At 29.2% G+C, this 144,179-nt stretch overlaps 10 protein-coding genes across 12 annotated transcripts; 3 read left to right on the top strand and 7 right to left on the bottom strand.

Moving 5' to 3' along the window:
• Positions 1 to 37,924: 37,924 nt before the first annotated feature.
• On the bottom strand, positions 37,925 to 40,120 carry LOC124931035 (L-lactate dehydrogenase B-like). The gene is made up of 2 exons (XM_047471424.1): positions 39,471 to 40,120; positions 37,925 to 38,478 (listed from the first exon to the last, which is right to left on the bottom strand). Exons 1-2 carry the CDS (start codon positions 40,077 to 40,079, stop codon positions 38,035 to 38,037), a joined length of 1,053 nt encoding a protein of 350 aa, XP_047327380.1. The 5' UTR covers positions 40,080 to 40,120; the 3' UTR covers positions 37,925 to 38,034.
• A 5,438-nt stretch (positions 40,121 to 45,558) lies between these two features.
• Positions 45,559 to 46,176, bottom strand: LOC124930441 (germin-like protein 9-3). Its single transcript, XM_047470782.1, has one exon. The coding sequence runs from the start codon at positions 46,174 to 46,176 to the stop codon at positions 45,559 to 45,561; it is 618 nt and encodes a 205-aa protein (XP_047326738.1).
• Positions 46,177 to 48,912: 2,736 nt separating this feature from the next.
• LOC124932775 lies at positions 48,913 to 50,609 on the bottom strand. Its single transcript, XM_047473454.1, has 3 exons — positions 50,405 to 50,609; positions 49,437 to 49,504; positions 48,913 to 49,128 (listed from the first exon to the last, which is right to left on the bottom strand). Exons 1-3 carry the CDS (start codon positions 50,559 to 50,561, stop codon positions 48,970 to 48,972), a joined length of 384 nt encoding a protein of 127 aa, XP_047329410.1. The 5' UTR covers positions 50,562 to 50,609; the 3' UTR covers positions 48,913 to 48,969.
• Positions 50,610 to 70,196: 19,587 nt separating this feature from the next.
• LOC124930715 (putative glucuronosyltransferase PGSIP8) lies at positions 70,197 to 73,469 on the top strand. The gene is made up of 4 exons (XM_047471062.1): positions 70,197 to 70,571; positions 71,791 to 72,037; positions 72,119 to 72,320; positions 72,681 to 73,469. The coding sequence occupies exons 1-4, from the start codon at positions 70,318 to 70,320 to the stop codon at positions 73,343 to 73,345; spliced, it is 1,368 nt and encodes a 455-aa protein (XP_047327018.1). The 5' UTR covers positions 70,197 to 70,317; the 3' UTR covers positions 73,346 to 73,469.
• Positions 73,470 to 73,947: 478 nt separating this feature from the next.
• LOC124932971 (protein transport protein SEC16B homolog) lies at positions 73,948 to 83,378 on the bottom strand. 2 transcript variants are annotated; one of them, XM_047473691.1, is made up of 13 exons: positions 81,515 to 83,378; positions 81,121 to 81,441; positions 80,700 to 80,828; positions 80,493 to 80,615; positions 80,223 to 80,393; positions 79,146 to 79,271; positions 78,905 to 79,039; positions 77,633 to 77,760; positions 77,447 to 77,555; positions 76,556 to 76,876; positions 76,179 to 76,334; positions 75,796 to 76,094; positions 73,948 to 74,644 (listed from the first exon to the last, which is right to left on the bottom strand). In XM_047473691.1, the coding sequence occupies exons 1-13, from the start codon at positions 82,931 to 82,933 to the stop codon at positions 74,185 to 74,187; spliced, it is 3,897 nt and encodes a 1,298-aa protein (XP_047329647.1). In that variant the 5' UTR covers positions 82,934 to 83,378; the 3' UTR covers positions 73,948 to 74,184. The 2 variants fall into 2 exon arrangements, with proteins under 2 accessions (XP_047329647.1, XP_047329648.1); XM_047473692.1 differs by having other exon boundaries at positions 75,796 to 76,052.
• Positions 83,379 to 90,084: 6,706 nt separating this feature from the next.
• LOC124932650 (WAT1-related protein At5g47470-like) lies at positions 90,085 to 92,011 on the bottom strand. Its single transcript, XM_047473312.1, has 4 exons — positions 91,770 to 92,011; positions 91,496 to 91,657; positions 91,266 to 91,417; positions 90,085 to 90,245 (listed from the first exon to the last, which is right to left on the bottom strand). The coding sequence occupies exons 1-4, from the start codon at positions 91,896 to 91,898 to the stop codon at positions 90,110 to 90,112; spliced, it is 579 nt and encodes a 192-aa protein (XP_047329268.1). The 5' UTR covers positions 91,899 to 92,011; the 3' UTR covers positions 90,085 to 90,109.
• A 326-nt stretch (positions 92,012 to 92,337) lies between these two features.
• LOC124930439 (WAT1-related protein At5g47470-like) lies at positions 92,338 to 93,619 on the top strand. Its single transcript, XM_047470781.1, has 3 exons — positions 92,338 to 92,626; positions 93,310 to 93,375; positions 93,496 to 93,619. The coding sequence occupies exons 1-3, from the start codon at positions 92,454 to 92,456 to the stop codon at positions 93,617 to 93,619; spliced, it is 363 nt and encodes a 120-aa protein (XP_047326737.1). The 5' UTR covers positions 92,338 to 92,453.
• A 682-nt stretch (positions 93,620 to 94,301) lies between these two features.
• LOC124931821 (WAT1-related protein At5g47470-like) lies at positions 94,302 to 98,056 on the bottom strand. Of its 2 annotated transcripts, XM_047472393.1 has the most exons (8): positions 97,770 to 98,056; positions 97,298 to 97,363; positions 97,056 to 97,172; positions 96,451 to 96,661; positions 96,191 to 96,352; positions 95,961 to 96,112; positions 94,547 to 94,554; positions 94,302 to 94,516 (listed from the first exon to the last, which is right to left on the bottom strand). In XM_047472393.1, exons 1-8 carry the CDS (start codon positions 97,940 to 97,942, stop codon positions 94,503 to 94,505), a joined length of 903 nt encoding a protein of 300 aa, XP_047328349.1. In that variant the 5' UTR covers positions 97,943 to 98,056; the 3' UTR covers positions 94,302 to 94,502. The 2 variants fall into 2 exon arrangements, with proteins under 2 accessions (XP_047328349.1, XP_047328347.1); XM_047472391.1 differs by lacking the exons at positions 94,302 to 94,516; positions 94,547 to 94,554 and adding an exon at positions 94,680 to 95,140.
• Positions 98,057 to 118,826: 20,770 nt separating this feature from the next.
• On the top strand, positions 118,827 to 122,285 carry LOC124932633 (probable glycosyltransferase At5g03795). The gene is made up of 4 exons (XM_047473290.1): positions 118,827 to 119,147; positions 119,478 to 119,614; positions 120,768 to 121,116; positions 121,561 to 122,285. Exons 1-4 carry the CDS (start codon positions 118,917 to 118,919, stop codon positions 122,251 to 122,253), a joined length of 1,410 nt encoding a protein of 469 aa, XP_047329246.1. The 5' UTR covers positions 118,827 to 118,916; the 3' UTR covers positions 122,254 to 122,285.
• Positions 122,286 to 128,961: 6,676 nt separating this feature from the next.
• On the bottom strand, positions 128,962 to 130,418 carry LOC124932013 (transcription factor MYB4-like). Its single transcript, XM_047472609.1, has 3 exons — positions 130,249 to 130,418; positions 129,987 to 130,116; positions 128,962 to 129,454 (listed from the first exon to the last, which is right to left on the bottom strand). The coding sequence occupies exons 1-3, from the start codon at positions 130,391 to 130,393 to the stop codon at positions 129,142 to 129,144; spliced, it is 588 nt and encodes a 195-aa protein (XP_047328565.1). The 5' UTR covers positions 130,394 to 130,418; the 3' UTR covers positions 128,962 to 129,141.
• Positions 130,419 to 144,179: the final 13,761 nt, after the last annotated feature.

Below are 144,179 nucleotides of genomic sequence, written 5' to 3'. Positions count from 1 at the left end.
AGATTTGAAGCTTTAGATGGATAAATGTCAATGGCAGAAAGTAAAGAACATAGAGAGTTTTATAGATGTTCAGAGATAAAATTCTTACATCACCCATTCTTCCTCAACATGAAGGATATTCACTAGAAAATTATGATCGGTATAGAACACACTACACAAACCTAGTCAGAAACCACAAGACTTCACAACTTCCTATTTCTGAACTTCTAGTTAACTCTCTGTTGAACAGAATACTCTATGTTCAACTTACAACACTGATATTTCACATAGAAAAGACAATATACTAATTACAAAGTAATCACACAGTGAGTAATTTGTGCTTGAGCTTGAAAGATTGGATAATCAATAGAGAGAGCTTGAGAAACTTGTAAAACATGTTTCTTTTAGGTAGCTTGTCCGTAAGTTGTATTTCAAGAAGTAGTCTATAGTTTTTTGGTGTTTCATTTGTTGTCTTTGGGCTTCTATTTATAGTTGAAGTGCACCAACGGTCGAAACTTCTTTGAGGACACGTGTCCTTCTTTTGTTGGACGACAGTCAATAGTATGAGAGTACAACAGACTCTAAGCATTGGGATCGTGGTCGTACCAGACAAGTAGTGTGCCGAATATCCTCTGATATTGTCTTGTACTGGAGAGATATAACGTGGGCAATTTGAATATTAGAGTACGTGGCAGTTTTTCATTCGTTGTTGGAGTTGAGTTGTCATACTATTGAAAACGGTAACTATAGATGAGCTGAGTTACGAAGTTAGATGCTCCTTCGACCTTCTGATCAAGTTACACAACGTCTGCTTTCGCTCCTTCCTTAGACCGTGTTTAAGAAGGATTTAGACGACGTCTAACCGCGCTTCCCTTTAGACCACGTCTAAAGGAGTTAGACCGCGTCTAACTACGCTTCCTTTTAGACCACGTCTAAAGGAGTTAGACCGCGTCTAACTGTGTTTCCCTTTAGACGTAGTCTAAAGGAGTTAGACCGCGTCTAACTATTCTTCCCTTTAGACAACGTCTAAAGGAGTTAGATCACGTCTAAAGGAGTTAGACCGCTTCTAACTGCGCTTCTTTTTAGACCACGTCTAAAGGAGTTAAACCGTGTCTAAAGGAGTTAGACCGCGTCTAACTTCGTTTCCCTTTAGACCACGTCTAAAGGAGTTAGACCGCGTCTAACTACGCTTCCCTTTAGACCACGTCTAAAGGAGTTAGACCGCGTCTAACTACGCTTCCCTTTAGACCATGTCTAAAGGAGTTAGACCACGTCTAATTGCGCTTCAGACTCCGTTTGAAGTTGCAAGACGCCTAAAGGCGCCTGCTCTAGACCACGTCTAAAGAGGTTAGACGTTGTTTACTAGAGCTGGGCAATGGGTTAGCTAAATACGAACCGACACGATCTAACACGATATTTGTACGGAACTACACGATACAATATTATATCACTCGGGTCTTGGATTGACACGATATAAGCACGAGACGACACGGTCACGACACGATTATGAGGAAGATAAAGAGAGAGAAAGGGTTTTCCAACTATATATTCATCTATCCAAATAAGCCCTTAATCCCGTTTGTCTAATCTCTACAAGAAATTGGCCCCGCTACGCTTTCTTAAAAGCAAGGACCACTACGGATGGTCAAACCAAGAATGAACGAGTACCAAAGATTAAAGAGTTAGCTTACTCACATCCGAGATACTTATACAATCGAAACACGGTTACGAGTCGACACAACACGAGTATAGACACGACACAAGTATAGACACGAGAACGAGTATAGACACGACACAAGTATAGACACGAGCACGAGTATAGACACGAAACGACATAAACACAATTAGTTAAATGATCTAAGCTATCCACATTAACATTCTCTAAACCTATTACATTTTTATTCAATTAATAAATTATTTAATTTCATAAATGTAATATTTATAATTAAAATTAAACACACTAAAATATAATATTAAAATAAAATATTAACTTAAATAATATAAATTAAAATAAAATATAAATAAAAAATAAATTATATGAATAAAAATGTGAGTCTATTAATAATTCTCTTTGATATTATTTTATTAATTAATTATTATTTTTTTAATTATTATAATTTCAATTATTATTAATACATTAAATAATAAATATATGATAATAATTTTAATTTTAATTTTAATAATATAATAATATATATTTATAAATTTTACCCACCTTTCCCACTTTCTCTCCAATTTTTTTCCTCAAACTACCCACTTTTACATTAACATTCCACGTCTCTCTAAATATATTTACATTTTTATTAAATTTATAAATTATTTAATTTTATAAATGTAATATATATAATTAAAATTAAATATACTAAAATATTAAAATAAATTATAAATATTAAATAAATTATATGAATAAAAATTTGAGTCTCATAATAATTATCTCACATATTATTTTTATTAATTTACATATTATTTTTAAAATTTTAAATTATTTTAAAATTTTTATTATTATTAAAACATTCAAACAAAATATATGATAATAATTTAACTTTAATAATATAATAATATTTTATAAGTTTTACTAACAATATAATTTAATATATATAAATAAATAAATAATTAACATGAGTGTCAAGACACGATTTTGTTGACACGATAATAAAGTCGGAATAACACAAAACACGAATTTAAATACGAGTTAGTACAACACGAATAAACTCGTGGACACAAATAACACGACACGAAAGAGTCCATGAATTATAATATTTTGAGTAGGTCAAGACACGATACGACACATATAAGATTTAGACACGACACAACACGACACAATTGAGAGTCTAACACGACTTGCCCGAGTCGAATACGAACATTTATGTACGATGCCACGTCTGCTTACGTTTCTTTGAGATGTGCCTGCACAAAGACAGTTTCACAGTTTAGTCTTATTTGTTTACAGCATTAAATTACGCTTCTAAACTTTGCATAACTAAGTTTTATTTTAATTAATTCGCACATCATCAAAATAATGTCAGTTTATAATTAGAACAACGTTGATATAAATAAATGTATTTCCTAAGTAAATTTATAATTGTCTGAAAAGGAGATTTCTACCTGAGAGTTGAAAAATATTTACAAAATATGTCATTCGACTTGTAATAGATTTTGCAATAATACATATTATCGAGATTGCAAACATTACATCAATTTGACGATGAACATGGATTAGTGCAAAAGAAAGTGCACTATAAAACAAGGGATTTATATTCGAGAGTTAAAAAATATTTACAAAATATGTTATTCGATCCACAATAGGTTTCGCAATAATAGATATTATCGATATTGCAAAGATTGCAACAATTTGACGATGAACATGAATTAGTGCAAACGTTATTGCACTCTCATACAAAGGATATGTTTTTATATATAGAGAGTGATTTGATAAGAAATCCGAATGAAATGATTAAAAGATATCAACGAAAAATTATCAATGGTGCTGGCCGAAATTATAGTGAAACAAGAATCAACGAGACAAAATTTCATATGAACTGTAACTAATTTTGCATTGAATGTTTATTTATATTTTAAAAACTAGGATTTATGTATAAATTGATATAATTTAATGCACATTATAATGCTAAAAGATTATCTATAATTGTTAATGCGAGATGTATTATTAATAGATCATTATTAATAGATGTTTTCAAAACTATTAAATGTTATTGTAATGTAATTTACAATAATATGATATCATACAATTGCAAAACTTTTTGTGAAAAAATTATATATAATGTTTAATGCAAAATGTAAAGTATATTATCAATATATCGAACGATATTTTCAAAACTGTTAAATATTAATTATTGTAGTTTGCAATAATATCATATCATACAATTGCAGTACTAGTTACGAATGAATTATCTATAAGAATTAATGTATAATTTAATGTTTAATATTATGAATGTTTCGAAAAATATTTACAAAACTATTAAATATAATATAGTTTGCAGTGTTACATTATAATAGAATTGCGAAACCAATTGTGAATAGATTATTTATTAGTGTTAATGCTATATATATTACAAATTTTATTATTAAAATTAGTCTAATTACTTCCGAATTTATTTTACAATAATCAAAGCCTTATTTATATAATATGTGTTATAATAGTTAATAGAAATATATTTTATTTTCAAAGATTTTACCAACATTGACATCAATATAATTTATCAGTATTATTCTTTGACTTTTTTTTGTTACTAGATTAGTTGAAGATATATATATTTATAGAAATTTAGAAAAAAAAACATTATATATATCTATTTTTAGTAATATATTTTTTAATATATTTTTTCCAGATTATATTTTTGGAAAAATTACGTTTTGGTTAAAAGTTTTGGTTAAAAATATAGTTGGAAAATTTGCAATATTAAATTTTTTTTATTGCAATATGGATTGCAGTTTTTTTAATAAATGCATTAAAAAAGATTTGTTGCACCCATATGTTACAATTCAGACAGTTTTTAATTAGTGCATGTTCTACGCTCTACCACCACTAAACTATGAGTCTTCACTCTCTAAAAATAAAGGTGATTGCTCTCATTCAAAATGTTCTTTATTGAATGCCATGGAGTGTCCTTCAAGGCGAGATCCTTACTAACATCTTGTTGAAGAGGAAAATATTTGTTGAAAACAAAACGTTGTCTTGTTCTAGTGCCTTAGAAATGGGTGTCAGATGCCACAAAAGAGACACGGGATTCTTATTATTCATTGGGGATGCCTAATTCCAATCTTTTCATAGACTTGAGTAAGTTGAACGAAGTTGGTTCGCTTTATTTTGCTTATTAATTTACTCGAAATGAATCAAAGATGATTAAAAATAAGTCAACATTATAAGTTAGAATTCTACAAAATTCAATAACCACCACTTGAGGTGCTCTTTCATCGACTGTGACTCTTATGAATATTCAAAAATAGGTCATAATACATTATAGTTTTTCCTTCTTTTGATCAAGACAATCAAAAGTTTGATACAATTCAAATACATTTTTGTTTTGAGTTTTACTTTGTTAGAATTATATATATATTTAAAAAAAGAAAAAAAAAAGGAGGGCTGTGGTTCCACGTGGAAGAAACCCATTAACATAGAATATAACTTTATGGAGAATTGATTGGTGGAGGTGAATAACTTGGGGAGATTATTATAGAGAAATAATGGTATCAAAATGGATCAAGAAAAATATTCACTTATATTCTTTCAAGGGTTCCAAAAGCCAATATCCCACAAGACAGGACGTGACAAATTGATTGAATCTTTGATCTTTATACACCAACTGGATTACGCTATTTTGGCTGCTACATTGTCTACTCAAAATAAACAATAATTGAAGAGAGAGAAATAAAAAATAATATATATAATTAATTTCATGTTCTTTTTAAAAATTAAACAAATATAGTCAAAACTAATATATTAGGATTTTCTTGGACCGTCCAATGCATCATCATTCTCTCTTTTTTTTAGGGGTTACAATTGTAAGTGATTAAAGAGAAGATTCTTCATGGATTTATTGAAAGAACATATATAAAGGATTAATGTTAGAAATTCCATTTTCAATAATAATAAAAAAAATCTTTGAAATGATGATCAATACTATGTAGGATTAATGTGCTAGCCATTTATATATATTTACAAAAGATATATAAATAAAAAAACATTTTAAATTTTACTCATGAGTTGTATAATGTCTTTGCGATCTTTGCGAACATATGAATCAATACAATTATTTTATCATCTATATTAGGGATAAAGATTGAAAACTAAAGTCAAACAATGAAATTTATCATTAGAAATAAAAAATTGTAAATCTTAACCTCACATTCTTATAAAAAAAAATACAAGTAAAGATGTAAAACATGTCAAAAAAGAATTAAGTTGCTAAACCCGTAGTCATGTATTATTGAAAAATTTGTGTAAACATTCTTTACAACTTTTTCAACCGAAAAATAAAACTAATTTCATTTTTAGAAGGGTAAAACAAATATATTAGCCAATAAATAAATTTTGGTTGCAAAAACACTTGTTGAAGCAGGAATTCATTTAATAAATGAGACAAAAAGTTATAATTTTGCTAAAGCTAGTTTTTTTTTAATTAAAAGAGAAATAGCGTCATGGTCCCCCAAAAATGTGGACACAAGGGGTTAAACAAATAACCCATCAACATATTGAAATATTAACCAGACGCAGAATTTGCCGTCTAACAGGCTCTAATCAAGGACCTTAGAGTTAATATCTCTCTTTTGTTGCCGCCATGTTAGAAGAGGGGATAAAGCTAAGTAATTAAAGATTTGTTAAAATCCCCTATAAAAGTTTCGTACACAAATAATATTTACATTGCAAATATTTGAACTTTATAATATTTAAGTGTACCTTTTTAAAGACTTACAAACAATACTTTTCATGATTAAATATTTTTTTGATCATTGTATCCAATGTATAATGTGATTTTTATTGGTATAAAATTATTTTATAGATCATGATATATTATTTTATAATATTATTTTACTTCATTAGATGATTCTTTTTCACCAAATTATGTTTTGAATCATTGTGACTTTTGAATCATAAACATGAAAAATGTAAGATTTATCATAATCAAGAATTCAAGATTAACATGATTTTGTTTAACAACATCCTATGTGAAATATCCCTTGCAAATTATCGAGTATTTATTGCGACGAGTATTTATTATTGCTAAAGCTACAAGTGACCTAACATTATACATGAAACTTATTGGATTTTGAAATTTTGGTACATTAAGAAAAACATGAAGGCATTTTGGGGCATGGGATAAAACTGTAATCTTAACACATTACATTTATAACCTTGTATCAATATGTCAAAATAAATTAACATTTTTTCTATAAAATCTAACCACCAATATTAAATTGAAGGATGTTTTTTTTAAATGAATTCAAAACTAGAGAAATATAAAAATAGATATGAGTGCACTAAAAGAGATTCGAAAGGGCAAAATAACAAAATTAAATTAGTGGTTTTATGATAGAATCAGCAGCACGACTATGTAATAAGGAGATCAGGATTTAAATACAATCAGCCCGTTGCCATCACTAATTCGGTGGATTATACTTTGACTTAATTTTATATAATTAATAATATATATATAAGTTGTCAGATCTTATTTTTAATCACAAAAAAAATGATGCGGATAAGAAGAGAGAGTCTATGGAGCTTAAAATGATTGAATATTAGAGTAGTTTAAGAAGGAAATAAGGAAAATACTGAATTTATGTTGAAGAATAGAAATGTTAGAAACAAAAAGTAATAACAACAAAAAAATTAGTAGGTAAACTTTTTTTCTTATGGAAATTAAGATATTTTTTTTCCGCTAATCTAGGATATAGTGAAAATCACACTTTTTTTTTTTTTTTTGAAATGGTTTGTAAATTATAATATAATAAAATGAGATTCATTTGAGTATAATTAGTAAAAAAAACAAATCATGAAAGACAATCAAATTAGAAAAAAACAAAAAGAAAACATAGATCACGGATACCAAAAATTTATGTGTACGAAATCTTTAAAAAGAACGACGCCCAACTGATTTTATATGTTTTTCAGAATGTATCATATATCAACGACATTATGAATTATATGCGTCGTATATAAGAGAGTCTACATAAATGAATTGATGTTCGGCAGGCAATATTTAAGAAATACCTTAATTGTTATGATAATAAATATAACACGGCAATATTTAAGACACAAGTAGTGTGAAAATAACAATTACCACGAGATGGAGGTATTTTCATTTGTGTTAGAACTTATTATTAAATATAACAAAGTCTACATAGATTAATTACGATATTAACTACAATAATGAACTTGACTTTAAATTTTTAATTGCACTCTAGTGTGAATGTCAGGATACTTGTTTGAATATATTTATCTATTTTTTTCTAAGGAGAGGTCATTTAGTAAGATTTTGTTATGTTTTTTTACGTGGAACTGAAAATTTGATTTATTTTTAGGACGCACTCAATTAAATTTATTCTTATAGTGAAGAATAGATAAGTTGGATTAATATTATGATTAGAAGTTTGAACAATGGGTTATCTGAGCTTAGTGTTTTCTTATGAGAGTATGTATTTGTTGGGATGAGAGGATACCAAATTTTTACATTTTTTCTTGTTTGTGTTTTGCTTTTGTGTTATAATTTAGATTAACTTTTTTTTAATATCTTATTTATTAATAGAAGTTATCAGGCCTTGTTTGGGTTATAACTTTATTGGAATGAGGTTGTAAAAAATAAAAATTTCATAAAAATACAACTTAAAATGTATCAAGAAAAATCAAAAAAGGAATAAAACAATAATGTAGAAGAAAAAAACAATGTATAATCAGATAATAAAGAAAACAAAGAAATTGATAAAACATGAGATGTTGAAAAAGATAAACCTAAAGATAAGGAAGAAGAAGAGGAAAAAGATGAAAACAAAGATATAGTAGAGAAGAAAAATGAAGAGGAAACTAAGGTTAATAGAGAAGAAAAATAAAGAGGAAACTAAGATTGTTGATCCTCAAACACATAAAACTGAAGTAGAGAAAAACAATGATAAAAACCCTAAAATATCATCATCTGCTTCAATTTAATCTCCCTTCAAGAAGAACGGGAGAGGAAAGAGACGTGGAAGAAGTCAATTTGGTCAAAACGACAGACATTTAGACAACACATGTTGTGATAGATATATTTTAGTCTTTGTTCATTGTAATCTGTGTTTGTAATGTGGTTTGCCATTTAAAAACTTTTAAGATTTGTCTAGTTTTGATTATTGATCCTCAAACTTTTAGGGCTTCTTAATAAAATGGTATTAAACCATTTTTTTTTTAAAAAAAACTTTAAATGTATTAATATATAATAATTATTGTTTTTAAAAGAAGTAATACTAGAATTTAAGTTACTCAATTATAATTATTTAAATTATTATTTTTAAATAAATAAATTTATAATAATTACAACGTCAAACCAACATTAAATAAATAATTAGATTAATTATTATATTAATTAAATCTCAAGTTAATTATTTATAAAGCTCAAAAATATCAAAAATAAAATAAAAATTTATGTCTATTTAAATATTTTGTGTATTTTGTAGGTTGAAAATAAAGTCAAAAGGAGTAAATAAAAATTAATTTCAAACAAACTCTAAGGCGGTAAAAAATTTGTGATCCAATACAGCCGAAAATAAAAGAATAGACTACAACAAATCATGTGACCATCGAATGAGCGCCCTGACTTCATCCAACAAACCACAAAAGATTACGTCTCTCGCTACACCGAAAGTTGAGCAATTTTGCGCAACACCAGATCAACTAATGCATGCATCAATGTCGTTAGCCTAGACGTAGAAGGTACGCCCAAATGCCAACGGATGAAGACTGAACGTTTCTCCCAGACACGTGTTCGCACTTTGTCTTGAAATGACGACGTTTGAAGCCCCAACTTGTCTTCTTCCTCGCGACGAACATGATGAACATCGCTCGATACTCAACCAAAATCGATGTTTCAAAGGATGAAATGATTACCCTAACATGGTGATCATTCGCCTACGATCATAGGTGCAATGATGCCCTAATTGGATGAGAATGTCCGAATACAGAAAAAAGTTATTAATGGCTTTTGTCTCGAATTCGATCCACTCAATCATCCAACCAACATTAGTTGGATATAAATAGCCTTTCTTAGACAAAACGAAACCAAGGATGACAACCTCAAGCCTCCAATCCAAACTTCACAAAATCCTCCATTAAAATTCCTCAAGTTTTTGAAATATCCTAAAATTTTGTATGGTTCTAAGGTTCATTTATAGATCATCCTAAAACTTCATAAAAAGTTCAGGAGTGGTCTCCAACTCACAATAAGCTTTTATTTGCATTGTAATTCGAATTACATTTTCAAATTGAAATTTTTACATTTTAGTTTGACTGGTCTTGTATACTGATTGGTTATTTGTTTTCTTAATTTGAATTCAATCATAAGATCATTTTAAATCTATTTGTTGAATTCAATTTGAACGAATCAAATTAATAAAAAAATACCCAAATTTGATTTTGAAAAATCTCAAAATCGTTTTTTTATCTTGAGCCATAGCTCAAGAATTATGGTTTTAAAAATAATAAATAATTAATAATTTGGAAAACATTAAATGTGATGATGAAGCTCAATAGTTGAAGATGAAGCGTGAGAGGAAGATGAAGCTCAAAAGATGCATTGTTTAATGTAATGAATTATATTATTTTGAGTTCTAGATCCTTTTATCTTATCCTTTAAATTGAGGATCACTCATTAGTTTTTCAATATCAAATTAAGTGAGCCGTAACTACTTAAGATTTCTATCAATAAAATCATATTTTCTTATTTATAATATTTTTCCGCACCAACAAATTTTGTATTAGAGCAAGGTTAGGTTTTAATCTTGAAATGTAATTCACTCTATTCTCATACTCTCTAAGTCAAGTTCCTATCTTTGAAGGAGAATTCTATGAATTTCTAGAGCAGCCAAATAGAAACAATTTTCATATCCCTAGGTCTTTGGGATATGATAGATGAAGAAGAATTCGATGTGCCCGATGAAGACGACGAAGGATACGAGAAATTTGAAAAGGATCTCAAAAAATGAGATGCACAAGCTTTGCGCTATATTTAACAATGAGTTGAGAAAACCATATTCCCTCGTATTTTTGGAGTAAAAAAGGCCCAAGATGCTTGGATGATATTGAAACAGGAATTTCAAGGTACCGAGAAAACGATCGCATTAAAACTCCAAGCCTTATGGAAAGATTTTGACAATATAAAGATGGAGGATCGAGAAAAGGTACAAGAATTTATTCTCGTGTTTCCACTATTGTCAAACAAATAAAAAGCAGCGGAGATGAAATCAAAGATAAAAAGGTTGCTGAAAAGGTTCTTCGAAGCCTTCCTCAAAAGTTCGATCATGTTGCTGCTGCGATTGAATAATGAAAAGATTTGTCTAAGATAACAATATATGAGTTGACTGGATCTCTTCTAGCACATGAGTAAAGAATTAATCTATCTTGTACTCCATCAATTGATCAAGCCTTCAAATCCAAGCAAGTACTAGAAGCGTTTTCAAGAAGTCATCACAACAAATTTGGTAAGAAAAATGTGAAGATATTCGGTTGGAAAGGAAAAGCACCACAACAATCTGGTGATTCTTATTCATGTATCATTTGCAAGAAATCAAATCATGAGTCAAAAGATTGTTATTTCAAATGCAAAAGATGCAAAATCCCTAATCATTCTCAAAGGGATTGTCGATTTCAAAATCAGAAGAAGAAAGAAAATGATGCAAAATTTGTGAAAGAAGACTATGATGTTATGTTTGTTTCTTTAAATGGTGAAGAGAGGTCAAAAAGTCAATGGTATCTTGATAGAGGTACTAGCAACCATATGACAAGCAATAAAGATATGTTTGTGGAGCTCCACTCGTACATTACTTCAACCATTGTTCTTGGAGATGGTTCTTATCAATATGCGAAAGAAAAAGGAACCATTGTTGTTCCAACTTCGGGAGGTAATACAAAGCTTATCACAGATTTCTATATTTCCCCAATATTTTATATAATCTTCTTAGTATTGGACAACTTATTTAGAAGGACTTCTTGATGATGGAAGATGCAAAATATTTGATAAAAAGAAGAATGTGGTTGTGGTAACTATCGAAATAAAAGATAAAACTTTTTCTCTCACGTTTCCATGGAAAAGTGAGTGTGCATTAAAAGTGGAAAATGAAGATTTGTATAAACTTTGGCATCTTCGATATGGTCATCTAAATCAACGGGGACTTCAGTTGCTAGAAGAGAAAAATATGGTGGTTGGACTTCCTTCTATTCAAGTGATTAATGATATATATGAAGGTTGTATTTATGGAAAGATGCACAAGCTCCCATTTCCCAAAACTATATGGCGAGCAAAAGTACCACTTGAACTTGTCTATTCTGATATATGTGTCCCGATGCAAACTCCTACTCCTGGAGATAAGAGGTATTTCACTCTCTTTGTTGATGACTATATAAGAATAATGTGGATTTATTTCCTTAATCAAAAGTCCAAAGCATTTTCTATTTTCTTGCGATTCAAGTCTCTAGTTGAAAAGGAAAGTGGCCATATAATGAAGTCCTTGAGAACTGATCGTGGAGGAGAATATCTCTCAAATTCCTTTATGGAATATTGTAAAGATAATGGTATCAAAAGACAATTAAACGTCAATAGATCTCCACAACAAAACGACGTAACTGAACGGAAAAATCGTACGATTGTAGAGATGGGAGAAGCATGCTGAAAGGAAAGGGAATTCTAAATCTATATTGGGAAAAGTTGTTCACACATCTATATATATTCTCAATCGATCACCAACCAAAGCAGTCATAAATAAGACTTCATTTGAAGCTTGGTATGATAAAAAGCCCGTCATTGATCATTTTAAAATATTTGTGAGTACTGCTTATGCTCTAATCCTATCTCAAAGTTGGGAGAAGTTTGAAGAGAAAGGCCAAAAACTTGTGTTCATTGACTATAGTGATGAATCCAAGGGATATCGATTGATGAATCCATTGACCAACAAAATTATGGTATCTCGAGATGTTGTTTTTTATGAAAAATCTAATTGGAATTGGAAGGGGAAAGAAGTTGAAGACTTGGGATCACAACATTTACTGATCCAATTACATCCCAAGCTAGCTCATCTCAACCTTCTACACAAGACTCAGAACTTGATTCAGATAGTCCTCCAAGAAAGATCCAAATGGTTCAAGACATTTATGATGAAATTGAGCTTGGATTATTTTTTTGTGAGCCACAATCATTACAAGAAGTTTCTCAAAAAGACTATTGGCAAAAAGCAATGAAGGACGAGTTATCTATAATTGAGAAAAAAATCAACAAGAGAACTCGTGGACTTGCTAGATGGAAAGAAAATTATTGGTTTAAAATGGGTCTACAAAGTAAAGTACAGTGAGGATGGTTTGATTCAAAAATATAAAGCTCGACTTGTTGCAAAGGGTTATTCTCAACAACCGAGAGTTGACTTATTAGAAACTTATGCTTTTGTTGCAAGAATGGAGACAATCCGTACTTGGGTAGCCATTGCAGCTCAGTTGGAGGTAAATATATTTCAACTTGATGTAAATTCAACTTTTCTAAATGGAGAAATTCAAGAAGAGGTGTATATTGAGCAGCCCGAAGGTTTTGAGATCAAAGAAAAAGAGAAGAAAGTTTATCAACTAAAAAAGACACTATATGGGTTAAAGAAGGCACCCCGAGCATGGAACAGAAAAATAAATAGCTATTTCATCAAGAAAGGCTTTAATCGAAGTACAAGTGAAACATCTCTCTATGTGAAGACTATTGACAAAGATTTCTTGATTGTATGTTTATATGTAGATGATCTCATATATTTTGGAACTAACAAAGCTATGATGGCAGAATTCAAGAATCAAATGATGAAAAAATTTGAGATGAAAGACTTGGGACTCATGAAATATTTTCTTGGTATATAAGCTAAGCAAAGTTCAGGAAGAATCTTTCTATCTCAAGAAAAATATATTGAAGATCTGCTCAAGAAATTTAATATGATTCAATGCAAGCCCCTCTCCACTCCTATGACGTTGAATGAAAAATTTCAAGTTAACAACGATGGTGAGAAAGCTGACTTAACTAGTTATAGAAAATTGATTGGTTTCTTAATCTATCTCAACACAAGACCATATATCACACATTCGGTAAGCTTGCTTTCTAGATTTTTAAATGAGCAAAGTCAAATTTATTTTGCAGCCGCAAAAAGAATCATTAGATATTTTAAAGGCACAAAAAATCAAGGCATTGAATTCAAAAGGGAAAGTGAATGCAAGCTGGTTACGTATACAGATAATGATTGGGCAGACTCGATTGATGATCGAAAAAATTACCTTTGGTTATAACTTTTGTTTTGGATCAAATGTAATACCTTTGAGCTCAAGAAAACAGAAATATGTGGCATTGTCATCATACGAAGAAGAGTATGTAACATGTAATGATGCAGCTTGTGAAGTTGTTTGGCTTCAAAGAATTTTAAAGGACATGAAGTTTGAGTAATGTGAGCCGACAATTATTCATTGTGATAATATGTCATCTATTACAATGACAAAGAATCCCGTTTTTCAAGCTCGGTCCAAACATATTGAACTACTACATCATTTTATTCGAGATTTGGTTACTGAAGAAGTAATTTCCATGAAATTTATCAAGATGGAGGATCAGCCAGAAGATATCATGACCAAAGCCGTCAAGATTAACAAGTTCGATAAATTCAAGAAGAAACTCAAGATTACTAATTGAGAGGTGTTAAAAATAATAAATAATTAATAATCTTGGAAAACATTAAATGTAATGATGAAGCTCAAGAGTTGAAGATGAAGCGTGAGAGGAAGATGAAGCTCAATAGATGCATTGTTTAATGTCATGAATTGTATTGCTTTGAGTTCTAGATCCTTCTATTTTATCCTTTAAATTGAGGATCACTCATTAGTTTTTCAATATCAAATTAAGTGAGCCGTAGCTACTTAAGATTTTTATCAATAAAATCCTATTTTCTTATTTATAATACTTTTTCGCACCAACATCATAAGATCATTTCAAATCTATCTATTGAATTCAATTTGAAAATCAAGTTAATAAAAAATACCCAAATTTGATTTTGAAAAAAATTATCTTGAGACATAGCTCAAGAATTATGGTTTGAAAAGCTTCCTAATATCTTCTAAATGGTGTTATGAGTAGTTTTGGATCAAATCCAATTAGTTTTAATCATGTATTCTTAGAAACTAAAAATTCCAAAAATCTAGAAAAATTTAATTCTTGAATTGGTCAAAATAGATAGTTAGTGTTCATGTTTTGATTTTATTTGATCTTAATATGTATACATAAACTATTGGTAAACCCTTATACCAATTGAATCTAAAAAACCCAAATCCCATTTTTCTCAAAATTGTTCGGATAAAACTGAATGTCTTCTTGATCGATTGATAAATCGGGATGATGTTAAAAATGATCATTGAGATTATATGAAGCTTCCCATGCCTTTAGATCGAAGGATAGAAGTTCCAATTAAATTCTAAAACGTGTAGTCAATGTTCTTGACGTCCGACCAAGGAATCCAGACATCCAACTAAGGATTGTGCTTGAGTCTAATATTTGAACAAGCGGTTTAGAAGTTATGACTATGTAAGGTTGAGAAAAGTTAAGTTTTCGGCCAAACGAGCCCTTCACAAATGTTTTTATGTTTTTGTTAAAAATAATATTTTTAAGTGTTGTATATTTTTTGTATTTTCTGAAAATAATTAAATTAATAAAACACAAAAAAAAAAATTACACAAAGCATACAAACAAACATTCCATAAAGACTATGCCAGACATGCCATACCGCTTTAGACCTGGTTGAGCAAGTTGGAAATTCGGCCAAGCGTTTCTCGATTGCTCGCCTAGTTTTTGACCGTGTATATGAAATTATTAGTAAAAAATTCAGGTCATGTGTAACCCCCATAAATAGTTCCCCGTACGAGGTAACTCCCGTAGCTTAACATGTGTCGAGTGATGCATGTCAATATGAGGGAGTCCCGAAGTGACTTGAGGTTCGATGCGTTTTAACCTTGGTTTGCGTGCCAACCATTTTTAAAAAACAAATAAATAAATATTTTTTAAAATATTTTTACAATACTTAGGAGCTTTTGAAATTAACTATGTAAAAATAATAAACTTTATTCAAATTTTAATTATATGGGGATTTGACTTGATTAATTTAAAATGGGACAACTAATTAATTATGTAGCTCGCAAACACACGTAACCATTTAACCACGCGCAGAACTTGCCGCCTACGGGCTCGAACCCAAGACCTTATGGTGAGTATCCACCATAGTTGTGGGGTGTCATGCTTGGTCTCTTTTAATTCCCATAAAAAAACATGATTAATTTAAGAAGAGATTATTTATTTGAAAATAGAGTTACCAAATTATTTTAGAAAAATCAGTAAAATGTACGTTTACAAACGTACTTTATACTATATTTTCCATAAGGGATTCGTTATTTGGTTACGCTCGGGAAAAGACTTTCGCGTTATGTCCAATACGTCCGTTGAAAATGGTTTTTTTCATAAAGTAAAGTCTGGCTATCAAAAGTTGTATTTATAAAATTTATTTACTTTAATTAGTAGTTTGGGGGTCCCAGACAATGATTGGTTTAGGTCTCATTTGATTTGGGATTTATAAGCCGCATATGAGTGTTTGTATAATAAATTGCTACAGTAACTTTGCGTAATAAGCTCACGCAAAAAATTATAATCAAACATATTTTTGCGTTTAAACTTATATTTCTCTTTATCTCCCTCCTCGGCGTTTAAGATTATAATCTCAGTTTTTTCTCTCTCATCATCATCTTTAAATATTTTTTTATTCATTCTCTCTCATTTATTTCATTCATTTCTAATCATTTTATTCATTCTCTCTCATCTATTTAATCTCTTTCTAATCATTTTATTAATTCTCTCATCTATTCCATATATTTACAATATTTTTATATATTTATATAAAATTATTATAATAAAAAACATACATTTAAATATATTTTTATTTATTATTTATAATAAATGTATCTTAATATATAAAATAATTAAGCAAAATATAAAATATAAATAGACTGTGATTTTTTTATTTATAATTATAGTTTTAGAAATTAAACAAGTCTTAATTATCTCAAAGTATCGATTACAATTGAAATGAATGATAATACGAAGAATGTGAGATTACAATTAAAATGAATGATAATACGAAAAGGGTGAGATTATAATTGAAATGAATAAAATGAATGATAATACGAAGAGAGTGAGAGAACTCAAAAATAAATTGACAATTGAAAGATTAGGTCGGAGAGTGTGAAAATGTGAAAAATATATATAATAATAATAAATTACTTTCTTTATTCATATCATTTATTTTAAAATATATTATTTTTTAATTTAAGTCATTTATTAATTTCTAAAATTATATATTAACAAAAAAATTATAAAATATTAATATATTAATATAATTTATTTTGAAATATATACTATTTTTTAATTTAAATTATTTATTAATATTTAAAATTAAATTAATAAATATATATAACATTATATATAATATTAATTATTAAATAATATTATAAATATAAAAAATAAATAAGTTGGGCGTATAAGCTGAATAAAACATACCCAAGTTTAACGATTAAATAAGCTAAGATCATATCAAACGTACTTAAGAATAAGCTAGATAAGCTAGTGTCAATAATCTAAGAATAAGCTGAATCAAACTAGCCCTTAGATTACGTAAATAATTATACAAAATTATTTAGAATGCGCACTTGTGATTGTGTTGATATAAGATTGAGTATAATACCTAAAAAATATTAGAAAAATTATTAAAATTTAAAAATAAATTCGAAATGGGTCTTAGCATTTCTTCACGTTTTCTAAAAAACCAATTGTTTCGAAATAGAGACTGTCTTTTTGGATGGGCGTATAAGCCATAGTATTGAGACCCTTTCCCATACTTAACTAAGCACCAAACCCCAAAACAAAATTTGAAAATTATTTTCTTTCATCATATCTTAGGAGTAAATTATGTGATGACTTTTAAAAGAGCCAAGTATATCACTTTGCTAAATTCTACATTAAGTCCTCATCTCAAATTTAAATGAGACAACTCTTGAAGGAGTTGTTTTCTCACCTTATTTTTACGATATTCGAGAGAAATGTAAGTAAAAGAATTTTGTAAACAAAAATCGACAAATTATTTCTAAAACAGAACACGAGTCAAGCTTATCATTTCGGTTCTCCGTCACGTTTTCTGAAATTCGATAGTAAGGTAGGGCATGGAGTTTTGATCATTCGAAACAAACATTTTTTTTCTTTTTAAAAAATAATTAATTTTTAAAATAGACAAACCTAAAAGAAACTATTTTTTTTAAAACAACTTAGTGTTATTTTATTGAAAAAATACACAACTACAACAATTCAAATAATGTAAGTTATTATGTTTCTATTATATATATATATATTCATTTAAAAAACCCTTTTTAGATCTATGTATAAAATTTAACTATAAAATATGGATAAATTCTGTCAAATATCTCATCCATATGTTAATTCTGAAAGATAATTTAACTAATATTTTCGTAAATTTAATGACATTTTTGTTGGAATTAAGCCAATTCCATTAATGAATAGAAATAAGATTGTAAATAAATAAAATCAAATAAAATTTACACAAATTCAAACGTGGATTAACCGTGAATTTAATCCAAATTATAATTAAATATTAATTGTTTAATTAATATTTAATGCCTAATTAAAAAATTAAAGCATAATATTAGGATTAACATTTAGCTTTAATTGGCCTATTGGCTAACATTTCTGCAAATCAACGTATATGTTGATGTTAATTAGTTGTGGATTAATTAACAAATGAATGAGCAATATTTATTATTAATAAACGTTTGGATGATTTTATTTGAAGGTTTAATTCTCAGCAATATATATCCATTCATTATTCATTTTACATCACTTAATCATTTTATATTTTCTCACTCTAGAATTCCAAAAACCATCTTCTTGTTTTTATGAGTGTTCTTCGAGTTTTTTACTCGATATTTCCGTTGAAACCCGGTGATAGTTCAGGTACGCTGATCAAGTTCGACGAGTAGTGATTTCAGTGCAGAATCATTACTGGATTCGTTGTACCCTGGGAGACAGTCATCTACGATAAGCTCCAGCACAAACGGGAGACGATAGAATTGTTTTAAGGGAAATGTGTCTAACACATGCCTCGAATCAACATTTTATCTGATGATTTCGTTCTTTGTAATATTGTATTTATTTAATTTATTTGTAACATCATTTTATATATATTATCTGTTATTTCAAGACAATATTTTTAACAATTTTTCTATTTCAAGCAATAAATATATTCAACTTCAAAAAGCAATTCCAAATGAGAAGTTTAACTTAGATACTTATGGAAATATTGAAAAAGAATATTGACTAGTATAAAAAAAAAAAATAAGACTTTTGATGGTACTATCCAGAGAAAATAAGGTTGGTATAATTCAAAAGATTTAAGCACGCGCTAAAAATACATTTTTATAGGCGCAAATATTCACAACCGACCATAAAAACATTGACAATTCCCCTATGTAGGTATGAAAATAATGAGTATAGTGATCAAAAAGTGAGATGACTTGTGACATTTCTTGACCAAATTGCATTGAATCTAATTATGAGCGGAGGAAAGAAGGCCTACACTTATCACAATCAAAAGAAAAGGAAATTGTTGATTGTATTTTACTTATTTTTTTTTAACCAATGGTTGGTGGTGTACAAAATAGTCGTTTATACAATAAGTACTAAAATAGAATAAATGAATAAATGAGAAAAAAATACAAAAGAAGTAAAATTTGATAAAAAAAAAATAAATAAATAAAATTATTGTTAGTAGGAAACAAAGAGTAACAATGTTTATGTCAGATCAGACTCATTTACATTTTAAGAGATCCAAAAAAATATAATTTTCTTGTTTTTAGTATTCTTTATCTTGATATATTTACTTATTTCTATTATGTTTGAAACCTACAAATCATATCATAACTAATTATGATTTATCGTTTTTTTTTCACCTCATTTTTACATGAAATGGTTCTATGATTCTTTTTCAAAAAAAAAAAAAATGAAATGGTTCTATGATTCTATCCTCCTACAAGAATTTGTTACTAACATTCTTAACAAGTATATAACATAATTAAGAAACAAAACTATATATATAACATAGTTATATTTTGAAATATTATTTATCTTAATAATTTGATTATGAATGGATCTTATTAATAAGGCGTGCAATTCTATCTGGTGGAGGTTATGTAAAGAAGAAGAATATTATAATTAAATAATATTTTAAAAGATGCCACGATGCTTCTCGTCTTCACACAACTCATATCCCGGAGGTGTTGGAATTTGGATAGTGCTTGTCAACCTTTATTTAGTTATTTAATCAATTATTAATTATCATTATTATTTTATATTCATCATGAAGTGTTGGAATTTGGAAAGTATGGGTTGTATTGTCTTTATATATATATATATATATATATATATATATATATATAAGGTCAATAAAATTCATAATTAAAAAGGTTATTTAGAACATTGAACAGACTGGTAAAAATGGAAAAAACTTTAAAAAAAAGTTTCAATGAACCCTTTGGTCGTATGAAAATTTTTTTTATAAGCAATGAGATCTTATAAAAAAAAAACACAACCCTAACGGGTTATCCTGCACTTGGAAGAAGTAGAAAAAAGAATAAATATAATGGAAATTTGATTCTTCTGAAAAAAGAGTCATTATCCACCAAAATTTGATACTTTTTTTTATCAGCGACGGTTTTTTATAAACATTGTCGCTAAAAAAGATAGATTATCAGCGATGGTATATGCTATTGCCGTCACTGATAAGCTATAATATCAGCGACGCCATTGTCGTTTGTCATCACTGATATTCAGGTCTTTCCACCTCGTTTTTGAAACGAATATTTGCGACAGCATTATGCTATCGTCGTCGCTGATAAGATGTAATATCAACGACAATATTGTCGTTTGTCGTCGTTGATATTCATTAAATGTATATCAACGATGACACACAACAATGTCGTCGTTGATACTCATTAAAAAACCCGATCTGTTTCTTTCAGTCTTCTCTATTTTCCTTTCTTTCTCCTCTTCGCTCGTTCCTATCACAGGTAATGTATCACAAGTAATGAAATCTAATTATGCTCCGATTATTTTTCTTGTTTTATTGTTTACTTTAATTTGTTGTTCTTTATTTTCAGTTTTATCGGTCGAAATCAAGTATTCGAGATTTACTCTTTGTTGGCATTCTCCATTTGGTAAGTTCCAAAATTTGCCTAAGTTTTTGATTATTAGAGTTGCATGTTTTAGAGAAATGACTTACTTATAACTATATGTTAAGTTTTTTCATTGTGTTTTGGTGTTAGTTGATATGTATTCATTTCATTAAATTGTTAGTATGTTGATTAATTGGTTATATGTTGATAGTAATTAAATAGGTAGATGTTAATTTCATTATTTGTTATTAATTCCTAGTTAAAATGGAAATTCTCGATAAAAGTTGGATGACTCTACGCCGAAATGATCCAAATTATTTTCAAGGGGTTGACATTTTCATAGACTTCGCGATTAGGTCTACTAACAGAGATTTGATTGTTTGTCCATGTGTAAGTGTGCAAATCAAACTTATGAGAATAGAACAGTGATTAAAGATCATCTAATTATATTTGGGATCCGTCAAAATTATAATTTTTGGTACTTTCATGGGGAAACGAAATCTTCGAATGAAAGGGACGATATTAATGTAGATACTGATGATGATGAATTAGAAGACCTCATAAATGAAAATCAGGGTGTATGAGAGAATGACGTTAATAATGAAATGGACGAAGAAATTAATCAAGATGATCAATTTATGGAAGATATTATCAACGATTTGTATCCAACCACTGAAGCCTCAAATAATGAATTCCATGTTGACGATGTTAAGAAATTTTAAAGATTGTTGGATGATTCAAAACTTCCATTGTACGAAGGATCCGGAATTTCAAAAGCCACAACATCACTTCAATTACTTCACATAAAAAATGTTGGTCAATGGAACAACACGTCATTTGACTTCTTGTTAAAGTTGCTCAAAGAAGAAATATATTACCAGCTAATTCTGAGTTGTCAAGTTCATACTATGAGTGTAAGAAATTTATTACAGACATCGGTTTAACGTACGATAAAATTGATGCTTGTAAGAATGGTTGTATGCTCTTTCTTAAAGAAAATAAAGATTTGGAAGTGTGTAAAGTTTGTGGTGTGTCTAGATGGAACCAATCAAGTGATACGCTTCGGAAAAAAAAGTGAATGGGAAGTTAATTCCAAATAAGGTGTTACGATATTTTCCACATGCACCGAGGTTGCAAAGGTTTTACATGTGCTCCAAAACCGATCCTCATATGACTTGACATAAAGATAACATTAATGTTAATGACGAAGTCTTAAGACATTCAACTCATTTTGTGACATGGAGATCATTCGATGAAAAGTTTAAAGACTTCTCCTCTGAGCCTCGGAATTTAAGACTTTCTCTCACAAATGACGAGTTCCAACCCTTTGCAAATGGACATATATCTTATAGAATTTGGCCTGTTATTATTATCCCTTACAACATCTCTCTTACAATTTGTATTGATAAAAGTAATTACATTCTTCCAATGTTAATCCTTTGGTCAAAAAGTTCCGGGAATTCGATTGACGTGTTTCTCCAGCCATTGATTGATGAGTTAAAAGAGTTGTGGCATACCAGTGTGATGACTTACGACACGAGTCGTAAAGAATATTTCAATATGCGGCAACTATGTTATGGACAATTAATGATTTTCCGGCATATGCAAATTTATCTGGATGGAATACGAAGGGAAAAGTTGCATATTCATGTTGTAATAAGAATATAGATTCACTTAGATTGATACACTACTAGAAAGAGTGTTACACGAGTTATCGACGGTTTCTTCCACATAATCTTCCACCTAAACTTTCATAATCTAATTTGTTGTTATATTTTATGATCCATTTAAGGCTGTGTCCCATCATATTGACACCTACCAAGCTAGAGCATGTGAAGAAAATATGGGATATGTGGAGATGTAAGAACCACAGGACTACATCAAACCTCATCGTAAAACGACCAACTAATCCGAGCAAACCCTCTTAGTGAATTCAGCCACTCGAATTGGAATTATCTGTTGGACCATCACTACTTCACAAATGAATTTAAGGTATAGTAGTAATTTTTAATTCATTATATGTTTAATAGACTATTAAATAACAACTATATTATAATTATAGAGGAAGAGTGCGACCAATACCGGCAACAAAGCCAATGTCAGATACACCCACTACGCTGGCAGTAGACCATTTACACAAATGGAGCAACATATGGTATATATGTTTTAGAACTTTAATTAAGAGTATTAAATTTTCATAATATCTAACTATCTATGTTATTTGTATAGGAGATGACTATTGGACACTCCTAATTATGCAAATTTCTTCTTAGAAACTCATAGTAGGAGAGGGACGGCTAATGATCGACTCCGGTGGTTTCTTTGGAAGTTCATGAGAAAGTGGTAAGTTCTAATTATTTATAATGTCTTAGTTTGCATGTCTAAGTTTAAAATTACTAATAGTTTTGTAAACGGTTATAGGCTCTGATGTGGGAGTGACTTCTAGAAAACCCTGATATGACATTGTTCGAAGTGTTTGAGGTTGCTTTGGAGCACAAAGACACATGAGGGTGATCGGGATGGGATCCGAAGTACGTCCAACAAACTTCCAAGCAAATCAACGGGAAAGTTCTTCCTCGAGCATCAGTAGTTTTCCACAAGTATCATATTGCGAAAAGACGCAAGCGCTGCACGAGGAGAACACGGCGTTGCAGGACGAGGTGGAGCAGATGCACGTAGAACAAGATGCTCGCACAAAGATACACGCATGACAAGATTCTCTACGGGCGTAGATCGCTATGATTATGTCTAGGAGGCCCCCCTCTAGATCAATAGTAGTATATACATTGTTTACCATTTTGTATTAATACGATTTAATTTTTATTTACGAATGATTTTTTGGTTAATTGTAGTTGAATAAGATATCAAACAGGTTGCTCTCGGCAAAAAAAGTGCCAAAAACTCGAGAGAGCAAGGATATCAGCGACTGCGAATGGGGATCGGTCGTTACTGATATTATTAACTATTAGCGACGACGAATGGAGATCTATCGTCGCTTATAGTTAACAATATTAGCGATGACAAATGGGGATCTGTCGTCGATGATAGTTAACAATATCAGCAACGACAATCGCCGTCGTTGATAATGTTATCAACACACACCATAACTAAGGACATATTAAAGACTACAATATTATTAATGTTAAAAGATAAAATAAATAAATACTAATCTCTCTCCCTCAAAAAAAACTTTTGAGGTTTTCTCAAGAGACATTTGGTTTAATATACCCATAAATTGAGGAGTAAATATTTATTTTTATTTATTGTACCATTTTAGTTAACATTTTGTTAATTATAAATATCAGTAATTTAAATATAATCTTGAATCGATGACAAATATAATTTTTTTGTTTATCATTTCTCTTATTATTATATTCTTTATTTTATTATTTTAACATATCGTATCGTATCAGAGCATTCATAAGGGTTAACATGTACTATCCTATTAAAGTTTTAGTCGAATTGAATAGAAGAGTATATATGATATTTCGATCATATATTGAACCGTGTCCACATACAAATGGTGTTGTCGAATGTAAGATTCACCACCTAAGAGATGCGTCTCACTCTTTTTTCTCATGTCTGTCTTTTCACAAATTCATATATCATCAACATATCTTTTCCAAATGTCTCAACCGCACAAGTTAGCGTTGCTTAAACCTTTTTACCGGTCAATTATATATTTCTCGACACATTACTTCTGTTGAACTCTCATCCCCTTTAGAATTGCAAAAACTAATTTTATCAATCATTTCTATCCTTATATTTCTTCTTATCCACCGTCAGTTTCTCAATATTTCACATTTATCACAATTCATTTTTTAGATCTAATCATTCCCAATATTTTAACCATCAACGCCATCAAACTTTGAAAGTTGATCGTATCACGTTATCTCACATTTTTTACATTTGCCCGACTATAAAAGTAGATCCCAACTTCAATGTAATTTTTATTTTTTATTACCGACTGTAAAAGTCGATACCAACTGTTAAAGTCGAACGGTAAAAGTCGAGAAAATCATTATTGATTGATAAAGTCGAGAAAATCATAGTCGAATGTAAGAGTCGAGAAATAAATACCTACTACAAAATTTGATGCCGACAGTAAAAGTTGAGAAAATAATTACCGATTGAAAAGTCGATGCCCACCGTGGGCTCCTCATTTGTCCCGCATCATTACTCTCGTTATTTTGAAATCTATCGTCATTAAATACATATTTATTGATGATTAACTGACTAATATCATCACCAAAAGACTTGACTCAAACCATTTTGTATTATTACGTAGAGAACTCGTTGTGTGTACAACTCTGTTTCATTTGAGAAAATATATTAAAGACTTTGAAACAATATCATAAATGTTAAATGATCAAGATTTAAGACAAATCATTATTTTCTCAAACAATTCTTGAGTTTGTTTCAAGAGGCTCTTGGTTTTATATACTCGTAAATTGAAAAGGCAAACCATTAAGGTTATTTATTGTAACATTTCCTGTACTGTTTTTGTTGGAATTTTTAAACTAGTTCTATAAATTCCATTAATGAATGGAAATTAGAATGTGTGTAATAAAATCAAATCCAATTCACATGAAATTCAAACGTGAATTAAAGGGTGAAATTTGATCCAAATGTATAATTTAAATCAATTAATTTAAATTAATTGATCTAAAATGCCTTGATGACCAATTAACAAAATGTTGTTAATTTGTAGTGTAACTTACATGAGTTTGTTATTATTATTATTTGTTATGATAATTGATATTATTATTAACAAATTGGAAAACCATGTAACGTTAGTATTGAATTACTCTATAATGAAGAGAAAAATGTTAAGGTAAATGAAGAGGCAAGTAATGCCAACCGTTGGATCAATTGATGATTTTATTAATGGTTTAAATTTTTAACAATATAAAATATCTCATCTCTAATCTAAAACTCACTTCATCATTTCATTCTTTCTCACTCTAGAATTCTGTTAAACTTTTAACTATAACCGAGCCTTTCGAGTTCTTTAGTTCAAGAAACAAGTTCTTGATTGTTGGGACCGATGATAGAATTCAATACTCAAACGCAGCGGACATAGAGTGAGGAAAGAATTCGAGGTTAAGAGAGAAGAAACCGAGGTGAGAAGAGAATACCACTAGAATACACCTAGCGGTCCTAGAAGGGGGATGAGGGCCGAGAGATAACTTAGAGCACCAAGTTCCAAAATATTCAATTCATCGCCCCAAAAAGTGGGGTGGGCATCACCATTTAAAGAGGCAGATTTACCCAAAAGTATTCGGTTACAAATACTTCTAACATAACAGAATTCGGTTTCAAAAGAAATAAGAGAGAAAGGAAACAAAATAGAATTATTCCATAAAAAACATAAACTGGCCCATATGCACACTTGGTCCAAGAGACGGGTGCATAAAATATGTTAGGACCGAGGTTTTTGATGAGCAGACCGTAACATAATCTCCCCCTTCGAGGTTCCTCGCCCTCGACGAAAAGAACGTGGACTGGTCAGCCTCTAATGCGCATCTTCAAACTTCAAAAAGATCGCTTCGGTCGGGCTTCAAAATGTTCAGCAAGCTTCGCCGCAAAGGACCGGTCTTCTTAAAAATCTTTCAGTCGAATCGTTTCAGTAGTGCAGTTGGTCGGGTCCTCGCGGTCTTTCGCGCTGCCGGGTCGCTTGCCACTCCGCACATGTGAGGAATTTATGTGCACCCAAGGTCGAGTTTTTCAGTGTTTAGAACTGACCTTTGTTGCTGCAATGTCTCCAGCGCCTGGTGCAAAAATAATTTCTTCCAACTTCGATTAAACTCCATACTTGGCTCAAAAATCCAGGCCAAGTCTTTTTCCCGAACCAGCATAACAACAGCATCGAAGGAGCCATAGCTTCTAATTAGATCGTTAGGAATATCTTCCAAGGTCATTGCCGCGAGTGAAGCAGTTTGACCTTCGGGCTTACTCTTTATTTGCATTTTGGCAACAACACTATATTCATCTAAGGTCTTTTCCAGCTGGTTTCCATGCATCAAACTGGTCTGCGACCGAGGAATCCCCTTTAGGACCATGGTTCTGTCTTGCTTCTCATAGGATAGGGTCAACTTTTCAAAGTCCCAAGAAGACGGGCCTAGAGTAATCAGCCATTTAATTCCCAACACAATATCATATACGTCCATGGAAATTACCTTCATTTCTGTTAGGTATTCATTGCCTTCCATCGACCACTTCAAGTCTTTGCAAATACTAGAACATAACACATTAGACCCATCGACCACTCTAACCGATTGCACCCTGGTTGCTATGCTTTTGTGGTCTATTTTCTCCAAAATCCTGCTATTGATAAAGTTGTGGGTGCTGCCTGTATCGATCAAGATTACTACCGGCAGATTCCCAATTTTGCCAAGAATCTGGAGCGTTTGAAAAGCTTTAAAGCCGGTCAAGGCATGTAAAGATATGGTTGATTCATCCCTTGGGCCGAGCAACGAAGGTAAATCATCAAAAACAGGTTCTTGATCGGGTTCTTGGTCTTCTTGATTGGCCGAGACCATGAATAACTTTGATTTACACCTATGGTTTATGGTTTGATTGCCATTTTTCATTGCAAGAGTAGCATAGGCCCTTCTTTCGCTTTTCATCCATTGAGGCTGGGTCTGATTGCTTGACATGGCCCTGGTTTGCATTTGAAGAAGACCCATATGATGAATTCTTGAAGTCGGTATTGTTGCTCGGCCCGGCTGTGTTGATATTGGATGGCATGGACAGCAACGGTGCTTCAGCGCTGTACAAGTTACCACAGCTCATTAAGGACCGATATGTTGCTTCTTGAACTTTAGTCATGGCCATGGCTTCGTTTAAAGAATCTGGGAATCGCAACCTGATGCAATTCGCAATCTCTTCCCTTAGACCGGACAAGTAGCAATCTATGACGTAGTTCATTGGCATATGTAATAACTTTTGAGAGATCGACATGTACTGGAGATTATATTCTTGAACCGACCCAACCTGTTTTAAATTCATCAGCTGTCTCATTGGTGTGTCATGTATAGAGGGCCCGAATTGAGTCATAAGGTTTCTCTTGAACACATCCCAAGATAAGGCCTCCATATGATTTCGGTTTTGAAGATATGACCCGTACCACATTCTTGCTTCGCCAGAAAAGTGAATGAGGGCGATTTCTAATTTAGTGGCATCCTTAGTTTTGTCCACCCTGAAAAATTGCTCGGCAGATATTAGCCAACCCTCGACATCCGACCCATCAAACCGAGGAAAATCGACCTTGGTTAGCCGAGTGGGAGAAGCATAGTGTTGGTCGCAGTTCTGGCCAGGGTGCTGGGGCCTAAATGGTGAAGGACCGTGGCAAGAATTATCATCATAGGGTCTGTGGCGGGGTTTTTGCGCATTTCCAGATGCCCCACTCTCAAAGGCTGTCATTCTTTCTTCAGCCGCATCAAATCTTTGGTCTATGGCAGCTTGCATCGCAGCTGTTTGTTGGGACAGGTTTTCAATAAGGGCCTTGAGCGCATCCATCTCTGATTGCTGGCGAGTTTCTACCATGTTTGAGAATCGGTCAGCTCTGATACCAATATGTTAAACTTTTAACTATAACCGAGCATTTCGAGCTCTTTAGTTCAAGAAACAAGTTCTTGATTGTTGGGACCGATGATAGAATTCAATACTCAAACGCAGCGGACATAGAGTGAGGAAAGAATTCGAGGTTAAGAGAGAAGAAACCGAGGTGAGAAGAGAATACCACTAGAATACACTTAGCGGTCCTAAAAGGGGGATGAGGGTCGAGAGATAACTTAGAGCACCAAGTTCCAAAATATTCAATTCATCGCCCCAAAAAGTGGGGTGGTTATCACCATTTAAAGAGGTTGGTTTACCCAAAAGTATTCGGTTACAACTATTTCTAACATAACAGAATTCGGTTTCAAGAGAAATAAGAGAGAAAGGAAACAAAACAGAATTATTCCATAAAAAACATAAACTGGCCCATATGCACACTTGGGCCGAGAGACGGGTGCATAAAATATTTTAGGACTGAGGTTTTTGATGAGAAGACCGTAATATACACTTCATCATTTCATTCTTTCTCACTCTAGAATTCCAAAAGTCTTATTCTTGTTTTGTGAGTGTTCTTCGAGTTCTTTGCTCAATATTTCCGTTGAAATCCGGTGATAGTTCAGGTACGCTGATCAAGTTCGACAAGTAGTGATTTCAGTGTAGAATCACTATAGGATTCGTTGTACCCTGGGAGACAGCCATCTGCGATAAGCTCCAGCACAAACGAGAGACGATGAAACTGTTTTAAGGGAAATGTGCTAAGCACATGTCTCGAATCAACAATTTATTCGGTGATATTGTTCTTCATATATTTTATTTATTTCATTTATTTGTAACATCATTTTATATATATTTCTGTAATTTATTTCAAGACAAAATTTCTAACAGTTTTTTTTATTATATTTAAATATAAGTACATATAAATATTAAGAGGTGTAGAATTATTACAAGTTTTTGCAATTACATTCAAATTAGATTATCCACAGAGTTTTGCATTTCATAAAACCGAATATTGCACCCGATAGTACGATTATACATCTTAGTGAATCATTTTGATAAGTGTCTTTGTACTCATATCTTATTCCCTCACAACAAAATACTTGTGATGTCAAATGGAGAAAATGCTTCTATTAAATCATGGATATCAATAAATTTATTAAGTTATCAACATTCAACAATTTTTTTATGATAATATTATGGGTTGAGTCGCTTAAACATATCAGATTGTGTTTGTGCACACGAGGCACGCTATGCGATCTTTCCATATTAAGCTTGGAAAGATCGAGCTTACATTTTCTTTATGTCCAAATGAGATGCGACTACTCACTAATATTGACATGCAAATCACATTAAAGATTGACATGAATCATGTGAGCATCCTGATGTTAAATGGTTAGTTGTGATCTAATAATGATTTAATTTGCATCCAAAAACCGAATCCTCGAGTATAACATCATTTCCTATCATCAAAGTACTCCTCCAAGCCATTCTAATATTCTTTTTGCTGCTGAATATATGCCTTCCTCATATTGCAAAAAATATATATATATAAAAAAAAAAATAACTCATCATGCCTATGATAACCTTTCAAAATTCTTAGCCTCATATCAAATAATTAGGAAAGTGAAGTTCCTTAAAGTAATGTAATTATAACCTATATGTTTTATTCAATATTAAACACTCTAAATTTCAAAGCGGTCACAACTTTTACCATTCACCAAAAGACACGTGATTAGTACTCCTTTCTTCACAACCAATTTATTTAAAAGTGATCATAATTTATTATTTACAATAGAATAACACAATAATTTGCAACAATGACACATTTAGTCTTCAAGAAATTAAATTGTATTTTTTTTTTAAATGCAAAGACTCCATACATCTTTTAGCTGCTAAAGTCCAATCCAAGTGAGACAACCCCGTGTAGATGGGAGGACCATAATAGTATAATCATAGTGCTCACTTTCTAGGGTTTAGGAAATTAGGTATAATTGGGAATCGTAAAAATCAAATAAAATAACCAGAGATTAGAGGTTGAGGCTAAGGCTAAGAATCAACTAATCATATTTAATTATATCATTTACATTATATTTTAATTAGTTATGCGTTTGTCATCAATGCATCAACAATGGAGCACTTTTATAGAAGAAATCGAGAATCACCCAATCGAAGCATGACGATAAATGTTGAAGCTTCATAATTACTCATTAACTATAGCACACGGGAACCCATTTTAGACCTCCATATGGAACTTAGATGTTCTTTTTAATTCGTATTTTTTCATCTTCTTTTCGATGTTCTTGTTTTATGTTAACTTATAATATATTTTTCCATAAATTATATCAACTTATTTTTCGGTGTAGGATTTTGTTGTACGTTATGCCCCGTCAATTATCATGATACAGATGAGTAATGAATTTTTTTTACCTTTAAAAAAAATAGAATTAATTTTTAGGTTGCAACCCAAACAAATTAAAAAGCCATTCAAGGCTCCATAATAAATATTTCTTATTTAGGTTATCTTAAAAAAAAACTTTATCACATATTTATCTTTTCTACTACTATATCAAAATATAACTTATAATATGAATTCATAATTCAAAATAAAACAAAATATTATTTAAGTCAAAAGTGTTTGGGATTCTTCATTCATGATTACAATCATGTCCTCTTTGGAAGATAATTAAGGAATGATAAAGATTCAAAGACAGATACTATCAAATTAAGATTCTGAATGATGTTAGTGAATCCAAATATTGATATGGGCCAACCAAACCATTAATAAAATCATTATAGGATCTTAATTAATTACTATATATTAATCACAAATCTCTTTAATTAGTAGTTATTTTCATAAATTACTCTCTCTCTCTCTAGGGTTGACACAACCCTAGCTAGCTAGCTATGAAATTAATTAGGTCTTCAATGGAATATATACAGAACATGCAAGCTGGGAATAAAAGTTATTCTGAATCTACAGCTAGTTTTATATGTCTGTTGTGATATAGAATATTATATATATATTTATATTACTGTGCTCCCACATGTCTGGATTTATTATGCATGTCAATTTCCATCCACAGATTTGCTACAAGAATCAGATTAAAGCTGTGCCATCCATTTTAAAATGAGATTTTACCTGATAATTGACTTTAGTGAAAATATTATTGTTTTTGTTAGAAGATGCTACATAACTTTTCATATACTTTTTCAAATTGGACTTCTTTGGAGATCAATTAATATAAAGTGGGTCATGCTTAGAATTCTTGAATCATTTGTTAGTGTGATAATATTTATAATATAAACTACTTTTTTTTAGTGTACGATAACATTTTCAAAACCAATCTGATCAAGAGTAATTTGTATCAAAAAATCGATATCAACAGTTTTTAATATAAATTGTATTTGTGGTTGGTATTGACTATTTTTTTCGGTCTAGACACCAAGTGTTTAGCCGTGGGGGGGAGAAAACTGACATGACTATGTCTACACCAATTGTCGAGTTTGGTTTCCCGGTCACAACATCCTCACACCCGGCCTCCTTAGAAATTCACATGATTGGATTCATCTATGAAGCGCGAGTCACGCACACTCCTGATTTGTCATGATCGCGCCCGAGTCAAAGGATGCAAAATTGTTGACTAGATTAACTTGCAAAAAGTTTCAAACTAATTAAGGACATTCTTACTATGATTACCCTCATCTTGAAGGTTCTCTTTGAAGTTCACACTTTTGGGGAACTCTCTTAATACGATTTTATTGAAACTCGCATTTTGAAAGATACTTTTTTGCCATTCAAAAAACTTTGAGGAGTAAAGATCTTCTTTTTTCCACTTTAGGAATCTATTGTTAGTCCATTATACCCAATATTGCCCTCTCTCCTGAAATGAATCATATGAAATTCACCATTCATAGGTTTTTCTAGTGCAAAAGTTTCAAAAATGGTTATAGTCTAACTTTCAAGCCAAAGCATACCCTCAAATAAGAAATTGATAAAAATTCATGACATTCATAAGTGAATATTGAATTCACGACTTTTGATATCTTAGATATCAATTCTGGTCACTTGAGATACCCTAGTGAGTTATAATAATTATAATTACAAATACGCTTATAAGAAATTTCCGCTCTATCATCTTAGTTTGAAACAACATATAATCTATTCAAATAAATTGGACTCTATAGTCAAATTACACTCATCTTTTTTATTTGTAAAATAACAAACGTCTTTCTTGTCCATTCTTAAATTATGGCCAATTGGTAATCCCTCGTTTCTTTTTTTTTTCTCATTTAAATATGTAGTTAAATTATGGGTATATCTTAATTATTAATTAATTCCTTTAACAAATAATTAATATTTTGAATAAATATTGGTCAATTTTTGGTGGGATCTACATTTGCGAAAAAAAATAATTCATTGATGTATATAATATTATAATCACATGGTGGTTTAGTATGCAATACTAATAATAAAAATGATAAGGGGTCTACATTTGGGCAAAAAGGAATTCATTGTTATATAATAACATCGTCATAGTGTGGTATGAGTGTAATTATAAGGATACAACTTAAGATTTTTTATTTTTTATAATCCATTCAATTTAAAATAAAAATGGTTTAATCATAACATAAAAAATATAATTTAAAATAAAAAATAAAAATACAATTAATTGACTTGAATATTCTTCTATATAAAAGTTGTGACGTCTCTGAATAAATGTTTTCTGAATCTAAATTCCGATATTGTCATGATAATGACATTGTGAATGATCATTAACATTCTACTTTGATTGTTAAATGTTCTCTGATTTCTTTCCAACTAAATAGCACACTAAAAAATTATAGGGTTATATAGATCTATCTCGTAAGTGTTGTTCTTTTAATCGCTTCGATCTATGTCTCACAATAGTCACTCTAACCATATAACAATAGTATCATTCTGCATATTTCTATCATTAGTTAGAATACTATTTTGAATATCACTCCAATCCAAAAAAAAATGAGATCATGATATGCATTTTACTCCCACATCTTTTTTTCTTGAGCTCACCTTATTAAACAAAACATTAACAATAACTCACATTAAAGTTATCTAGTTCACGCTACCATATAGAATCCCGAAAATACGGGTTTAATCTTTTTATTTCTAACAATGTACAATAGTCTATCATGAGACATGTATGTCCTCTCCGTTCAATCTGTTTTTATATTTTATACGGTTAGAAAAACCACTGAATCGATTTTTATCAATGAATCTCGCACTAGTAGAAAAAAGGTCTTTTGTAACGACATCTAGTAACGGCGCTCGAACGCCCTTACTAATATTTTTTATCAGTAACGGTTATAATAAACCGTTACTATTATTAGAACATTAGTAACGGTTACATAAACCGTTACAAATAAAGCTGGATATCAGTAACGGCTTTATACAAACGCCGTTACTAATAGAGTAGTTGTAACGGTTCCTTACTGTTAGTATCTGTAACGGTTATATAGGAAACCGTTACAGATGCTTGTGTTGTTTCTGTGACGGTTTTTAGACGGCTAGAACCGTTATTGTTATTACATGACTATCAGTAACGGTTTTCGAACGCCGTTACTGATACTAGTTCATTTTCTGTAACGTAATTTTTAGTAACGATTGGTAACGGTTTTATTTGCCGTTACAAATAAGTTTCAGTAACGGCGTTAGATGCTTTCAGTAACGGTTATAGCCCTTACTAATGCCCCTTTTTCTACTAGTGCTCAACAAATACAAACTCATAAAAAAACATTCCTCAAAAATATAACTCCTCGTACAAAAAAAAAAAATTATTGAAGTATATCAGCAATAATAAGCTCTTAATTAATTTAGTATTAATTTTAATATAAATTGTCTAAGTTATTTAAAATCTGTTTTAACACGTTTTATTTTTTAAATAATTTCATCATTTAATTAATCAATCAACTATCAAAATACCTTAATATTTTATTTTATCAAATCTAACTTTTAAATATAAAAAAACGTCATAATAATTCAAATAATTAAAAATCTAAATAAAATACTTTTTCATTAAAAAAAATTTTATAAAAAAAAAAACTTAATAAAATTTTATTTAACATACTTTTTCAACTAATAATATTTTTATTAAAAAAAAATCAATAAAAAAACTTAATAGTTCACATTAAAACAAGCTCAACTGTTCTTTGGACTTTTGTTGCTAATATTTTGATCAAGTGACATTCGTTGCACTTATCAACAATCTGGGCTAGGTTTATCACTATATTTTCTCAGCCCTATTAGATGTAGGCCTGAATTTAAAAAAAGAAAATAATAATTTATTTAAAATATAACGAGTAAATATAAATAAAACATTTTCTCATTAATAAAAATCTTTTTTTTTTTAAATTCATTGCAATATAATATAAATATAGTCTTTTAAGCATAACGACGAAAATAGTAAAAAAACATGAGTGTTCACATTTTCACCAAACACACACAAGATTAACATTTTAAAGCAACAATAAAAAAACATAAACCAAAAATGCTCACCAACGACAAAAAAATATAAAATCTAGCTTTAACAAGCTTATAGATCCTCAAGAATATCAATGAGTTCACCGGTCGCCTCTACCAGCCGGTTTTCATAAAGAGATCTCACATATCGTCATAATAATAGTGTTGTGGATTAAACGCATCGGTCGACCGCAATCACTGAAAAACTTGCGGTTCCTGTCGAGCCAAATAGTCTGCCATAAAATAATTGAAATACGGACTCATCGACTCAATCGAATCGAGCTCGTAGTTTTTATCTAAACATCTCAACAACCAACGATTGACTCAAACATCATTCACTCAATGTCAATTATGTTCCAAAGTAAGCTCCAAATTATAGTCACTTATTTGCAATGCATAAACAAGTGAGATTCTGTTTCCACCTCTTCGTAACCATAATGCACTATTTTTAAAACATTTATTATCCGTCAGGATCTCTATATGCATGACACTTTATCTAAATAACGAGAATTTTGAAAATAATTTAGAATCTCGTAACTTCTCCCATAATAAGTTATGTGCGAAAATCTCTGTAAATAATGTGTAACAATGATCAACCTTAAAGTAATTCATATCTTGTCAACGTAATATATCACGCAAGGAATTAACCATCGCCTTGCGCCCACTAAAAGCAATATCCTTTTATATAAGTTACCTTAATATATTAAGTTTTCGTTTGTATCTAATTCTACTCGCAAAAAAATTAAAACGTTGATCAAACATGTTCTTAATCGAAGCATTTCTACATATCGTGATTGAAGCGATGGTTGAGAATGACAAAGTAAGACTTCTAACATTACCAAATATCGTCCCAGAAGCAAATCGATGAGTCTTTTCCTACCGAAAATCGCACAACTTACGAAAAAACTTTCATATAGTAGAAATGCCTCTCTAAACATTACAACCATTTGGTCGGGGGGCTAATTTTGATGAACCATCCAGACCATTCATTTTCATATTGGCATCTGATCATATCAGCCCATAATTAATTAGGTTTCCAAAGAATATGTTGCGCCATTTTGAAAAGAAAGCTTTGTTAAATGAATATTAATTTTTGATTCTAAAACCTTTTTGATACTTGAATCTATTCACTTTAGTCCAACTCACCAAATAATTAAAGGATGGCTCAAAGGATTCCTAAATAAATTTTGCACATAATTATTTCAATCTTTATGATCGCACTCTTATAAATAAGAAACAAAAACATCATAAACGTGAGCGAAACAAAAACATCATAAACGTGAGCATATAAGTCAATGCATTGTTGATGAGAACCAGTGATCCCTTTCAAAATTATCTTACTTTTTCAAATAAGTAACTTCTTCTATCGGATCCAACCAAAAAATTGAAGAAATAAGTAACTTCTTCTATCGGATCCAACCAAAAAATTGAAGGTTCTTTAGCACCTAATAAAAACAATATTTCAAAAATGAATCAAAGTTAAACATAAAATAAATAAAATATTTATTTATTTCAAAACTATATTTAATTTATCACCACATTTGAAAATTGTAAGTTAAAAAGTTAATGCACATTTTAAAATTATAATTTAAAAAGTTAAAATGATTTTATTTCATTTAATATGAACCGATATGGCAGAATTAGATATAAAAAAAAATTATGTGAAAAATTTATTAGAACAATGATATTTTAAAATAAAATTTTAAATCAAGCTACATAATTTTTTTTTATAAAATATGATTGGTTTTGATTATTGACAAAAAAATGATAAAAAATTTATAACAAACAAGCTCAAATATTAAAATTCAACCAAATTCAAAATCTAATAAAAAATAATATTTCCAAACTAAATAAATCTATCCATAATTATCTATACTAAAAGACATTGATTAATTGTATAAAATAGTAAATATTTTAGGTTCAATTTCTATAAAAATAAAAATAAAAATAAAAGTCATCACTATTGTAAATAGTGCAAACTTTATTCAGATAATAAATTCTAACTTGAAAAAAAAAAAGACAAGAAATACATTAAAACCTTTTCGTCCAGAGCTTGGGCCTGTATAGTTGGAGATCTGTTTTATACATGGGCTTCCCTAATAAATGAGCCCCTTTTATTTCTAATTAACCAGCATTGTAATTGGGCCGGGCCTTTCACTACCAATCAAATTAAACTTATATATATATATATATTTATTTATTTAATATTTTTATATAATATAATAAATATTACCATTACTTAATTATTTTCATAAATATTTATTCAATACACAAATAATTTAAAATATATAATAATTACCGTACAATAACTTAATAATTATTAAAAATGTAATTATTTTATTTAAAAATTATGGACAATTTTATTTAAAAAATATTCTTGCCTATACCTTTTACAAAGTATGTATTGAGTAATTATTTATAAAAAATAATTAAGTAACAATAACATTTATTATATTATTCTAATAATTAAGTTAAATCTCAAATAATGAACAAAATATATAATCAAAATTATCCAGAATATCATAATTAATAAATTATATAATTGTTTTTATGGCATGTAAAATTCAGTCTAATTATAAGTTCTTTAAAGGAACTTATTAATGAAAGTTGTACTATTTTATTTAATATTTTTATATCTTAATTTTAATCTCTAAATATACATCTCACCAAAACTCTAGATTCTAGATTGTGGAATTTGTTTTATTTAAACAACTATTCTATCCATTTTCTAAAAAAAAAAAATTTAATAAATTAATTATTTACAAACAAAATGTGAGAATCTAAAATAAGTAAATGAGTTCAACTTTATTATTTTATTAATATTTTAGTAATAATTTGATAAAATATCCTAAAAAACAAGTTATTTTTAGAAAATACATACTTCATTGAACATCATGTTTTAGTATACAAAAACCATGATTAAGTCCAAATAGATCCCTAATATATCTTAAACATATCAAGTTTCCCCCCAGTTAAACATACCATACATATAAACCACTTAACTTATATTTTTTCAAAGATCCAACTCTTTTTGCACCTCTAAAACAGTCTTTGCAGATTCCCTAAACTTCTTCCCTTCCTCCTCCGTAAGATGAACATTCGTCACTCCCAAAACTCCACTCCTTCCAATCTGAGCCGGGAGGCTCAAAAACACATCTCCGGAATTGACACCATAGAATCCCGAGGCCAGGACCGAGACAGGGTGAATGCGTCTCTGGTCTCGGAGGATGGTTCGGGCAAGGTTTGCCACGGAATAACCTATGGCCCATGATGTGTACCCTTTTAGATTGATGACTTCATATGCACTTTGGATCACATCATGATGAATCTTTTCTAGGGTTTCTTTCTCATATGCGATCTGTTGTCGTTCGAGGAAACTTAGAATGGGGACGCCTCCTATACTTATGCTTGACCATAATGCAACCGAACTATCGCCATGCTCCCCCACAATGTAGGCCTGGATTAGTTTATACCAAATCATAAACCCTAAGTTTTGAAATGTAAAATGTATTTTACTACAATGTGCAAACTTATTTGCTATCACAATCATATGAACAAAAAAAAACTTTGTTATGTTTCAAACAAACCTCACAATAATTACAAAAAAAAATGTAGACTATGATTTAGGTTTTTCTTATTTTACCAAATGAGCTTTAAATATCACATAATAATCTAAATAACAGTTCAAATGACGTGAAAAATAACACTAAAATTTGAATTTTTAGAAAACTAGAACGAAACATACTCATGTCTAGGATGATAATTATAATTCACCCCGCGGTTTTCGATCCAAATTGAACCGTTACGACGGTTTTTCCCAAAACCGGATGAGGATGAGACGGTAATGGTATTTATGTCCCTGTCCCGATCTCACCCCGACTCTCCCCCACACTATAAATGAATTTTTTTTTATCCCTTTTTAGAGAATATGGTATATCAGCGTCCTACAAAGATTCCCTGAAATCAAATGTTGCGGGGATGATAGTAAAAAAATTCCACGAAGTAGAATATAGGAGGGGAAGGTAGGAAAAAAATCCCCGAATATGGGAGGGAATACAAACACATTCCCCCCACCGATCGTCCCCATTGCCCCTACTCATGTCCATCATTTAAGTTTGTTTATAAAACAAACTTAAATGACATGAAAAAATCAATTTCAGCATAATACTTTTCTAGATATCCTTGCACAATCCCAAATTTTAGGCTAATTCAGATTAGAGATTTTAACACTGGATTAATATTGTTCATCTAACAAATTAGTATATTTTTCTATGAATGTTTAGTATTTATTTTCTAATTATTACTACCTTTCATTTATCAAAATACCAATATATAATGCTATAGAATGATGTTTGAACTTCCATCCTAATGAAAATCAAAATTTCAGCTTAACAATTCCTACTCACAGTAAAATCAAAGCAGAAAACGTTAATCAATGATCTTAATTACCTGAACATCCTGAGCATTAACATCCAGATGATCAGCAATAAGAAACCTAAATCTAGACGAATCCAAATTCGTACCAGATCCAATTACACGATTAGCCGGAAATCCAGACAATTTCCAAGCAACATAAGTCAGTACATCAACCGGATTAGAAACCACCAACAATATTGCATCAGGAGAATACTTCGCCAACGGCGGTATAATACTCTTAAACAAACTCAAATTCCTCTGCATAAGATTCAACCTCGTCTCTCCAGGATTCTGCCTCGCACCTGCAGTAACAATGCATAGATCCGATCCAGCGGTTACAGAGTAATCAACATCAGCAAGTATCTTCACGCGCGGTAGGAAAGCAGCAGCGTGTTGTAGATCGAGCATCTCTCCACGGAGTTTATCTGCTTTTGCATCGACTAAGGCGAGTATATCAACCAGATCTTGAGTTAAGATCGTCTGAGCGATGGCCATTCCGACGTTTCCGGTGCCGATGACGGAGACTTTGGTGTGGTGTTTGGTTGGAGATGGAGGTGCGGTTTGAGCTATGGATTTGAAGAAAGCTTGCGTTAGATCGAGACCTCCAGGGCCTAGTGATGAAGATGATCCAGTTTTGTGCATTTTGATTCTCTGGTTTTTTCTCTCTCCTTAACCGCTGCTTCAGTAGCTTGTAGAATAGTAGAGAAGAAGGAAAGACTTCACTTTATATGAATAGTGGAGAAATGAGAGGGAAATTTATATTTTATTTATTATTATGGGAAATCTGAAAATGAAATTAAAATTATACTTTAAACTTTAAAATATTTATTATAGAGTCTGAAAAATATTAACAAGTGTAGAAATTAATTTGTTATTTTTTTAAATGAATGGAAAATTTAATAAAAATAATAATTTTTAAAATTTTTAATTTTTAATCTACTTATTACACGTTATTCATTTTGTTGCGAACTCGTAATTTTAGTATCATCTTAATCTGGATATTGTTACTATTGAAAAATATACTATAAATAATCTTGAGTCCCCAAACTTAAAAGTGTCAGATTAAAGTATCTCTAATATATTAGTTTCACTTTTATTAGGCGGTTTTAAGTAAAACATTTTATATTTTATCTAGGTTCAATATCTAAAAATTACATTTTTGTTTTGAAAAAAAATAAAAATTTAGGACGTACATCATTTTGCTTTTAAATTGAGCATATAGCGTTTACGCATCTGTTTAAGTAATTTTGTGTAATGAATTAATAAAAAAATTATAATAAAACATATTTTGTATTTAAACATAATTTTCTTTTTATATTTTATTGTTGTGATGAATAAATTGTAAAAAATAAATTGAGGATAAGCTGAAAACATATTTAAAAATAATTTGAATAAACTAAGTATATAAGGCCTTGTTCTTATTTAGGTTTTTTAAATAATCTAACAGGATCAATTATCACATAATTTCCTCTCTCATTCATCAAATCAATCAATTCATTAACCAAAATACTAAAATACTATTTATTTTAAATTATTATTATTTATTTTATTTATATATATAAATATCCTTTAGGTCTTTTTATCAAAAAAAATATTATCATTTTCTCAAAATCATCATCCATAATCATTATTTTCTCACTCAAAATTATTTAAATAATCTGAAACGAACAAGATTTAAGTTAATAAGAACCTATGTAAGAATAAACTTACATAAGAATAAACCGAATATAAGTTCAATCAAACTTGCACTTAAATTTTAAATTGGTTAATTGTTAATTTCAATAAAGTTCTTCTGACATATTCTATCTTCTTAATGTAATCATGAACATAAGATAACATGTCGATCCCACAATCCCTTCTATTAATGGAAACCAGTGTTGTAAGAACATGGGCTGTGTTTTATTATACAATAGTAGAGAAGAGAGTATATGAATAGTGGAGAAATGAGAGGGAAATTTATATTTTATTTATCATGGGAAATTTGAAAAAAATAAATTTAAATTCTACTTTAAACTTTAATATATAGAAAATAGTGATATAGTTGGAAAAACAGTGATAAGAAATTATAAAGATTGGTTTGTTATTTTTTTAATATTTTAATCTACTTCATTACTCATTATTTATTATTATTTTTTTGGACATAATTATTTTAATATTTAAAATAAATAGTAAATTTGTTCGAACTAAAAATATTCTCATTTATTTTATTATATGACTAAATATAAAATCTCGTTATAACAATAATTATTTTTAGTAAATTTTTTAAAAAAATATTAATATATATAAATAAAATAAAAAATAATAATTTAAAATAAATAATATTTTAATATTTTGATTAATAATTTGAGTCATGAAGGAATAAAATGAGATTGAAGTAATATTTGATATTTATTCCATTTTTAACTTAAGGGTCATGTTAGTCTATTATTCAATTTTTTAAATTAATATTATGATTAATAAAAAAAATATGTATAGATATATCAATTTGATTTTAAATTTTTGTTTAAGAAGAAAATTTTGTTTAAAATTGTAATTATATTAATATTTTTTACTCTATTTAATTTAGTTATTTGTTTTAAAATTAATTTAAAATATAACGAATATGAACACAAAAACTTATATAAAACACATTTTATGTTTAACGCAATTTTCTCTCTGCTTAGGTTCTCTAACAAATAAATTAAAAAAATAAGCTGAATAAACATAAAATATACCTGAAAATAAGTTAATAAATTGAAGAGAATAGTGTAAGCTTGATCAAATTTACCCTTAAATTTAAGAAATGTACGTGAAATAAGTTGAATAAACTAGAAAAAAAATTAAGTTATTCCTAAATAGGTTTATTTGGTTTATTTTAATAAAGTAAAAATAAATAAATAAATAAATAAAAAATAATCTTGTATGAAATATGGGTCAAACACTTGAATTTTAAATTGGTTAATTGGTAACTTCAAGAAAGTTCTTCTGACTATATTCTTCTTAAAGTAATCATGTACATAAGATAACGTGGTCGATCCCTTCTATTAATGGAAACCAGGGTGTTAATTTTACACAAACAATGGGCAGCAAATGGTAAAAACATGGGCTGTATTGCTTTTTTTTCATTTTATAACTTCCATGCCCATTCCTAAAATTAATCATATTTAAATTTGAATTAGTTTAAAATTTGATTTTTAAAAATAAAAAATAAAATTCGAATTCGGTCGGATATTCAATTTAAACTAAATATTAAACGCTATATATTTCAAGTTAAACACCATTTCAAGTTTTAAGGATAGGTCCACTCGCAAACCAACAATTTAACCATTTTTCTCAACAAATGGATCGTGTATTGTGATTCGAGTGTATTGTGAACCAATAATTTTACCTTAACTATTATAATATATATTAATATTAATTGTTAAAAATATTTTATAATTTATAATTAACTAAATATATACATGTTTTTATAAAACATATTAAACCATTTAAAAATAATATTATGCTATAAAAAGTTGGACGAATTCGAGAGGAAGATATACACAATTTTGTATGTAATTTGATATATTGACTGCATGACATCTAATTTTTTTATTTAGTTTTTTTTTTTCAATCTTGTAATAAGGACATTAATTTTATTGCCTCACATTTAATTAAGAAATTTAATATATCAATCCAAATATATTTATTTATGTATTTTTAAAATTTGAAATATATAAAAATGGAAGTATATATATTTAAAAGATATATTAATTAATTTGTAATTTAAAAAAATATTTTCATACAAATTATTTTTTCTTACTTGCTATTTCTTATATGTAATTTGTACCCAAACTCTTATTAACTATTTCTTACATATTATATTAATCTAATATAACACTTTTATTCATAGCATAAATAATTTAAGGGCGCATTTTTAGTGTGTGATCTACTTTAGAACACATTCGATGCATTTTTATTATGTGACCTACTTTAGAACACATCCAAAAGTGCATGGGAAGCTTTGGATAAAAATAATATTAGAATACACCTTTAAAAAAAGGTGGGAACTCGATTTTATGCCCATAACTATCTTTCTGTGATTAGAATTTGTTTTTAGTTCGTCCATTATTTGTTAAGTTTACGTACTTACTTTCCTCTTAAATCTCGTAAAACGAAACGAGAAAACAATTTTATCTAAAGTCGCCCCGTAACCCGTCTTAAAATGTGACGAGGAACCAAAAATATGACTTAACAAATTTAGACTAGATTTGACTTTTTAAGAATAGTCACCCTAATTACTTTTAAAAAATTGGAGAAAACATATGTTTTGCGTTTTGAAACGCAAGTAAGAGAAGCTTATTATTTAGTTACACGCGAGAAATGGTCTCAACGCGATGTCTCACGTGGTGCCGGTTATTTAACCAATCTTTATTCTAGACTTTTGTTCATTTACAAAATATAAATTTTACACTTTTTATTTGAAGATTATCCAAATTCTATCACGTGTCTATTGCTCTAACCTAATTCTTATCATAGATATAATGAATGTACTCAAATGTTCTTAGAGCATGCAATATAGGAAAAGACTTAATTTTACTGCAATTAAAAACAAAAATGTAAAAGGAATGAATGAAGAGAAACCCTAAAAAAGATTTTAAAAACAGAAGAAATTAATACATATGTAATAACAATTAAACAAATTGGGCTTTAAATCCAATTGACCAAGTCAGCATTTAGGGAAGCCAATCCATGGTGCGGACTAGGTCTAGTGCGGCTCAAATCAAGTCAAAATTGATGCCAAATCGTCCCACATAAACTTGATGCAACCAAATACTACTCATTCTAAAGCCAATAACAAACATAAATAAAAAAAATCTAAACGTTATCCACCTTTTAAGAATTTTTCGAGAACTTGAATCAAACAGCCAAATAAGTATCCGAAAGCAATTCTAACATCATTTAAAACATGTTTTCATGCTTTTCGGATCACCATTCTTGAGCAAAGATGATTGGACTTTCAAAATTTTAAAATCAAATTTAGGCTTTTCTTATTTAACTACCAAGAATGTTTTACAATATAAGATCAACCTAACTCAAAAAACATAAAAACTAAGTTTGGTTTATAACATCGATTACACAAAGATTGAGGACTTACAAGTGATTGTAAACTTTTCCTTGTAGCTTTCTGAAGCTTTGAGAATGCCTGGCTTCGTCCTAATTTTCCCTTTATTCGTCCGGAAAAGTCTCCCACAGCTAATGAAACAAGTTAAAGTATTAAAATCTAACTAATGATGCTCAATTTCGATTATAAAATAGGGTAAAAATGAGATTTTTTTTAAATTTCTACAAATACAAGTGTAACATATATAGATAGATGCAACATATACAAAAACATGTATTTGGTCTGAATCGAGAACTAATAGAGAATAACGGAAAAAACCATTAGTGAAAATAAAAACAATTCGAAATATTTATTCATTCTTTGGGTAAGGGATATATATATATATCTTTAAATTGTATCTATCTTCTACAATTATAAAAAGTAGAATGGCTTAGCTCTAGGTTTGGCAAGATTTGTAATTGAGGTTGTTCCACTTTGATCACCAGCTATAATTGTTTCTAAGTGGTTCAAAGATTGTTGATCGATACGAGAAAGATGCGCTCAAACACTCTCAAATTTCGTCTAGGAAAACCTTTTTTGAAATCATTTCAAATATGTAATCCTATCTCTGTTTTAATATCATTTTGCAATGATAATGCATGAATCTTTTGCAAATACATTTCAAGTTGTCTCTAAATCAATCATAACTTTTTTTGGATGATTTATTGATTGATAAAGTTAATTAATAAGGAGTGTGAATTTTTCTATAAGTGGATAAATTTACAAGAAAGATAATTAATTAGTGAGAGCTTCTTAGAATAAATATTTCAATAAATAATCCCATTCAAATTCAAGATTTTTTATATTTAAACTTAAGTCATCTTTAAAACACAATTGTTGAAAGAAACCATGTCCATACTTTTGTTGCCCATGAAGAGAAAATAAAATGGAACATCAAATGTTTATTGATTTCAAATATATAAATGAGATATTAAATGGTATAAGATACTACATCCTTATTCAATTGGATATTTTTCTTTTTATAATAATGAGCCTATTTTAGTGGGAAAGTCCGGCCTTGAGTTTTTGAATGGTGGAAACATCGGTCTTGAAAGACTTAGCCAAGATTGCATCAGATATGCTAGTGTTGAAAACTGCGCTAGGAATCGACACGGTCCCAGCACTTGCACTTCCAAATGCAGATATTGCGAAAGCCGTATTGTTAGCATCAACATTGTATTGGAAGTGAACTAATCCTTTGGGGAAAACAAAAATGTCGCCTACTTGTAGAGTTTGAGTATAAAGCTTGTTCGTGGTGTCAACTATCCCTACTTGGAGGCTCCCTTCCAAGAGGAACAAGAGCTCAGAAGCACGAGGGTGTGTGTGAGGAGGGTTAACAGAGCCACCCGAGTACTGCAACACGGCCATGGAGACACTTTGACCATTAAGTATAGGGAACTCGGCCATACTAGCCTTAAGTACCTTGAACTTTTCAGGTGGTGGGGCACCAACTAGTTGTCGCATCCCGGTAAAAGTGAAGAGGTTTTCGTCGACAGGAGAACCTAGTGGAACTATAAAATCTGTGAGGATATCCGGATCGCCTGCCATGGCCATGTGGAAGATTGATGCAAATGATAGTGTCATAAAAAATATTATAAACTCGGATCTTGAAGCCATGTTATGATGATAGAAAAATGAAAAATATATTAAGATAGATAGGGTTTAAGCTGCTTTAGGGTAATATATGTCATTGCCAGTGCACACTCTATTTATAGTGTAGCAATTCTCAAATGGTCATTTCTTGGGTTTCCAATGTAAATTAAGGTAATGACAAATATTTCTTGCATTTATTCATGTGCAAAACCCATGTTGGTGTTTAAGATAGATCCATTAGCAAGAAGACAAAGGAAAATGTTCTAATTGTGCATGGGTTTCATCAATCATAGCTAGCAATTTACCAATGTTGAGGACTTGGTCTAATTTGTTGTTTTTTATTGTCATTATATTCCTAAGCTCAAACCCAATTTTACGTATGAATTTATATAAACAACTAAATCAACCCTATTTTGAAGAAATTTGTTGAGTTGTCTTGAATTTGTATTAATAATTTAAATGATTAAATACAAGTAATAGAGACGTTTGCTAACATGCAAAAAAAAAAAAAAAAAAACATAACGCTATAGCCCTTCCTATTATCACTAAACACAAATCACAACACAAATCTTTTACATTCACACTTTGTTCATTTCTTCCTTTCTTAGTTTCAAACCTAGTGAAAAATCAAAACTCAAAGTTCTCTTTTCATTCAGGCTTTTTGAAATCCTTCCATCTTTCAAATTTCAAAACACAATTAATGAAGTTGCAAGTTTCTTTCTTTCAATCTTGATGAGTGAACTGTGAGCAAATAATTTGTTACATCATTTTACAAACAAGGTCCCATCTAGATTCAGAATCAGATATAAAAATAAATAATTTTAAAAAAAGGTGTTTTAGTGGGCTCAATTTATGTTCAATTAGGCAAATTAAGGAACAATCATAATGCTTCAATGGCTTGGCTATTCTTGTCACAAATATGGGTCCATTAGTTTGGTCCATATTTTCTACTTGTCTCTCTTACAACCATTAATTAAATGGTTAAATTGTCTCTTCTTTTTATTCTTAAATCAATTGCATAATCTTGTTTACATAAGAGTAGGTTTTAGAAACAATATACAATAAAACCTCGATAAATTAATACTCTTGAAATCGGAAAAAATTATTAATTAATCGAAATATTAATTAATTGATAAATTAATAATTTATTAATTAATTGATAAATTAATAATTTATTAATTTATTGAGATATTCATGAATTTTAGTAAATTAAATAAATTCCTAAATATAATTAAATTATAGATGCATGAATTTAAATAAATTAAATACATTCATGAATACTACTAAACCTAATTCATTCATGAATTTAAACTAAGTTCAGAGTTGGAGCCGGTCTCATGAAAGAATGTCCTTTAAGCAACAATTACATTGCGTAATTTTCTCTTGCAATATAAACATAGTACGACACAGCTCCATAATGCATTAAGAATGATTCAAGATGAAGTAAAAGGAGACATCAATTTCAAAAGAAAGCAAATTATATTAGAATTTTATTATAAAGGTATAATAAATATCTATAATTTTGATGTAATATGGAGTTATTAATTTATATATTATATAAGACTTATATGTATTAATAAAAATATATTATCTTATAAATTTAGCGAATTATTAATTTATCTTAATGGTTCCGAGTTGGGACTACAAAAATTTATTAATTAATCGAGGTTATTAATTTATCGAATATTAATTTATCGAGATTTTACTGTATGTGTAGCACTGTATGGATTCAAATACAATTACATTGAAAATATAATTTTGTCTTGCAATTACATTAATAATGGTAGGATACTTATTTAGTTGAATTTTTTTTTTTCAAAATCTAATCATAATCAAACAACATTCTAATTTTTTATATTAGTTAGATAACTTAATTTATTAATCATAATACTAAAATACCTTATATTTAAAAAAAAAAATATTTTATAGTTATATATTAATACATTTTAAGTTATTTTACCAAAAAATAATTTTCTCCTAAAATAACTTCCACTCAATATCTTTTAAATAATATAGATTTATTTCAATAAATTCAAACCGAACAAGTTCTTAGAACTTGCGTGATCTTGAGTTTTATCTAAATTTTGAGTAAAATATTTGTTTTACTTAATTTTTTAAAGTTTAATGATCATTTTATTCTTAAAATAGATGAATGAAAAATGTGAAAAAATATATTAAATTAATGTTATTTTGATATTTTAGTGAATAGAAAGAGTGATGTGACATAGAAAGTGAAAGAAGAAAAAATTATTAAGTTTTGAATAAAAAAATAAAAAAACTATCAACCCAGATCTAAATATAACTCAAATTCAAAATTTATTTACCATTTGTTAAAATTTTCAGTTAAAATGGCATAACTGTAATATAATGATGCATAATCTGAATAAATGCATCATTGTTGTGGGGACTAGCCAACTTGGGATACCAGCAATTTGCAACAATCTTGGATCTTAAAAAATATGTAAGAATGCAGGTGGTATGAAATTTTACCTCCAACAATTTTTTTTATTGATCCACTGTTAATGTGAAAATTATTGGGAAAAACCTAATCAAAGAAATTAGTGAAAAGAACTATATATAGTAATATGATATTTCCTTTTTATTTTTCATGCTAAATTTAAATGTGAGGTGATCACTAGTTTATATATATTGAATTACTTTTCCAAATAGAGAATTTGTGTTTGTAATAAATAAGTAGTAAGTTTGAAGACAAAAATAATGAACCAACACATGCACATTAAATAAGGGCACACCATCTTGTCTATTAATCAATGTTTTCTTATTTCATATTCATACAAAACAAAATATTCATGAAAATTAATTAAGGGTCTCTTTATTATGAATAGGTGGTTTTCTATGAGGCTGCGTATAATCCATAACATCGATATCTTCTTCTTGTTCTTCCATAGAGTTTGCACTTTTCTTGCCTTCCTCAAGCTCTAATCCAAGTTTCCTTCTAACTATAATGTTGCATTTCTACACAAAGAAATCGTGTTAGATTATTTGTTATAAATAAAATCGAGACAACATCAATAACCCTCCAAAACGAAATATCATATGTAGTGAAATCAACCGCGGTTTGGATAGTTGAATTTTCTTTTCTTCCTTCTTTTAATTTCAACATCTTGGTGGGAATTTAAGGCAATGGACCCATATGTCTCTCTAATGTTGCCATATTAATTATGACTCAACCCTAACTTCCCATTCTTATTAACTCCTTTTAAGTACCTACTTGGTACCCACATTTATTTGATGGAAGAAATTGAATAGCATCAAATTTTTACCTCTTTTAAACTTATGATTGTCAATTCTGGAATGATCTCTAGTGAAGATGAGGCTTTAGTCTTCTTTCCTGCAAATGAGAACATTATAAAAATACAATACACCACAGACAATTACAATGTTGAAAGTGGTAAAATAAACTTGTCTATATAGTGGGTAGGTTTTATTTTGGAGAAAGTAAAGCTTAAAAAAATATCAAATTCTATATACTTGACCAAAATGCTCAAAAATCTTAATATACTTGTTATGGGATATAAAAAAAACAAATATTTAGTTAGTTTAAAACCATATAATTACATATTTGGTTTTCTGTTTGTATACAAGACTAGACAACTCATGTGTAGTGTTGTCTTTGTTAGGGAGGTCTCCTTAAATGGACTTATTAAATGGTTTTAATTTTTTTTTCAAATAACAATCATTACATTCAAATTTGTATTTCTTCTTTTTCTCTCATTTTTTGTATGAAACTATTTTTCTTATTTCACTTTCTTTTTTTCTCTTTCCAAGATGACCATCATTGGTTACATGGTCAACCCTTGGGTGAGGTAAGCTTGGTAGTTGTCTAGGGTCTTCTCCCTCAACTTTTATAACAAATATCTTTTAAGAAACTACCATATCAATATCAAACTTAATTAAATAAAAAATAATAACATATTTTAACCACCATATATATATTAACATGACAATTAATCAACTAGATTATGTAATTTTTTTTAATGATAATACAAAACTATTATATTTATTCATCATAGATATAAACATATCTAGTTAAATGGAAAATAAGAATAAATTTATTTTTTGGTTTAGGGTACTCTAAACTTCAAGGACACATGAATTCTCAAAAAAATAAAAAAATTTCAAGAACACTACTGATGTTTGTATCTTTGTGCTTACACGACTATGATCAGTTTTAATTATACATGAACCATTTAAAAATAATAATATTAATATAACCATGTTTTGTAATTACCTAATTTGAAGAGCTTGTCTAGTTCCATGCATGGTGCCTTACTATCCTTATTATGATTGTATAATTCATTCCCAATTTTCTCTCTATGGACAAGATGATGGCGGGCATTGCACACATGCAAAGAAAGGAAAACCAACAGCCACACAAGAGCCGACATGATATATATAGTAGAAGAAGACTATGATTTTGTAAGTCTGAGATAATGGAATGACTTGATGAGGCGTGTTTGGAGTGTCGAACATAAATATTTATAGCGAGGTGAAAGACCAATACACATTGAATGCTTGGGGGGTCTCGAGAAGGTGAATGGAGTTGTGTTAGAGACAAAGAGATTATGGGAATGGTCCACAATAGGGTCATGTACTCCCCTTCTTTACTTTTTAATCTTCATGGGGGACCTTAATGTTTGAGAGAATAGTCATGAACGTATATGTTGACATTGTATAACAGATTGCTAAGCCTTCTTGTGAGGCAGAAGGTACATGCATGTTTGAGAACTCAACCGGAGCCTGTTGCTCAAAACGAGACTCTAATTTAGTGTATGAACCGCATGTACCGGTGAATAATCGATGGAATCGAACTGCTTACCCTCCTAATTACAACTAGGATGGCCCCAAAAGTCGTAAGTGTAAGAGACAGAGTTGCATGGAAAAACCACCACCTATCGCATGGTCTTGTATGCCATGTGGCATCACACCCATGTGAGTATTTCATAAATGAAAGCAACCGGGCACTTTGCTGGCCCATTATATAGAGTAAATTTCAGTTTCTAACGATGAATTCTCTCCCCAATTAGATAGATGGTTTGGATTTGGTCGTTTTCAAATGTTTATGGACCATTCCACTCTTTGAAGACAATTTCTCTTTTTCTTTGTCCATTTCCAACCTATGAAACACTTCAATAGTGTAGTGTTTCATTATAAATTTATTAGCTCTTTTATTTGGATGGTTTTTCATAGTTGTAATTTCTAGACAAGGATGTATATAGCTTAAATAATAATTGTATTTGGTGATTAATTTCTTAACGATTACTATAATTACCATCTGGTGATTAATTTTATTTTGGATTTGTTTTTGTGCTTTGAAAATATGAGAACAACGAATTTAATAAAATTGATAGATTTTTTACTATCTAAATCGCAAAGTGAAAAAGGTAAATCCATTTCCCTTCACAAATGATGTGATTGAGATTAACTTGAACATGTATGATAATCTAAACATCTACGTTTGGGAGAAAAGTTTTTTTAGGGCGTTCGTTCTTTGGTTTCAATTTGGTATCATTAGTCAAATTTGTTGGATCTCTCTATTGGATTAGAACTTAGGACACATTTTATGTTTGTGATGAAATGTTATAATTAGGACATGAGTTAGATTTTATATTAGAACAATGGATGATGAGTGTTCTCATTAGGTCGGCCAGTTTGCAACTAAGTGACATTTGGAGTTTTCATCCTAGTAAGTTCAACTTGATCTCTTGTTTTCTTATCATTGTGTTCGGTAAAGGTAAAGTAGTAAGTACTTGATCTAACTCTTATTCGCATAATCGATATCTAATATACCTTGTGACTAAGACTGTCAAAATCGAGATTTTACGTAAAATCGTTGGACAGTTGTAAACTCGTAAAACCGAGAGTTTATTTAAAATTTTAAGAGTTTAATTTAAGAAAATAATAGTTATATATTGTTATTATTTATATATAATTAAGTATTTTATATCTAACCAATTTTAAAAATTTATATATTTAAATATAATATTAATTAAAAATTAATAATAAGTAAATAACACTATAAAAAAATTATATTAATTAATTTATAAGAATAAATAATAAATTTATTTTTTAATTTTTAAATATAAATATAAATATGTTTTTTTAAACGTAAATCGTATAAAATCGTAAAATTAAAATTGTTTATAAACTCGTAAAATCGTAAACTCTTATTATCATAAGTTTAAAATCGTAAGAGTTTACCTATTTAAGAGTTTACTTAAAATGAGACTCGTTAACCTTATCTAAAATCATAGAACCGTAAAATTTTAATAGTCAACTCGAGATTTTGACCACCTTACTTTGTGACTGGTAAAAATTGATGATTCCTTTCTCTCTAACCGAATTGACCTAACTATATCAATATCAAGATAATTAATAATATCACATAAAATGAATACAAATATAAGTAATATAAATTATTTATTATATTTATTGTTTTATTACGTTTAAAATCATTCTAGATGTAAATTCTTGTAATCTTCTTATAGTGTCTATAAAAAATAATTACATTCAATAAGTATTTTAGGGATGTAAATGAACCGAGCTGCTCGCGAGCTATTCGAACCTCGGCTCGACAAAAAGCTCGTTCGAGCTCGTTCGTTAGTCTTAACGAGCCGAGCTCAAGCTTGTTTAAAAGCTCGAAAATTTAAACCAGCCGAGCTTGAACTTCTCGATATTTAGCTCGTAAACTCACGAACATGTTCGTTTATAGGCTCGCTTATAAGCTCGCGAACAAGTTCGTTTATAGGCTCACGAACACGTTCGATTATAATATTGTTTAAATATAATTTGTAAATTATTAAAAAAAATAGTAATATATAAATATATATTATAATAATTAATATTATTACATGATTATATTTATAACTATAATTTTAATTTTAATGTTGCATTCATTTCATTATTCAATTTATAAACGAGCTTTAAACGAGCTCTTAACGAGCTTTCTAAACGAGCTTTAAACGAGTTTTCTAAACGTGATTTAAACGAGCCGAGCATGAGTGGCTTGTGAGCTCAAATAAATTCATACGAGCCGAGCTCGAGCTCGATTGTAAGAGCTCGAAACGAGCTCGAGCCCGAATACATACTAGACGAGCCGAGCTCGAGCATGATACTGTTTGGCTCGGCTCATTTACATCCTTATTTTAATGGATACAAATAAGTCATATTTTTTTATTTTATATTCCCAAATTTTTCATTGACAATCTTTCATACAAAATGTTGTGTCATAATGTGTTGTATATTTTTTTTATAATATGATAACTTTTATATTTTTTTATTTATGTGAGTTCAATTTTTCTTGTATGCATAAAAAAAAATTGACCTTCAAATAAAAACAAATTATAATAAAATGGATTGACGATTGAATAATTACTTGAATTAACATTAATTTCTGAATATTTAAATATGTTCATCATATTGTTGTTGGTGTTATGTTTTCAGTCAATTTGTTCATAATTGTCTATTTCAATATTCAAATTTATTGTTTTCTAATTCATTGTTATAATTTTGATCATTATGATAACACTAGTTATATATTACATTTGATCTTGCATTATAATTTTTAATTATTTATAATAAATTATAAAAGATATAAAACCCGTAACAACAAAAATTAAAAAGTATAACTTGAATCGAGTTTGTTTGAAACTCAATTCTACTAATAAGTTATTTATAAAAAAAATATTATACATTAATAATTTGATTTGACAATATACTGAGAAATTAATATGTATTATTAATTAAAACGATGTATTTGATAATACATTCTAAATATAAAAATTGACAAGTTTAATTTATTCATTTAATAATTATTTTTTTTAAATTGATTAATTATATATTTAAAAAGAAATTATTGTTAAAATAATTTTACAATTTTAAAATTAATTATTTAATTTAAAACTTAATTATACTTAGTAAAATATATAACTTAAATAAATTAAGTGAAATATTTAATTAAAAATATAAAGAATCATATAAAAGAAAATAAATAAATAAAAAAGTGAAACAATACGATTAAATTGATAAGAGAATTATAAAATATTTGGTATTTTGAGAAGTTAAATAAATTTGAATACTTTTGGAGGAAAAAAAACATGAAAAAACAAGTAATAGTGGGGTAGTTGTGAATTGATTAGTTGACTAATCAATATACTTATATTTTTTTTCTATCTATCAAATTTATATTATCTTAATTATTTAATTTATAAATAAAAGAACCAAAATATCTTTATTTTACTTTTATTATATTAAAATTTTAAGTAAAACAAAACATTTTAATAATTTATATTAAAAAAATTTCAAATAACATATATTTTTATTAAACAAGATTCTTAAAAAAAATAATTCTAAAACTCAATCTTGTTTATCTTAAATCTGGTTAGTTTTTTCAAAATTTATTTAACTAATAATAAATGCATTATTAGCGACGGTAAAAACTGTCGCTAAAAGTCTTAATGCGTTAATAAATATCAACAATGCCGAATAAAATCATCGTCATTCGTCGCTGAAAACGTCATTGCTAAAAGACAATAACTTTTAGCGACGAAGGATAATTCGTCGTCGCTGATATTGTTAATTATCAGCGACGAAAAATCCCCATTCGCCGTCGCTGATAGTCTGCGAACAAGCGCTGCATCTGTAATTTGTAAAGCCGATGCCGCCACACTAATTGCGATCGCGATATCAATTCAGCTAATCCACTCGCTTGTAGTCACGAACGTTTTCCTGTCGTACCGTTTTACAAATCGTCTGCAACTGCTCCAAAGTATTATTGTTGTTGTGGTGGTGGAAACGAAGAGGATCGTTTCTTGTTAGATCTAGAATCTGGTGGAGGAGAGGCGGGAGTGGCTTCGTGGCTATTACCTAATCCTAGTAGTAAAGTAATGGATAATAATGAGACGAAAGGAACTAATTATAAGTTTTCTGATGTAGCTCCTTACCTGGATCTAGATCAGACATCAAAACGATTGTGTTGTGCCTGTTGTTGTTCAGGCAAATAACTCAAACCATCAATCTTAGTGTAGGTATAATCAATCAATTAATAATAAACTCGATTATTCAATTAGTATATATATATATATACCTATACCTATACATGTTTGCTTAATATTGATTTCTGAATTAGTCGTCGGTGGAGGTAAGAGTGGTGTCGGATCACAACGCTATGGTAGACGTTTCCACGGTTAGCTTGCTGAGTAAGCCGTTGATAGGTGTGAATAGAGAGGCGAGAGTGTTGAGATATATAGAAAAGAGGAAGAATCAAAAGTTTGAGAAGACGAGAGTGTTGATGTATTATAACTTATCTGTTAGGTTTTGCAACAGCTACAGATCTTTTTAAAAATCAAACATGTAATAAATCTGTTTCCAAATCGTCTATGACGTAAAACAGATTACCAAGAACTGAAATAGCACAAAGTAATAAGAACGCAATATACGTAGTTCGGTTAAAATCGACCTACGTCCACGGGAGGGATAAGTTTCACTAAATCAAAGAAATGTCAATAGTAGAAACTTACATACTTTGCTATCAAATGAAAGAAGTGATTACACTAAGAATGATTGGAATCCTCCACAATCAAAAGCTCCTCCAACCTCTCTCTGAATCAGTCAAAAAATAAGAAGGAAGTAGAAAAAACTCTAGATCGGTTCACTCTCTCTCAACCTTACTATGTTATTAGAAAAATACCTCAAAAAAATATTTACACTAGGAGAAAAAGCGCTTTCGGTAATGAAATTCAGTAACGGCTGTATATAGCTGTTACAAATATATTTCTATCAGTAACGGTAGTATTTCACCCTTCCTGATATAAATGTATCTGTAACGGCTATATACAGCCGTTACTGATTATATATGTCTGTAACGGTTCTTAGATTGGAGTCACCGTTACAGATAGATAATCTCTTTTTCGTTTTTTAGTTAAGATATTTGTAACAGTTTTGTCATATCACCGTTACAAAATCGATATAAATTGATGCATAATAACTTTTTTTTTCAAGTATAAGAACAAATGTGTACATATTAATTAAAAACAAAATAGAATGAATTGCTATTTCAGAAATATGAGAAGAATGATGTATATGAATAAATAAAAATTTACTTAAGTTTTGCATTTGTTATTATTTGTATATGAATTGTTTTACAAAACTTTCTTTATTAATTATTGTTTATATATTCTCACATTTTTTTAATTAAAAAAATATTTTAAATAATAATTATTTATAGATTAAATTTTTATGATTTTATTCAATCAATTATTATTATATTGATGTTTTTATATTAATTAAATTTAATTTTACTAGTATAATATAAAAATTGAGCGGAGATGTATATTTAAAAACTTTTGAACTCATTTGAATATTTTATACATATATTTAATTTGGAAAATATTATATATATATATATATATATATATATATATATATATATATATATATATATATATATTTCAATCATAAATAACAGTTTATATATATAATAATTTTAAAATTTTATATTATTATATTACAATCTTATTATAGCCCACCTACTGTATTAAATGAAGATAAATTGAAAATAAATTCTTTTATATATTTAAAATACAGTACTATTATTCTGGAAGTTTTAAAGTTGCTATTGCCTCAAGGCTGCCTCCTCTGCCCACACCGCCGCGTCTTCTGCCTATTGACATTGAAGGACATTTTGTTTTTTTAAGATATCTGTAACGGCATCACTAATATCACCGTTACAAAAGTTGAAGTATATCTGTAACGGCATCACATATCACAGTTACAAAAACTTAGAAATATCTGTAACGGTATCATTATATCATTAATGTCGTTACAAATTCTTAGAAATAAAATCATCCAGGTCGCTTTCTTTTTTCCTTCTCTCTTCCTTCTCTCTTCTTCGCGGTCCGTTTCTTCTTCTCCTCGCTGCCGCCGTCGGTTGAAGTCGCCGCCGTTGATCATTCGCCGTCAATCAGGTAAGTTTTCTTCTTCTCTCTGTTCCGCCGGGTTCAATCAGATCTCCTCCGTCATTCGCCGCGCTTCCGTTGATCAATTGCCGTTCATCTTCTTTCCTTCTCCGTTTACAGCATCAAAGAGTAAGTTCATCGCCCCTGTAAACATAGAGTTGAGATTGACGAATGATTGTTATTCTTTTCATATTTGTTATATAGGTTTCTTCGCCGCCAGTTCTTCGCCGCCAGTTTTTCGCCGCCGCTAGGTATGTTCTTTCAACTAAATACTCTAACCCGTTTTCATAACAGAAAACCCTGACCCGTTTACCTGAAATTTAAAACCCGTTCGCAATGACAAAGAACACCTCCTGCCAGAATCATTCCGGCTTTGACACAACATATCTCATATTTTCCTCTTGGCAAACCCTTTGTCATCATATCTAACCCGTTCTCATCTGTATGCACTTTCTCCAAGTATAACTTCTTCTTCTCGAGCACTTCACGGATCCAATGGTACCTTCTTTGGATGTGTTCTGAATGTGAATGGAAACTTGGATTCTTACTCACATGTATAGCACTTTGTGAGTCACTAAACACCACGAATCTGTCTTGTGTTATAACCGTTTCCTTCAATAATTCCTTCATCTATCTCATTTTCTTACAACATTCAGTAATGGAAATATATTCAGCTCCTGTAATAGACAAAGCAACACATTTCTATAGACGAGACTGCCATGATACAACTCCTCCTCCAAAGGTAAACAAATACCCTAAAGTTGATCTCATTGTGTCAATATCACCACTCATATCTGAATCAGAAAACCCTTCAACATGTGGCTTTCCAGTACCATAACACAAAGCGTATTTGGAGGCCCCTCGAAGATATCTCATTAGCCACTTAACTGCTTCCCAGTGTGTTTTACCAGGATTTGAAAGAAACGACTAACTACTCCAACCGCATGAGATATATCTGGTCTTTACAGACCATCGCATACATCAGACTGCCTATTGCTGAAGCATATGAAGCACTGCACATTTCTTGTCTTTCCTCTTCATCCTTGGGAGACATTGTCTTGTTTATTTTCAAGTGTTTAGCCAATGGACAAGCAACTGGTTTTGCCTTTTCCATACAAAATTATTTTAGAATCTTCTCAATATATCTCCTTTAAGACAACCATAGTCTTTTCTTCACCCGATCACGAATGACTTGCATTCCAAGAATTTGTCTTGCTTGACCCAAGTCTTTCATCTCAAAAGACTTAGCAAAATCTTTTTTCAACTTGATAATCTTGAGCTTGTCTCTCCCTACAATCATCATGTCATCAACATAAGTGAAGTATAATAAAATTATTATAACCATTAAAAAACGATCACACCAACTATCACCATGAATTTTTATTTCCAATGCATCAGTCAAATCAATGAACTTTATTTGCTTTTAGATTAAACTCAAATTAAAAAAAAAAACTAAAATCAGTTTCATTGGTTAACTAAGAGTTTTCTTAATAGAATATTAGTGGAATAACACTTGTTAGCATTAGCGACTACGATATGAACCATAGTTGATAAAACATTATCAGTCCAGGTTATTTAAATAACTTGTAGAGAGAAAAAGATGATTATTGGTGATTATTTTGAAAATGACTTAAAGTGTATTTATATATATAAATAAAATAAATAATAATAATTTAAAAGAGAAGTTATTTTAATTAATAAATTGATTGATTTGATGAATGAAAAAGAGAGTGAAATGATATTTAATTTTGTTGGGTTATTTGGAAAACCTAATTACGAACCAGGCCTTCTATTGTGTTCTTACAAACACCGTTAAAGAGGAAGAAGAATCTATTGTGATTATAGGGTTATTTTAGAGACGGAAGACAAATCTTAATTGGTTTCCTTCATCTCAAGAAAAAAAAGGTACAATTGAAAGTTACCCACTTCCTTCATTATAGGTTTCAGGTTTCTGATTCAATCTAGATTGTCTAGCGTTAGTATCATCCAGAAATTCGGATGATACTAACCTTTATTAGCTACTTCATTCATAACTGATTTTATGCAGGAAAGGATTTTGTAAACATATTTGAGAAGATCTGGTTATGAGTGCTGGGCCATAACATGCTTGAGCCAAAGGGAATATGAAATACTCCGTTCTTTTACTGTTCTTTGTTTTATTTCCTCTATTTGCATACATATTACTAGGAAAATGGAGTTTGACTTTGTTAAATTCTTGATGAAGTGTATTATTGAAAGTTGTAATTCAAACAATCACATATCTCTCCTATATAAGAGTTTCAAAACTAATTAGTTAACCAAACTAACTAATCATTTTTACAACTAATTAGTAGTTTTTTACTAATTAATTAACGATTTAATAAACCGTTAATTATTATTTATATATTCTCCCCTCAAGGATAAACGTAGTAGAAACAAAGTTTCTCCTTGACAAAACAAGTCGATGAATCATCATACTACGATCATGCAGCCTTTGTCTCCAGCAAGCCCAATTCAGCAAACTTTATTTTTTTTAGATTTAGACAATCGAACAAACCTAATTCAGCAAGCTTCATCTTTTTTTCAGCTACCTATCATAGAAAACCGAGCAAGCTCAATTCAGCAAACTCCAATTTTTCTTTTTCAATTGGAAGCAAAGAAGATTTGAGATCAAAGACAATATGCATTCATTGGTTCTAGCTCAAGCTGTCTGTCTGAACTAGTTTCGTCTTAAATAAAATTAATGAAGGATTGTTCCATTTTAAGAATTAAGTGCTTGCATTGCATTGAAGATTACCTTTGATAAGAGAAGCCAATTCTTCAACCATTGCAAATTCTGCTGCACTCATTCTCTGCTACAATCGAATTCATTCGTCGGAAAGAGAGGAAGGAATCTTCTCTACTTCCAAATCACCAGCCCTCCTTAGCATCGACGCTAATAAAGTCCTCGTTCTCCTAAGAAGTCGCTACAACTGCGTCCAAATCCATTGCCTTCTTTAACTGAACAAGAATCGAGAGTGAGCTGATTGGCTTCTTTTTCTTGCTACAGATAGTTTGTTTCAACAATGTCGATAAATTCCTGTTTATCCTTAGTTGTAGATATAGCGAGCAAATAGGGCAGAACTGAAGCGTATCAAAGTAGGTACAAATGTTCCTAAAGATCTTCTTTAACAATAATAATCGAATATAGAATAAAACCCTCCACCAATGGCTCATCCGACCACTAGTAATGACAGGAAAACTCTTCAAAATTCTTAACCTTAAAACTCTAATAGCATGTTAAATTCTTGATAAAGTGTAAATTAAAATGGTATTATTAAAAATTGTAGTTCAAATAATTACATATTTTCCTTATATAAGAATTTCAATACTAACTAATTAACCAAACTAACTAATTACTTTTACAACTAATTAGTAATTTCTCATCTAAAGCAAAAGTTATGATTGCTTCTGGTGTCTTTCCTGTGTCGCCACCATTTCCAAAGTATATCGGTCATTTATGTGTTAAGTGTTCAAATCCAGCTACAACTCGTTGTTCACATGCAGATCTGTCCTATACTGGTATTGATTTCATTTCGAAACGCCTTTTATGTTAGATTTCGAAACTTGATTATTTTAATTCATCAATATTACGAAGTGCAGCTCGGGGAAGTGTCAGATAACTCATTGGCAACATGTGAACAAGGACGCGTGTGTGCAACTAGGCAAGAAGTCTTTGGATGTTTCGACATCAAATGAAGTTCTTGAAAATGGAAATTTGAATCCATCGTTTTTAGTTGGTAATAAGAACCAGATGAATGAAATTCCCTTTTCTTCTGATGATAGGATACACCAATCTAGTGTCTCTGTTACATCTGTTGAGGCAGGTTTTTCTGATAAATTCAAGATCCCTACCATGGAAAGAAGGTCAAAAGACAAACTGGGTTATCGTAGATCTAAGTTTAGAGGAGAAGATGGAGCTATATTAGACTCTTCTGAAGGAACAGTCAAGAGCATACTCTTTAGTGTTTATAACATCAAACGAGGTATTTATTGTTAACTATCAGCGCGGAATATTATTAACTATTAGCATTCAGCGATACGTTTTCAGCGACGAATGACGACGGTTTTATTTGCAGTCGCTGATATTTTTAGTGACAGTGTTAAGGCTTCTAGCGACGGTTTCTGTTAAACTTACCTATGTAACAAGTATTACTATTCAGATCAATAATCAATTATAAGAGAACTGGAGACTGAGAAGAAACTTAAAGCGGGATTTTTATGATTTTATGGTTTTTCAAAAAAAAAGTTATAGAAAAAATTATTTAGTTGAGATTTGTTTAAGATATATTATTAAAATATTACTTTTTATTTGAAATTTAAATTTAATTAAAATAAATAAAGAATATTTTGACATTTTAGTTAATTAATTAAATAATTTAATTATTATAATGATATTAACGTGATAAATAGATGTTTTAAAAAAATTCATAATAAATTTTGAAAAAGTCTCTCATTTATTTTAGTTAGTCAAGAAAAATGACTCGGAGTAAAGACGCTTTGATTAGGCGTGCTCAAAATCTTTTTTATTTTTTTTTTAGGTAAGGAAGATTTCAATATGTGTTTTATTTTCTTTAGTGAAAGAACAATGCCCAACCATCGTAATACGGATGTAATGAAGGTTTGGATTACGCCTACTTAATAATAGCCTAACCTAAAAGATTAATAGCCTAACCTAAACGATATAAAGGCTGATGAGAAAAATATCAAAGTAATAGGACAATCCAACCGTCTCTATGACAACAAGAAAATTCACAGTGAAAAATTGAAGAACCAAACTTTAAGTAAACAAGATTAAGTTTTAAAGTGTTTATAAAAAATCTTGCTTAAAAATATATGCTTTTTAATTTATTTAAAATAAATTATTGAAACGTCCTTTTTTTATTTAAAATATAAATTTAATAAAATTAAATGAAAAATATTTTGATATTTTAATTAATTAAGTAAGTAATTTAATAATTATAATAATATTAATGTGATAAAGATATGTTGGGTTAAAATCTAAGTTTATCCCATTAACTCTTTCTTCAAACAACCCCTTTGTGATTTCTAAATATATATATAAAAAAAAATCATCTTGAATTTTGATGTTATCTGGTGGTGACACATTTCTTGGGGATGGAATGTTTCATCATCACACCCATAAGATATGGAAAGCTTTGGCCCATTTTTTAGAATTTGTTTGATGGGTTATTTAGGATGCATGGCTTTTTTGGAAAAAAAAATTTGTTAGTTTAAAAAATTGGATATTTAAGTTTTAATGTTGAAGTTCTACCATTTCTTATTTATTTAAAATTTAAATTTTATAAAAAAAGTAAAATTATTTAGTATTTTTTTTATTGATTAGATAGTTAAAAAAATTAATCAAGAATGTAGGTGAGTTTTTTTGTAAAATAAAATTAATAATGGAACATAAAAAAAAAAACTCTTAATCTTGAGTTATTTGAGATTTATTTAATTAAATTATTAAAATATATATTATTTTTAAAATTAAAATACAATAAAAATATTTGTATTAATAAATTATGTGATTGAATTATTACAATATAGTGATTTAAATAACTCAATTTAATTCAATATCATTTCATTCTCTTATTTATCGTATCACTCAATTTGTTAAATAATATTTATTTAAAATAAATAAATAAATTTTATCATTATATATTAATATTTTTAAAAATATTTTATCAAAAAATTCTCTAATTTTTAAAATCACCCCAATAATTAGTTTTTAAATAATATATATTATTATTATATATATATATATAATTTAAAAATATATATATTCTCAGATAATAAAAAAATAATCCAAGATCAAGCATTCAGAAAGATGTAAAAAGAAAATAAAAATAAGTTTCTATAAAATTTGAACATTTCACTGGAGAAAATAAAATTTGAATATTGAAATTAAAAAGAAAATAAAAATTGTATAGTGCCTTCTCCAACCTATATAGCTAACGTTTGGTTTGGGCTGGGCCTATCTGTAACCTTATATGGTCAATACTGTTTGATTTTGGATTCTTTTAGATTATTTTCAAATAATTTCTAAATATTATTATTATTATTTGAATAATTAAATAAATCAGCTTATCAACTAAAAACTATTTTATTTATTAAATATAAAAAGTATTTTAATAATTTAATTCAAATAATATATGTTTTTAATTCAATAAATAAGATTTGGAATTAATAATTGGATTTCTTTTACATAACCCAAGATCAAATAAGCTCTGGTCAATCTTCTAGTGGTTTGGAATTGAGATTTACTACTTTCATGATTTAGGTTTTCTTAAAAAATTTGTGTTAACGGAAGAGAGTTTTTTTTGAGAATTTAAAAAGAATAATGAATTAAATTAAATATGTAATCCGCAAACACACTTAACCATTTAACCAGACATACAACTTGTCGTCTGATAAGCTTGAATCCACAAACTTGTTAGGATTTGTATCTCCCAAATCCGACCAATTTGAAACAATCTGTAAAAATGCAAGAAAGAAAAACACAAGAAGGCACGGATTTATAGTGGTTCACTCAAATTGAGCTACATCCACTTCAGCCACCACCAGATTTCACTTTGAAGAAAAAGAAGGAATACAAAGTTTTTGCCTCACACTTTATCAATCTAAAATTATTTCTATTAAATGTAAACTCTTAATAATCACATATTTATAGGGTAAACATTCAGGTAATAAACCTAAATAATTCTTGGTCAGACCCAAGCCCAAAACCAAATACAAACCCAATAAACTCTAATTAACACATGTAGAGTTTATTATAAGTGTAGGCTCCATAACTCAACAATCTCCCACTTAGAGACTAACTTCATCATCTCTCGATCGGTGACGGCTTTCCATCTGGTGTCTTAACAAAGAAGACCAACTGAAGTTGCACACAACTTCAGTTTCTCATTTTTCACAGCTTTCGTCAATATATCAGCTGGATTCTCACTCCCGGGAATCTTCTCAAGAGTTAATACTTCATCTTCTAAAAATGACCGGATGAAATGATAACGAACATGTATATGCTTCGTCCTTCCATGATAAACAGGATTCTTTGCCAAATGAATGACACTCTAACTGTCGCATCGCAACACACTTCCCTCGTAGTCTTGACCAAATTCTAGCAAAAAAGGTTGTAACCACATCATCTCCTTAGTAGCCTCTGTCACAGCTACATACTCTGCCTCACAACTAGAAAGAGCAACAATTTTCTGTAATTTTGAAACCCAACTGATTGCAGTACCTCCTAGAGTATAAATGTACCATGTTGTGCTCTTCCTACTATCAACATCACCACCATTGTCAGCATCAACATATCCTTCTAAACCCATATTAGACTTTCGAAAACACAAAGCGAGACCCGTACTTCCTCTTAAGTATCGTAGTATCCACTTTACTACTTCCCAATGTTGTCTACTCGGGTTGCTCATGAACCTGATAACAACTCCCACTGCATGTGCTATGTCTGGTCTTGTGCAAACCATCGCATACATAATACAACCAATGACAGAGGCATACGAAACAATGACCATGTAATTTTTCTCCTCCTCTGTTGAAGGCGACTGATCTTTAGATAGTATGAAGTAACTAGCTAAGGGGGTAGTAACTGGTTTTGCATCATACAAGTTAAACCTGTTAAGAACTTTCTACACATATTCTTCTTGTGAAAGCTTGAGAACTTTTTCATCCCTGAAAATTCTCATCCCAAGGATTTGTTTAGCAGCACCCAAATCCTTTATTGCAAACTTTTCAGACAAATCTTTCTTGAGCTTGTTAATCTCATAGAGGCTTACTCCAGCAATCAACATGTCATCAACGTAGAGGAGCAAAATAATGTACGATTTATCAAATCTCTTGATATAGCAGCAATGATCAGCTTCACACCTTAGAAAATTGTTACTTTTCATGAAGCTATCGAACTTCTTGTACCATTTCCTTGGATCCTGTTTCAAACCATACAGACTCTTCTGAAGCTTACACACAAGCTCATCTTTTCCTTTGATTTCAAATCATTCTGGTTGTCGCATATAAATCTCTTCATCTAAATCACCATGAAGAAAATCAGTTTTGACATCCATTTGTTGAAGATGAAGGTCTTCTTTCACAACTAAACTCAAAATAGTTCTGATTGTCATCAATTTAACTACTAGAGAAAAGATCTCATTGTAGTCAATACTTTTTTTCTGTTGAAATTCTTTCACAACCAACCTTGCCTTGTACCTCATGGTTTTATCATGTTTTTCTTTAATCCTAAAGATCCATTTGTTGTGAAGTGCTTTCTTTCCCTTTGGCAGCTTAGTGAGCTCCCAAGTCTGATTCAACATCAAAGAATCCATCTCATCATTCATCGCAAACTCCCACATAACCGATTCATCAGATTGTATTGTTTCCTCATAACATTCAGGTTCACCTCTATCTGTCAACAAAATATAGTTCAGAGATGGAGACCACCTCTCAACTGGTTTTCGATTCCTTGATGATCTTCTCAACTGTATAACCGGTGTTTGCTGATTTACCTCTGGGGCCACGTTCTCAACGATTTCATCTTCAACAACACATTGTTCTTCTTCATCAACCGATATATATTCAGCTGAAAATTCTCTCAAATCAACTGTACTAGTCTCTTCCAACTTTGAATCACCATCTGATGTCTTCCCAACACAATCTTTGTAGAGAACCTGTTCATTGAAGATAACATTTCTGCTACGAATGATCTTCCGATTTTGATTATCCCAGCAACGATAACCAAACTCGATATCACCATAACCAATGAAAAAACATTTATTAGACTTTGGATCAAACTTGTTCCTATCACATTCATTAATATGAACATATGATAAACAACCAAACACTTTCAAATAAGAAAGGTTTACATTTTTATTGCTCCAAGTTTCTTTAGGAATTCTGAATTCAAGAGGAACAGAGGGTCCCCTGTTTATCAAATAAGCAACATTATTAATAGTTTCTGCCTAGAAGGTTTTAGGCAGCCCTGCATGCAATCTCATGCTTCTAGCACGCTCGTTCAATGTTCGATTCATTCGTTCAGATACTCCATTCTCTTGAGCCGTTCGGGGAACAGTCTTCACCATACTGATCCCATTTACAACACAATACTCTTTGAAATCTGAATTGATATATTCACCTCCGCTGTCGGATCTCAAGCACTTAACTTTCTGATTTGTTTCATTTTCAACCAATGTCTTCCATTTCTTGAAAATAACAAATACTTTAGATTTGTGCTTCATAAAATATACCCATACCTTTCTTGTTGAATCATCTATAAACGTCACGTAGTATTGTGATCCGCCAATAGAAGAAACAGATGCAGGTCCCCACACATCAGTGTGTACCACTCTAGCATTTCTTTCTTGAGCTCCTTCCCAATCTTTAAGAAACTCACACGTTTTTGTTTTCCAAGAATGCAGTTTTCACATAATTAATGTTCAACAGACTTCAGTTTTGGAATCTGTCCATTCTTCAAAAGAATTTTCATTCATTTTTCGCTCATATGGCCCAACCTGCAATGCCACAGCTCACTGTTCTTCGAGTCATCAACTACAGCAGCAACTGTTTCTCTGCAAGTTGAAGTCGTGTACAACGTTCCAGTTTTGTGACCTCGAGCAACAATTATTGCTCCTTTAGTCACCTTCTATGCACCATTTCCATAACTGAAATTGTGACCTTCTTCATCAAGTTGTGTAACAGAAATCAGATTGCGCATTAAACATGGAATGTGTCTTACCTTATTAATCTTCCAAACATAACCATTTGCCATCTTCAATTTGATGTCCCCCATGCCAACAATATCTAGTGGCTCACCATCTGCGAGATAAACTTTCCCACAGTTTTCAGCCACATAATTTTCCATTAATTCTTTGTGGGCAGTGGTGTGGAAAGACGCTCCCGAGTCCAAAACCCATGAATCTATCGGGCTATCAACAGAAAGAAGTAACGTATCAGTGACAGTTTCTGTAACAACGTTGGCTGCATCATTTTTATCATCACTGTTTCTCTTCGGTGCTTTGCAGTTCCTCTTCAAATGACCTTGTTTACCACAATTCCAGCACTCAAATGTCCGCTCAGACTTGAACTGACTCCTCTTACTCCTCGACATAGATCTGCTCTTACCTCGGTTGAAATTTCTATCATTACCTCTGCCCCTGTTTTCCATATTCAGAGCAGAACCTTTGAATGTTTCACCAGAATCAATTTTACGAACCTCTTCAGCAAGAATACGATCTCTAACTTCAACAAATTTCAGTTTAGCATTTCCAACTGAATTACTAATTTCTGCCCTCATAGGTTCCCAACTATTTGGTAGAGATGCTAATAAAATCAAGGCACTAACTTCATCCTAAAATCAATCTCAACAGATAGAAATTGATTCACAATTATATTGAATTCATTCAAATGAGTAGTGACAGAAGTACCATTAACCATTCTTCAATAAAAGAGTCTTTTCATTAAGTGTACCTTGTTGTTAGCAGATAATTTCTCATACATATCAGAAAGAGCTTTCATTAGACCCATGGTGGTCTTCTCCTTTTCTACATTGTGAGCACTGTCTTGACTAGCGTCAATCGGACAACTCCCAAAACCTGTCTATCAAGGAGTTTCCATTCAGCTTCATCAATCTTCTCTGATTTCTCACTCAAAGGAATATGAAGCTTCTTTCCATAGAGATAATCTTCAATCTGCATTCTCCAGAAGGCATAATCTGTTCCATCAAATCTTCCAATCCCATATCCTATACTGTTCTCACTTGCCATTGTTTTCAATGCTCAAATCTAGCCTAGCTGCTCTAATACCAGTTGTTAGGATTTGTATCTCCCAAATCCGACCAGATTGAAACAATCTGTAAAAATGCAAGAAAGAAGAACACAAGAAAACACAGATTTATAGTGGTTCACTCAAATTGAGCTACATCCACTTCAGCCACCACCAGATTTCACTATGAAGAAGAAGAAGGAATACAAAGTTTTTGCCTCACATTTTATCTCTCTAGAATTATTTCTATTACATTTAAACCCTTAATAATCACATATTTATAGGGTAAACATTCAAGTAATAAACCTAAATAATTCTTGGTCAGGCCCAAGCCCAAAACCAAATACAAACCCAATAAACTCTAATTAATACTTATAGAGTTTATTATAAATATAGGCTCCATAACTCAACAACAAACTTATGATTAATATAACTCTCTTCCATCAATCGTAGACATTTCTTCTATTTACAATTAATGGAAGAGTTTTTTTTTTGAAAAAACGGTTAAAACTATTTCATTAAAATCTCAAAAGTGGGAGGATTAGAAATCAAAGCTAAACAAACGCTAGCTATGATTAAGGATGACAATCAAAAGACCCTAAAAAACTGATTAGTAACATTCATACATTCTAAAAAAACTGAGATTACAAACAAAAAAGACTACATTCAAACTTAACTATCTCAACCTAGCATTTTCTCATGCCATCCGTTTTCATTAAGAAGCTTTATTTCCTTTCTCTGGCAATGAAATGAGGTTGTATTGTTGTTTCTCATTTTGAATTCTCTCTTTGTACGAGCCCGTTCTGATTTGATAGAAAAAATTGTTTATGAGAATTTCAGGGCTTTTATATTTGTTATCTTCAACTTGAATTTATGTGTTTTTGTCTTCCTTATTCACGGCTTCAGCTTCAGACTCCACATTGGTTTTGATTTTTTTTTTTAATTTGATGAAGTTAAGGCTTGGGATGAGATTTTGTGAATGTGTTTTAGATTTTCCTTCTATCCTGAATGTAAACTAACCGGGATCGCTCATACATGTATTTTACTAATTCAAGTAGAAGAATATTTTTTAAGATACTAAATGTTTATCTAAAATATTTCTTATATAAATTAATTGTATTAAAATTTTTGTTTTTTTTCTTTAAATAATTAAACAACTGCCACAAATCAGTTGATGATCAAGTCAACCCTCGTCTGTCTTAATCAATTGTTTGCATTAATATTTATCCTAAACTAATTAAAGTTAACTTAGGCACTGAAACTTGAAAGACCCACATGTGAATAGGACCACAGTTGGGCAACTTGTCCAAATATCTTTATTAAATTTGTAAGATGAGGATAGGTATCACAAACCAAAAAAAATAAATTAAGGACTTATTTGATGTGGGTTTATTTTGAAATAATCTAAGTTATTTTTGTTATTTTTTTAATTCAATCATAATCAAATATGATTTTATCAATCTCTCATCAATCACATTACTCAATTCATAAACCAAACATACTAAAAAAAAATTATTCTCTTAAATATATATATATATATATATATATATATATATATCAAATATAATATTATTTTAAAACATATATTTTTAAATTAATAAGTAAAGTGAGATAAATTATTTATGAAAGAATGAAAAATAAATTATTAATAAAAATAAATAAATAAAGTGAAGTTAGAAAAATAACATTTAAAATTATGTTTAGTCATCAAACCTAATCAGCCTTCCACATCATTCACTTGCTCATATTCTCAAAATCAAATTCATCTACCTTTTAAATGAACTCAAAGTTTATTTAAGTAACTCTCCAGATTATTTTTCTTTAAATGACACAATTTCATAAATTATATTACATGATTAAAAAAAGATTAAAGATCCTAAATCAAGATTCTCATAAGTGATGATAACAAAATGAATTTATCACAATCAAAGAAGGCCTTAGCCTATAGATATCATGATCCTCACTTATTTTACTTCTAAGTCAAATATAACTTTCATTATAAGTCAAGTCTTCTAAATATATATCAAATAAAATAATGAATTAGTTCAATTATTAGTTATTGCTGTGCTGAAATAATTACTGGCATTACCCAACAAAAAGTTGTAAGTATCAACATTCCCAATTATTTTTTCTATAAAAAAATAAATCCTCTCATTTTGTCCATACATATTCAGATCCTAATTAGGTTATGGTACATTCTAAACTTTATGTCCTAATTTAAATACATGGCAAAACATTATATCCCCATTTGTTATTTCAACCTAGACTAAATAAATATATTAACCTTTTGAGTTGATAAGCTTTCTCAACCATTACCCATTTCATTTCATTTCTATCGATCTAGTCAACTCAATTAGCTGGCCACCAGGGAAAAAAGTTCAAAAAAAATCTTTAATACTAAGCAATGAAGATGAAGGTGTTGATGATTCTTGGATTTGGATTAGTTTTCGTGATGCTATCGCAAATCGAAGCGACAGAATTGAAGATCGGGCGAAATAAGAACGCTTATGCGACGATGATGTACATGGGAACTCCGAGGGATTACGAGTTTTACGTGGCCATTCGTGTAATGTTAAGATCTTTATCGAAACTTCGAGTTGATGCTGATCTTGTTGTTATAGCCTCCGATGATGTTCCTTCACGTTGGGTTCAAATTTTGTAAGTTCTCTTGATCTTTCTAGATTTATCCGATATGTGTTTTTGGAATCAAATTAAATTGATAAAAAAAAATATATAAATATATTATTGTATGCAGTCCTAATCATGTTATCCCATGTGCATCCACCAAATAAATAGAGCCATGTATTTAAGGCATTGTCTGGCCATACAACTAGTTCTCTTTAAAATTCAATTATTTTATTATTATTATTATTATTATTATATATTATTATTATTATTATTATTATTATTATTATATTTTTTTTACAGGCCAGTTAGGCGACCGTTTAGGTCATCTCCACTGGCCATCCAAAATAAAATAGAAGCATAACAAAGTGGAATAACTAGGTCAGTATATGTGTTAATAAAGTATTTAATCATAAATTATTAAATTAATTTACTTTTATTAAAAATAATTCAAACTTGCTATATTTATTTAATAAAACATAAAATATAATGCAACCTAAGAGTTCCTATAACGACCGTATACAAAAAAAAAAATAATAGCTATCATTTTATTTATTTATTTAATTAAAATATCAAAATATTCTTATTTTATTTTTATTAAATTTTAACTATAAAAGGATATTTTGATAATTTATTTTATAAAAATCTAAATTAATTTAATTTTTTTACTAAATAATATTTTTTTTTGAAAACCCATAAAAATCCAAAAACATCAAGATCATACAATCCCATATTATTTGTTAGGGTAATAATTGTAGGAAGTACACAAAATTTAATTAGAGATTCCTACTTTGATTACATTTGGATTGATTGAAATTGACATCCCAACATTTGAATGTGTTCTTTCCAATTTTGACATTCAATCAAATTGTATATAACCCTTGAATAATATAATTTTAAGTAATTAGTTCAAATGATAATAGTTTTAAGAGATTTTTAATTTTAGAAAAACAAAGTCATGCTACTTTAGTTGTCTAAAAAATTATCATTTTCACACTCACAAAAAAAAAAGAATTTGTGTGAGGGAATAAGAGAGGGAATGACGTGGCGAAATATGATTGGCTGAAAAAATCAAATAATTTTTCTCTCTTCTCTCTTTCCTCCCACTTTTCTCTTTTTCAAAATTCAAAATCAATAAGGTGATGCCAAGTCATTCTCTCCCTCAAATTCCCTCCTCCTATCATTCCTCAAAACTAGATCTTACAAACAATTAAGTTTTATAATTACACCATTTTTTTTCTATGTTTTGCAGAGAAGATGAAGATGGGGCAAGAGTAGTGAAAGTGAAGAACTTGCACAATCCATATAGGCATCAAAAGAGGTTCAAATTAACACTAAACAAACTCTATGCATGGAGTCTAGTGGACTACCAAAGGGTAGTCATGCTAGATGCCGACAATCTCTTCCTCAAAAAAACTGACGAATTATTTCAATGTGGTCAGTTTTGTGCTGCCTTCATCAACCCTTGTATCTTTCACACTGGTCTCTTTGTACTAGAGGTGAAATAATAAAAAAAAAGTTTAAATATCACAATACTATTGTTTTTTACTTATTGGGATTTCTGCATCATTTGATTGTAGCCATCTATGGATGTTTTCAACGATATGGTCCACGAGCTAAAGATCGAAAAATCGAACCCCGATGGAGCTGACCAAGGTTTTATTGGAGGCTACTTCCCTGACTTGCTTGATAAACCTATGTTCCATCCACCACTTAATGGTGCCAAACTTAATGGAACATATAGACTTCCTTTGGGATACCAAATGGATGCTTCATACTATTGTAAGTAAATTAAATAACACATTAATTTTTACTTTTACTTGTGTCAAATTGGGACTCAAACTTTATTAATATGTCAAATTCACCCTAGGCTATTTTTGACCTAAATTCCTTTAAATTTGAGTCCACCCTTTTATACTTTTGTTAGACTAAATGATAATTACTTTTATTGTTACTCCTACTTTTGTATATTTGAGCTTACCTTTTTCTAATTCACTTGTTTTTGTAATGTTTTGTCTTTTCATCTCTACGCGACTCTAATGTTAACGGTGTATAAATGAAAAATAATGTCTTTACATGTATACTTTTTTAAATGTTAGTTATGGAAAACTTACTATATATATCATTTCTTTGATTTTTCAGATCTACAATTGAGATGGAACGTACCTTGTGGACCAAACAGTGTGATAACCTTCCCTAGTGCTCCGTGGTTGAAACCATGGTATTGGTGGTCTTGGCCGGTCTTGCCTTTAGGTTTGGATTGGCACCAAACCCGTAGTTTAACTATCGGGTATGGCTTTGAGATGATTGTTGTTGTAATTCAAATTGTCGTTTATCTCGGAATCATTATGATCACACGCATGACACGTCCCAACTTATCGAAGTTATGCTATAGACAGTCGGAGAAGAACATTTCCTTGATCCAAATGGGCTTAAGGTTAATAGCTCTTTGGTCAATTCTAGCTGCCTACACTATTCCTTTCTTGGTCATTCCATACACGGTTCATCCTATCATGGGATGGACACTCTACTTGCTTGGAGCTTTCACACTTTCATCGGTAGCAATTAACGCGTTTCTACTTCCGTGGTTGCCTGTTTTGATGCCATGGTTTGGAATTTTAGGCGTGCTTTTCGTGATGGCATGTCCATGGTACAGTAATGGAATTGTGAGGGCTTTGTTTGTGTTTGCATATGGAGTTTGTTGTGCTCCGGCTGTTTGGATTTCATTTGTTAAGTTGGCGTCTTGTCTTCATGTTTCGCTCGAAAGGGAAGCTTTGCCATCTTCTGAATCCAACAAGTTGTTCTAGGACATGTAGATTCTAATCATTCTATTCATGAAATTGATGCTTTTTGGAGCATTGCATAGATTATTTGAACAAAGGCATAGAGGATTAATTAGTTGTTATACTCCCCCACTGTATAATCATTCATGCATTTGTTTCATTTAAGTAATGAACTTCTTAAAATTGATATTTTGCTAGAGGTAAACAAATAGCGATTTTATCTTAACATCAACTCTAACCCAACCCGAAATTACTAGTTTAGGTTTCGGTTAAAATAGTTTACCCCAACTAGTAGTTCGGGTAACCTAGATACCATCTTCAACATCAACATTTGTAACTTCTAAAACAGTTAAGTCATCCTCTCCACTGTATCAGGCGTGCGACTACACCCCACCCATCAAACAGAACTAGTAACAACAAGGCCCTGAATGCACCCTCTCGTCGGGGAAAAGAAAGAAAAAACCTGAAATCTGATCTAAAAGACAAACCAGACCTAATATAAATTATAAACCTTGATCAATCACAAGATACAGGATCCTGTTCAAAACTTGATATGGAATTGTTTGTATTATTAGTACAAACAAATTTCCACATTTAAAAAAGAAAAAGAACAACAAATTGTCTGCCGGTTTTAATGATCATTATTTTACCTTTAAAAGAAATGTAACAAATGAACTGTACAATGGTTGGTGCCTGTTAAAATCCTTGACAATAAAACATCTGCCCTAGAAAGTGGAGGGGTACATTGGACAAATCCAACTATAACATCACCTACCATACAAAGTTAAAAAAAAACTGTAATGTCTCTGTACCGGGAAAAGTATAAGCAAGAGTGTCAAAATTTAAAACCTATTTTTTTTTTCTCAAAGTTCGACCTCATGCAAGTCATCTCCAAAACCGCTACCATTTCTGGGTAAATGCACAGGAGAAGGGTGATGGTTACTAGGCGTAAAAGTCTGATTCTGTTTATCGCTAAAGCTTCCGCTCCATGAAGCTGTTCTTCGTGAATAGGACGAAGAGTTTGTGGTTGTTGTTGTTGCTGTCTGCTTATTTGCAACATTATCCATGCTTGCAAACCTTTGCATGGTCATGGGTTCATGTGTTCTAAATGAGTTGTCAGTTGTGGCTGCTGAAACAGTACCTTCGTTAATAGATTCATTTTCCTCAATCGTTGGAATGAAAGTCTGCTCGCTTGAGGAAACAGGTGTGGGGACGAAGAATTTAGGGTTGAAACCAGTTACGGGTGGCTTAACAGATGCGAGTGAAGGGGACTGGAATTGTTTTGTTGGGTTTCCACCACCGTTATTGAATGTGTCAACATACCTATCAAAAGATCAAAATTCATATATTTATAACTAAATGGATAAAGAAGAAAATTGGTTGTTAATCCACAATTAACCCAAATGTCCCATGAAACATAACAAGTCAAGTCATTACATGGGTTATGATAAATTAATCATAAGAAACATAGAAGGGGCTAAAATTCCTATAAAGAACTATTCAAATGTCTAAATTTGTTATGTTTGTCAAAAACAGAAACAGTTGTCTATAAAATTATCAAGATCATGATCCAAAAGAATATCTATATACCAAATGAAACCAAAAATCACACTATAATATGGATCATGATCCAGAAAATAAACTTAATACCAAATGAGTAAAAAGTGACAATATAATCTGGATTATGATCCATCAAAAATCTATAAGAAAAGGGGAAAATCAAAAAAGTCATTTTCAATTTAACTTTGGCATTGGAATCATGACTGTGAGAAAAAACAGTTGCTAATAGCCATCACAAGTTGAGCCAATCAATCAACAGGTTTAGAATATTTAAATTCAAACCAGCTTACTCATCAAGAACTAAGTTATCCTTTTTTTCTGAATTAAACAATATATCTTTTTTTCAGAAATTCAATTTGAACATGCTTGACGCATATATACCTAAAAGTGTATATGATAAATGCCTAAAAAAAAGAAAATTGGTTGTTTCGGTATGCACTTTTTCATCTGGATCATGATCCGGAAAAATCTAAATTTGTTATGTCAATTTGGAAATTAATTTAATCACAAAAATCACAATGATTAGAAATTAATTTGGGTTATGATAAAAAGTTTTTAAAAACTCTATTTACCAAATGCAGCAAAAAAATCAGACTATGATTGTATCATGATCCAGAAAATAATCTTTATACTCTAATACCAACAAAAAAGAAAATGTCACTTCCAACTTTGTGACAAAATATTGATTTCCAAATAGACTCAATGTGACAACAAATGGCCATCACAAGTCAATCCAATCAATCAGCAGCTTCAGAAATGTTTGAGGATATTCAACTTCAAACCAGTTTACTGATCAAGAACTGTTTTTTTTTTTTTTCTAAATTAAGCAATCTATCCAAATATTTTCTTTTCTCTAAAGACTCAATTGGAAATCGCTTGACGCATATAAGCTTAATATCGTAAGAAAGGCTTACCTCGACCTAACGCCCATCCTTCCACGAGCTGAGAATTGGTTTGAAGTAGTCGGAATAGGTGGAATCCCTGAATTATGTTCTAAATGACTGGGGCTTTTGAATTCTAGGCTTCCATTGCTCAAAGACGCCTCACTATTTAATGAACTTCTCAAGTTATAATCAGAACCTCCATTTTGGAACTTCGTTGTTGTTGGAGGTGGTGGAGGAGCAGTTTCTTCTGCCGGGGGTTCAACCCCTTCTTCCACCCATCTCTTAAGCTTTTCATCGTAGTAAAATTTATTCGAGTCACCCAATTTAGCCTAAGGTTAGAGTAGCAATAATAAGAGAAAAACAGAGATGGTTGAGAATCATACCAAAAAAATAAATAAAAAATCAAAAGCTACCTGTTTGTCTTGACGTGGTCTTAGTACCAAGCCTACAGTCTTCTGAAAAAGCTGAGAGCCAAAACTGAGGCGACCAAAGCGAGAAATCCCTCCCGAAGCTACTACTGCTTTGGTCTGTGTGTTGGGTGAGGTTTCTTGCTTAGATGATGAATCAGCCTGATAGTCATTACTCATACTCTCAGTAAACAACACAAAATGTTATATTATCAATCACTTCTATCAAATAAAATACTAAAATACCCTTACTTTATATTTTACCTAAATAATCAACTTTTTCATACAAAAAAATCCAAAAAAGGTTTATTTCAGAAAAAAAAAAAAAAACCTACATCAAACAAGCCCCAAGATTCTGTGAAGGAAGAGAAAATTTGACTCACCTGTCTTGGACTCCTGCCAAAATCAGGTTCAGAGACACTTCTATTATGTACAGTCATTTTACTACCATCCCCTGTCCATTCATTTATGGGTTCCATTGAAGCTGAAGAAGGCATGAGAGAAGACATTGCCATGGTTGATTGACTACTTGATACTCTATGTCCCATGGCTTGGAAATGATCATCATTTTTAGGGAGATTTCCATGTGTTGCAGATGGTGCTGGAGGAGGTAAGCCTCCAACCACACGCTGGGCTGTATTGTCAAATAAGTTAAGCAATTTACCCACTAGCTTTCCTGGAGCCAAGTTTGTGGAGTATCCACCCTGCAAAAGAGAAGCAGGATCACCTTAGAGCCTTGTTTGACATCATCATCTCAAAACATTCAAATCATCAACTAAAATACCCTTAATTTTTTTTTAATATTAAATACAAAAAGTATTTTAGTCATTTTACCCAAATAAACTTGAATAATCCACTTTTTCTTCAATCAAGTTTTTCTTTTCCCAAAATATCAGTTTATTTAAAAAAACAAAAACTTAATCAAACAAGCTCCTAGTTTAACAAAAAAAGCTAGGTAAGAAGCTCATTTTTCTTGAATGTGCATCATAACTTGTTTTGCTTCCTCAACTTGCGTCGAGCTCATTTTGCTTCATTAACTTTTAAAAAATGACTTAAATTACTTTTTGTCGTCATGTATTGGTTTAACTATGTTAAGTTCTTGTTACACCCTTTAGAAAGATTAAGGATCAACACCAATTGTGTAGAGATGATATATAAACGTAATAAAAATGACAGCAAAAAGTAATTTGAACCATTTTTAAATGTTCATAACGAGCTCTTGAAACAAGTTTTAGAAGTTGAGCTTCTTTCCAAATGAGATTACAGAGACATACTTGCTGATGGGTTCGTATCCTCTCCTCTAGAGATGTCACTAATTGTCTCCACGTTTCAACTTCAACTGACCGACCAGTTCTTAGAGATTTCGATATTGCATGACAGTACCTGAATTCAATTCAAGGAACCATGAGAACAGAAAATCGAATATGAACGACCTAAAAAAAATGGTTGAAGCAGCATACTTTAGTGATTCCGAGACTTTTCCTATCTCAGCCAACATAAAGGCATAAATCAGCTTGTATGGTTGGAAAGGTAGTAAGATGAACTGGGAATTGCCAAGCACTTTAATGTATTCATAAAATTCTGTTCTCTGCTCAAATACAACGTGTAAGAACAAGTGAGGTGAGTACATTATTACAAAGCAAGCAGAACAATCACCAAAAAGTTATCCACAATATTACAACATTAAACCATCTAGAGGCTGGTATTGATGTTGAGGCATGGCATACAGGTTCTAATTATTGCTCTGCAACAAATATTTCATGACTCTTATTCTGAGGCAGTATTTGATAAACATAGCTTATGATTTAATCTAAATGATTAAGTGCTTATTTGAATTAAGTTTATTTGATAATTGTTACTTAAAAGCACTTCATTATTTGGATTCAACTCAAACTAATCTTTAAAATCACACTAAATTCGTTTAGTTACGAATGATTTAACTCGGTAATCAAATAAGAGCATTCAAAAACAACTTTAACCCTGAAAACTAATCAACTATCGTCATTAAAAGGGCAAAATGGTCTTTAAGTACTTTTCTCAACATTAGTTCCACAATTTATCAAATAATCCACAAACCAATACTTAAAATTTATATTTTTCATTTGATTATTCAAATGTTTTGTTGAGATACTTAACTCATTTAGCACTTAAAATCTAGTATTCAACAGTTAATTTCAGTTTTATTAAACGCACCCTCGACCATCATTAAGCATGATGGCAAAATTGAAATAAAAAAAATATACCAATGCTGAATTTGACTTTTCAAAATAATTAGTCCTCATTAAAAAGATGTTCAAATGACCATGAGCAACGACAAAAATTAAAGTACATGTCAAAACTTGCACAAAGAATTTTCTCTTTATCTTAGTTATATAGCAGTCATACTCACCTTTTAGTATGAAGCTCCAGCAATCAAACATAAAATGAAAATTTGGGTAAGAAAATAGTATGATATGAAAGAGAGCAAGATAATAGAATAAAGCACAGTAGTAAACACATCCTAACATAACATGCTACATACACAGAGATTTAGCGTTGTAGAAGAAACTCCAAAATAAACCTATATATTTCCCTATACTGATGAGTAAAGAAAATTCCAGCAATATAAAAAAAAAAAGCATTAAGGTGGACAAGGTCAGGCAAGAACCTCGAGTATATCAGGGTTCAGCTAAAATGAATATATTAATTGAGCCACACTACACAGCATGTAAGAAGATGAAAAGCAGTTGGACCTGAATTGCATCCGGGCTAGCATAGGTACGAGGGAATTTCCAGTGATCAGAGCCAATAAGGCATAACCTTGCAGTGTCTGAGTAAGCCTCAAAGTTTGCTTCTGCAACTAGATAGCAAATATGTGCTGCAATAATCTGTATAGAAAGCATATCAGAATAAGCCCAATAGTTGATAGTAACATATGGACATAAACAATATACTCAGAAATCCTTTACAAAATAAGATGGTGCAGTTACATACATCACTTCTATCTTTCCACAAGCAATCTCCAAGATGAATGAGCACAAGTTCGTCGTCTTTTGTTCTATTAGCCGTTATCAGAGCCAAGTTCTCCTTCCACTCATCTAACATTCCATTAGAGCCACGCTGAACCATTGACAGGAGCAAGCAGTTCATTAGCAAAATAAATGAATAGATGGCACATAAAAATAACATCAGATGTGCCCGAGGTCAAGAGGAAGCACAACTTATCACTTATTCTAATAATTAAGTGTTTATTAGAATAAAGTTAATTTGATAATTGTTACTTAAAACCACTTAATTATTTAGATTGAGTTCAAAATCTAAAAAATCTTGCTTAATTAGGTATGTTATAACTATAAATGACATAATTGTAAGAACTAAGATGGTACAAAAACAACTTTAACTCTTGAAAATTAATAAACTTTTTGTTTGTTCTTTTTTGAATTTAGGAAGCTGGCACGATGCCAAGAGTGATGCCCCCAACTTCAACGTTCTTAGTGGAAATTGAACCCTCTTGTCACTTGAGCTCCTAGTGGGTTCAAAAAATAATAAACTTATGTCACTGCATGGGTAAAATAGTTTTTAAGTACTTTTGTCAATTACTTTTTTTTAATAAGGTCAACTTTTTATTAGAAACAAAACACAAGTAGCTTTCAAATTTTACAAGAATGTGGGAAGGGGGAAACAATAAGAGAAACGGAAACAACAGGAAAAATTAGATACCAACAAGGTCAAAAAATTATCATCGTGCAAGCCCCTCTTTTCTGAATTTATGCAAACGCATGGTACGGGAAGCCATTAATTCTTTCAATGTCGTAACTTCTCCTTAGAGATGTTCTTCTATTTTTATTTCCAAATTGCCCACCACATGATGAGAGGGATGTACTTACAGTCATCATTGATGGTGCTTCCCAATCCCCAACATATCAATTACTTAAATCAGAGATTTTCATTTGGTTTAATCAACATTTATGTTTTAGACACTTAACTATTCAACAATAAAAGTTCAGTATTCACACTTAATTTTTAGTTTTATCAAACTCCCCCCTTAGAAGTATTATTATACATGATTACCTGAGAAGGTTGCACAGACATATGTGTACCAGCATGAAAGCCACTATTGGGTGTTGTTTCTGCAGAAAATATGTCTGCAGGCTGACCGGCAATTAGAAGGCACAACGTCCGCAAAGGTGATCCAGGTGCCAGCTGATGAAGTGCCATTTTCTTCACCGTGTCAACATAAAACTGCATGAAACATCCGCGAATGAGAAAAGTTGTTTCCAAATCTGACTAGATAATTGAAAAAAGTTACCAAAGTAAAAAAAAAATGAATATCAAACAAACCTGGTCACCTAGTTGAGCAGCAAGGACGAGTGCAGGGCCCCATAGTTGACCTTCACATGCACATTGTAAAGCTTCCCTCTTCTTACCAGACACTAGGAGACTTTGCACTTCAGCAGCAGTGTCCTAAAATAAATACCAAGAAAATCATTACAAGGACTAGTATTGCATTTAACATGGTAAATTCATGAAGAGGAACTGCTTGGATACCTGCATTTGTCCTTCAGATGGCGATTTCAGAAAGCAGTTACTGAGGGTGCCATAATCAGTGAATTGGACACTAGTTCCTTTTGCAGATGCAAAAAGTCGAGCAACTGCTGTTTCTGGAGCATCACCATCCTATTTATAGAACAAAACCCAATAATAAAATAAGCGAGTATATGACATGCTGAAGGTTTTTTTTTATATTTCTAAATAGTCCGACTTTTTGGAACAAAAGAAACCTTGTTTGATAAAAAAAAAAGGAATTATTTTGGTTAAATGACTAAACTATCCCTTAGATTTAATATAAAAGATAAAGTTGGAGTAATTTGATATTTTGGTTGATGATTTGAATTATTTGATTGATAAAGTGATTGATGAATGGACTTTGTTATTTTGAGGACATGGGAAACCGTTTATAAATATGTACCTTTGATGCATGGTCGGTGCCTAAAGGAGATCGGAGTTTTCCATAATGCAGACAAGCAATCTTAAGCAAGGAAAGAAGCAACCTCAGAGCTTCAACTTTTTGGAAATCATTATCAAGAGAAGCACAATTCACAATCCTCTCATCAACCCACTTATTCAAATCTTTCCCACCAATATTTCCTCCAATCAGGGGACCCGGAAAAGACTGTCTGCAGATTGTATTGAAGTACTCACAACTGTCTACTCCTGCTGTTGATGCATCAGGTTTCTTGGAAAGAACATCCATCAAGTTGAGGATAGAAAATGACCCTCCTACAGAAGACTACAATAGAACAAGCTGTATATCATAAAGTTTCATCAGGAAAATAACAAAAGAAGAAACTAAGAAGCCAAACCTGCTTCCCATAAGATGCATTGCTGAAAGAATCATCAGTTTTCATTACAATTAGCTTTCCTCCAAACCCAAAGGTAGCTAAAGCATGAGGAGGACGGCCTGCTGATGATCTTTCGGCACTGTATGGGCTGGAAAATTGAGGACTACCTTTAAACTGTTCACGAGAGAAGTTCACTGAATTTTGATTATCATAATAGCTACTGGGAGTGTGCTGACTCAGATTTCCTGAAGAACCAAAAGCTTTAGCTCCGATAGGGGAAAAGCCACTAAATCCTGAATTCCCTTTGTCTTGGAAAACAGTTCCGTTTGAATCATATGAGTTTTGTTGACGGACGGTATTATTAAATGACAAATTCGAACCATAGCTGGTTTGCTGGTTTTCTCCAAAACTCCCAGATGCTTGACTCTTGGAAACATCATAACTATTACTAGTTGACCCATTCCAATTCTGATTTATTTGATCATGGCCCGGAATAGTTGATTCAATAGATGATGTGTAACTTTCCAAGGTTCGCCATTCTTGTACAATCATATCATAGTACCATCCAGGATATTGAGGGTCGAAAATCATATGAGTTGGGTACTCGCTATTATTTCCCTCCGATACAGCAGTCCAATTAGAAATACTTTCAGTTGCACCGTTTTCCTTTGAAACGTTATCATTCCAACTAGTGGTGCTCATTATTGTAGAATCCGTGGTAGCTTGTAAATTCTCAGTGCCACCATTTTCATTGACCTGATACCACTGTCCAGTATTTGGATCATATTTCCAACCAGGATACATACTTTCCCAATATTCAATACTATTAACATCAGGTTGATTTGAAATTTCCATGTAATCTTGATTCGTTTGATTATTGGCAATAGTGTTCTTATTCAAAATACTATTTCCTTCCGTAGGAGTCTGGATCTTAGACTGTTTGTCTGGATTTTCGTCCATATTCTTAATTGAACCAATAGCTCCATCTCCTATTTCGTTAAAGAAATCTATGTTTGATCCAAACCCATGTCCAGCGATAACCTCTGAATCAGAGTTGAATGCACTCCACTGCAATTCCTTAACACCTGAACCCAAAGAATCTGCAGTTATTTCTAGCCCCGAGTTTTCCTTCTGTTGTTCATCCACACTATCGATCCCAAATGAGTTAACTGACACCGATGACCTAACATCTGCATCTACATGTGCAACGGAGGAGGATACGGCTTTAACATCTTTCTTATCTGATTCAATTGTAGATTCAGTTCCCACCTCACCTATGCTTAAATTTGCAAATGCTTTCAGCTCATCAGAATCACTCCCGTCAAGAAAACTCTGTGTTGAGTATGTATTTAACTTCAAATCATCATCATCATCAACTAATTTATCAAAGAAATCCTCATCCGTCTGATCCTCCATCTGGAATGGAGGATGCGTATCCATAACACAAAACCGCAGTAACCTCGATTATCACTTAAAAATTTCTAGTAACTATCTAAATCGCACAAATTCCTCCAATCAAATTAAGAGATCCAACAAAATTCTACCAGCAAAGTCACCGAATTGATAAAAATTAGCCCTAAATACAAGAAACAAGATCTAGTCTGTAATTTTCCTCAATTCCAGAGCAAAGAAGAACCAAAATAAACCAAGTTCCTGAAGATTTTAGCTTATAACCTGATCGCAGCAGAAGATCCGAAAAGATTACCAATCATTTCATGTGATAAGTCAATAACTTACCCGTCGAACCCTCAATTTGAAATCAAAATCGAATTGGAAGGAGGAGCTAGTACGTTCACAAGTGAACGGTGAACGGAGCGAACGAGCCCTCGATTTGGCCACCACGGAAGAGAGAGAGACCGAGAGAAAGAACCAGCATTCAACTGCCCAACCATTTTCATTATTTTTTTCTTTATTTCAGATTTTCATATATGTATTATTTTTTTTTGGCTAAACAATTGTAATTTCTTTAGTATTTCCATTCAATATTTAGGGCATTCATGTTACCGGAAATTGGATGAAATGAACCTAATAAAGTTCTTATTTTAGAAAATAATCAGCACCCAATGAAACGTGTAGAAACGATCACTTTCTTTGTGTTATGACGAAAATTTACCGTCGCGTGATGCGACACGCGACGGAACCCTAATTTGTCGCGATGGCGGGCGCGTCTCGCGACACGAATTGGAATTTCGTCGCGTCACGCGACGGAGGTATTTTCGTCCAAAAACTATGAAGTGGTTATTTGCGTAATTTTTATTAGGCACTAGTCATTTATCTGATTAAGGTCATTATTATGGTCATTTCATCAAATTTCCCCATATTACATCTCATTATTAAGAGCTATTCTCATGTATTCTAATATTTTAATAACACAATGATTAAGTCAATAAATCTGAAATTATCACAATTAGACACCAAACATATTTTTAATGGTAAATAACTCAATTAATATTATTGAGAATGAATTTTTAATATTACTATTACGGTATGTTTATGTTAAAGGAAAAATTATATTAAACAAAATAAAACTATATTTGATGTATAATATTGATATAAGAAAATAAAATTAAAATTTTTGTTATGACAATACATCTAGGAAAATATAATAACAATATTATTTTAGAGGGTTTTAAAGAGGTTTGGATAAGATATTAGTGTTGATCTAATTAAAGTTTTTTTAAATGTGTGCATGGCTATTTTGTGAGTTGTGTATGATATTTAATTATGAAAGAATCTATATATATATATAATGATGCTTAATTTTTAAAGTGTCCGGATTACCGGGTCGAGAGCTGTGATTAATTTGGATATATATGTGAGAGTAAATTGATACTTGAGTCGGATTGTGGGTTGACCCGCCCATAAACTTAAACGGTTAAAAATAAAATTAAAAATGTTATAGGTATGGTTCGAACTTGCAACCTAACAAAACAAAAACAACCTTTTAACCAACTAGGCTAATAACATTTTATATTTTAAATTTAATGCCAAATTTAATAAACGCAGGACATTTTAAAAATATAAGTTCACTTTTTAACTAATTAATCTATAAATATAATGACACTTAATTTTTAAAGTGTCCGGATTGTCGGGTCAAGAGTTGTGGTTAATATATATATATATATATATATGTGTGTGTGTGTGAGAGTAAATTGATACTTGGGTCGGATTGTGGGTTGACCCGCTCATAAACTTAAAACGGTTAAAAATAAAATTAAAAATGCTATCACATTTTTACCGTAATATTTTTTCACGGTTTTTTATATTATTACTCGTGCAAATGCACGAGATACATGCTAATAATTGTAATACTCCTAGAGGTGAGCATAATTTGAGTTTATCCAAACCCAAACCCAAAATATTAATTTGGGTAAGTTAATTTGGGTTGGGTTGAGTATGGGTTAAGTTAAGTATGGGTTGAGTTTAATTTAGGTTGGATTAGGGTTACCCAAATTAAATAAATTTAATTTAATTCTCTATTATTAATCCAATATAAACTAATCATCTTCCAACTTTAACTCAAACACATTTTTGACATGTTTAACACGTTTAACACGTTTTCACACGTTTAACACGATTTTGACATGTTTAACATGTTTTCAGACTCACAACACATTTTTCACACGTTTAACACGTTTTGACATATTTAACACGTTTTTACACTAATAACACGTTTTTCACGTTTTTGTCACGTTTAACACATTTTTGACAGGTTTAATACGTTTAACACGTTTTTGACAAGTTTAACACGTTTTTCACATTTTTGGCACGTTTAACATGTTTTTGACATGTTTAACACGTTTTTGACAAGTTTAACACAATTTTTACGTTTTTGGCACGTTTAACACGTTTTTGACATTTTAATACGTTTAACATGTTTTTGATATGTTTAACACGTTTTTTACACGTTTAACATGTTTTCACGTTTTTGGCATGTTTAACACGTTGTTCATATGTTTACACGTTTTTTACACGTTTAACACATTTTTCACATTTTTAACACGTTTAACACGTTTTTCACATTTTAGCACGTTTAACACGTTTTTGACATATTAAACACGTTTAATACATTTTTGATTCATTTAACATACTTTTAGCATATTTAACACGTTTTAGTACGTTTAACACGTTTTTAATGTTTTTGGCACTTTTAACACGTTTTTGACATTTTAACACGTTTAACACGTTTTTGACATTTTAACACGTTTAACACGTTTAACACGTTTTTGACATTTTAACACGTTTAACACGTTTTTGCATATTTAACATATTTTTGACATGTTTAATATATATTTTTGCTCGTTAACACGTTTTGGCAAGTTTTAACACGTTTTTGGCACGTTTAACACGTTTTGACATGTTTAACACATTTTTTATGTTTTGGCATGTTTAATATGTTTTTCACATTTTGGCATGTTAAACGTGTAAAAAATGTATTAAACGTGTCAAAATATAAGAAACGTGTTAAACATATCAAAAACGTATTAAATGTGAAAAAAACGTGATAATATGGAAAATGTGTTAAATATGTCAAAACGTGTTAAACGTGCCAAAAATGTGAAAAATGTGTGAAAACATGTTAAACATGTTAAAAACGTGTTAAACGTGTCAAAAACGTGAAAACATGTTAAACGTGTCAAAATGTGTTAAACGTGCCAAAACCGTGTCAAAATATGTTAAACGTGTCATAATCGTGAAAAACATGTCAAAACGTGTTAAACGTATTAAACATGTTAAAAACATGAAAAACATTTCAATGTGTCAAAAACGTATTAAATATGCCAAAATCGTGAAAAATGTGTTAAACGTGTGAAAAACGTATTAAACTTGTTAAAAATGTGAGAAACGTGTCAAGAACGTATTAAACGTGAAAAACGTGTTAAACATATTAAAAACGTGTTAAAAATGTCAAAAACGGATAAAAATATGTTAAATTAGTCAAATACATGTTAAATAAAAAAAATAACTTTGAAAACATAAAATAAATTTATTATTTGACGATATAAATTTATATGTTCGTGACTCCATGTCAACTAAGATATTTATTTTTACATATTAGTTTAGATCTAATTAATTTTTGAAGTATTAAAAAATTGTTTATTAAATAAATTCATAAAGCTCGCAAAAATTTCGAGCAATAGTCTCTAATTTTCAAGTATAAAAAAATTATTTATTTCAAATAATTTCTTCATATTCGCAAAAATCGAACTCTATTCTTTTTTAACATCTTAATGAAAAGTGAACATTTTAATTATTATTCATTTATGATTGTTACCCTCTCCTCCTTAGGGCGAATTATCACACGAAAATTTCATTTATAATTTTGTGTATAGATATTTAAAAATAGAAAACTCATCACATATAATATCATTATTATCCGAACTTTAATATCGAGTGTGGAATGTGAACACTATTCATTAGACCATTTTTTATTTCTTTAATTATATTTTTTTACATAAATATATTTTGGAAGTGAATTTTACCCATATCCGTATATTGAACAATTGAATAACAGGTTACACTACTCATTTAAACTTACATGAAGATTCATTATGAGTGCATAGAGACCCGACCTCTCGAAGATTGGATATTGATGGGCCCTATGAAACTTTTATTTTTTAATTATTTTTATAAATAACTTAGATTAGTTGGATAGTTATATTCTTTATAGAATAATGATTATAGATGAAGGGTTTAAACTTTAAACATACACATTTAAAAAAATAATATGCCACAACAACACTAACTTTTCATTAATTATTAATAATATAACATGACTTATATGTTCATACCAACTAATATTTCTATTTTCATATTTAGTTTAGACATACTAGATTTGGTAATATATATATATATATATAAGATTTTGAAAAAAAAAAATTAATAAATTTGACGAAGAACACTTCACACTATATGAATATGTTAGAGCTTATCTAACCATTCGAAATAAACAACTCTTTATAATTTTCAAAATAACTCATGAAATTAGAAAATTTTGAACCATGGTTTCCGCAAATAAAACTTACTAAAATTCACATAAATTGAGATTCAAACTATAGTCTTCGAGGGTAGAACGTGAACACGTCAACTTTCAAACGTGTATGAATATAATTTGTAAATAAGATTTTGACACACAAGTTTATCCGTATTTGACCCAAGGTTTATCCTACTCTTCACATAAATATTCAAATGGTTCACAACCAATTTGACTTCCATTAATTATTAATAACATGATTTATATATCCACGTAAACAAATGTATTTATTTTAATCTATCAAATTTAGATTTGAATGTAATTGTTGGATTATATCTATCAAATTTAGATTTGAATGTAATTGTTGGATTATATTTATAACTTTATCCATATTTGACCACCGGTTATCCTACTCATTTACACTCACATAAAATTCAAATACGTTGACAACGGGTTTTCCTACTCATTTACACTCACATAAAATTCAAATATATTGACAACCCAAGTGACTCTAATTAGTTATTAACAATAACCTGATTTATATACCACATCAACCAATATATCTATTTTAACTTATCAGTGTAGATCTATTAAATTTATTTGTATATAAAAATTTCAAAATTATAAAAAAAATAAAAAATTAATAACGAATAACACTTCACTCTATATAATATATTAAAACTCTTTTTTAAATATAAAAAACTGTTTATCACTCCACATTTAATTATTTATAATTTTTCAATAACTTTGTAATAATTATGGAATTCTAGTCTTTGCATATATAACTCTTTAAAACTGGTTTTTAGCTTTGGAAATTAGTCTCAATTATAGAATATGAATACTTTAATTATTATATTATTTATAATCGTTGAATTATATTTATAAATTTGTATATATACATGTATTTTATAAATAAGCTTTTAATTTACAAGTTCATCTATACATTGATTAACGAGTATCCACACATTCTATTAACCATTAAATACGTTTTAATACCATTGTTAAGTTTCTCTTTAAAGATGGAGTCGTCGATATATTCAATACATTAACATCATGACACTTGTCTATTACATTAACATTGACTAAAATGAACTCAAATTTATGCAACCAAACCAAAACAAAATGCAATTATTTAACATCTCATTATTTAAAGCATAATAATTAAAGTTTGTTTTTGTTGAATGTAGGAAACTAACAATCTAGCATTATCTTAATTTTTTACATAATTAATTTTATTTTGTTTATCGATTTATAATTATTTCATTCAATTTATTAATTAAAATATTATTTATTTCATTTTTAAAACAATAATTTTATTATTATTCATTAATATTTTTTAAAATTAAAAAAAATATTTTTTTCAAAATCAATGTCAATAATTTTTTTTTTTAAAATAATTTAAATTTATTCAAGTAACCCACACCTTAAGTTTTGTACATGTTAAGGAAAATGATAGGAATTAACTACTTATAAATATCTTTATACAGATCGAATCCACTAATTAATGGACATATGTAAACTGTTTGATTCCTTTCTCACAAATTAACTCACGTGAGTGAAGCTCAAACCCCAACTATGGTTGACATTTTTTTAACAGGGATATTTTTAAATTTTGATATTTATTACAATCATATTTTATAGTAAAAAAAGGGTTTTCATTTAAGAGAAAAAGATTATAATCTTTCTCGAATTGCAGCTACAGTCCCCGCCACGGGTGTGATTCTCTACTTTTCATAGTAAAGAAAGAACTCATTTGAATGAAAAACAACCCCATCGCTCTTCTTGTCTTTGTTTGAACTTATGTCGCCCTCGGTGTTGCCACTCATTCGAGATTCTCATTAATGGTTCGACTTTGTTGGTTTGACCATTCAAGATTCTAGCTTTTTTCTATATTTAATATTAATGACTAACTTCAATTGTTCATGGTTGTTCTCTAAAATTAGAACCATTTAAAAAAAAAAAAAAAAAACTCAAAAAGAATGTCAACCATGATTGGGTTTGGGCTTATAGTGTATAGGTTACAGTGTATACATAGATCAGGACGGATTTAGAAATTTGAATTCGGGTGTGCTTAAAAAAAAAATTAGAATAGCCTTAAAAAAAACATATTAGAAAATTATAAATAAAACAAATGAATAAAAATATATTTTAACTCATTTTATATAAAAATATGAATTTGAGAAAAAATAGTGAACTAAATTGAAAATATTTTAAAAAATAAGAGATTATGTCATAATCTAAAATAAAAAAAAAAAACATAGATCCGTCTCTCAGGATCTATATATAAATTAATAATATATATATATATATATTATATATATATTATTAATAAAACCATGAGCAATAATTATACTACCTTTCATAAAATGAAGCCTTACTATTTTATTTGATTCTAATGATCTAACTCAATATTATTGAAAAACAAGTACTCCTAAATGAAAAAATTTTCAAATCTGGGTTTGGACAATCTTTTTAAAATTTGTTTAGAAATTATTTTTTTTTATAATATTTTATTAAGATATTGATTTAGATGAAATAATATTTTAAAATTTATTTTAATTATATATTAATTAATATATTTAATAACATTTATTCAGATGTTTCCAAACATACACATACAATAAATTCAACAGAAACCTTATTTACGATATTAAAGGTTTTTCCATATCATTCTCAATTGTCAAATCTTTGGTGTCTACTTCACATGGATCCTCTTCTTTTCCTTTAGCCCATAAAAAGAAGTACAGTCCGGCGAACATGATGAACATCCCAACAAGGCTGCCATTAATAACCAAAAAACATTTAATTATTACATTTGAAACCAAAATGATCACAAATTTAGAAAACACTAAATTGGTGAAAAAATTCAACTATTTAGAAAACATGTTGAAAATGTTGACTATGATCCCCAATAAAACTCAACATGTTTTTTATATGTATAAAAGGTGGCGCATCTCATCTAAAAATTAATTCCTAAAAGAAAACTCACTACAATCTCAATTAGACCACCTAAGAAGCCAACCTTATTTGTATACCTAATGATCTTGTAATTATTTCTCAAAATAAATCAACAATTGAAAGTTTTGATTAAATAATGAAATCACATACAATAATTTGTTTTGATTAAATAATGCAATCACATACAATAATTTAATAAAAATGTTGTTTACAAATGAGCTCTATGATGTATTATCACAACAAAAACAAAAATACAACAAGTTGATAAAAATGTTTTTTTTCAAAGATTTATTATCACAATTCGAAATGACAATAGAACGGTTTACCCCCAATATATTAATTTTTTTTTTTACAGTATTCAATACCCATTTTTCAAAAGATTTTTGTGGGACTGTTTTATATTATAAAAAATAATATTTTATTTTTAAGATAAAATTATATTTTATATAATATTATAGTATAATATATTAAAAGAAAATTATATTATTATGAAGGAAGTAATCTAAAACTCTTATAAAATATAAAGGATAAATAATTGTTACGATATTATATATTTATTTGTTTTTATTAGGGTTTGAGAATAGAAAACATAAATATTATGTCAGCCCATTTCCAATCAACTATCGGTTACACCAAAAACAATTATATTTTAAAAAAAAAACATTCTAATAAAAACCATCGTAAAGATTAATATTGTTAGCGTTTTAGTCTTCAATACTTGGTTTTCTCTCGATTCTCTATATATATAATATTTGTATACACCTTATCGTGTGAATTACCGATCATTTAATTGAAGTTTAGTTCTTAAATTAAAGAGAAGAATAACACATTCATTGATACCTTCCAATTGAAAAGGTTTCTCCCAAGGTGAAGTATGAGACAAAGGCTAATATAACAGCTGAGAGTGGAGAAAACATGGAAACAAACACTGGCCCTTTCTTCTTCATTGCCCACAAAGTGATACTAATCATGGATCCATTAATTGTTCCCACCTATATAATTTCAATTTTTAGTGTTTTCTTAATAAATTGTTCAATTAAATAAAGAAAGAAACAGAGATATAGATTTACCAGCAGATAATAACCAATCAATTCAATGGAGTTAACCATTAACAAACCAGTCTCAACTTTATGATTTGTAACCAATTCTATTAAAGATGCTATGAACACTCCTATAATCGCTGTTATTGCACATAGTGAAACTGGTGCTTGATACTCAATAAGAATTAAAGCCTGCATAAATATTTATTAGTATTTATTTATTTAAAAATAATTGTTAATATTTTTAAAACTAGACAAATTTAAGATAAATTTACAGATTTACCCTCGGGTTTTCGTGTTTTACCTGCAAAACGATGGCGAAAGACAAGGAAACTGAAGATGCGACAAGATACAAGCAACCGATAATTTTGTCTGAATCTAATATTATATTTTCCACGTTAGTAATCTGAGTGGCGCTCTTAAAAATGCTCATAGTTACTGCCCCGATACACACAATAATGTTCCCGCTATCTTCATTTTAGTGTAGATATTTCCCATTTTGACTTTCTCTAAACTGCGATTGGGTAGAAAAATAAGAATAATCTTTTTTTTTAGAAATTTTATTAGTGCATCGGTTAACTAACTAATATATATATATATATAATGATGCTTAATTTTTAAAGTGTCCGGATTGCCGGGTCGAGAGCTGTGGTTAATTTGGATATATGTGAGAGTAAATAAATATTTGGGTCGGATTGTGGGTTGACCCGCCCATAAACTTAAAACGGTTAAAAATAAAATTAAAAATGCTATAGGTATGGTTCGAACTTGCAACCTAACAAAACAAGTACAACCTTTTAACCAACTAGGCTAATAACAAGTTTACCGTAATATTTTATAAAGAGAAACTTAGTAAAATTAATGAATGGGGTAAGAGAAATTTAGTTCACTCTACAATCTGCTTGAAACTTTTTTTCTTTCTCCATCTTAGCTTTTCTGATCATCTGAAGAGGACATCTGAAAAGGGAAAGTAAATAGAAAAGTGTTAATGGAAGAAGTTGCAGTATTCTCAGGGATGGTTTTGGGGCAATTCTTGTGCGCAGGAAATTCAGCCATGTTAAATTATCTTCAGAATTTGGGTCTTCCTTCTTCATCAATTGTCATTTTCTCCTCCATTGCCACTTTTCTCCTTCTTTCTCCTCCCTCCATCTACTTTGAAAGGTAAATCCTACTCATGTCGTCTTGAAATTAGTATTTTTAGACTAACGTAAAAAGAATTGGATATCTCTAACCTTGTAGAGATTTTGAGTTCGAGTCCGTCAAGCGACAAATTTCGTTCGTCTAGTTAAATGTGTTTGCGGACTATCTACTTAACCCGTAAGGATTAGTCGCATCCCGAAGAAGAAAACAAAACTCAATATTTTATAAAAAAAAAATAAAATAAAAAAAAATTTTAAATAAGAGTCTCCATTGAGTTGCACTAAATCCCAAATTGTTTAATAAAATTAATTAATAAAAGATTGAATACACAATTTTAAATGTTTTATTAATTGAGAAGCAGTAGAGTTTTAACTTAAATAAAGAAGAATATGTGTTAAATTTATAGTCTTTAAGATGCATATTGTTGGATCTGAGATATTATTTGATGGGTTTATTTTTTTATTTTTTTATTATTTTCATGTTTTTGTAAAAAAAAATTATATTTTTTCTCATGTTATAATTTATCATTGTGGTTAAATGTCTTGTCATTTTTTATACATTACTATTGTCTGGTTAATTTTACAAAAGTTTTATAATGAGCTAAAACAAACTTTGAATGAGCCTAATTTAAATAAAATAAATAATAATTATTCAATATATTTATTTTAAGCATTTATAAATATCTAATTTGTGGATTTCTACAGAGATAAATGGCCCAAGAAACCATCTTTCAAATTGTTGGTATTCCTGGTTTTAGTATCTCTTGGAGGGTAAGTATTGAACAAAATACTTCATTTTTTTTCCTAAAGAAAAAATAATAATTTTTTTTTTAGAAAAAAGAAGAAGATTTCTTTGCTTTAATTTGATTTTTACTGAATCAAAACATGCAGGGTAACTTTGTTTCAATCATTCCTTCTTAAAGGGATGAAACTAACCTCACCCACCATGGCCAATGCTATGCAAAACCTTTCACCTGCCATCATCTTTATTATAGCTATTGCATTCAGGTACTAATAATAACTAGCATGCATCCCGTGTATTTGCACGAGTAATAATATAAAAAATCGTGAAAAAAATATTACGGTAAACATTATTTATCTTCTAATTAGATTGTTAGTATTTATACTTCAGCATACCGTCCCTAACAAAGTTGATACCAATTGAAGGCTCATGATACTCTGGAGGCACTTCTTAAAAAGGTATAGCAGCCTCCCACTGCCTCCCACTGCTCATTCGGATGGATATCCATATAAACACATATTCTCCTTCTCTATCAACAAATATATATATATATATATATATATATATATATATATATATATATATATATATATATATATATATTAAAAATAATAATTTAATGATACCCAAATAGTACAAGAACAAACATAAGAATTTTAAATTTTTAAAAGCTCTTTCCAAATTCCAATCAATTAATGCAAGAATAATGCAAGAAGAGGTATATGAAAACATATTAAGTACATAATCAGCTTTAAATCAAATTAATTATTACCAGAGAGTGAATAACTAATTTTGATAAAAAGACATAAGTATACGCAGGATTCAAATATTTAAAATTTGTTAACCTCCTAATTACTTCAAATAAGTTCAATATGGTTAAAATAGCCAATCTTGTGGCATAATCTTATCAAAGAAAATGTAATAGTCTAACTTCCGGGAGATACACAACAGGAAAAACTAGAAGCATCTAATTATAATTATGTGCCAATAACATGTGTGCCAAATGTTCGTAACTCATTCAACAAAAAAAAATATATATTATTATTAGGGAATGTAATTCAACAAGATCAGCAGTATGTTAAAATATTATGTAGGTAGAATATTAGGAGACTATAAATACTATATTGTTGTGTTGTATAAAGACTTTGACCACTAGTTATTCTTTCATCATCTATTAATATAATTATATAGAAAGGATCAACATTAGCCTGCAGAAACACACAAAAAATGACAAATTTATCCTCCCTTCATAAAATAAAGTTATTCTCTCATCATCTATATTAATATAATTATATAGAAAGGATCAACATAACCACCCAAATTCATCTATGTTATAAAATAAAAATAAATTCATGAGTAATAATTATCCTACCTTTCATAAAATGAAGCCTTACTATTTTATTTGATTCTAATTGTATAACTCAATATTTTTGAAAAACAAGAACTCCTTAATGAAAACAATTTCCAAATTAGACAAAAATATGTTTATTTTTTTTAATTTTTTAATTTTTTTAAATATTTTATTGAGATATTGATTTAAATGAAATAATGTTCTGAAATATACTTTAATTATGCATATATTAATATATTTAATAATATTAGTTCAATTTTAAGTGTTTTCGAACATGCATGTAAAATAAATTCAATAGAAATCTTATTTACAATATTAAAGGTTTTTCCATGTCATTCTCAATTGTCAAATCTTTGGTGGCTACTTCACATGGATCCTCTTCTTTTCCTTTAGCCCATAAAAAGAAGTACAGTCCGGCGAACATGATGAACATCCCAACAAGGCTGTCATTAATAACCAAAATCATTTATTACATTTGAAACCAAAATCACAAATTTAGTAAACACTAAATGGGAGAAAAAAATTCAACTAGAAATAACTAGCTTATTTAGAAAAACATGTTGAAAATGTTGATTGTGATCCCCAATAAAACTATACATGTTTTTTTATATGTAAAAAAAAGTGGGTATCTCATCTAAAAATTAATTTCAAATAGAAAACTCACTACAAAATCAAAAATACAATAAGTAGATAAAAAATGTTGTTTTTCAAAGATTTCTGTGATTTATGATCACAATTCGAGATAACCATAGAACAGTTTAGGCGCGTTATATTTTTCAAAACTTTGTTTTACAGTTAACAATACCCACTTTTCAAAAAAAAAAAATCGCGAGAAATTATTTTTATTATATTATAAAAAGTAAAAATATATTTTAAGTATAATATATTACAAATTTTATATTATTACGAATAAAGTAACCTAAAACTCTTATAAAATATAAAGGATAAATAATTGTTACGATATTATATTTATTTATTTTTATTAGGGTTTGGGACTAGAAAACATAAATATTATGTCATCCCATTTCCGATCAACTACCGGTTAAGCGGAAAACAACTATATGTGAAAAAAAAGCATTCTCATAAAAATCATCCTAAAGATTAATATTGTCATATTTATTAGCGTTTTAGTCCTTAATACTAGGTTTTCACTAGATTCTCTATAATATATTTGTATACACCTTATCGTTTGAATTACCGATCATTTAATTGAAGTTTAGTTCTTGAAACAAAAAAAGAAAAGAAGAACACATTCATTCATACCTTCCAATTGAAAAGGTTTCTCCCAAGGTGAAGTATGAGATAAAGGCTGATATAACAGCTGAGAGTGGAGAAAACATGGAAACAAACACTGGCCCTTTCTTCTTCATTGCCCACAAATTGATACTAATCATGGATCCATTAATTGTTCCCACCTATATAATTTCAATTTTTAGTGTTTTCTTAATAAAATGTTCAATTAAATAAAGAAAGAAACAGAGATATGGATTTACCAGAAGATAATAACCAATCAATTCAATGGAGTTAACCATTAACAAACCAGTCTCAACTTTATGATTTGTTACCAATTCTATTACAGATGCTATGAACACTCCTATAATTGCTGTTATTGCACATAGTGAAACCGGTGCTTGATACTCAATAAGAATTAAAGCCTGCATAAATATTTATTAGTATTTATTTATCTAAAAATAAGACTAGACAAAGTAAAGAGAAATTTATTGATTTACCCACGTGGTTTTTCATGTTTTACCTGCAAAACGATGGCGAAAGACAAGGAAACGGAGGATGCGACAAGATACAAGCAACCAATAATTTTGTCTGAATCTAATATTATATTTTCCAAGTTAGTAATCTGAGTGGCGCTTTTAAAAATACTCATAGTTACTGCCCCGGAGACACACAACAATGTTCCCGCAATCTTTACTTTAGTGTAGATATTTTCCAATTTGACTTTCTCTAAACTGCGATTGGGTAAAAAAAAAATAAGAATACACTTTTTTTTTTAAATTTTATTAGTGCATTGGTTAAAAATAAAAAATAAATAAAAAATTGCCCCTACCTGATAAAAAAAAATTAAATGTATTCATGAATTTGAGTTAGATGAGTTTGACATAAATTTGTGTGGATTTCATGAAATAAATGTGAAAAACTAAGTAAATATTTAATACATAGTAAATAAGATTTAGGGAATAATTTCACTTTGCAATTTATATATATTCCTTTTTTTTGGTGTGTTTGAGTGCACCTTAGAACATTTAATGTAGATCCGTCCTTGATTCTTTGTATATACGATATTATTTAAAATACAATACAAAAGATACGATAAAATTTGAATAACACAATTATTATTAGTACCTAAATGCAATAGCTATAACAAAGATGATGGCAGGTGAAAGGTTTTGCAGAGCATTGGCCATGGTGGGTGAGGTTAGCTTCATCCCTTTAAGAAGGAATGATTGAAACAAAGTTACCCTGCATATTTTGATTCAGTAAAAATCAAATGAAAGCAAAGAAATCTTCTTCTTTTTTTTTAAAAAAAAAATATTATTATTTTTTCTTTAAGGAAAAAAAAATGAAGTATTTTGTTCAATACTTACCCTCCAAGAGATACTAAAACCAGGAATACCAACAATTTGAAAGATGGTTTCTTGGGCCATTTATCTCTGCAGAAATCCACAAATTAGATATTTATAAATGCTTAAAATAAATATATTGAATAATTATTATTTATTTTATTTAAATTATGCTCACTCAAAGTTTGTTTTAACTCAAGCCAATAAAAGAATGGTTATAGATTTTTATTTTGCAAAAATTACAAAACTTTTGTAAAAGTAACCAAACAATAGTAAAGTATAAAATATGACAAAACATTTAACCCTGATATATTATATCATGAGAAAAAATATATTCCGACATGTTAATGTTAAGCAGATAATCCGCACCATACCGACAAACGAAATTTGTAGGCTGACGAGCTCAAACCCAGAATCTATATAAGGTTAGAGATATTCATATTTTTTTACGGTTAGGCTATAAATACTAGTTTCAAGACGAGAGAGGAGGATTTACCTTTCGAAGTAAATGGAGGGAGGAGAAAGAAGGAGAAAAGTGGCAATGGAGGAGAAAATGACAATTGATGAAGAAGGAAGACCCAAATTCTGAAGATAATTTAACATGGCTGAATTTCCTGCGCACAAGAATTGCCCCAAAACCAACCCTGACAATACTGCAACTTCTTCCATTAACACTTACTTTCCTTTTTTCCAATGTCCTCTTCCTTTAGATGAGAACAGCTAAGATGGAGAAAGAATAAAAGTTTTTGAGCATATTGTAAAGTGAACTAAATTTCTCTTTCCCCCATTCAATAATTAGATGGTATATCATGTCCCCTTTAATTTATGTATGAAACCTATCAGGTTTGTTGTAACAATACAGTCCATATGATTCAGATGTGATTGATTCAAGCACATGAAAACAAAAATATTTTTTTAAAGAAATTTATTCATGTCAGATATAAAATATATATTTTTAAAATAACATAAATAACTAGCTACAAAGATAGTTGAAATGTACCTATCAAGCTATATATACTATATAAAATTTAGTCATAAAAAAATTACAAATATTTTGATGGGTCAATCAATTCTTCGTCTTCAATTCAAAATTTATTTTCAAACTCAAAAAATATGATAACAATATTTCTTTTTAAACCAACTTTTTAACATTTTTAATAACTATCTATATATTTATCAACTTTACATATTAAACTTCAATATTTTTTCAAACTCAGACCCATTAAAAAAATTATAATAAAATTAATTATAGATCAATAATTTGTACACATAAAAAATACAGATTAATTATATCGTTAAATAAATGCAAATTATACGAGCAAACAAAATTACATCCAAACAAATATTATTAAAAAATAAAATAAACATCATTAAATAAACGCAAATTACATTAAACATGAATATTATTACAAAAACAAGCATTATTAAATAGTACTTCGTACAAAAAAAAAAAAATAGAAGATGTAACAACCTCGGAATTGGTGTACTCCTCTCTCACAAATGATCAATTAATGCACTACGAAGTGCAATGTGAGCTTCTTTATTTTTTATTTTTTCGTACCGAAATATGAAATTTTGAAATCGAGTATTTTCATCTATCATCATTTTGATATCCGGTGAAAGCGTTTTCATTTCAATTTCAGTAGGTGCACTAAGGTCACGTTCATCCTAAATAATCATGTTATGCAAAATTATACATGTAGTCATTATATCATGCAACACTTTTTTCCTCTAATATCGTACCGGTCCTACTACAATTACAAAACATGATGGAAGAACTCCAAATGCACGTTCAATGCCATTTCTATATGTTTCATATTTCATTGCATAATATTTTTTCTTCAAATCACGTAGCTTATGAATTGTTTGCACGATGGTAGACCATTTTGGATATATGTTATCAGCTAAATAATAATCCATATTATATTCTTTCCCTTGGATTACATAAAGAGTTGGAGAAAGGCCGTTAAAATCGAGAGTTTACGTAAAATCGTTAAAGGTTTATAAACTCGTAAATCAAAACCGAATAGTAAAATCGTAAGATTTTACTCTAAAAATATATTAATTATTAAATTAATATTAAATCATTTATATATAAAAAAATTAATTATTAAAAATATTATTAAAAAAATGAATATATAACAATATTATATATTTATATTAATTCAAAATAAAATATAACTAATAAACTTATTATCTAATATATATAACTTTCTATCCATCATTACAATAATATCAAATATAAATATTAAGAAACCCTAACTCATACCCACATCCCCACATCTTCATCCGCGCCGCATCTCCATTTTTTTTATTCTCTCTAAATCTCCATCTTCATACTTCTCTCTCAATCTTCTGTCAACTCGCGAATAAATACCGATTTTACACTCTAACGAGTTATTATAGCTTGTGACTCGTTTTTTTTGAGTTAAATCGTAAACTTGAACAAGTTCACGAGTTGACTCGCGAGTTTGACAGCACTGAATTGAAAGAGAAATATCTTTAATAAATTTATGATAGGTAAAAAATATATAGAATAAAAACAAAAATTAATATATAAATAAATTATATAAAAAATTAAATATAAAAGTTAAAGGATCAAATTAAATGTTGAAATAAATTATTTTAAAAAGTTAGATATCCAAATCAAAAATATTAATAAACTTTAAGGGTATTTTTTTTAATTTGATTAAATTATGCGGTTGTGAACATTTTGATGAAATTCTCATTTTGGGTTTTCATTTGGTGTTCGATCAGAGAGGGAAAATGAAGATGGTTGTGCACATGAATTTGTAGTAGGGTTGGAGATGGTCTTTAAACGCACAAATAAATAAATTTAGCGATATATTTGAATTGATGTTCACGACATCACTCGAACGTTGAGAAGAGTCCCGATCACCAAATACAACTGAGAAATATGTTAAGATCTTAATATTGATTATGTCAAAGTCACAAAATACCCAATATAACGTGATATAATTATATTCACTTTATTTATTATTTTTAATATTATGATATAAGTGCATTATTAAAATTCTTAATTCAATAGAAATAAGAATTTGGACAAATTTAATTCAAATAAAATTCATAATAAATTTAAATGTGAGTTAAGGTGAAATTTAATTCAATTAAAGTGAATTTGTTAATTATTTAATTAATATTAATTTCATTGATTGAGACAATTAACAAATATTGAATACATTTAATATTGTTAATTATCATCATAATAACTAGCATTTAGCCCGTGCATTTGCACGAGTAATAATATAAAAACCGTGAAAAAAAATTACGGATAACATTTTTTATTTTATTTTTAACCGTTTTAAGTTTATGAGTGAGTCAACCCACAATCCGACTCAATTATCCATTTACTCAACATCATTATATATTAGTTAGTTAAAAAATTGAACTTTTATTAATATTAAAACGTCCCGCGTTTATCAAATTTGGTGTTGAATTTAAAATATAAAGTCTTTATAGCCTAGTTGGTTAAAAAGTTGTACTTATTTTGTTAGGTTGCAAGTTCGAAACATACCTCTAGCATTTTTAATTTTATTTTAAACCGTTTTAAATTTAAAAACGGGTCAACCCACAATCCGACCTAAGTATCCAAATTAACCACAGCTCTCGACCCGGCAATCCGGACACTTTAAAAATTAAGCATCATTATATATATATATATAGATTAGTTAGTTAAAAAGTTGAACTTATATTAATATTAAAACGTCCCGCGTTTATCAAATTTGGTGTTGAATTTAAAATATAAAGTCTTTGTAGCATAGTTGGTTATAGAGTTGTACTTGTTTTGTTAGGTTGCAAGTTCGAAACATACCTCTATCATTTTTAATTTTATTTTTAACCGTTTTAAATTTAAAAACGGGTCAACCCACAATCCGACCCAAGTATCCAAATTAACCACAGCTCTCGACCCGGCAATCCGGACACTTTAAAAATTAAGCATCATTATATATATATAGATTAGTTAGTTAAAAAGTTGAACTTATATTAATATTAAAACGTCCCGCGTTTATCAAATTTGGTGTTCAATTTAAAATATAAAGTCTTTATAGCCTAGTTGGTTAAAAAGTTGTACTTATTTTGTTAGGTTGCAAGTTCAAAACATACCTCTAGCATTTTTAATTTTATTTTTAACCGTTTTAAATTTAAAAACGGGTCAACCCACAATCCGACTCAAGTATCCAAATTAACCACAGCTCTCGACCCGGCAATCCGGACACTTTAAAAATTAAGCATCATTATATATATATATATAGATTAGTTAGTTAAAAAGTTGAACTTATATTAATATTAAAACGTCCCGCGTTTATCAAATTTGGTGTTGAATTTAAAATATAAAGTCTTTGTAGCCTAGTTGGTTATAGAGTTGTACTTGTTTTGTTAGGTTGCAAGTTCGAAACATACCTCTAGCATTTTTAATTTTATTTTTAACCGTTTTAAATTTAAAAACGGGTCAACCCACAATCCGACCAAGTATTCAAATTAACCACAGCTCTCGACCCGGCAATCCGGACACTTTAAAAATTAAGCATCATTATATATATATATAGATTAGTTAGTTAAAAAGTTGAACTTATATTAATATTAAAACGTCCCGCGTTTATCAAATTTGGTGTTCAATTTAAAATATAAAGTCTTTGTAGCCTAGTTGGTTAAAGAGTTGTACTTGTTTTGTTAGGTTGCAAGTTCGAAACATACCTCTAGCATTTTTAATTTTATTTTTAACCGTTTTAAATTTAAAAACGGGTCAACCCACAATCCGACCCAAGTATCCAAATTAACCACAGCTCTCGACCCGGCAATCCGGACATTTTAAAAATTAAGCATCATTATATATATATAGATTAGTTAGTTAAAAAGTTGAACTTATATTAATATTAAAACGTCCCGCGTTTATCAAATTTGGTGTTGAATTTAAAATATAAAGTCTTTGTAGCCTAGTTGGTTATAGAGTTGTACTTGTTTTGTTAGGTTGCAAGTTCGAAACATACCTCTAACATTTTTAATTTTATTTTTAACCGTTTTAAATTTAAAAACGGGTCAACCCACAATCCGACCCAAGTATCCAAATTAACCACAGCACTCGACCCGGCAATCCGGACACTTTAAAAATTAAGCATCATTATATATATATATATATATATAGATTATGAGTTTATTTCTGATATTAATTGTTATTGATAATTATTGTTGGGAGTAATTCAATCTACCGTGTGAAGATGAAAAATGAAGAGGTAAGAAATGTCAAATGTTAGATTATGGATTAGTGGTTGTTGAATAAAAAAAATGATTAATGATTTTAGAGTTTAATTTCAAGCAATATAAATCCCTTCAATTTAATTTTTATATACACATAATCTTATCATTTCTCACTCTAGAATTTCAAGAGTTCTTTCATTATTTTTGTGAGTGTTCTTCGAGTTTTTCACTCGACATTTTCCTCTGAACTCGGTGATAGTTCAGGTACTTTGGTCAAGTTCGTTACGTAGTGATTCTAGTGTAGAATCACTACTAGATTCGTTGTACCCTAAGAGACAATCATCTATGATAAGCTCCAGCACAAACGGAAGACACTATAACTGTTTTAAGGGAAATGTGTCTAACACATGCCTCGAATCAACATTGTATTTCGATGATTTCGTTCTTTATACATCGTATTTTATTTGATTTATTTGTAACAATTATCTATTATATTTTCTTTTTATTTAAAGACAAAATACTAACAATCTTAAAACAATTTAGTGTACTAAACTATATAGTAGCTTGTATAGTCGAAAACATTAATCTTTGTTTTTCAGAAATAGAAGTTGTGATGTTGTAAAGCAGATGATGACTTATTTCGACAAGTTAAAGTTATTCATCTAAAGGAATAGAAGAATCTACTAATAAAATTAAATCTTTATTGTATACATATAAATATTAATTATTACTACATAATTACACAATTCAACGAATAACTTATCTATCGATAAGTATCCAAGATCATTCGTACATGATCCGACCAAAACACTATATGTCTGTAGGTACATGACATCATTTTTTCACGATTCAACAAAAACTCTATCTCTCGATAGGTGCATGATATTGTTTTATACGATTCAACAACAATTATATCTCCTTATAGGTGCATGCCATCATTTTTACACGATCAACGAAAACCTTATCAATCATTAAGTACCCAAGATCATTTGTACATGATCCGACCAAAACCCTATATGTCGATATGTACATGATATCGTTATTATACGATTCAACAAAAATATTATCTCTCGATAGCTACATTACATCATTTTTATACGATTCAACAAAACCCTATTTCTCGATAAGTACATTATATCGTTTTTATACGATTCAACGAAACTCTCTCTTGAAAGGTGTTAGGATTGGTGTCGACAATAGAGACGGAGTCTAACTATTGTTGACAACTTATGACTTTCAATTCGATTTTAACTCAGTTAGAAGTTAAAACTTATTTCTATTCTTCACAAATCTTCGCGAGCTCTTGAACAAATTCAAATGCGGAAACAGCTAACTAGATTTGAAGCGTCAGACAAGTGAATGCAATGGACGGAAAATAAAGAACACGGTGAGTTTTATAGATGTCCGTAAATAAAACTCACACGTCACCCATTCTTCCTCAGCAGGAAGGATATTCACTAGAAGACTTTTATTTATACAGCAGTTGCACAAACCCAGACAGAAACTCAAGACTTAATTGATCGCCTATTCTGAACTTCTAGCACACACACTGTTTAACAGAACACCCTCTGTTCAATTTATAACAAACTGTTAATGACTATCAACTCAGCTTCACTTAGTGATTACAGAATACACTTGAGAATAAAATAGCTAAAGAGAGAGTAAGTTGATTCAAAAAATCAAAAGTCTAGAAATCTGGTGATTCTAAGAGAGAGAGAGCTTCAGTTGTGTGATTTGTCATTATACTTTGATTGCTTCTTATACTGAATTGTAGCAACAAACAAATATTTTCCATGGACACGTGTCATCTTTCCGTTGGAAGTACTATCCATTAAAGTACTAGGTAGTACAACAGAAATATATTCTTGAAATCGTGGTAGTACAATGTAGGAAATTTGAATTATGGCGTACGTGAAAGTCGTTCATTTTTTAAGCTCTACTGTCAGCTGTCTAATTGCCTCCGTTCATCTGAGATTCGAACTCAGGTCACCTACGTGACAGACGGGAGTACTTGCCACTACACCACTTAAGATGTTGATATCTAAGTATATATTTATATAATTTGATATGACTAACAATTATATTTATATACTTAGTTTTATCCATTCATTATCAAAACCATTTCATCAATCATCAATCATCAAAATCAAGTATGTTAATTATCCTAAATCAATTAATACTTTAATCTAACAATTTCTCTATTTTTTGATTATTTAAACTAAATTATCAAAACCAGGTGAGTTCATGATTTAAATATAATTCAACAATTTCTCCCATTTTGATGATTTAAACTAAATTATCAAAATCAAGTAAATTCATAACTTAATCACAATTCAAAAATTTTTCCCTTTTTTTATTATTTAAACTAAATTATCAAAATCACGTGAGTTCATCATTTAATCAGTTTAGACATTATCGTAATCTACAAATTCTAAAATATTTCTAAGGTAAGAAAATTTAGACTCGGGAAGTGGCTTTGTGAAGATGTCAGCCACTTCAGGCTATTGCTTGTCATATGGTATGTTCGTCAGTAGTCAATTGTTTTTGTCATATGCCTAGAGCATCCACTCTCCATATGCCATACTAAATCTTCCACGTTGTTGTCTTGATTTACCTGCACCTATAAATGACACATTTGGTACCCAATTTTCTTTGGGTCCATAATGGATTAGTCCCTTAGGGATCCATACTCGAATTATTCTTATGGATCTCCCTATCTGTGTGTGTGTTTTAAGCTTGACATAATTCTTTCTTCTAGTTGATGATCCCTTGACTTTAGAAGATGATTTTTTATTAAAAAAAAACTTTTGACTTTCTGTCAAGTTTTGCTTTCTAGGCCATCTAACTGTCTTTTTCTTGGATTTCAGCGAGCTTGACGTTGGCTTAACATATTTAATTTCATCTTTTAAAGTCAAGTCATCACAATTGTGATTAATTCTAATATCCGTTAAACTTCCCTTGACAAAACTTGTGAGATTAAGCTTGTCTTTCATAGGATTTAACTTTTTACTAGATTCGGCTGAATTTCTCTCAGCATGTCCCAAACCAGACTTGTGTCTAGCGGGCCTTTGCTGCTTAAGAAGCTGCTTGAGAGCATTCCCAGATTTCGTCCAAGAACTAACCACATAGTTTAATCTTTCCTTTTCAGACGAAAGAATTTGAATTGTTTCTTTGAACTTCTCATTCTCGGATGAGAGCTCAACCATTTTGTTTTCAAAATCTTTTAGTTTAGAAACTTGAGATAAATAGGTGTTATTAGTTTTATTTTTCAAATTCATCTTATTAAAAGAGTTTGACAACTTCTTGTACTCAATGACCATGTCATTGAGTGCAACAGTTAAGTCATCTCTTGTGAATTATTCTAAGGAGAAATCAAATAACTCAGATTGGTCGTTTGCTATGAAACAAGTAACAACTTCATCATCACTATCGCTGGATGATGAGTCGTCTGAATCGTTGTTGGCCCATTTTCCTTGCTTTCAGCATCCATAAGATCCTTCTGCTCTTTCTAGTTCTCCTTTATTTGGTTGTTTCCCTCACACAGTTGGATCAACTTGTCCCAAATTTTTTAGCAGAGGAGCACGACTTGATCTTACTGAACATATTATTGTCTAGCATTTTGTATAAATATCTTTGGCGATATTATCCAAGTTGTTCTTTTTCTTATCTTCAGTCATCCATTTACATATTGGCTTCTCAATCTTTATTAGACCATCAGTGATAACATACCACATGTCGTAATCGAGAGCTGCCAAATGCGCCTGCATTCGCAGCTTCTAGTTATCATAGTTTTCCTATAAAATATTGGGATTCTGTTGAGAATGGTAAACATGATTCAGGAGATTGTTGATGCTTGAGAATAGAAAACATCGCTCTGATAATACTTGTTAGGATTGGTACCGACAATAGAGACGGGGGTCTAACTATTGTTGACAAGTTATGACTTTCAATTCGATTTTAACTATGTTAGAAGTTAAAATCTGTTTCTATTCTTCACAAATCTTCGCGAGCTCTTGAACAAGTTCAAGTGCGGAAACAACTAGCTAGATTTCAAGCGTCAGAAAAGTGAATGCAATGGACAGAAAATAAAGAATATAGGGAGTTTTATGGATGTTCGGAGATAAAACTACTACGTCACCCCTACTTTCTCAACGAGAAGGATATTCACTAGAAGACTTTGATTTATACAGCAACTGCCCAAACACAGTCAGACACCATGACTTAATTGACTGCATGTTATAAACTCCTAGCACACACACTGTTGAACAAAACAACATTTGTTCAACTTACAATACATTATTAATGACTATCAGATAGTCTAGTAAATAATCTTTCAACTTCACTTTGTGAATTATAGAATACACTTGACAATAAAATAGGTAGAGAGAGAGAGTAAGTTGATAAAAAAAAATCAAGAGTCTAAAAATCTGGTGATTCCAAGAGAGAGAGATCTTCAGCTGTGTGATTTTCCGTTTTACTCTGATTGCTTCTTTTACTGAATTGTAGCAACGGACAAATCTTCTTCATGGACACGTGTCCTCTTTACGTTGGATGTATTATCCATGAAGTACTAGGTAGTACAACAAGAATATATATTCTTGATATAACTAACAATTATATATATATACTTAGTTTTATCCATTCATTATCAAAATTATTTCATCAATCATCAAAATCAAGTATTTTAATTATCCTAAATCAATTAAAACTTTAATCTAACAATTTCTCCCTTTTTGATTATTTAAACTAAATTATCAAAACCAGGTGAGTTCATGATTTAAACATAATTCAACAAAATGTACATGACATTGTTTTATACGACTCAACAAAAACCATACCTTTCGATAGGTACATGACATCAGTTTTATACGATTTAACCAAAAACCTTATTTATCGATAAGTACCCAATATCATTCGTACATGATCTCACTAAAACTATATCTATAAATATGTACATGACATCATTTGTATATAATTCAAAAAAAACACTATCTTTCGATAGGTACATGACATCATTTTTATACGATTCGATAAAACTCTATCTCTCGATAGATAAATGAAATCGTTTTTACACGATTCAATGAAAATTTAATCTATCGATAAGTATCTGAGATTATTCGTACATGATCCGATCAAAACCTTATTTGTCGATAAGTACTTGACATCGTTTTATATGATTCAATAAAAACCCTATGTTTTGATAGGTATGTGACATCGTTGTTATACGATTTAAAAAAAAAACTCTATCTCTCGATAGGTACATGACATCGTTTTATAAGATTCAACAAAAACCCTATCTCTTGATAGTCACATGACATCGTTTTTATACGATTCAACATAAATCCTAACTCTCGATAGGTACATGACATTGTTTTTATACGATTAAACAAAAACTCTATCTCTCGATAAGTACATGGTATCGTTTTTATATGATTCAACAAAAAACATATATCTCGATAGGTACATGACATCATTTTTACATGATTCAACCAAAAACCTTATTTGTCTATAAGTACCCGAGATCATTCGTACATAATCCGACCAAAACTCTATATGTTGATAGTTACATGACATCGTTTTTATACGATTCAACAAAAACCATATATTACGATAGGTACATGACATCATTTTTATACGATTCAACTAAAAACCTTATATGTTGATAAGTACTCGAGATCATTCATATATCATCCAACCAAAACGCTATATGTTGATAGGTACGTGACATTATTTTTATACAATTCAATAAAAACCCTATCTCTCGATAGGTGCATGACATCGTTTTTATACAATTCAACAAAAACCATATCTCTCGATAGGCACATGACATCATTTTTATACAATTCGATAAAACTCTATCTCTTGATAGGTACATGACATCATTTTTACACGATTCAATAAAAACCCTATCTTTTAATAGGTACATGACATCGTTTTTATACGATTCAACAAAAATCCTATCTCTCGATTAGTACATAACATCGTTTTTACCGGATTCAAATAAATATTATTTGTTGATAAGTATTCGAGATCATTCGTACATGATCCGACCAAAACTCTATCTCTTAATAGGGACATGACATCGTTTTTACACGGTTCAACTAAAACCTTATTTGTTGATAAGTACCCGAGATCATTCGTACATAATCCGACCAAAACCCTATTTTTCGATCATCATGAGGAACGACATGATGAGCAACCAAAATCTTTGATTCCTCAAAGATGGAACTCTAACGTTAGTCTACCAAATTGACTAATTCGAAAGCTGAAATTATCACACTACCATAGTGATCATTTCACCTACGATCATAGACCTCATCATGGCCTGAACGATCAAGTTGAATGAAGAACATACTAAATGTCATTGATGGCTTTTGACTGAAATTCAATCCACTTGGTCGATCAACCGACCTTGGGAGGCTATAAATATCTTCCTTTTGGAAGAGAAAAAGCAATAAATCCAATCTCAAGCCCTTAATCAATCTCGAATGAAATCCTCCATTAAAATTTTTAAGCTTTTCTTGAAGCTATAAAAGTTTCTAAAAGAGTCCAGGAGTCTTCTCTAACTCATAGTATACTATAGTTCGCCAGATCACCGGCCTCTTTCTACAGATTCGAGATTCGACTGTCGACTGGCGAGAGTGGAGACATCGGAAAACTTCTACTTCCTGGACGGCGACTTCGTTAGTTCGCTCAACAGTCAAGTTCTCCTTTTACAGATCTGGCTGGTTCATCTTCCTCATCGGAAACCTTCGCTAGGTCGTTCAATAGTCAAGACTCATCCGGTAAATGCTTCTTTTCTAGTCCTAGTCCTACTGGTAAGTGTAAAGAAATATTATTGTTTTCTCTACCCTTCTTAGCTCCACGAATTTGGGTCTTGTTCCGATTTTGTACTAATTACATTTCCAATTTCATGTCTTTAGATCTTCTATATAGGCCCTACTCCCCAATCTATAATACAGGGACTATCAGAGTGACCACAAATTCACCATCACGACCTACTCCCCAACTGAAGTCGTGAGTTTTCTTCTTTCCTCTCCCTCCTTAGATCTGCTGGTAGAACTTGAAAGTGGTAGAACATAAAAGTTTCATTATTTATAGCCTACAGAGATGTATTGAGAGACTTACGATGTAGTTTTATGTTTTATTTTTACAAATTATTATTTCTCATACACCTAACACATTGGCTGCTTAATATCTTGAATATGTTCAAATTAACTTGAAATTTCAAGAATCTGCTATTGGTGCTCTACTTTGTAGATAGGGAGTAGAAAAGGCATGTTCAATGAATCTTTTCCAGCTTTTGACCTAATTCATTAACAATTAATTAGTCTTTGGCCAGTAATAGTTTGTTTTTGTTTCTTTATAAGAACTCGTTTCATTCAAAACATGGGTTAAGTAGCAAAAGTTAAGTGCTATTAGCATATTATAAAGTCTTGAAACTAGGAAAAAGGGGTGAAACCTCCTACTTGGGAGGGGGGACTCCCTTTTCTATGTATGATTCAACTCATTGCATTGCTTCTTGATCGAGATTTTTGTATGCATTTATGCAAGAATTTTTTTTTATGTTTTCAAAATTCATCAATAAGTAACAAACTGTACGGGCTCTAAATCCTCCAGTCATAATAGAACATAGAAGTCTCCATCCATGGCTTTGAAATTCAATTGAAGCCCACTTGTCAGACTCATTCTCTATATTTGGAGTTAGTGAAATAAGTGATCTTAACCACAAGCCCACAACCCATATACATTTATCCACGAGCCTAACTACTACTAGTCAATGATCCTATTTGAAAATTTGATATTTTAGAGGTGCGAGAACATCATCTATCCATTCATATTACTATTATTATTATTATTCTCTAAATACTTTTACTGATCAACTGTTGTTCTGCCTAATGTCTATACAGATATTATCGAATCGGTTGGTTGAATCTCCTCCAGGAGAAGAGGCATGGCTGATTTGTATTCCTGGTCTTGTAAAAGGTTGCTTGTCTCCATTCTTTTTCATCTAATTCAATGTTGAGATTAATTAGGTGGAAGATAACCGATTTCAAACAAGTCCTAATCAATGGAATTTGATGTTCGATTATAGGAGTTATATGAACGGATTCGTGTGGCACGATTTGGGAGTTATATGACTGAAGGAGGATACCAAAGAAAACAAAGTTGCGACCCTTTCCTAATTTTTGCCCGAATTTTCGTTGCAATATATCACATATAGAAGAGTCGATGAGTGTCACAAATAATATGTGTAATGATGCTTCTGGTTCTACAAATTCAATGACGCAAAGGAAAAACATGAAACCAAGATATGATGTTTGGATGCATTATGAAAGATTTGTAAATGATGACGGAAATGAGATGGCTAGGTGCATGCATTGTAAGAAGGTTTACAATGCACAATCGAGAAATGGACCAACTACTCTAAAACAACATTTAAATAGTTGTCTATAAAATCCTTTGAAAGGGAAGGGTACTCCTCCGGCATGGAAATTTGATCAAGATGGCGCACGCAAAAGTTTGGCCCGTATGATTATCATAGACGAACTTCCTTTTTCCTTTGTAGATGGTGAAGGATTTAGACATTTTATGACATACACTTGTCCTAAGTTTCTTTTTCTATCTCGATGGACAGTGGCTAGATATTGTTATGATTTGTACATTATTGAGAAGCTGAAACTAATGACTTATTTCAAGAACAATGATCAAAGGGTTTCTTTTACCACCGACACTTGGACTTCAAATCAAAAGGTGAATTATTTGTGTATAACTGGTCATTTTATTGATATTGATTGGATGTTAAAGAAAAGAATACTATGTTTTTGTCCAATTTCAAGTCACTCCGGCGAGTCAATTGGCAAAACGGTGGAGAAATGTTTAGTTCATTGGGGCATTGATAAGATATTCATCGTAACCGTCGACAATGCTAGTTCTAACGATACCGTAATGACATATTTGAAGAAAACTTTTACAAACTGGGGAACTAACATTTTAGAAGGAAAATTGATGCACATGCGATGTATTGCCCACATTGTCAACTTAATAGTTATTGATGGTTTAAAAGAAGTTGATGATTCTATAATTCCAATTAGAGGTGCAGTACGATATGTGCATCAATCTCCATCAAGACTGGCAAAATTTAAACAATTTGCCGAACTAGAAAAGGTGCAATAAAAAAGATGGCTTTGTTTAGATGTATCAACTCGCTGGAATTCGACTTATTTGATGTTGGACACTGCTCAAAAATTTGAAAGGGTGTTTGATGGGTATAAAAGAGAAGATGTTACTCTTTTTTTTACCTTGATAATGGGGCTGAATGCCAAATGTTGATGATTGGACATATAGTCAGGCATTTTGTTTCATGTTGAAACATTTCTATGAGCTTACTCTACGAGTATCGGGTTCTGCATATGTGACTTGCAATAGTTTTCTTAATGAGATTAGTACGGTTCATTGCATATTGCAAGATTGTGAAATGAATGATGATTGTCATATACGCGATATCGCAAAGAGGATGAAAATGAAATATGATAAGTATTGGGGAGACATAGAAAAGATGAATAAGTTGATTTTTATCTCTACTATAATTGATCCCTTACAAAAGATGGATTATGTTGATTTTGTTTTAAAAGAAATGTACGGTGAAGTCATTGGAGTAAGAATGAGCATACAAGTGAAACAAGCTATTTACGAATTATACAACGGATACAAATTAAAGATGCATTGAATTCGTCCAATGATACAAGTGAAAGAGGACAAGTAAGTGAATTGGTATCGACGTCAACACCAATGAAAGATACTATGACGATGCGTTACAAAAGGCACAAAATGGAAACCGGGAGTGAAGAAACAAAGTCAGAGTTAGACAAGTTTTTAAATGAAGATACTGAAAAAGATGTTGATGGATTTCATGTTTTGGGATGGTGGAAAATTAATTATCATAGATTTCCTATCCTTTCACAAATGGCCCGTGATGTATCAACTGTTCCAATTTCTACCGTTGCTTCAGAGTCTGCATTTAGTACTGGCGAAGAGTTTTAAATGTATATAGAAGCTCACTTACTCCAAGAATTGTTCAAAGTCTAATATGCGCTCAAGATTGGCTTCGTGCATCTCCATCTCTTGAAGACATTTCTGAAGAGATGGATAACATGGAAAAGTTAGATAACGGTTTTATATTATTCTATTTATAAGATTTTATAATATTTATGTTTTTACTTCATATAATTTAATTTGTTTTATTTTACAGATTTGTCAGAATTACTTATTGATTCGACGATAATGAAAATGTGATAATCGTCAAATCACAAATGAAGTCAAATAAAGTTGCAGGTATATATAGATTGAATCGTTGTCATTCTTTTTGTTAAATAATTTTTATTTGGTTTAAACTAATTGTTTTAGAGCAACTTTTATATTGATTATGTCGCAGATCGATCGAAGAGATTGTTAATCTATTTTAATTCATTCGGTGGGATGAAATCAACTTTTGAGATATTTCTTGATGAAGTGAAACTTCTCCTTGATGATGTTATTGTTGAATTTACCTTGTAAGAGATTGTTGATGATGTTGATGAAGATATTGTTAATCTATTTTAATTTCGGTGGGATGAAATCAACTTTTGAGATATTTTTTGAAGAAGTGAAACTTCTCCTTGATGATGTTATTGTTGAATTTACTTTTTAAGTTTGTAAATTTGATTTGGATTAAGATTTGTTTAGTTAATTGTGTATTTGTTTTTATTGTTTTTTTCTTTTAGTTGATTTGTTTAGTTTTTATTAAGAAAGATTTTCAATTATTATTAGATTTCTTTTAGTAAAGATGGAAAAATTAAGATTTTTTATTGTTAATATGATCTCCAGTTATGATGTTTTGGATTTATTAAACTATGAATGATCAATTAATAAAGTTGGATATAAAAAATACGTCAAATTCAGTCCAATTTTAATTTTTTAAGATTTTTTTAGTTATAATATTTAATTAAAGATTTAAATCTTATATTTTATTTGATATGAATTATAAAATCAACTTCTTTAGTAAATTATTTTTTTGTCGAATATATAATATTATATATATATATATATTATATATATATATATATAATATATATATAATATTATATATATATATATAATATATATATAATATTATATATATATATATATAATATATATAATATTATGTTATATATATATATATAATATTATATATATATATATATATATAATATTATGTTATATATATATATATATATATCACATACTTAATTCAATTTTTCATTTTTTAATTATTTATAAATAAAATTAGTGAATCGTAGAATAAAAATTATTATTGAATAATATTAAGTTGACACTTTACAAAAAAAAATATGAATATTATTTAGTTTGGATTGTCAAAACCATATCCAATCCAATCCGTATCCAATTCGTATTAACTAGTGAAATGGATTGGATTATGGATTGGACAAATTTAATTTGGTTCTATTATGGATTAGGTAAAATGGATTGGTTTTACCCATTTGCTCAGCCCTAAAAATGAATAGTCAATGTTCATGTTTGGTTTCATTCAATCATATGAAGTATAAGGAAGTCAAGATCCTCATACTTCATTAAGTTTTAAAAACCAAAAATATGTTTTTGCCTCAAAGCCATTTGAGTAGAATGGAACATCATCCCAATCAAATGATACATCGGGATGATTTTATAAAATGATCTTGGAACTAGGCGAAGCTTCACATGCAATTGAATCAACGAATCAGGGCCCAGTCAAAATTATCAAACATGTAGTTTGATGTTCTTGACGACCGACCGAGAATCTACCTTGGGTTCGATTTCCGACCGATAAAATCGAACCCTCCCTTACACCCGACCGAGAATTTCTAACCCCGACCGAGGAAATCGAGCCTAGGATCCAGAGCTCCTCGCACCCCAACCAAGAATTCTTAGCCTAGGACCGATAACTCCTTACACCTCGACTAATGACCTCCCAAACCCGACCAAGGATCCTTACGCGAGATTGAGAGCCTCTTACACCTCGACCAACAACCCCACAACTCGACCTAAGATCGAGGGGTTTTAGCCCTCGACCGAGGGATCGACACCCTCGACCTAGAGGACTGGTCTTATGACCTGTTTGGTTGGGATTTTGAATTTCAAAATTTATTTTTTATTTAAATTTGAAACCCAAAATCATTTTCTAAAAATCTAAAAAAATAGAAAATAATTTCTAAATATTTTTTATAATATTTCATAAAAATATATTTTGATAAAGGTATGTTTGAGATTTATTTGTAGATCCTAATACCTTAAACTAATATTTTTCAGGTATTTTCTCAACAATTGTCAACATCAATCGCAGATACCATCATTTAAAAATGTTTTTCTTAGTTTCTCGAGAAGTAAACTAAGACACAAATCTTAAAAAGAGCCAAAAGTATATTTAACTATTGCTAATTAAGTTTTATTTCGGTTCATCATCTCAATTTAAGACGAGATGACTCTTGAGAGAATTGATCTCTTATTTAGTTTTACGATATTCGAGAGGAAGGTAAGTTACAACACTTATCAAAGTAATCGACTAAAAACATTTTCTAAAAAGTGCACGGGTCGAGCTTACCATTTTAGTTCTTCATCCCACTCGGGATTCGATATGAAGGTAAGACATGGGGCGAATAAATTTTGAATCGCACGAACCGCCCTTAAAGATTGGGTAAAATATTTTTAATTCAAACATAATATAAAAAAGGCATACACAATGCAACAACAAGTGAGTTGTCATCTTCACATTCTCACAAAACATTGTATAATAATTAATCATAATACACTACTTTCCCATGCATCTATCATCCTTCAAAATTTCTCTGTGCACAACACTCCACCTAAACAAAAATTTTAAAGAAAACTTAGAGTCCAACAAATTTTCCCATAAAAAATCATAGGAAAGCAATCTACACAAATTTATAAAGTGCAACAATTATTAATTTAATGTAATCAATATCTTGTCAACGTAAGATTCCATGCGAAAAAAGAATCACCACATTGTGTTCCACTAGAAACAACACTCTTTCATGTAAAGTTAACTCTCTATCATTAAGTCATCTCATGTACTTAATTTTATTCTCTATCATTTCCTTGACTAAAGTATTATAGATTACACGGCCAAAACGAGGGACGAGAAAATAATATAAGACTTTTGACACTACACCAAACATCGTCCTAAAAGTTTATTGACGAATTGTCGCATACCAAGAATTTGCATGGTTCACAACTTCCACATAACAACGACATCTCTCCAAATATTACAACTAACAAGGACAAATGTTAATTTTGATGAACAATCCAGACTAGTCTTGTCCATATTCATATCTCATCATATTAGCTATGTCATTTTGAAAAGAAAAAAAACTTTTGTTTAATGAAACTAAATCTCTAATTCTCCATCTTTTTTCATTCTAATCTCTTTTGGGGTTTAATATTAAGAATTAGAATTAGAATTCCAATGGAATTCAAACTAATGGAATTTTATAATTCTAAATTCCACTATTTTTAATTATGAAATTTATTTTCAATATTTATTTTTTCAATATTTTTTTTAAAATTTTTTTTTTATTATTTTATCATTTACAACACGGTTAATTTTTTTAATTAAGGAAAACTAACATGACACCTCACAATCATGCTCCCCGCTTTCATTAAAAGTGCTTCTAGTGGAAGCCGAACCCGTAACATTTTGGTATTTTAAGCCGACTCTTACGGCTAGATTAATTTGGTGGAGTTACAACATATTAAATATTCAATTGATATTTTTTTAATTTAGGAGGTTAAAACGTTGAACCGTATATATAATTAATTTGATAAATTAGCATTTTAGTTATTATATATATATTTCAATTTAAGAAGTTAACCTATCGAACCAATATTTTGTTTATAATTTATGAAATTAACATGCAGAATCAATATTTTTTTTATTAATTTAAGAAGTTAACTTGTTGAACCGATCTTTTTAATGAGAATCGAACCCTAGATAAAACTATCATAATTGTTTGTATCATATCAGTATTTTAATAATATAGATAATATATATTAAAATTGTTTTTATTATATATTTTTTTTAAACATAAAAGTTAGAATTGAATTATAATTTTATAAACTTTCCAAACATAAGATTTGAATTGTAATTTAATATTATAGTATCCAATGATCAAAACAAATTTTAATTCCAATTTCACATATCCAAAGTAATTCTCTTGTTAAAAACACTTTATGAGTTATCAGTCATCAAATAGAAAATTAATAATAATTGGTTAATCTAACCTACAAAGAAATAATTAATCATCAAATTAACATGCAAATCTAGAAAAGACATGAATTAATTAGTTAATTAATATTGTCTAAATATGGAGTGGACAGTTAGCAGGAATGTCGTGATCTGTAATTTCAGAACTCTATGTCTTTTCTGTGTATGATCATCAGTCTTTCCCTTCAGTTTAGGCATTTCAACTTTGAGCCATTTCATCCTATTCTTTTTCATAATTCCTCTTCTCAATACAATATCATTATAGAGGCTGATCAATTAATAAATCCGACTAGAATAATCCTTCACACTTGATCATCAGGTAAATTCAATTTAATTTATATATGTTTAGTCTTCCTTAATTAATCTAGAATGCATTGATAGATTAATATAGTATATATGAACTGATGTTGATGTAGATGATGAACATTTGAACAAAATTGAACAATATTAGGAAATTATTAAAGGGTTCATTTAATAGTCTATTCTAACATAGATAATGCTTAATTTCTTCATTCATTTTCGTGATTAAACTTGTAAGGAATCTATAATATTTCTTTGGTCTGGCCATGAGCTCATGCACTAGCACATATAGGAGCCCCAAGGTCAATAGAAATTAAGTTGTCGGGGCTAGCTCGACTCACTTTTATCTTTTTTTATTGCAGGGAGGTGGATAGATTTTGACTGGAAAATGAAATAATATTCTGAAACATAATCAACTCGTTATAGTAGTTTAAAGTGAAAATAAATAACACACAAAAAATAAAAAAAATTATAATTTCAATTCACACTTAAAACGTCGTAAGTTGAAATAGGTAATCCCTTAGGAATAAATTTATTGATAATTTTAAATTTAGGCATACTACGGTTGTTGTACTCAGAGCTAGCCTTATGTGCGTCAACAAGTTCATGGGTTAGTACATAACCACCGTTAAGACAGGTCAAATCAAAATCAAAATTTACCTCGAAATAATTGAATAGGATTTACCAGGTCGGATATTCAAAATTATCTAAACGACCCAACATATGATTCACAGGATATGTTGTTGATAGAATATAACCAATGTCCAATAACCTACCTCCTAATTTAGTATATCATATGTTGGGTTGATTTTGATAATTTTTGGATATCTTCCCTATAAATTCAATAATTAATATTGGATAGATTTGTAAAGTAATTTTAATAACTTTGAAATTAATCAAACAAAATTAACTTAAAAACATCAACTTAATAATAATTTCAAATTATAAATTTCCTTATTAAATAAAGACTCAAATGTCAAATTGGTATATCCTTCAAATTTATTTCTACATCATACATTTGAATAAATCTTATATCTAACTCTAATATATCAGTTATTTTAATATCAGAATTTAGCCTTATATATATAACAGATAGGATGTTTTTCGGTTGGGATATTATTACATTGTTTATGCATCTACCAATCCTTCTAAAAACAACACATTTCCACATTTTTTATTTTGTGGCATGTATTAAATTTGAATTGATCATTAACGGTGAATTGAGAAAAACAATAATCATTTCTCAATTTATTGTTTTGAGTTAATCTCTATTTAAATGTAATTATCCTATCTTATATCATTTTTGTATTAGCCATTCCAAACCATCCTATTTATCTCATAAATAATATGCAGTGCAACAATTATTATACGATGGATTGGTTGATCGATCATCATCTTTCAAGTTTCAAGAACACACTCGAGGTCATTGAAACGTTGAAATTTTGAAGCCGATGTTGAAGTCATCCGATTAAATTAATGATTTTGGTAACGAAAACGATGATGAGATCTCGAAGAGAAATGAACAAGCTAGTACGCCACATCATTATCGTACTATTGTTCAAGATTAATTGGAGAAAGCTTCTTTTAGTAAGTTCCATAATCACAATAGCTGGTGTCATGATTCAAATTTACACACTTCCTAATTATCCATCGATAATAAGTGTTGATCATCTCTCCCAACAAGAAATGATAAGTTCTTTACATAAGAACATGAATGGTAAAATGCTCCTAACTGATCAAACACTTGTTGTTGCTCCTATTGTTTCTACTTCAATAGATCATGATACTCATGATCTAAGTTCTTCTTTTACTAGTTTAAACCAATCAATGCCCATTGTAAATGATTCCATAATAATTACTAGCTTAAATCAATCAATCCCAAATATTGTAAATGATTCCATTATTACTAGCCTAAACCAAACCGTGCCAAAAGGAGAAAGGGTGGTTGTCTCTCGTCAAAGAACTCGTTTAACCAAGAGAAGAAAACCAAGGATGAAACAATTCACGATTACTCCTCCTCCTCCGCCTCCACTCCGATCGGCGCCTCATAGTTTGAAGGTAATCCAATCCATTCAATGGATTCATTGAGCCAATTTAAAATACATTTTGGTCTAGATATAGATCTGAGCCCGTGTTTAGTAATTTATTTTACAAGTATCACATTCATATTTGAATGAGATAACATTTTTGAAATAAAGTATTGACATTTGTTTTATCTACTTACAATCCAAAACCCATGTCTAAAAAGTGTCTTCAAATGAACTCAATAATTTTGGAGTGTCTAAAAATAATCCAATTTTGTTGGAAACAAATTATCTTAATATTTTAATTTCATAATAATTACTTGATGATGAGATAACAAGTAATTTGAATTTGTTGACTTAATAGAGACGTGTATGGTCATTGACTCCAAATGCAGCACTTGCATATGCTAAGAAGGAGATGGAAAATGTTTCTTCTTCAATCAATGATCCGGATCCAGCTTTATATGCTCCAATATTTCGAAATGTTTCTATTTTTCAGAGGTAATTAATATTTTTATACTCGCATTTTATAGTTTCGTATAATTTCTAGATGAATCTTATATAACGTGGGTGAGATGAGTTCATTTATAAACACTTTTTTTGAGTTATTGCCTATGTAAAATACTGTTAAAATTTTAAGTTTACTTATAAAAATTTATCGATTCGAAAAAAAGGCTAATAAGTCCAGTTTAATTAAATTTGTATGATTTTAAATTTTTGATCTTACTATTGATTTTTTTAATTTATAAATTATTTAGTTTGACGATTTTATACAATTTTACATAAATAAATTTAATTTATATTTATAAATTCAAAAATATGTTATTACTTATTCACATAAATTATCTCATTTAATAAGTTTTTATTATTATTATTATTATTATTATTATTATTTAGATTAATTTTATTTTTAATTATATATAGATAAACAATAATATATATATAAGTTTACAAATAAATAACAATTATATATATATTCTCGATTTAACTCATTTACGCTTTTGAGTTTGAAAAAAAATATATTATATATATGTTGCCATAATTTTATATAAAAATGTTATTTTTATTGAGATAAGTCATAACAAAATAATGAATTTAATTTTTGAGGAGTGGTAGAGAGAGGGAATTTGGTGAGGGAATGACTTGTCATCACCTTCAATGGTTGAAAAAGGTAAAAGTGGGAAGAAAGAGAGAAAAAAGAGAAATTATTTAATTTTTTCAACAAATAAGATTATGCAAGTCATTCCCTTACCAAATTCTCTCACCAAATTCTCTCACCTAATCATTTCTCTTAATTTTTATCATGAAATATGTTTTTTATACTTATAAAAAAGTTAGTAAATTTAATTAAACATTTTTTTTATTAAATGGGCTGAGGTGGGCTGAATGAATTGGGTTTATCCCAGGCTGACCCTATATATATATATATATATATATATATATATATATATATATATATATATATATATATATATATATATATATATATATATATATATATATATATATATATATATATATATATATTATCCTCTCAACTTACATTTTGATTTAAGATTCTTCTCAATCTTTATAAAACTGCATTTTTTTTTAATACAAACATTAAGTTTTAATGAAAAAATATGTTGTGACAGTAAAATACTCCTGACTCCAGGAGCTATGATTTGATGGAACTGATTCTGAAGGTTTACATTTATGAAGATGGAGAAAGACCTATCTTCCACGACCCTCATCTTCAAGGAATTTATGCATCTGAAGGATGGTTCATGAAGTTAATGGAAGAAAGTAGACAATTTCTAACCAAAGACCCTGAAAAAGCTCACTTGTTCTATCTTCCTTATAGCGCACGTCAACTCCAAATGGCTTTATATGTTCCCAATTCTCACTACATGAGAAATCTATCATTCTTCTTACGAGACTACGCTAACATGCTTTCTTCAAAATACCCGTTTTGGAATCGGACTCGTGGACGAGATCATTTCTTGGTAGCTTGTCATGATTGGGTAAGTTTGATCTAAACACACTATGAAACAATTTATGGGGATATCATGAATGGATATATATTGATCGAGATTTAGACGAGAAATCATCAATAAATTTTGTTTTGAAAAGATTTTTCTGTCATGTATGTATCTGCCTTTGGTATGGATCCAAATGAGATCAAGTTAATTTGGAAACAAAATTTAGAGGATGTTAATGATTTGAATTCAAATTCTTATTGAAAAGTTGATTATTTGCATGAAATTATTTTGTATTTAATATTTACATTTTATAAAAATAAATTTAGATTATTCAAAATGATAGATCATGATTTGATAGATTAAATCCATAACTTCTTATCAAACAAACTATATTTCTTGTTAGAAATTGATCAATTGTTTATGAACTATATTTGAATTCAGATAAAAAAAAAAAGTGTTTCTAAATGTGTTTAATTTTTTCATTAGGGGCCTTACACGTTGACCGAGCACGAAGAGCTAACGAAGAACACAATAAAAGTTTTATGCAATGCCGATGCATCCGAAGGAATCTTTGTCGCAGGTAAAGATGTGTCACTACCCGAGACCACAATAAGAAACCCTAAGAAACCCCTTCGAAACATCGGAGGCGGAAAAAGGGTATCACAACGTCCTATACTCGCCTTCTTTGCTGGTCACATGCATGGAAGAGTCCGCCCCATACTTCATAAGCAATGGAGCGATAAGGACGAAGACATGAGGATTTACGGCCCACTTCCTAATAGAGTGTCAAGAAATATGTCATATGTTGAGCATATGAAATCGAGCAAATATTGTGTTTGCCCAATGGGATACGAGGTAAATAGTCCTCGTATTGTTGAAGCAATATATTACGAGTGTGTCCCAGTTATCATTGCGGATAATTTTTCTCCGCCGTTGAATGAAGTTCTCAATTGGGAAGCCTTCTCAATAAAAGTGGCGGAGAATGACATCGCGAAACTTAAGGAGATTTTGTTGGCGATACCATTGAGGAGATATCTTAGAATGCAAAATAATGTGAAGAGGTTGCAAAAGCATTTCCATTGGAATGCAAGACCAATTAGGTATGACCTTTTTCATATGATCTTACATTCTATTTGGTTTTCAAGGCTTAACCAATTTCAAGTTGAGGAATCATCTTAAATCATATTGTGTCGATATCTTTAATTAAACTTGATTTAGAAGTAGAATTGATAGGGAAAACATGGTAGAGTAGTCTTTTTAGGTTTATATGCAGATATTTTTTTGTTTATTTTTTACAAGTGACTCCTTTTAAAAAAAAAGAAAAAAAATCTTCTTTATTTTTCTCAAAATAACATGTTGGACTGTCATGTCTAGTTTTCAATAATTGCTTAAGCATGCTCCTGCCAATTATAATAGCACTAAACAAAATGGTGTCTTTTCTTGGGACCAGGGAGAGGGCAATGATTATTGATGTGGGGTTATTTGATTTTTTTTCAAATAATCTCTTATGTGCCTGTTTGAACAAATACACCATGAATAAGTCCTAATTTGGAATAAGATGATATAATAATTTGAGTGAATAAACTGAATCAAACAAATAACTATATCCGTCTTCTATACAAAATGGATGTTTTCCTCCTATCTTCACGACTATTTTATTGTTCGCGCCTTCGCCTTTTGTTATAAGCAATTCTTCAATCAACCAGGAAAGGGCGGTGAGACTCGACAAAATAGAGAAAATTGAGGAGGCTATGTTTTCTATTTCAAAAGGTCGCTTTCGTGTAAAACTCACAAACAAAATAAAATGAATAATTCCTAGTGGGAATGATAATTGGTGGGGTAACACATCAAATAATATATTCATACAAAATTATAAACTAACAATATTAAATGATCTAATAGTAAAATTATTAAAAGTGCACCATAAAAGAAAAATATATTTCAAAACTGGTAAGTAATTATTATAAAGTTTTATATAATAGAGTAAAAAAGATTCTTAATGACTAACTCAAAATGATCAAAGTGAGACAAACATATGTAAGGAGATAAATTAATTTGATTGGAGTATAAAAAAATATTTAAATTGTAAAAGAATATTTAAATATTATTATTTATTAAATGACAATAGTGACCCCGTATATTTAATTAATTTCGTTATATTATGGGTTGGTAATAATAAATACCATAATGGTTAATTTATATGTCATTAACATGTATGATATTATTTTTAGATAACTTAACTAATTTGATATTACTTTTGTTTGAACGGTAAATTATTAATATTTTTTTTGTTATTATAATTTTATTATTTATTTTAACACTTTAATTATAAGTAATTTGTAAATTATTATATATTATTAAAAATAAAGTTTGATCCTTAATTAGTTTTTGTTATAGTATAATGATTAATTTATATGTCATTAACATGTATGATATTATTTTTAGATAACTTAACTAATTTGATATTATTTTTGTTTGAACGGTAAATTATTACTATTTTTTTGTTATTATAATTTTATTATTTATTTTAACACTTTAATTATAAGTAATTTTTAAACTATTATATATTATTTAAAAATAATTTTTTATCCCCAAATTTGAAAGACAAAATATTATTTTAGTTTAATATTAAATTTAAATAGTATATATATATTATAGCTACATTATAGTTACATTAAAAAATTTAAATTTGTTTATAACTTTTTTATAGTAAAATTTAAATTATTGTTTGTTATGAATTTTACTATATATTTACATATTCAGCAAAATATTTCACAATTTTTAATTATTAATAATTTAGATTAACAATTATTTTTTTCACTAAAAATCAAAAAAACTCACGCATATTGTATGCCAATTTTTGGCTTGTTCAATTTAAGATTAACACATTTTACCTTTAAAATCATCAACCAATGCACATAAACCTTGGTTACAAAAAAAAAATATGTATGTTTAAAGTATCTATTTTTTAAAATGATTTGTATATTAAAAATAAAATTCAAATTGGTGGTTAAGCACACCGTTAAGCTTGATAAAAATCAATACTATTTACAAATAAATAACTGGGAGCAAAAACAAAAATAAAAGACAATTAACAATTAAACAATCATTTAGTAAACCATTCAGACCTAATCGGTCAATACTTTCTTCTAATTAAGGAAAATCACATGTTTTCTGGATATATAAAATATTTTTTAATAGCACTTATGTAACAAGAAATTATTAAAGTGAACTAAATCTAGATTTCTCAATCCGTTGCAATTTGTGAGATTTTCGCTTTATCTTATCTAATTAGATGTGTGAAAAAAACAAATTGATGATAAAATTTATGGATAATGATAAATGATAGGTAAATAGAGAAGATTGACACAATTAGTGACTATAACTAAATTGGAATGAAAAAACTAAATTTGACTATTTGTTGATCGTGTTAATTTCGTTTTTCTTATTATTTGTTTGATTACACGTATAACCGTCAATTTGGGTTAGACATGTTGGGTTGACTCACTCTGTCAAATAATTTAGACGTGTTAGGTTAAAATATTAGCAACTCATTTGGAAGTGGGCCTACACGGGCCAGCCTGCTCGGATAGCAGGCCTAGGCGGGTCGGGCTTAGGTTGGCTCGCGGGTTGGAAAAAAAATCTAATCTGATTTATAGTCTTATAGGCATATGTCGCATAACCCTAGTTTATTTTCTATTTTTTTAAATTTTAGTTACTTTGTTAAACTATTTGATCAATTAACGTTTAACAATAGACAAGATTCTTGTTTATATATTATGACTATTTGATCATGTTCTTGAACATTTGTTTTCTAACTAGAACTATTAATATTTTTATTTATTTATATTTATATTGAGACAACCCGCAGACTCGCCCGACTAACCCGTAACCTACCTTGGATTGGGTTGTGGATTTTAAGCCTATCGGGATGGTGGACCGACCCGCCGTCGACCCGTCAAACGATGGGTTTTGGAGGGTAGGCTCACCTCATCATGGGTTGGCCCGTCTAACGTACTAATTAATGTCTTTGTAGAATTGAAAACTTCAATTAAATAAAATTATTTAATATAGTGAAATGAATGAGGATAATGCAGTTCATCTAAGATTGAATATTTATATTAAAAAACAATATTTATCAAATGACTTTGTTGGTGAACACACTTTAGAACTTTGCCTATTAAATGCAAAGACATGATTCAAATCCACAAGCCCAATTAAATATCAATCTTTGTACTATCTCTTCTTTCACATTGTATATAGTAGAAAACATACAAACCATACACACAACTGCCATCTCCTTCTTCTTTACGCCTATTTGAAAAGGAAATATATTACCTACTTGAATTGACTCATTTATAGGGCAAATGATCAATTAGTGTATATATATATATAGACAATTTACCTAATGAAATTGACTTTACATCCATGTGTATAAAAATGGTACATTAGTATAAATATTGGAAAATTTACTAACAATTATATAAAAAATAATATACTTTTAATCAGTGGGAAATTTAAAAAAAAAAATCACAACTAAATGTATACCTACAATATATTTTTAGTTATTAAATTTAAGAACTTACGTTTAGTCATAAATATATTTATTATTAGGCCCATTAAAAATTTAGGTGTTCTAATAATAGGGCTATGAAACTGGTTTGGCAAATAAACAATTTTGTGGTTGATGAGGAAAGACACGCCAAGCTTAAAATTCATACATGAAAAATGGAAAAACACAAGTTTGCACGCAACTTGGTGCCATAACTACTTACAAGATTTGTCATATATTTTTAGTTATTAAATTTGAGAACTCTTTCACATATTTTGGTATAAAATCCATTAAAAATGTTAGTTTAGTTACGACAAGTCCGGCCAAAACATGGTAAGACCGCTATATGTGTTTATTTGGAATCCTAAAAGAAGTAACACGGCACAAAACAATTATGCATTAGACTTGACACAAGGCACATACACAACTATTTATAACGAATACTTATTTTTATTATTTTATTATTTTGAATTTAATACTTATATTAATTGTTTTTATATTAGTAATTATATAACATTTTTAATATTTATACAATAATTATTTAAGTTTCTAATTATAAAATTTTAATAATAGAATATGGTTTTCACAATATTAAATTATGCATGTATATATAGCTTCATTACAGTCATAAAAAGTGAAATACTTTTATAAAATTAATTTGAATTTCATAAATATTATTTAACTTTTATTATTTTTCACATGTATTTAGGGAACTGACAAATAAGAAGTTGTGTTCCATGTATTCTAAATTCAGCATGTCATCATCACAACAACCAAAGCAAAGAAACTTTGCAGTTCATGTTTATGTGTAAAGTTCTGAACCATCATCCAAAGTCATGAATAGGAAAAACTAGCGTGTGATTGCATCGTACGGAATATAAATAAAAGTTTATAAAAACGTGAATTAATTTTAGAATGAATATAGAATTTATTTGAATATGTCCAATAATAAATACACAAATATATCAGACCAGTTTATCAGTTTTATGATAAGGCTACAAATATATCAGACCAGTCCAAGGTTTATTAGAAAATAAAATAAAACTCTTATATGTAATTTCCCTCCAGTTACTCTAACTTAATTGTGTGTATTGTGTATTTCAATCATTTATAAAAAAATAAAAATAAATACATTGACTATCCTATGAATATTGGATGTATAAAAAATAAAAATAACATTGTCCTATGAATATTGGATCTGCACTATTAGGGCTAACTGTGTCTACTTCAACTCTAGAGTCACGTGCCTACTATTTCACTGTAAAGTCTTGTTTGAAAAGGGTTATTTTTAATAATTTAGAGAGGGAAATAAATAAGATGGGCGATAATTTTGAAAATATTTTTGATAAAATTACTTAAATATATTGATATATAATATAAAATAATAATTAATAATTTAAAATAAAATGTATTTTAATATTTTGATTAATGATTTTAATGATATATTTAATGAGAAGTGAGTGAAATAATGTTTGAATGGGTTTGAGTTATTTAAATAACCTAAATATAATCAGACCTAAGATGACTATGATTATGAGAAATGACTATGGAAAAAAAGTTTGGAAAGTGAATTTTATAGAAAATTACGTGGTGTTATCTGATTCGCTAAAAAACTAATATAAAAAAAATATTGTCTTTTCTCACCCTATTATTTTTTCTAACGAATGATGCAAGAGACATCATTTCTTTATTCATTCCCTTTCCCAAATTTCATCTTCTTATCACTCTTCAAATCATTTAAAATTTATGTGTATACTTTCAATTATTGTGGTTAGTTTGTTAATTTATTTTAATAATTAACTTATTATTAGTAGTTATTAATAATGATATTTTTTTATCACATATATTAATGACTAGGGTATAACAAGGATATTTATTACTCCAATTATTGATTGATTAATATCAACTCACAATATTTGTGTTAAAACTTGTTTCTAAAATAACTTATTATTAATAGTTATTAATAATTATATTTTATTATCCTATATATAATTACTAGGGTATAACAAGGATATTTATTACTCCTATTATTGATTGAATAATATAACTAGTAATATTTGTATTAAAACTTGTTTTTAAAATAAGTTATTTTGTAGTTATTAATATAGTATTTTTTTTTTGGGAAAAATTAATATAGTATTTTATTATCCTATATATTAATGACTAAGATATAACAAGAATATTCATTACTCTAATTATTTATTGATTAATATCAATATTTGTGTTAAAACTTGTCTATGAATGTATTACAATTTAACACTTACTTGTAATTTTAACTGGTTCAGGTTTTAGTTATTCTAATATCTATAAAAAAAAATCATACATCACTTCAATCCCTCTTATCCATCAAATCTTAATTCATTAATAAAAATACTAAAATATTTTTTATTTTTAATTTTTAATTTTTTATTTTATTTATGTATATCAATACCATTTAAGTCATTTATAAAAAATACACCTCCAAATCCTTAAAGTTTTCACCACTCATCATTTTTTTCTTTTTCTAAATTATTTCAATAACCCCATTGAACCCCAACCAAACAAGGCCAATCCTATATTGCTATTATTGTTATAGCTTTATTCACTTTTATTATTGACATTGCTTTTAAAAGTGATATTTTTATCACGCTGGGAATTGATATATACAGGCTTTTAAGGATTACTTTTATTGACCGTTGTTATTTTATTCACTTATTTTTAACTTTTCAACAATCACATCACTTATTTTATTAACCAAAATACTAAAATACCTTATATTTTAAATTATTATTTTTTATTTTATTCATATATCAATACCCTTTAAGTCTTTTTACTAAAAATAATTATCACCGATCATTATTTTTTTCCCTCTCTAGATTATTTCCAAAACCCTAATCCAAACAAGGCTTTATTATTTGTATTTAATAGCCATTATTGAATTAGCCTATGGGTAATTTTAGAGACATTTAATTACAGTAGTTGTTATTGACTTTATTGAAAGTCAGGTATTTTATTTACTTTATTGAAATCAGGTATTTTACTAGCATGACTTTGTATAAGAAAATTAGAATTAAGGAGGTTGAAACATAATATAATTATATATAATCATGATCTCATCCATATATATAGGGTTACTATTTCATATTTAGAACATATAGAAGAAAAAACATAAACTCATGTTATTCATTCAACATATAAATTTTCCTCAAATTAACTTTTCTTTGACAAATGTCTACTTTACAACATATATATTTTATAAGAGATTTGACAGATAAGCTCAATTATTTAATTGATACTTTGATAGTACTATATATATTTTAAACATTTTCTACACTATTAAACTTTACAACATCATCAAAATAATTAAAATATCATACAATCCAATCATATTCATTCGTACAATCAAAACAAGCCCACGTCGCACTACTATTAATATATGCTGTTTTAATTCAATTAGTCTATAACAGACAAGATCTAGAAGACAACTAAATCTTAATGCAAAGATTTGAAAACAACTTTTTTCCTACAATGAAGTTTCACTCATCTACATTGTTTAACCGAAAAAATTTGTTTACCCATTCTATTCCAAATGTTCCCTCATAAGAAAAATCAAAGAAATCGTTGGCATCAAACGCAGAGTTAGTGCCATTATTCGTCTCAACTTCAGGTCCTCCGATTGGTCCTCCGGTTGGACCCAATTCGTGTTGCTCTTTCTGGACTATCACTTGAACATTAGGAATTGTCGTGTTCTTATTCACATTGTCTATTTTTTTGCTCAAATAAGAATTCCAGTAATTTTTTATTTCATTATCGGTTCGTCCTGGAAGTCTTCCAGCAATCAACGCCCATCTTCAAATAAAAAAGTAAAATATGTTTATAGTCTTGACTATTAATTCAATACCTCATTGTCAAAGTTGTTGGTCAGTCATTGTACTCTTAAGATTATATATAGTATATTTAGAAATGTTTTTTTATATATATATATATTTATATAACTCTAAACAATAACTTGAAATGAATCAAGATTTGTGTCTAAGACATGGTTCAATCGATCATCTTTGAGTGTCGAATATTACTTCTTTTCTAGTTTGTTTCATATTTTAATGAATACTTTTATGTAACTTTTTTTTGTCTTTTTTAAAAAATAATATATAAAGAGATTTATAATAGTTAAATGTTAAAATTAATAAATATAACTTAGTTTAATTGGTTAATTATTTTTTATATAAAATTATTGTCTTTAGGTGAATGGTTCAAAATTTCTGAAAACATTTTTTATTCTACCTAGCTTGGAATACCCTAGACCAGTCCTAACTAGAATAGTTTTTATTTATAAATATTTACTGATTTTATTCTTGTAGAAGGATAATTAGTTTGGCACCTATTCCCCAAGAGCTTGTGAAGTCTGAAAATCAAATCTTCTTCGTCCTCTGAAATGTTGCCTCTCTTGATGTTAGGTCTAAGATAATTCAACCATCTTAGTCGACAACTCTTCCCGCATCGATTTAGACCTAGAGAGAAAGAGATATACTTTTTTACAATCGTTAATCAAAATACATTTAAGATTCAAACTCGAAACATTATCAGCTACTGAAATTCAAATGCATTGGAGAATATTTACAAAGGATCAAAATTAGAATTACCAGATTTGATGGCCAGTGTCTTCCATCTTTTTGGGCCATGGATCTGAGTATAATGAGAAAGCTTCTTATCCTCCTCAGAAGTCCATGCTCCTCTGTTGTATTCATTCTTCTTCTCCAATTTCTTTTCTACTTTCTTTGGAGCCATGTGTGAGTTCTAGAGAGATATGCTTGCTAGTTGAAGAAGAAATGATTATGGTATATATAATATATATAATATATATACATATATATATATGTTTACTGTCCTTTAGATGTGAAAAACGTGTGATGGTAAAGCAATATCAATAAAAAAATCTAACTCTTTCAGTATCTTCTAGACTATAAATGATTTTTTTTTTAATTTTTTTGTTAGTTTTTTTATGTGATTGTATTTAGTAAGATCGGAATATTTTTCATATCGGTTTTTTATAATTTCAAATAACATTCTCACTCGTTTGTTACTTGTACAATTGATAATTGTTTCAACACTCTTATAATAGTAAATGAGACAAAATTATATGATTTATAGTTGAAAGTAATATTTTGTATGACACCACTTTTTACCTGTATCATCTCATTATTTGTACATATTTTTAGTATTGTAGCCATATATATATAAATGATTATTTATCATTTGACATGCCATTTTTTCGGCGTCACTTATCGTTTAGGAACTCAAATGAGTTTGTGGATGCATTGACCCTTGATAAATGATATGATCGTTGAATTTTTTCCATTGAGTCATCATATTTTTGTAAATTGTTCATACAATTTGATATTTAGTTCATAAATATAATGATGATTAATATGTTGTTAACATTATTTTGAATAAATAAGTAATTGTTTTTTTTTAAGTTGTTGTAATAGGATATAAATGAGAATTATTTAATTATAATAAATAAGTATTACAATTACATTTTATCGATTTTTAAAAATAATTTTAAAAAATATATATGAATAAGTGTATCAAACACAATCAATAATAATTAGAATAAATTTTACATCACACAATAAAACCTAGATAAACCAAATTAACATAAATATTGATAGATATTTTCCATAATAATGTAGAGTGAGCGAGCAAAGCATATTGAATGAATTAAAATAGATTTTACTCTGCACAAAATAAAATATTATAAAAATGGATTAATTAAATACCATATTTAAGAATGTGTTTGTAAAATTTAAAAGTATTATAAAATCTATTTAATAAACATTTCTCATATTTACAACACTAAACAGAATTATTAATCACAGTTACATTTATACGTTTTCTTATTTTTATTTTATTTTCATCTAATTTTTATGTATATTTTTTAAAACTTAATTTATTTAAAATTGTCCCCTCAACCTTAAATTAAATTTTCACATACTTCCATCTTAAATCAAATTAACATAAAAATATTGTTTTTTATTAATTTTAGTTTTTAGATTATTTTTTCAGTCAATTTTAACTCAAAATTTGGTCTTAAATCAATATATAACTAATATATATATATATTTTTTTAATTAAGAAAACTAGTATTACCCGTGACCTTTTATTTCCTAGACCAATTCTTTCCACTTCCTATGGTACTAATATTTTTTTACTATAAACATATATAACTAATATAAATTAATTAAGTGTTTAATAAAGTAATATATAATTCAAAATGAAAATAATTGAAAAATAATATATGTTTAGTTGTAAAACTAAACTTCTTATTAAAAAATGTATTAAAACTATGTTTTAAACAATATTGTAAGTTTATATTATATCTTTTATTTTTTTGTGGACAAATTATCAAACTGGGGCACACTGGATCAATTAAGATTTCCAATTTATTATTTTAAATCTCATTATTTGGGACTCAATTTTACTTAAAACAAACTGGTTATTTATTAGGTGATAGAGACTAATAATGAAAAGTTAGACGTATTAATAAATTATTATTATATATATTAATTAATTTTAAATTTAAATTTATTTATAAATTATAATTTATCAATTAAAATACAAAAATAATCTTATAAAATTTAAATTTTTAATATTTTTGTATTTGATTGATAAATTAAAATTTTAATTATTAAGAAGCAATTGATAAAATATATAAGATTGAGATAAAAGTATAATTCACATCAAAATATTTATTGTTCATATTACTTTTCTTCTTTTAATAAAATTTAAGAGTGATTTAATTAGTATCAACCAATTCCACTGCATGATTAATTTTTGTAATACAAATTTTGAATTTCCAAATTTAATTTTTAATACAATTATAAATATTTATTATTAAATTAATTTACTATATATATAAATATTAAATAATATGTTAATATAAATAAGAATTGTTGGACAGACCGGTAGCAATGGTAGTTGTCGGTGTAGGTGTTGGGTGGCATTGGCTAATTTTATTATTCAAAAAAAATTACTTATTACATCATCTTTTCTTTTCTCAATTATTAAATTATTTAATTTATTAAACTTTTTTTTTTTTACATTTTTTATTTTAACAAATTTTAAATATAAAAATCATTTTAATAATTTAACTTAAATAATCTAAAATAATTCATTTTTTCGATAAATAAGATTTTAGAATCAAACTTAATTATTTTCAAATAATCCATGTATCAAACAAGCTGCAAATGATTGGATTCAATTATAATTATATAAGAAGGAATTACAAAGTGAAAATATTATTATTAGGATTTTAATTTTTTTAATTTTAATTTTAAAGAAAATAGAGAATTATATACATTCTAACATTTAAAAAAATTAAGAATCTCATGCTTGAAAATTTGGTTGAAAAAGAATATATATATTTAACTATGGACACAAAATTACATACAATGCAACAAATTTAGTGTTGTGAATATATTAAGTAGTTTTTGATGTTTTTTTTTTTTTTTTTTTTACTTTGGTTAGTCTTATTTTATTTATTTTTTGCTTTGTTGGATTATATTTTTGTTGGTGGTCAATTTGTTTTTATTAAATTGTTATTTTGTTGATGTTGGTATTGGTGGGTGTTATTTGATTATCCCACAACATTAATTAATTGTACTTATTGGTTCATTAGGAGTTTAACTCAAAATTTATCCACATTTAGATCTCATTTGTTTTTCCTACAAACACAATTTCAACCAAATTGGATTCCAAAACAATCCTAATAACTTGTGTGATCGTTTATAAATTTATTTTTTAAAATAAGCATTTTTTTAAAAAATAATTATATGAGAATGTTTTTTTTATCACATTCTTTTTAAAAAATAATTGGATCAAAGCTAGAATCAGTTTTAACATTGAATCATAAATTTGTGTGATTTTTTTATTTGGATATTGATTTATACGAGATAATATCTAAAATTATAATTAATTAATTATATATATTTATAAATTTATTGATATTTTCTCAATTAATGGAGAAACTTTTAATATTTTTTTTATAAATGATTAATTAACTTATATTTTTAATCCAAAAATCTGGGTTTAAACAAAAAAATAATAAATAAATTTATTTAATATATATATATTTAAATATCTCATTCAAATATTAATTTAAATAAAACAATATTATGAAATATATCTTAATATATATATATATATATATATATATATATATATATATATATATATATATTAACCAATTTAATATTTTATTGTTCAAATCTAATCTCACTCCAATTTTATGTATTATAAGCATGTTACTATGTATATGTACATGAAAATATTTGACAGAAACATATATATTAAATTTAGTATTGTTTAAATTCTATATATCTATAAAATAAAAGTTTTAAAAACCATTTTCTCTTTATTTTAAGAAAATTATGAATAAAAATGAACATAGACATTTTTATAAAAAAAACCCAATTAAATGATAACAACAAGAATATTCAACCACAATATGTACTTAAATCGATGTGTAGATCCAAATGTCATAAATCAATTTTAAAATTAAAATTAGATATAGACCTCAATTAATAAAACTGTTATTTTTGTTGAGATATTGTAAAAAAAATATAAAGAATTATATTATAATTTAAAATAAAAAAATTAAATATGATTTTTAAATTTATCTAATAAAATCTTTAGCCCATTAGATTTCAACTAAACATAATTTTAAACAACTTGTGCCTCTTTTGATATCTTTTTATCAAAATATAATTGCTAAATAATCAAATAGCACTATCTCACTTATAATCTGCATCCTTAACAATATTTCTAAAATGAGATCACTTTTCATGATTTTAATAATTAATTAGTTTCACATAGTTAAAATATTTAAAATAAAATAAAATCATAATTTCAAAATACTTTATAACTTTATTTTAAAATAATAAATAATAAAATCAATAATTTTAATATTTAAATTAATAAATTAAGTGATGTGATTGAGAGTAAAATAATGATGGATTAAATTGAAATTATGTAAAAATCTTACCCAAAAAACATATAAATCAAGCACTTAGGCATGGTTCTCTTTAGGTTTTTAAAATAATCTAAAGAAAATCAGTTTTCTAATAAATCACTTCTCAACAATTATATCAATCATTTTATTAACCAAAATACAAAAATACCTTTCATTTTAAATTATTATTTTTTATTTTATTTATATATATCAATACTCTTTAAGTCATTTTACCAAAAATAATCGGAACTTCCTCAAAATCACAACAATCATTATTTTTTTCTCCCTCGTTATTCAAATCCCAAATCCGAACAAGGCATTGTTATTCAAAATCAAACAAGGCCTACATCGTCACAAAAATGTTTGATTTTCCGGTACTACGTTGAAATTTAGATGTAACAACTTCAATTATTGTTGTCATTTGTCCATACAGGACTCCTGGGCTTGTTTGATTTAATTCAAATAAAGTAATGGTTCATGCCCATTCACTTATTACAACAATAATTCAATATATTTTATTTTATTTATTATGAAACTTTAAAATCATACATATTAAATATATTTTAGATTAATTTATTCAAATAAAATAATCTAAAATATATTTTAGATTAAAAACAAGATCTTAGGATTTTTCTTCTTCTAAATACAATGATTAATAGTCATTATTAGAAATATTTTAAATAACATTATTTATACAAATTTTAACATTTAAAAATATAAATATTTAAAACATTTTTTTATAAGGTCCATTTATTTTGATATGTGTCTTCCAATTTGTAAAATCCATGCATGTGTTTTTTTTAGTTTTCTAAATTTGATGAAAATATTATTTTTAAATGAATTTTGGATTAAATAATCTAATATCTCTAATCATTCATATTTAAAGGTCAATAATAATAAAAAATATTTATTTACTGAACACTTTTAAATAATTTAATTTATATTTATTAATAGTAAGATGCTAACTTATTTAAATTTATAGTCCATTCTTTTTTTTTTATTATAATTAGATTTAAGTAATGTTTTGATTCCTCTTTCTGAAAACTTGTTTTAAATGATAAAATTGTGTAAATACATGGTTGTTACAACAATATTTGTTTGTGCCTTAATAAAAATATTTCGCTCAAAAATAATGTATTGAATGAACTTACTTGAGTTTCTCTGTATTAAACTATGAGTATATTTTAAGAAGTTGAAGTTAAAGTAAATCTGATCTAAAATAATGTTAATAAGTTTATTAATTTATAAATAATTATTGTATATTTCAAAATATTATTTCAAATAAATTAATATTCGGATCTAATATTTGAAATTGATTTGAAAATAAATTAAATTTTTTTTTTTTGTTCAAAGCCAAATTTAGTTTCGAATTTAGGATTTTCAAACATGACCTTAGACAAGGGTTTGAACAAAAGAGAGTTGCAATTTATCAAACCTTTAAACTTATTTGTGTAAATGAGCTCTATATTGTTTGAACGTTTAGTCTATTTATTCTATAAAAGATTATTATTTGATATGAATTTATGAAGTTTTATCACTTATTAATTATCACTTATTAAGTTTAGTCTATTTATCCTTCATAGATTTTAGACTATTAATTATCACTTATTAAGTTTGACATGTTCTGAAATAAAAGAAAGAAAAACAACTCCATCTTATTGAAAATATATTCTAATTCAATTTATTTTCTACATATCAATTCAATTTATTTTCTACATATCACATATATCTACATTGCTTAACTTAAGAAAATTATTCAAGGTCCTCATTAAAGGAATTATTCGCCTGAAGTTCATATGACCCAATTCTCTAAGCGTCTCAACAGTGTGGATGAATTCTTGTTGATTTTAAGCAATATAAGTTATTGCGAATTTTTTTATTTACTAATTTTCTTATAAGAGATTTATTGTCAATCCACTTTGACAACTCAAATAGCAAAATTCAATGCCTAATAGAACAATTGTTATGAATTCATTTCCCGCAATAAGCTGAAATGGAAAAATGATTGTGATTCCAAAGTGGTCATGCAAACTTCCTACGTTATTAAAAACAAAAACAAAAATTCAAATAAAATAATCATTTCTTTTATTTTGTAATTAGTTGTTTTGCAATTTTTCAATAATTAATGTACATACTTAAGATAAAAAAAGGAAAATAATTGCTCATGATTAATTAGTATATCATTTAATTGGTTAATCAATTAAAATTATATATTAATAATCTCAAAATATAAAATTATATATTAATACTCTCAAAATAAAAAAAATATATATTTTGTCTATATCCTTACCAAATTAATCATTATTTCATCTAATTGCAAAATATTAAAATACCGTCCATATATTTAAAAAAATATATTTAAATATTATATATTAATACTCTCTAAATTATTTTACCAAAAAAAATTATTTTCACAAAATTAATATCAATAATTTTTTAAATAATCTAAATTTATTCAAATAACCCATAATAACTTGAGAAACCTTTTTTATACCTTGTCTAAACTTATGAATTGATTTTTCTGACTCATTTTATTTTGAACTAATTAAAGCTCGTTTTTTGTGATGTTTTTTAAATGTTTTTGGTTATAGGCAGTTTTTATAAATAAAATATTAAACACCCTTACTTTAAATTTATAAAATATCAAATAAACTATATGATCTATCATGACATATAACACCGAAGTTGTATGATTAAATCAACTTGACCAATCGACTCAAATTGTTACAAACCGATATTAGTTATAATCATAGGAGATTGTTTGAAATTTTCACAAACCAATATAAGTGTTTTAGTTATAACTAGCATTTAGCCCATGCATTTGCACGAGTAATAATATAAAAAATCGTGAAAAAAAATTACAGATAACATTTTTAATTTTATTTTTAACCGTTTTAAGTTTATGAGTGGGTCAACCCACAATCCGACCCAAGTATCCATTTACTCAACATCATTATATATAAATAGATTAGTTAGTTAAAAAGTTGAACTTATATAAATGTTAAAACGTCCCGCGTTCATTAAATTTGGTGTTAAATTTAAAATATAAAATTTTAGCAGCTTAGTTGGTTAAAGGTTTGTACTTATTTTGTTAGGTTGCAAGTTCGAAACATACTTCTAGCATTTTTAATTTTATTTTTAACCGTTTTAAGTGTATGGGCGGGTCAACCCATAATCCGACCCAAGTATCCAAATTAACCACAACTTTCGACCCGGCAATCCGGACACTTTAAAAATTAAGTATTATTATATATATATATTAGTTAGTTAAAAAGTTGAAATTATATTAATGTTAAAACGTCCAGTATTCATCAAATTTGGTGTTGAATTTAAAATATAAAGTCTTAGTAGGTTGTACTTGTTTTGTTAGGTTACAAGTTCGAAACATACGTTTAACATTTTTAATTTTATTTTTAACCGTTTTAAGTTTATGGACGGGTCAACCCACAATCCGACCCAAGTATCCAAATTAACCACAACTCTCGACCCGACAATACAGACACTATAAAAATGAAGCATAATTATATATATATAAATTAGTTAGTTAAAAAATTGAACTTATATTAATGTTAAAACGTCCCGCGTTCATCAAATTTGGTGTTAAATTTAAAATATAAAGTCTTAGTAGCTTAGTTGGTTAAACGGTTGTATTTGTTTTGTTAGGTTGCAAGTTTGAAACATACCTCTAGCATTTTTTATTTTATTTTTAACCGTTTTAAGTTTTTGGGCGGGTCAACCCACAATCTGACTCAAGTATCCAAATTAACCACAGCTCTCGACCCGGCAATCCGGACACTTTAAAAATTAAGCATCATTATATATATATAGATTTATAAATCACATAAACTACTATTTTGTATAATTAATATAAAATTTTATTCTATAACAAATAGTCTAAACAATTATGAAGAAATTTCTAAATAAAATTAGATTACTACATAAACTTATTTATATATAGAATTATATATATTTTGTAGCAATTAATCATTTCAATGTAGGATGATAATAGTCTAAATAAATATATATTAACCAAGTAAATCTTATTTATTTTGAAAGATGTGGATATTGATGGTTTGTAAATTATTGAGTTTGGCGAGAAATGTATGATGCTTGAATTTAATTATTTATTTATTTTTGGAACCAAAAAAATTGTTAACTTTAATAATTGATAACCAATAGTTAAAATTTGATAAATTTTACACTTGTTTGGTTTGATGATGAATTATGAAATAATTTTACCCTTAAAAGTAAGCATTTAAAAACTAAATGTTTCGAGACACATTTTAACTAAATGTATTACCTTCCTTCTCATATATCAAGTGCAAGGATAAGAGGTTTTAATGATAAGTTTCTTGTGTTTGAATTTATTCCTAAGAATGTTTTTGGATTAACGCTACCTAATATGTTCTTATTAAAACTAAGAAAAAAATGTTTTGAAAATTAATTTTTGTTCAGTGCTCGGTTACTTGTGAAAAATGTCCTTGACATTGTGGCTCACATGTTCGTCCTAAAAAACAGTCTCTACTCCGAAACAATTGGCTTTCGAGACATGAAAATTAATTACACTATAATTTAAATTAAATTCCAATGTATTTTACATATTTTGTCCCTAAACATGCCTCCAACTCAACGTAGTTACAAAAAATTAAAGATGAATTTACATACCTATTATTTGAGAGGGTAGAAGTATTGTAAAATTGAAAGTAACTCTTATTCGAAACTAACTCTTAGATAGGTCAAGAAAAAAATATAAGAATCACCCGAGATTTTCTTCAAACTTTTAGGAGTTATAAAACTCAAGTTATAATATCAGAAAGTTGATAAAAATAGAGAAAACAATTTGATCCCAAAAATAAAAATTCTTTTCCATTCGGTTAGAAAAAAATATTACAATCCATAATATATATATATATATTTTTTAATTGTGAAAAGACGACAAAATGTCAATTAAATAAAAAAGCACAAAGGGGCAAATGAGTTACATGAGTTCAAAGAAAATCGGAGTATAAACAAACTGAAGGAAGGACAATAATGAAAAAGAGAGATAATAAATGACAAATGAGAATTGAGAATTAAAGTACAATGAAATCAGTGGTGAGGGTCACTTTCTCATAAGCGATATTCAAATGTTGACAGATTAACCAATTCTTCTCGCTTGTGAGAATACGCCTTCACGTTCGGACGAGGGAGTTGTCGTCGGTTATGATATTGTTCCATACTGTATCCGCATTGTTGCGGACTCCTGAGAAGGCACTAGCGTTCCACACCATCCAAATGTGATAAATAATGTTGGAGAAAAAATACTTAAAGGTATTGGAGATGAAGTCGTTGCCCATTGTCTTGGTGATGGGAGGTCCTTGATACCGGTCCATTCGTTTGGGAAGCTAAGGAGTCCCATTGATGCGGAGAATATGAGCCAAAGCAAGGAGGCGAAAGGGAAGTTCCAAATGAGGTGTTCAATGGACTCCACATTTCCCAAGCAAAGGAGGAAATTAGGGTTCGAGATGCTCATGTACTTCTTGATCCGATCACGAATATTGAGTCTCTCACGAAAGGTGAGCCATAATATAAATTAGTGTCTGGGGATCACTTTTGTAGACCACACTAAGTGGGACCATGGGACAATGTCCACATGATCACGAACACAATCCCAAGTAGACCCCGAGACGAACCTGCCATTGTACTCTACATTCTAAATACGGGAATCCCCATAGTTATTCAGATGATAGGATGAAAGTGCTTCAAGAATTCTCACACCTTCAGGATTAGTCCTCAGAAGATTATTCCAATCGCTCCTATTGACTTGCTAAACCATGGCTAATTGACATTCCCGCCTGATTTGAGTGATGGAGAAGACACTATTATGAAGGATGGTATGTTTTCGAACTATGGATCATGCCAGAATAGAGTGTCATTACCATTTCCAATATGAATATTTATCATCTTGCCCGCATTGTCTCTGAGCTTTAGAATCTTTTTAAGGGACCACGTCATCTCCATTTTGATCTTGCATGTCCAGATGCAAATGTATTGTCTAATGAAACTCGAGTGTACCCATCTGACCCAAAGCGATTCATGTTTCTTTTCCAACGCCCAGAAGTGCTTGTAAGTGAGTGTTTTGTTCTAGGAGACACTATCCTTAATGCTAGTGGGAGAAAGAGATACTACTTTTATCGTACTTTTAATACATCCTTCAAAAAACTACGACTCTTCTATTACATTATATAGAAGTCCATTCTCGTCATGATCCACGTCCTACCGTAGTGCCCGGAGAACCAGGATTTCTACCATCAATAATTTCACTTGTTGAGACATTACTTGTAGGATTGCACTTGAAAAGACCTTTAGAGAGAGATGAGTAAGGGGGTTTTCTTTGTGCAATCTTAGATCAATTCCTTCGCGTTAGTAAGTTAGCTTTGGTTGCTAAGCAAGCCCGGTTCTCCGGGCACTACGGTAGGACGTGGATCATGACGAGAATAAACTTCTATGTATTGTAATAGAAGAGTCGTAGTTTTTTTGAAGGATGTATTAAAAGTACGGTAAAAGTAGTATCCCAATTGTTAAGTCATCCATAAAGGAATCGGCACACATGAATGTTTTTCTATCAATACTTCCCCGACCCGGGAAACTCTACAAGATTTGGTTTAATCGATCAGTCTGAGATTTGTGCTCTGTCCACATTCATCTTTGTCTTTTCAAGAAAATGGATGTTTTATTCCGCCTTCGTCTTTGGGCTTGCACGTGTCCATCCATTTAACGTTTTTCCCACCATGCCCCCGAGTCCCCCAAATGAAATTCCTTGTAAGCTAATCTAGTTCTTTCATGACTTTCTTCGGGAAGACGATCTGATGCGTCTAGTATCCGATAATACCCATAACGACTCTAGTGTCCATCTTAATGCGACCTGTATAAGAAAGACTTTTAATAGCCCATCCCAGAATAACATTCTTTACCTTTTCAATTAGATGTCCGCAATGCGAGATCTGGAGCTGTTTATAGGAGAGTGGGATGACCAGGTATCGGACAGGGAGCGATCCTTCATCAATGCCCATGATCCTGAAAATGTTGTCTTTGGTTTCCTCCTTGACGCCGCCATAGAAAACAAGGTTTTTTCCCTGATTGATGCTGAGACCTGTAACACTAGAAAAATGGTGAGAGACTCATTGATAGTTCTAACATAATCAGCGTCAGCATGCGCCAGGATGAAGAGATCATCTGCAAACAAATATGAGTGATAGATTTTTGCTTACAATAGGGGTGGTGAATGAATTGAAATAGTTTAATCATAAAATTTATTTAAAATGGAAAGTAGAAGAAACCAGGCCTAATGAAGAACTCATTTGTGATCCTTTCAATTCATTCGTCAATCAACGAATAATACTGCAGTAGAAGTGTCATCTGAGAATTCAAGAACTCTTCTGGAAAATTAAATCCGCAGTTCATAGCACCAATTCTATTCCTAAAGGATCTAATGAACTCATTGAGAACACTTTATACTCACTACAAACACTCTATAACAAGTTTCATTTTCTGAAATCCATGTTCTTGATTTCATTCTTATTTCTTCAAACTCTGCTTAGGGTGATTACAACAAAATAAAACATGTTCAAATCGATTCTAAACTATTATTAGAGCATTCTAGGATGGTTATTCTAGAGCTGAGGGTCCAAGAACATCAATCCCAATATTTCAATCTTAAAGTTTGTATTTTTTTATTATAAACACAAAATTAATCATAATAAAATATATTTTTATTATGATATAATAAAATTAATCCCAATATTTTTTTATTACTCAAAGCTAAGGGAAATAGATTTACAACAAGCGTGTTCAAGTGCGGCTTTGAAGCAGTGGTGTATAACATTTGGCAAGAACGAAATGCAAGGGTATATGGCAGAACCCGCAAAAGCGTTGAAGAGTTATGAAAAGATATTGTATCGAATTGTAGCGCCCTCGCGGAAATGTTGAGAAGAATTCCAAGCACGGAGCAGAACTGGAATATCTGCAGGAACTGAAATTTACCATTTTTTAAACTCACTAGAATTGAAAATATTATAATTAGATAATTCATTTACGTTTTTAGTTTTTATTCAGGATGTTACGACTTCAAAATCATTATAGTCCCGTCTAGAATGATCTTTTAAACTCGTTGTTTTTTTTTTCCCGTTTTTGGAAATTTTTAATAAAATAATGCTAAGTCGTTTTTCCAAAAAAAATATTTTTTTATTTTATTTATTTAACCCGACGTCCATATTTATTTAGAATTTTATTTATTTTATTTTGTATATATCCGGTCGTTCAACTATTCTGATGTTCGATACAAAATTATACAATCAATTATTTTAAATCTCATCTTGCAATAAGCTTGTTTATAAATTTCAGATTTTTTAAAATAAGTTTGAAATTTTTAAAGTTGTAAATTTGGAAGACATAAAATATGGGTGTCTATAATAATGTTTTAAAATATATTCAATGGGAAATTCATGAAAAAAAAATCCATCATCTATTTTTACAAGAAAATAATATAAAAAAAAATAAAAAAAATGATTCATAAAGATCATATAAATAAAATGATAATAAGCAAAATACAAGTATCAAACTACAATATTTATTTATAAGATGAACACTAAGATGATCTATCTAAAAGTAAAATCAAAATTAAATATAGACTGTAATGTTATTGTTTGTTTTTTTTGGTTTGTTAATTTAATATCCTATATAAGATATAAAGAATTATATTATAATTTTTAAAACAAAATCTCAAATTTATCTGCTTAATTTGTGATTAAATTCAATTAAATTTCAATTGAAGGAGATTCCAAAAGAATTTCAGTCATCCTTTTGATCTATTTTACTCAAATTAATCAAGATTAATTTTGAAAACTTTTTGCTAAAAGATCACAATGATTAAATTATGATACTTGAAGTTTCTTCATAATAGTTACCAAGAATATTACTTATATCTTAGATTTTTTAAATGGTTCATTCAATGATATTATAAAATAAATATTTGTGTAAGTACAACGATAATATTATATAACAACTAAACATAAACAAATAAGAACTCAATCTAATAATATAATGCATGTGATCATCATTTATTTCCCTTATTCAGAAAGAATATGCTTTCTCAAAAGGCAAAATTTGGTGCACTCTATTTTCATACAACATAGTCCTTTAAGCTTGCCTAGCTTCTCAATTTAGAATCACCAATAATTGATCAAAATATAAAATATATTGTATTTTTTTAATTTTTATTAAACACAAAATTACAAATATTTTCAACTTATAACTCCTTTCATTTCTCCAACTAAATAATAATAATATAAAGTATTTATTTTTTGGTTATATTAATTTGATGTTAAAATTTGATTTAATGGTGATGGAATAGTGCATGGCTTAAAACCTATCATTCAATACCTAATTAATTGGTTATTCAAATCAAACAAGCAGTTTGATTTACCGGTAGAAAGTTGAAATTTAGGTGTAACGCCTTCATTTGATTTTTTATTTTTTATTTACCCAAATTCAAAATATTAAAATACATTTACTTTATTCTTAAAT

This window comes from Impatiens glandulifera, chromosome 3, assembly GCF_907164915.1.
Source record: "Impatiens glandulifera chromosome 3, dImpGla2.1, whole genome shotgun sequence".
NCBI classification, from domain to species: Eukaryota; Viridiplantae; Streptophyta; class Magnoliopsida; order Ericales; family Balsaminaceae; genus Impatiens; species Impatiens glandulifera.
The sequence above is the reverse complement of the archived record's forward strand: the minus strand, read 5'-3'. Positions and strand labels throughout refer to the sequence as shown.

Bases quoted from the DNA above. Each gene is read 5' to 3' on its own strand.
- LOC124930715 (XM_047471062.1), top strand. From the start codon at position 70,318: ATGAAGATGAAGGTGTTGATGATTCTTGGATTTGGATTAGTTTTCGTG. The intron at 70,572-71,790 runs GTAAGTTCTCTT...TATGTTTTGCAG, and splicing joins TCACGTTGGGTTCAAATTTT to AGAAGATGAAGATGGGGCAA. The intron at 72,038-72,118 runs GTGAAATAATAA...ATTTGATTGTAG, and splicing joins CTGGTCTCTTTGTACTAGAG to CCATCTATGGATGTTTTCAA.
- LOC124932971 (XM_047473691.1), bottom strand. From the start codon at position 82,933: ATGGATACGCATCCTCCATTCCAGATGGAGGATCAGACGGATGAGGAT. The intron at 80,394-80,492 runs GTTTGTTTGATA...TGTTTCATGCAG, and splicing joins CTGCTCAACTAGGTGACCAG to TTTTATGTTGACACGGTGAA. The intron at 76,877-77,446 runs GTATGTCTCTGT...TCTCTTTTGCAG, and splicing joins GGATACGAACCCATCAGCAA to GGTGGATACTCCACAAACTT.
- LOC124931035 (XM_047471424.1), bottom strand. From the start codon at position 40,079: ATGCACAAAACTGGATCATCTTCATCACTAGGCCCTGGAGGTCTCGAT. The intron at 38,479-39,470 runs GTAATTAAGATC...AAACTAATCCAG, and splicing joins TTAATGCTCAGGATGTTCAG to GCCTACATTGTGGGGGAGCA.
- LOC124930441 (XM_047470782.1), bottom strand. From the start codon at position 46,176: ATGGCTTCAAGATCCGAGTTTATAATATTTTTTATGACACTATCATTT.
- LOC124932775 (XM_047473454.1), bottom strand. From the start codon at position 50,561: ATGTCGGCTCTTGTGTGGCTGTTGGTTTTCCTTTCTTTGCATGTGTGC. The intron at 49,505-50,404 runs GTAATTACAAAA...TCTCATTTGCAG, and splicing joins AGACAAGCTCTTCAAATTAG to GAAAGAAGACTAAAGCCTCA. The intron at 49,129-49,436 runs GTAAAAATTTGA...TTCTTTGTGTAG, and splicing joins CAATCATAAGTTTAAAAGAG to AAATGCAACATTATAGTTAG.
- LOC124932650 (XM_047473312.1), bottom strand. From the start codon at position 91,898: ATGAGCATTTTTAAGAGCGCCACTCAGATTACTAACGTGGAAAATATA. The intron at 91,658-91,769 runs GTAAAACACGAA...ATATTTATGCAG, and splicing joins CTTTCGCCATCGTTTTGCAG to GCTTTAATTCTTATTGAGTA. The intron at 91,418-91,495 runs GTAAATCTATAT...GAAATTATATAG, and splicing joins TGATTGGTTATTATCTGCTG to GTGGGAACAATTAATGGATC.
- LOC124931821 (XM_047472391.1), bottom strand. From the start codon at position 97,942: ATGGAAGAAGTTGCAGTATTGTCAGGGTTGGTTTTGGGGCAATTCTTG. The intron at 97,173-97,297 runs GTAAGTATTGAA...CAAAATATGCAG, and splicing joins GTTTTAGTATCTCTTGGAGG to GGTAACTTTGTTTCAATCAT. The intron at 95,141-95,960 runs GTATGAATGAAT...TATTAATGACAG, and splicing joins GAAACCTTTTCAATTGGAAG to CCTTGTTGGGATGTTCATCA.
- LOC124932633 (XM_047473290.1), top strand. From the start codon at position 118,917: ATGCCCATTGTAAATGATTCCATAATAATTACTAGCTTAAATCAATCA. The intron at 119,148-119,477 runs GTAATCCAATCC...TTGACTTAATAG, and splicing joins CGGCGCCTCATAGTTTGAAG to AGACGTGTATGGTCATTGAC. The intron at 119,615-120,767 runs GTAATTAATATT...TCCTGACTCCAG, and splicing joins AATGTTTCTATTTTTCAGAG to GAGCTATGATTTGATGGAAC.
- LOC124930439 (XM_047470781.1), top strand. From the start codon at position 92,454: ATGGAAGAAGTTGCAGTATTCTCAGGGATGGTTTTGGGGCAATTCTTG. The intron at 92,627-93,309 runs GTAAATCCTACT...GGATTTCTACAG, and splicing joins CCCTCCATCTACTTTGAAAG to AGATAAATGGCCCAAGAAAC. The intron at 93,376-93,495 runs GTAAGTATTGAA...CAAAACATGCAG, and splicing joins GTTTTAGTATCTCTTGGAGG to GGTAACTTTGTTTCAATCAT.
- LOC124932013 (XM_047472609.1), bottom strand. From the start codon at position 130,393: ATGGCTCCAAAGAAAGTAGAAAAGAAATTGGAGAAGAAGAATGAATAC. The intron at 130,117-130,248 runs GTAATTCTAATT...CTTTCTCTCTAG, and splicing joins GACACTGGCCATCAAATCTG to GTCTAAATCGATGCGGGAAG. The intron at 129,455-129,986 runs GTGCCAAACTAA...TTTTATTTGAAG, and splicing joins CACAAGCTCTTGGGGAATAG to ATGGGCGTTGATTGCTGGAA.